Here is a 111,863-nt window from a genome sequence, read left to right on the forward strand (position 1 = left end):
CGGACAGGTGGGACGCCGGGGCCAAGCCACTGAATGATTCCTTTTTTTTTTTTTTTCATCATTAAGCTAGGCTATTTTTTTATATACAATTTTTTAAGGTTACTTTCCATTTACAGTTACTAAAAAAAATTGGCTATATTCCCCGTGCTGTACAATGATTCTTAAGAAACCAGATAGATGAGGGGTCCTGGTGGCGCAGTGGTTAAGAATCTGCCTGCCAATGCAGGGGACACGGGTTCAAGCCCTGGTCGGGGAAGATCCCACATGCCGCGGGGCAACTGAGCCTGTGCGCTACAACTACTGAGCCTGCGCTCTCGAGCCTGTGAGCCACAACTACTGAGCCCACGTGCCACGACTACTTAAGCCCGTGCGCCTAGAGCCCATGCTCCGCAACAAGAGGAGCCACCGCAGTGAGAAGCCCGTGCACCGCAGCGAAGAGTAGCCCCCCGCTCACCGCAACTAGAGAAAGCCTGCGTGCAGCAACGAAAACCCAACACAGCCAAAAATAAATAAAAACATTTATTTAAAAGAAAAAAAACCAGATGGCAAAGTTGGTGGGGCCTGAGGACCATGTACAAACCTGTGAAACAAAGCTCCCCTCTGCTCCCAAACATTGCTAAGAGTACCATTCACCCCTCCACACTGCTCAGTGGTCTCACCCGGTCTCCCCCTCACCAGTGGGATCACCCATAAGAACGGCTAAACCTCAGGAGGTGAAAAGTGTTCAAAACCAACGTCCCCCAGGGCTGCGACTCCGGATCTCAGTTTCTCCATTTCAGTCTTGGCACTCCCACCCTAGCTCAGCTTCAGGAGGTAGAAATATCTCAGGTAGGTTATACTGAGGTAGGTCAGCAATGAGGTAGAAATAACTCCTTTAAAACACTATACAAAGTAATTAAACTTTTATTGAAGCCTTATGTGCCAGACATTGACCACACTGAGGCGTAAGGCACGGTCCCTGCCCTTGAGGAGCTCACAGTCTAGAAAAGAAGACAAAGATGCCAAAAAATGATTCCCACAAAGATTCAGGGGCAGGAGGCAGAGCCCTCAGACCCCATCTCTCCTATTCCAGGTTGACTGTGAGAAAGCGAATAGGAAGCTTATCACTGTCTCTCCCACCTTCCCTGGGACAGCTCTGACTACCCTCTGACCTAGGCACCAGGAGGGGACCAGGGGGAGACAAAGGTGAGGGGGATACAGTTGCTGCCCTCAAAAAGCTGGAACACCCTGGCAGGATATATACAACGGTAACTTTCTGTCCCAAAGCTGCAAACCGGTGCAGCAAAAGCTAGGGAGAACAGGGGCTGGGCCAGCCCAGTCCAGTGGTGGAAGAGGGAGTAATGGGAAGTGAGGGTACCCATGGCCAAGGAAGTAGGGCAAGAGGTAGAGAAGTTCATAGTAAGGTGCCAGCAGCCACAGCCAACAGAAGAGCCACCCACCCCACTGAAGGAGCTGCAGAGCCTTTATTGTAGGCTCCATCTTTTGTGGGGTACCGCCCAATATTTCTACGGTCTTGGTGGCCACTAGCACCTCCAGCCGAGGTAGATTCCTCCTCCTGGGAGGTCTCAGGTTCGACCTCTTTTGGAGAAGTCTGGCTGGTTGGGGCTGGGGTGGGTTTGGTGGTGAAAGTGGAGGACAGGGCTGGGGCAGAAGTACTGACAGAGTTGTTTGCAGCCAGAGTGGTGGACGGAGGACGGGGCAGCAGGACAAGGGGCGGGAATCGAGGGGAGAAATAGGTCTTGTTGCGGAGGTCCGAGTTACAGCGGGACCCCTGGCAGCAGGAGCCGCTGAGCGTGAACCCTGGGCCTGTCGCCGAATCCCGGGTGCAGGACTCATCCTGGACGCAGCCCCGGACAGGCAAGGATACAGTCACATTAGCTGCAGGAGGGAGACACAGGTAGGTCCGTGGTTGGAGGGAGGGGGTAGGCACAGCCAGAATGAAACTTAGGGGCAAGACAAGAGCAAGAAGACCCAAAACAGGGGACAGAAGGACTCTGCATCCATTAATCCCAAAGTCTCAATTCGGGCCCCACTTTGAGAAACACTGTCCCACTGTCTTTGGCACACGGTGGACCACATTTCCCATAGTACTTTGAGAGGAAAAATGTGTAGAATGAACTACAAGTCCCACAATGCCTTGGAAGAAAGGTTTGAACTGGGATACAACACCTCTCACACGAGGAAAGAGCAGAAGACCATTGCCTCCCTCTCTCTCCCCCCACCCCTCACACCACCCCCACCAAAATTCAGTCTTAGAGTCAGAACTACATCTGCCATAATACACCTGGCAGAGAATGTAATTTGAAGAACATCTCCCATGGTTCCCTGAAGCAGAGGCCAGGAGGCTGAACTACATCTCTCCTAATACTTTGGGACAAGTGGGGACACTAACCCTTGAATTTTCAGGAGTCAGAACTACACTCCCCACGATGCCTGGGCAGAAGCTTGGAGGCTTAAATACATTTCCCATTGCACATTCTCCCATTCTGCACCTGGCAGGCCTCTATGAAAACTGTATTTCCCCAAAAACTCTAGGACAAAAGCATTCCTATTCCCGTGCTATACTGGGAATAGGACTGCATTTTTCATGATGCTCTAGGACAAGCCACGAACTTAGGCCTTCAGTTCCCAGAATGCGCTGAGGTGGGGCAACCCTTTGGGTAAAGGGCTACCTACCACCCATGAGGCCTCAGAAAGGCTACCACAACCCGTGAAGGCCCGGTGCTTCGAGCTCGCTCACCTGCCGTCAAGGTGACGTTGCCGTCGAAACAGCCCCTGTAGACGTGGTCGCTGGCGTTGTAGCACCTCACGACGGGCGGCGCCGTACCCTGGCACTCCTTGCGGCTCAGCCCCACGCAGCTGTAGCACTCGGCCCCGTTAGGCTCGTAGTCACTCTCATTGCCTGCGAGGGGGGCGGGGAGGAAGGAAGGGGTCGAGAGTGTTCAGGAAGCACGGCCCTGCTCCGCGTCCCTCCAGCCCACGTCTCCGCCCCTCGACGGACACTCCGCTCAGCCTCTAACCCCGCCCCAGGGCGTGGCCCCGCCCCCAGCCCCTGCGGAGTTCTCCGGCCTTCCCCTTGTGACCGCCCCTAGCCGCTCAGCCCAGACATGGCTCCGCCCCTGGGCCTGCGGCCCCGCCCCCACCGACCTGCGGGGATGAGCGCTCGCGAGGTGAGGTCGAGCTTCGCGTTGCAGCGGTCCTGGGAGCACTGCTGCAGCTGGACGAAGGCCAGAATCCCGTAAAGGTCCAGTCCGCGGTCATTCTTGCCGGGGAGTCCCGAACCGCAGCCCCGCACTGCCACCGAGAATTGCCCGTGGACTGCGGAGAGGGGAGGGGGCAGGGTCAGAGGGGCGGGGCCTGGAATAGACCGGCACCAGAGGATAGGCCAGGGTGGGAGGGCGAGGGCCTCAGAAAGAACTGATCCGAGGGGAAACAATAACAGACCGAGGGGCGGAACCTGAAAGAGCGGAGTCTGAGGGGACAGACAGGCTGACAGACACTGGACACAATCGACGGGGGAGGGCCAAGAGTGGAGCTAAGACGGGGCACGACCACAGGGAGTCGGAACCGCAGAAAGCAGCATCAGAAGGCACTGAGACCGACAAAAAAGGCACAGGATCAGAGACGGATGGGGCCTCCTAGGAGCTGTGGCCGCAGACAGGGGCGGGTCAGAGGGGCGGAGCCTCAGCCTAGGGATTTTAGGAGAAGACCTCTAGAGGGATCTCCATCACCAAGGGCCCCATTGGATGGGGGAGGCTGGGGTGGAGAGGATTCTGGCAGGGACAGAAGTGGGTAGGGAGATCTCAGTGGTCCAGGGGAAATGGATAGGGTGTGCTCTTGAAGGAGACGAGGTCCCAGATCTGGGTTCTCCCAGTTCACCCCACCCATGCGCAACTCTCCGTCCTCATCCCTCTAAGCCCTAATGGCGTGGTTGTGTTGAAGGGCCCACGCCAGGCTGAAAGGGAAGGATGGGGCTGCGTTCAAGGGTGTGTGGCCAAATTCAGAGGGAGGGGCGGGACTATAAGGAGGCGGGGCCCAGATGGAGGAGCGTAAAGGAGTACTCAAGGACTGGGAGGCCCCACTCACTAGTCTCCACCGCCCCCACGACCTCTGTGCAGACGTCCACGCCTGGCGCGCACTTCACCGTCTTAGTCTTCTGCGGAGAGCATCCGTCATCTGCTTTCTGCACGCAGCTGTAACACTCCAGGGCCTGCGCTCCTGGGGGTACAGAGGCAGGTAGAACTGAGCGATCCCTACTGAAGCCTCCTCCCCCAAAGGAGAAATAGTCCTTCCCACTCCCTCTGTCCCAGTGCAATCCTGTTGCACACTCTTTTCCAGGGCGGGATAAGGAAAACCTCGCCACAAATCTGAGGCCAGGAGATACATTTGTGTCCCTTTCCTTCAAACGCCCTATGCCTGCAGTGGGAGCATCTTTCCCACAGCCCTTTTTGCCCAAGGTGGGGGATCCCTGCCATAGACGGGGGGTGGGGGGACTCCTTCCTACAGTTCTCCACTCAGGATGGGAGAATTTTACCCACAGTCAAGTCAGCTCGGTGAGGGATCCCTTCCCACAGGCCCCCGTCTGCTTAGGATGGAAGAAATTTTCCCACAGTCCCCTCTGCCCAGGGTAGGGAAACGTCCCGCAGCCCACCCCCTCCCCCGACCGAGACTGATGATCTTTCTCACAACCCCTCTGCCCAGGATGGGAGATCCTTCCCACAAGCCCTCTCTGTATGGGGTAGGGGAACCCCCCTCCCTAGAGCTCCCACTCTATCCCCTCCGCCCCCTTCTGGCAGCAGACTCACCTTCTAGAAGTAGCAGCGGAGGCAGCAGCAGCAGCCAGCCCGTTGTCCAGATCGCTACCCGGGAGCCTGCTTTCCTGGCGGGGTCCATGGTTCCGTCCTGCTCTGTCGGCTTCCCCCCTAGTTGTGCCGCCTCCCAACCCGGGCCCTCTTACGTGAGCCCAGGTTGAGTAACCTCCCCCCAGGCAACCCTGGCCTTGCCCAACCGGGCCAAATCAGCCTCCGCTGTGGGGCGCGACACCCGCCCCTGGGTGCGTCACCCACCGCTGCCAAGGAGGGAAAGGGCGGGAGTCAAGGTTCCCCGGCAGTTCCCAGGAGAAAGTCTGTGTGTTTGTGTCGGTGGGGAGAGGATATAAGCCTCACAGAGAGGGTCTACTCAACACTCAGCACTCAGTAAATGTTGAATGAGTGCAGGCTTTGGGCCGGGTGATGCTGGAGACTAAACAGAACCAGTGCTGGTCCCCACAGAGCTCACAGTCTGATGGGGGAGACAGATATTAATCAAATAATCATACAAATTGTTATTTACAGCGAGGACAACGAAGGAAAAAGTGTAGGGAGCCACAAGGAGGTGTGGCATCTAAAAGTGGGGGCTGGTCAGTGAAGCATCCCTGAGGATGTAAATCATCCAGGTGCCTTACGATCTTAAAGACTTGGAGGTTTAGCCAGTGCAGCAGGTCGGGATGAGGGCAGAGCACATTGCAAAGCAGAGGGGTCAGCACGTGCAAAGACCTCGGCTGGAAGCGGCACGGACCCTTCGAACACAGAGATGAGAGCAGTGTACCTGGAGCTGGTGTACCTGGCGCTCAGAAAGTGAGGGGAGTGAGGGGGAAACTGAGGCAAAAGGGCCCATTCCAGGCCCTGAGGAGAGGTTTGAATTAATTCTGAGAAAGATGGAGAATGTTTCACGGGGTCTAAATCAGCTCCGAGACACAATCAGATTTGCTTTTTAAACTATCGATCTGGCAAACGATGCAAAAACTTATCAAGAAATGAATTCACTAATCCCAGGGAATTATGCAGCAATGAAAACGGGCCAACTACTGGCCTGGGTGGCAACGTGAGTCTCAAAAACTTTATGTTGGGAGTTCCCTGACAGTCCAGTGGTTAGGACTTTGCCTTCCAATGCAGGGGGTTCGGGTTCAATCCCTGGTTGGAGAGCTAAGATCCCACATGCCTCGCGGCTAAAAAACAAACAAACAAAAAACCGAAACATAAGACAGAAGCAATATTGTAACAAATTCAATAAAGACTTTAAAAATGGTCCACATCAAAAAAAAATCTTAAAAAAAAAACCAACTTTATGTTGAGCTCAAAAAGCCTTAAACAAATAAAAGATACCATGTGACTCCATTTCTATGAAGTTCTAGAACAGGCAAAGCTAATCAGTGGTGATAGAAATCAAACTAGGGGTTACTTTGGGGAGGGCATTGCCCCAAAGGAGTAATAGTAAGGAGCCCCTACTATCTTCATCTGGGTGGTAGTTACACATGTAACTACAAACATGCTAAGAATCAACGAGCTGTACGCTGTACATTTTACATTTATGCATTTCACTGAATGTACACTATTCTTACCAAAAGAAAAGGGCGGGGGAGGAGTGCCATTGTGGCCTCAGTAAAAAAGGAAAAGAGTAGAAGGGGCAAGAGAAGGCCAGGAGACCAGGGAGGGAGCAGGGCAGTCTCCCAGGTAAGAGAACAACAGCCTCTGATGGCTGGGAGTTGGCTGGTGGCTCACAGCGATGTCTGGGTGCTCTGTTACACCCCTGCACCAACACATATGGGGCCACACTGTGACTGCGATGGAGTGAGACACAATCAGGACTACTGCCTTCTATGTCTGAACACAGGAACAAACAAGAACACTGTGCAAACCACAGAATGACTAAGCATCCACATATATAAGCTAATATAAGTGACTGCTTGTATTGGGTTGGCCAAAAAGTTCGTTCGGGGTTTTCTGTAAGAGGGTGCAAAAACCCGAATGAACTTTTTGGCCAACCCAATATTATGTATTATTTATATTATGTTATTATTTAAACTACAGCTTTAACCTTGCTTTGTTTCTCCTGACTCATAGATAAGATTTACCTATGGCAGGAAAAATAGCGGCTGTGTTCATGAAGGTTTTATCTGTTCTCCGGACCCCATGGGGCACCCCCATTGCCAACAATGACTAGCACCTCAGTCACCTAGGTTGGGTTGCTTGTCATCATGCTGAAGCTCAGAGAGAGAAAGTGAGTGACTGTGAAGTCGTTCAACACTTCCCCCTACTTCCCTGCCTCCCAGCCTTGGAATCCCAGCCTCACTTATGGTTTGCTGTGTGACCCCACTTAAGTGTCTTCACCTCTCTGAGCCTCTGAGGTGTCTGTTTTATAATAAAGGAAGGAGAGTCTTTCATGGTGGAGTGAGGCAGTGGACAAAGTATTAAGTCTGGAGTCAGACAGACTGAAATTTTACTCCTGCCTCTGCCATCCTCTTGCTGTGTGACCTCAAGCAACTCCATCTCCCTCTCTGAACTTTAGCTGCCTCCTTTGCCAAACAGGTCTGAAACCCCCTGTCTCCAGAGGGATGGAGTGAGGCAGGGTAACAATTCTATTATTATTGTGCACTCAGGAGCAGGAGGCCCTGCAGGTCCCAGCCGTGTGGGAGAGTTTCAGGGAGGAACCCCAACTGGCCAGACCAGAAGATCTGGTGTCTTGGGAGTGGGACCCAGGGTGGAGAGTCTCCTCTTGCTCAGGCCTGCCCGAATCCTGGGTGCTGACACCAACCCCCCCCGCCCCCCGCAACCTGGCCCAGGACCAGAGAGCAGAGGGAGGTTTAAATACCGGACCTCTACTTACACCTACTCTGTGACTCTCCCCAGCTCCCCTCCACAGGGGTCACTGCAAAGAGGTTTAGAATTGGTTCCCCAGAGAGATGAACAGAGGGGTCAGTGTGGAGGCACCAGGTCCCCAGCCCTGGGGTTCATGCCAGGGCCTCAGACAAGCCTGGGGCCATCTCCACTATGGGTTTCCTGTCCCCTGGGGAAGGGCAGGCTCTGAGCCCAGTGATGTTCCCAGCCTGCCTCAGACGCACTCCTTCTGGGATGTGCTGTCTGGGATGTGTCAGAGAAGGGGGGTGGGGTCAGGGCCAGGGCTGGCTACATAATTTGCGGGGCTCAGTGCAAAATGAAAATATGGAGACCTGGTTCAAAAGGCAGGAAGGAGTGTCATGAAAGGTACTAAAGTAGAAATGCTCTTTTCCTTTCTTCCTGCATCTCTCTCGACCCAATACAGTGTCTAATGTCACGTTCCCTCAGGCACAGGGATACTGGTGGGGTGAGCACAGACCCTTACAGGTGTCTAGAGACCCTGACCCACAACTAAAGCAAACTGGTTGCTGGGTTCCCCTTCCACCAGCCGCCCGCCACCGTGCCCCACCTGAGATGCCAGGAGGCACAAGTGCCTGGATTTCCCATGAGCACTCAGGCCCCTGTCGGGGCTGGAGGATGGCAGAAGTCGCAGGGCAGAGGCAGGGAGGGGAAGGCAGACAGAACCTATTCCGGGGAGGTGGGAGATGGCAGGTGTGGGACCTCATTTGAGCTGAGGCTCCAATCCCCCCAGCTCAAGCTCCACGCCCTTCAGACTTCACTTACAAAATACAAATTCAAATACAAAATTAAGAATTTCCAGATGGCAATCACAGATGATTAAAGCCAAGAGGGCTCTTCTGAACATGGGACTTGTCAACTGCATTAGTCACATGCCCGTGAAGCTGGCCCCAGTAAGGGGACACAGTTTGCAGAGGGGCTGAGGGATGAAATGATCCAAGAATCCAGATGTCTCACACCTGGGGGTAGAGGCCAAGGAACACCTCGGGTCCCCAAGGGCCTGGGGGTTGGAGTGTTTGCATTCCGGGGTTTCAGGAGCACATCTGGATCCTTAAGGAATCCTGGGATGGGACACCCAGGTCCTGAAGAGATGGGAACCAGAGGGACTGAATGCTTAGTTCCAGAGAGGTTTAAGGGAGGAAATGACCTATACCACACAGTGACAGCCTAGAGTGGTCAGGGAGTGGTCCTGTAGTTGGGGAGCTCAGGGGACTGCGGAAGCCCACCAGGGATCAGGGAGAGCTTCCTGAAGGAGGGGACACCTTAGGTGAGATGTAAATGATGAAAAGTTCTATGCCTGTCGTTCACAATCACCCCATCCTCAGCGTCTTTCTTATCAATTTATTCCCTCAACACCTAGTTTCCCTACAGGCCATTTGCTGTGTGCCAAGGACTCAGTAGTGATAGAAATAGCCCAACCCCTGCCTCCTGGGGCTCCCGCCCAGCACGGGAAACACACCCATCAAACACACGGATGACCCAGAGTAGTCAAAGCCGTGATGGGGAAGGAGCAGGCAGAGTGATCAGGGCTGGGATGGGAAGCCCAGAGGGAGCATCTGACTCAGCCAGGAGAATCAGGCATCCTGGAGAAGGAAACATCTGAGCTATGACCTAAATGATGAGTAGGGTGGAGTGGGGAAAGGTGACTTAGCAAAGGGAACATTACATAAAGACCGACAGGTGAAAGGATAGCTTTTTTTTTTTTTTTCACTTTCATGGGGTGAAATGTGCCCTCTGGTGCTGGGGACACAGCCATGACCAGGACAGCCCTGGCTCTGCCCTCATGGAGCTCCCAGTCCATCAGGACATAGATCCATCACCAGTGATGACCCACGATGTTCAGGAGTGGGACAGGAGGGCTCAAAGGGAGGTACTTGATCCGGCTGAGGGAGTCAGGAAGGGCTTCCTGAAGGAGGGGACATCCCAATTAAGACGCGAAGAATAAGGAGCTAGGTGGTTAAGGGAAGGGCAGAGGGAATAACATGTGTCACGGCCTGGAGGGCAGGAGCCTAGGAGTTCCTAGAAATTGCCAGTAGCCCAGTCAGGTCCAAAAGGGTGGAAGCAGGCGGGCCCACAAACTGAAAAAACAACATTGCCACAAGACTAAGGACGCATGCCTCCCCACACCCCCGCCCCTCCCAGCCATGACCTTGGGGTTGGAGGTCTCCATTCCTAAAGGGTAGAACAGCTAAAGGATGCATGGTCTCCGAGGTACCCGTAACTCAGATGTCTTGCCTAGGGGTCGAGGGGCCCCGTACGCCTGTGCTGGGAACCTCAGCAGTAACCACTGTTTTTCCTCCAAGTTTAATTCGGTATCACAGGAGCACCAATAAATAGTTCCTTCCCGCCCCCGCAACCTTCCTCCCACCCGGGGCAGAGCCTCAGGGGCTGGCTTCCCGTCCGGGGAAGACACCTGCAGCCTAGAACTGCGCAGCTCAGACTTGCCGAGCCGCCGAGCCCACAAAATTCCCGGGAGAGTTCCAACGGGGCTGGCCCAGGATTTCCAGCAGTGGGCGTGGCTTCGAGGCAGCGCGTGCGGGGCAGAGCCTCGCTGGGACGTCCCCCTGAGAGGGTATGTTCACTCAGGGGGCGTGGTTCTCGTCCGCCGCTGTCACGATGACGTCCATCCAGATGCGCATGGCCTCTGGGTTTGGCGCCGCCATGTAGAAAAGGCGTTCGTAGGTTTTGACACAGAACGTTAGGCGAGGGTTCGGGCTCTGGAATAAGAAGCGGAGTGGAGATGGTTATGAGTCCACCCTAGTTGGAATCCCAGCCTTGCTATTTATAGGCTTTGTGGGGTTGGGCAAGTTATTTAGACTCCCTGAATGTTTCCCCATCTGACTTCCTAAATGATGCTACCTACTTCGTTGGGTTATGAGGATTAAATGAATTAACACAGGAAGGCGCTTAGAATTATGGGAGCAAGAGGAATTTAAAAAGAGGACGGACCCATGTCCCAATCCCCCAGCCTACCTTCTCCTATATTAGAAATAGACATTCAAATTTCCCCTCCCCCCAAAATCTAGGTCCCCCTGGTTTGTAACTGGGAAAAACCTAGTGTCTACAACCTATTTATTGAGTACCTACTTGCCAACCCTGAATTAGGTAAATCCTTTACGTCCATGATCTGTTTCTAACCTCAACTCTGAAGAAATGGGCTGAAGATTGCCCATTCTGAAGGTGAGAAAACTAAGGCTGGAGAACGGAAGTCACTTTCCTGATGTCCCACAGCTCGGATTCCAGCCTAAGCTCTAAAAAGCCACAGTTGCTCTCCAGAGCTTTCTAAACATTGTATCAGTTTCTGGCACTGCACTTTTTTTTTTTTTTGTGAAATAATTATTTAATGAATAAGCTGTAAAAAATGTTATTGACTTTGGTTCATGGGAATACATAGTCTAGACTCTAAAAACCAACTCAATACACTACAACTCTAGTACTAATTGAAATCTCGGGCACTCAGGTATTTTTATCTCTGCCTTATTCCCAAAAGGACTCAGGCCATGGAGTCCTGACAGCCTTCAGTCTGGCCTCCCTAACTGCACACTCCCTGACTGTAACCAAACTTCTACTTGGCTGCTAGAGGAATCTTTGTAAAAAAGCAAGTCTAATTCAATTACTGCTTAAACTCTTATAATGGTTCCCCAAAGTTCACACCACAAAAGTTCAAACTCTTTCAACAGGCATTCAAGGCCTTTCAAAATCTGGCCTCTGAGTCATCTGCAAAACCACCATCTTGCACATGCTGTCCTCCCTTCCTGGAACACCCTCTTCCCCTTCTATGCCAGTTGAGCCTAAACATTACCCCTCAGAGAAGTTAACCTGATGCTTCCCCTGTCTTCATTCCAGGCAGATTTAGTCATGCTCTTTTGTATTTCCTCAGTCCCTGGTCCTCGGAGCTCAATGACTATCACCCAGTAGACTGTGCACTGAGTTTCTACATGGATATGTCACTGTCATCTTTCTTCTTCTGAAGTCCAGCACATTCCGTCATCCAAAGTGCAGACTGACCAAAAATTTCACTCTGTATGACAGTCTCTAGATCCATCCACGTCTCAACAAATGACTCAATTTCGTTCCTTTTAATGGCTGAGTAATATTGCATTGTATATATGTACCACAACTTCTTTATCCATTCGTCTGTTGATGGGCATTTAGGTTGCTTCCATGACCTGGCTATTGTAAACAGTGCTGCAATGAACATTCGGGTGCATGTGTCTTTTTGAATTACAGTTTTCTCTGGGTATATGCCCAGTAGTGGGATTGCTGGGTCATATGGTAATTCTATTTTTAGTTTTTTAAGGAACCTCCATATTGTTCTCCATAGTGGCTGTATCAATTTACATTCCCACCAACAGTGCAAGAGGGTTCCCTTTTCTCCACACCCTCTCCAGCATTTGTTGTTTGTAGATTTTCTGATGATGCCCATTCTAACAGGAGGTGATACCTCATTGTAGTTTTGATTTGCATTTCTCTAATAATTAGTGATGTTGAGCATCTTTTCATGTGCTTCGTGGCCGTCTGTATGTCTTCTTTGGAGAAATGTCTATTTAGGTCTTCTGCCCATTTTTGGATTGGGGTGTTTGTTTCTTTAATATTGAGCTGAATGAGCTGTTTATATATTTTGGAGATTAATCCTTTGTCCGTTGATTCATTTGCAAATATTTTCTCCCATTCTGAGGGTTGTCTTTTCGTCTTGTTTATGGTTTCCTTTGCTGTGCAAAAGCTTTGAAGTTTCATTAGGTCCCACTTGTTTATTTTTGTTTTTATTTCCATTACTCTAGGAGGTGGATCAAAAAAGATCTTGCTGTGATTTATGTCAAAGAGTGTTCTTCCTATGTTTTCCTCTAAGAGTTTTATAGTGTCCAGCCTTATATTTAGGTCTCTAATCCATTTTGAGTTTATTTTTGTGTATGGTGTTAGGGAGTATTCTAATTTCATTCTTTTACATGTAGCTGTCCAGTTTTCCCAGCACCACTTACTGAAGAGACTGTCTTTTCTCCATTGTATATCTTTGCCTCCTTTGTCGTAGATTGGTTGACCATAGGTGCGTGGGTTAATCTCTGGGCTTTCTATCTTGTTCCATTGATCTATGTTTCTGTTTTTGTGCCAGTACCATATTGTCTTGATTACTGTAGCTTTGTAGTATAGTCTGAAGTCAGGGAGTCTGATTCCTCCAGCTCCATTTTTTTCCCTCAAGACTGCTTTGGCTATTCGGGGTCTTTTGTGTCTCCATACAAATTTTAAGATGATTTGTTCTAGCTCCGTAAAAAATGCCATTGGTAATTTGATAGGGATTGCATTGAATCTGTAGATTGCTTTGGGTAGTATACTCATTTTCACAATGTTGATTCTTCCAATCCAAGAACATGGTATATCTCTCCATCTGTTGGTATCATCTTTAATTTCTTTCATCAGTGTCTTATAGTTTTCTGCATACAGGTCTTTTGTCTCCCTAGGTAGGTTTATTCCTAGGTATTTTATTCTTTTTGTTGCAATGGTAAATGGGAGTGTTTCCTTAATTTCTCTTTCAGATTTTTCATCATTAGTGTATAGGAATGCAAGAGATTTCTGTGCATTAATTTTGTATCCTGCAACTTTACCATATTCATTGATTAGCTCTAGCAGTTTTCTGGTGGCAGATTTAGGATTCTCTATGTATAGTATCATGTCATCCGCCAACAGTGACAGTTTTACTTCTTCTTTTCCAATTTGTATTCCTTTTATTTCTTTTTCTTCTCTGATTGGCGTGGCTAGGACTTCCAGAACTATGTTGAATAATAGTGGTGAGAGTGGACATCCTTGTCTCATTCCTGATCTTAGAGGAAATGCTTTCAGTTTTTCACCATTGAGAATGATGTTTGCTGTGGGTTTGTCATATATGGCCTTTATTATGTTGAGGTAGGTTCCCTCTATGCCCACTTTCTGGAGAGTTTTTATCAGAAATGGGTGTTGAATTTTGTCAAAAGCTTTTTCTGCATCTACTGAGATGATCATATGGTTTTTATTCTTCAATTTGTTCATATGGTGTATCACATTGATTGATTTGCGTATATTGAAGAATCCTTGCATCCCTGGGATAAATCCCACTTGATCGTGGTGTATGATCCTTTTAATGTGTTGTTGGATTCTGTTTGCTAGTATTTTGTTGAGGATTTTTGCATCTATATTCATCAGTGATATTGGTCTGTAATTTTCTTTTTTTGTAGTGTCTTTGTCTGGTTTTGGTATCAGGGTGATGGTGGCCTCATAGAATGAGTTTGGGAGTGTTCCTTCCTCTGCAATTGTTTGGAAGAGTTTGAGAAGGATGGGTGTTAGCTCTTCTCTAAATGTTTGATAGAATTCACCTGTGAAGCCATCTAGTCCTGGACTTTTGTTTGTTGGAAGGTTTTTTAATCACAGTTTCAATTTCATTACTTGTGATTGGTCTGTTCATATTTTCTGTTTCTTCCTGGTTCAGTCTTGGAAGGTTATACCTTTCTAAGAATTTGTCCATTTCTTCCAGGTTGTCCATTTTATTGGCATAAAGTTGCTTGTAGTAGTCTCTTAGGATGCTTTGTATTTCTGCGGTGTCTGTTGTAACTTCTCCTTTTTCATTTCTGATTTTATTGATTTGAGTCCTCTCCCTCTTTTTCTTGATGAGTCTGGCTAATGGCTTATCAATTTTGTTTATCTTCTCAAAGAACCAACTTTTAGTTTTATTGATCTTTGCTATTGTTTTCTTTGTTTCTATTTCATTTATTTCTGCTCTGATCTTTATGATTTCTTTCCTTCTGCTAACTTTGGGTTTTGTTTGTTCTTCTTTCTCTAGTTTCTTTAGGTGTAATGTTAGATTGTTTACTTGAGATTTTTCTTGTTTCTTTAGGTAGGCTTGTATAGCTATAAACTTCCCTCTTAGAACTGCTTTCGCTGCATCCCATAGGTTTTGGGTCGTCGTGTTTTCATTGTCATTTGTCTCTAGGTATTTTTTGATTTCCTCTTTGATTTCTTCAGTGATCTCTTGGTTATTTAGTAACGTATTGTTTAGCCTCCATGTGTTTGTCTTTTTTACGTTTTTTTCCCTGTAATTCATTTCTAATCTCATAGCGTTGTGGTCAGAAAAGATGCTTGATATGATTTCAATTTTCTTAAATTTACTGAGGCTTGATTTGTGACCCAAGATGTGATCTATCCTGGAGAATGTTCCGTGCGCACTTGAGAAGAACGTGTAATCTGCTGTTTTTGGATGGAATGTCCTATATATATCAATTAAATCTATCTGGTCTATTGTGTCATTTAAAGCTTCTGTTTCCTTATTTATTTTCATTTTGGATGATCTGTCCATTGGTGTAAGTGAGGTGTTAAAGTCCCCCACTATTACTGTGTTACTGTCGATTTCCTCTTTTATAGCTGTTAGCAGTTGCCTTATGTATTGAGGTGCTCCTATGTTGGGTGCATATATATTTATAATTGTTATATCTTCTTCTTGGATTGATCCCTGGATCATTATGTAGTGTCCTTCCTTGTCTCTGCTAACATACTTTATTTTAAAGTCTATTTTATCTGATATGAGTATAGCTACTCCAGCTTTCTTTTGATTTCCATTTGCATGGAATATCTTTTTCCATCCCCTCACTTTCAGTCTGTATGTGTCCCTAGGTCTAAAGTGGGTCTCTTGTAGACAGCATATATATGGGTCTTGTTTTTGTATCCATTCAGCCAGTCTACGTCTTTTGGTTGGGGCATTTAATCCATTCACGTTTAAGGTAATTATCGATATGTATGTTCCTATGACCATTTTCTTAATTGTTTTGGGTTTGTTTTTGTAGGTCCTTTTCTTCTCTTGTGTTTCCCACTTAGAGAAGTTCCTTTAGCATTTGTTGTAGAGCTGGTTTGGTGGTGCTGAATTCTCTTAGCTTTTGCTTGTCTGTAAAGCTTTTGATTTCTCCATCAAATCTAAATGAGATCCTTGCTGGGTAGAGTAATCTTGGTTGTAGGTTCTTCCCTTTCACCACTTTAAGTATATCATGCCACTCCCTTCTGGCTTGCAGAGTTTCTGCTGAGAAATCAGCTGTTAACCTTATGGGAGTTCCCTTGTATGTTATTTGTCGTTTTTCCCTGGCTGCTTTCAATAATTTTTCTTTGTCTTTAATTTTTGCCACTTTGATTACTATGTGTCTCGGCGTGTTTCTCCTTGGGTTTATTCTGTATGGGACTCTCTGTGCTTCCTGGACTTGGGTGGCTATTTCCTTTCCCATGTTAGGGAAATTTTCGACTATAATCTCTTCAAATATTTTCTCTGGTCCTTTCTCTCTCTCTTCTCCTTCTGGGACCCCTATAATGCGAATGTTGTTGTGTTTAATGTTGTCCCAGAGGTCTCTTAGGCTGTCTTCATATCTTTTCATTCTTTTTTCTTTAGTCTGTTCCGCAGCAGTGAATTCCACCATTCTGTCTTCCAGGTCACTCATCCATTCTTCTGCCTCAGTTATTCTGCTATTGATTCCTTCTAGTGTAGTTTTCATTTCACTTATTGTATTGGTCATCTCTGTTTGTTTGTTCTTTAATTCTTCTAGGTCTTTGTTAATCATTTCTTGCATCTTCTCAATCTTTGCCTCCATTCTTATTCCGAGGTCCTGGATCATCTTCACTATCATTATTCTGAATTCTTTTTCTGGAAGGTTGCCTATCTCCACTTCATTTAGTTGTTTTTCTGGGGTTTTTTCTTGTTCCTTCATCTGGTACATAGCCCTCTGCCTTTTCATCTTCTCTATCTTTCTGTAACTGTGGTTTTTGGTCCACAGGCTGCAGGATTGTAGTTTTTCTTGCTTCTGCTGTCTGCCCTCTGGTGGTTGAGGCTATCTAAGAGGCTTCATGGGAGGCTCTCCTGGCACTGCACTTTTATTTTTATAAAAGTTCCAATTCCTGCGTTCTCTGGGGAAAAATAAATATGATATGACACCATGGGGCCCATCACCATTTGGCAGTGATGGGCAGATGCTAACGAGTGATCGTCTCCTTTAGATGCTCCCAGGCTGCCTCAGTCCTCACCCTGCCCAATTCAGACATTTATTCTCAACTTGGCATCTGCGTTTGCCAAATTTCTGCTCTAAAACTTTTGTTCCAAGAAAAATATCAGTGGGCTGAGAGCCAGAGACTGAGCTCTTAATTTTTGGTCCCTGAAGTGAAATGATCTGTTGGTTTCCTGTGCTGGATAGAGTAGGGGCTGTGGGTGGCCTTTCCCAGGGATAAGATCAGGCTTGACAGCCGGGGCTCCAACCAGGAGGGCAGAGCAGCACCAAGCAGGGGCTTCACCTTGAAGGCACAGCGTAAGTGGTCGTAGTAGACTTCCTCAATGGCCTGGAAGTAGATGACGCCTTTGAGCTTGGTCTCTTCTTTGTCTGATGGAGGGAGGTGAGGGAGAAACAGAGCCAGTGAGAGGTGTGTATGGTGGGGGGAGCAGGGGAGTCACTGGGCCCAAGTCCCGAGACTGGGGTTGGGGTGAGGAACATGGTGACAGAGTCTGTAGGTCCCTAAAGTACTGTGGTTGGGAGGTGAGTGCATGTTGACGGGAGACTAGGTGGGAGACTGGTGTGGTGACTGGACAAGACCGGAGAATGAGGTCTGGGGAGCTGGAATCCTAGGTCCCCTAGTGCCTTGGCCCCTGAGAAGGGCAGGGACTCAAGGAGAGATTCAGCATCATTGATTCTCCTAGGGAGGAAGGAGGAGGGGCCTGGAACCCTAGATTTGGGGGCTGGGCACTGACAATGCTCCTCTAGGGTATCTTAGGAAAATGGGGTCTGGGGAGCCAGAGTGGTACAAAAGTGTTACCCATGTTACTGAGGAGGGCTGGGTCACTAAAGGGGAAAGGGGCTGGGGATCCAGACTCGTGGGCCTAAGAGAGAAGGGGGCTGAGGGTGGGACCCCTAGGTTTCTGGGGTGAAAGTCTGTTGTGGTTTCTTCCAGGGTCCTGGGGCCCAAGGCAGCCAGGCTGGGCTTACCTGTGTAGTAGGCCAGGCGGCGGGCCTGGCGGTCAAAGCAGAACCACCGCTTCCTCCAGGTCTTGATGCGGCCTCCCATCTTCACCAGGGGTCCGCGGCAGTAGCCCCCGGACACCCGTATGTGCGGGCAGCTTTCCGGGTTGTGGCCCCAGCGCTCCAGGTGTTGCCGGAGATCCAAGACCCGAGGACCAGGAGGGCGGGATGGGGCTGTGGGCGGGGCCTGGGAAAGCAAGAGAAGGGGGCAGTGACTTCATGGTGGGAAGGGGGGCGGGTCCTGCAGCCTGGACGCCCGCCCCCAAGGGGAGCCGGTCAGAGTAGCTCAAGTGTAAGGCCCGGCACAGCCTTTCATTAACAATGACGATCAAGATGATATTTCCAACAACTAAACTGATTAACTGACACTCTGCCCAGGGCTTTACCAGCATCCACTCCTTGACTCCCCACAGCCACCCTTGGGTCAGGGCTACTATGAGCCCCATTTTTCAGATGAACACACTGAAGTACAGAGAGAGAAAATAATCCACCCGAGGTCACACAGAGCTTCTAAGTGGCAGAGCTGGGTGGCAAACTCAGGTCTTCCTGACCCTAGCGCTTACCCTGAAACACCAGAGACGTGTTAGAGAAGTGATGGACTGCGGTGGGACCCTCATCTACTGTCTCTGTAAAACAGGGACCAGATAGTGAGTGATCGATAAATGAGAGCACCGTTTCCATTATTATTATTATTGTTGTTATTATTCTTGTTGTGATGAAATTAGTGATTATTAACCGTGCTAAAAAAAACACTTTATAGGTATAATCTCTGTGTCCTCTCAAACGCTCTTCAAGGGGTAAGTACATCATTGTCCCCATTTTACAGATGTGGAAACCAAGACTCCGAGAGGTGAAGTCACTAGGCCCAAGTCACACAGCCAGAGCTGACGAGCCAGGACTCCCCGGGCAGAGTGTCATCTCAGGAGGCCATAAAGGGGAGAAGAATGAAGGTGATCAAAGTGTCTACTGTTACAAGGCCCAGCCTGATCATACTTATTCTTCCCAAATGATCCCTGCAAAGAATGGTATGATCCCCGTGGTCAAACTGAGGCCTCAGACTTCAGCATGCAAGGGGACCCCCTAGGGATTTTGTTAAAATGCAGACTGGGATTCAGTCATTCCGGGGTGGGGGGTCTGGGGTGAGGGTGAGGTTCTGCACGTCTAACAAGCTCCCGGGGAACAGGGACGCCGAAGCTACTGGGCCATGGACCACACTCTTGAGTATCAAGGGCTGAAAACACTGAAGCAAGGCCAAAGCAAGAAGGGATGAGAAACAGAGGTGAGACTCATTGGACGGAGACAGGGGAGAATGAGGAGGAGGGGAAATGGGGAGGAGCCGGGGAATGCACAGGAGGGGAAGGGGTGGTTAAAAGGGCACCCACTGGGTCATCTCACCAAATCCACACAGTAACACTACCGATCACCACGTATGGAAGGTCCCACTCTGTGGCCGGCACTGTGCCAAGTGATCACCTTGTTGCCTCTCCAAAACAACCCATTATTGCCCCCATTTGACAGACGAGGAAACTGAGGCTTCTAGAGAGGAAGTGACTCACCAAGGTCACCCAGGTAGGATGTGGTGGAGCCGGGCCCCAATCCAGGACAGCAGGGATGGGCTTGGGACTGTCACCTCCCCCACTGCCCACCCGTGTCACCTCCGCGGAACGCCTGCCCCTCTCGGAGCCTCAGTTTCCCTACACTGAAACTCGGCGGTTATCACAGCACCCTCCACATGGGGCTGTTTCCTGGATGAGCTCGCTGCTGTCAGGCTCCCCGACCTGGTGATTCCACTTCCAGGTGCGAATCCCAGAGACACACTTGCTCACGGGCACAAGAAGGCAGCTTGAGCTGTAAGGGGGCGGGGGTGGCGGGGGGGCCAATGCAGTCAACAGGGAACCGTTTAATAAATGATGATGGTACACAGCAGGAGTGCTTCATTTTTAATGAGGTAGAGCTTATGCGTGACAACCCAGAAGGCTCCACTGCCCTTCCCAATTTATTTTATTCCCGAACTCTTATCAGCACCTGACGTGCTACTTATTTTACTTATTGATGCTGCTTTTTGTCTCTCTCCCCTGCTAAACGCCAGCTTCTCCAAGGGCAGGGATTGTCACTTTGGTCACTGCTATATAACCCAGGGCCTACCACGCAGTAGGCCCTCTGTAAATACTGGGTTGAAATGAATAAGAAAAGGCCAAATGGTTGAGAGAACCAAAAGCAGGTTGGGAATGATGTGCTCGATTACAAGGAAAATAAGTTCACCAAATATGGTTTGATCGGTGTATGTAGGAAAGTATTAAAAAAAAAGATTTGAACGCTTCTCCGCGATAGAAAACACCTGCACTTCTGCAGGTAAGGTGAGGGGAACTTCACTTTCCCAAATTCTGAAGTGTTTGTTATAACAAAAAGTATTCATGTTCTTAGTGTAGGTAGAAATAAAATTTTAATAAGGAGCTGTCAGCTAAATCCAGAGTGTGAGAAATTCTACAGGATAAGTGACTTTTCCCACAAATCAATGGCATTTTTTAAAGCAGGGAGGGAGGACTCTATCTCAGGGATTTAAAAGACGTTTTAACTAAATGCAGTGTGCGTGCTTTGTTTGGATCCAGATTCAAATAACCAACTATAAAAAGACATTTTGGAGACAATTAGGGAAATGCGAATACGGATCATGTATCAGGAAGTTGCAGAATTATTAATAATCTCTTAAACTATGACAGTGGAATTTTTGTTATGTTAAAAAAAACATCTATTGGAGATACATAGTGAGATATGGATGAAATGGTACAATATCTGGAATTTGCTTTAGAATATTCCACTGCAGAGTGGGAAGTAGGTGAGGATTCAGTACAACAAAGTTGGTAAGTAAAACAAGATTCAATATTGATGATCACTAGAGCTGCATGGTGGGTGGGTACAGGGAGGTTTATTAATCTAATCTACCTCTGAATATGCTTGCATATTTCTATAATCAGAAGTTTTTAAAAAGAATCAAATAAATAAAACAAAAAATTCAAATAATATTTAAAAGCCCCAGCACGTGGTTACCCTCATTCTGCAGCAACTGCTCTCTGACACAGGCACCCACTTACAGAAGAGGGAATCCAGGCACAGAGAACGGAGCATGTCACCCGAGGACACGCCATGGATACAGACGGCCCTGATGGGAACAGGAACTAGGCCTTTCGAGTTCCCCTTCCACTTGCCAAGCCCAGGATACTTTCCTGTGCCGTTGGAGGAGGCGATAGGGTGAGATAAGACAGGGCAGAGGCCAGGGTGGCAAGACAGACCAGGGGAGTAGTGGTGGGGGAGGGTTAGGGGCGGGACTGACCATGATGGCAGGTACAGGGGGGTCTGAGGCACCTTCCGTGCTCCTTCTGGTCCCTTCCTGTGAGTGCAGAAAGAAAGCATCAACGAGAATGCTAACCAATAATAAGTAGGGGACACGTACTGGGTTCCTGGGTCCTGAGGGAGGAGGGGCCGGGGGCCTGGATCCTGGGTCTGAGGGGGGAGGGGCCGGGGGCCTGGATCCTGGGTCTGAGGGGGGAGGGGCCGGGGGTCTGGATCCTGGGGCTGAGGGGGGAGGGAGGGGCTGCCGTCTCACCCTGGCCTGGAGCAGCCGCTCCCTCTCTGCCACAGCCTGCTGCAGGAGCTGTTCCATGCGGGCGATGTCTGGGTGGAGGGCCCCACAACTGGGAGCAGAGAACAGAGACCGGGAAGGTTACAGCAGCCCGGCCTCTTCCCCCCATCTCCCCACCTTCTCCCTGATGTCTCACATATTTCTGGGGCCACAGTTCAGCAGCTGATAGAGGGGGTGTCTCCCGGAGTCTCCGGCTGCTGGCGGGAGGGCCGAGGCCTCCAGGGCTCCTGTGGGGAGAAGGGCTGGGGGGCTGGGATGCTCCCTTGTCTAAACCCCTCCACCTCTCCCCCAGCAGAGGCACCCAGGTTCCTCCATCCTGTGCTGCAGGAGGGTGGTTAATGGGGAAGAGCATACGCGGGGAAGGGGTACGTACTCACCAGTACAAAAGAAGGACAGAGGCCGGGGGGATCCCCTCTGGCTCACTCTCTCTCCCCTCTTCCGGGGCAGGCTTCCAGTCCTCTGGAGGCCAATGGAGCCCTGAAAACACACAAAGCCCACGCACACAGGGAAAGATGCTCAGCCTCCACCATGAAGCTGGAGAAGCGCCAAGTAAAAGCACCATCTCACTGGCACAGATCAAAAAGCCACTGTAAACGTGATGCTGAGTGAAAGCAGCCAGTCACAAAGGACCACACAGTGTAACATCCAGAATGGGCCAATCCAGGGAGACAGGAAGTGGGTTAGCGGTTTCCAGGGACTGGGAGGAGAGGGGAATTGAGGGGTGATGGCTAAAGGGTATGAGGTTTCTTTAGGGATAATGAATATGGTCTCAAATTGATTGTGGTGATGGTCGCACAACTCGGTGACTATACTAAAAACCCCTGAATTGTACGCTTTAAACGGGTGAATTGTAGCATAGGTGAACTATATATCTTGATAAAACTGTTAAAAAAAACCCCAAAAGCCCGCTGTGTTGGTGGGAGTGTGCGAAATCCAGGTGCGCTCCCACAATGCTGGGGGCCGTTTTATTGGAACAACCTTTATGGAGGCCAGTTTGGCTCTTTTTTAAAAGTCAATGAAAAAAAAAGAAAAAGAAAAACAAACAAACAAAAACAGAAAAGAAAATCAAAATAACAAATGCATAGGTAACTTTGAGCCCCAATTCCACTTCTAGGACTATATCTGTGGAGACACTCAGACATATGCAAAATGACCCGATTTCAAGGTTAATCCCCACAGATGCCTGGGGACCACCTAAGTGCCCATCAAAAGGAGGCAGGGATAAACCAGGGATCATCCGCTTGGAGGAAAACCCCAAAGCGTATAAAAAGGCGGAGAATGCTGTTTATATCAGACAGAAAATAACATCCAAGATAAAAGCAAGTACGGAACAGTGCAAAGAGAATACCACCTACCCATAAAAAGAGGGGGAAAGTATATACATGACTGTTTAAATACAGAGTATCTCTGGGAAGACGGGAGACACTAATAACCCTGGCCACCCCTGGAGGTGAACCCTGTGGATGAAAACAATGGTGGGAAAGGTCTTTTCTCTGAATATCCTCCCATGACCTTTGGACTTGGAACAAAAGGAATATTCGTTTAAAAAATAATAATAATAAACATGATAACCAAATGCAACCTGTGTTCCTAGATCAGAAAAAAGTTTTTTTTTTCTTTTTTTGTTTTTTGCTTAAAAAAAAAAAACACATTTGTGGGACAACTGGCAAAAATACGAATCACATCTGTGAACTTGAATAATATTGTCTCAATGGTAGCTTCCTGAATGTGATTGCTGTACTGTTGTTATGTACGAGAATGGCCTTGACCTTAGGTAATAAAAGTAGAAGTATTTAGGGGTAAAGGGGAATCATGCTTCAGAAAAGAAGAATAAACTGTGTGTGTGTATGTGGGTGGGTGTGTACAGAGAGAGAATAATAAAGCAAATGTCAAATGTGGTAAAATGTTAATCACAGAATCTGGGTGACAGGTATGCAGGAATTCTTTCTACTATTCCTGCAATTTCTGTAAGTCTTAAATCATTTCAAAATAAAAAAACTACCAAAAAAATGAAAACAAAATTATTTGAAAGTAATAAAGACAGAAAACTGAAATCACTTCTTAAAGAAAAAAACAGCAAAAACTCTGCCTGGATAATAAAAATAAATAAGTTGCATAATTTGAACACCAGTAGGGGTACTCACTGCTCAAATAAATGTAATCCACAAGTCATTAATAATACTAAAAGAAAAATTGAATTGGTCACCTTGGAGGATGCAGGAGAACCAACCCTTTATTCTGAAGACAGGATAATGAAGTGAAACCATCAAGCGTTTTCCCTGCATTTCTTACAAAAACCATATCCCTGGATAACCAAATAATTAATGAAGGCAAGTCCCTCTTTTTTTTTTTTTGGCTGCACCACCCGGCACGTGGGATCTCAGTTCCCCTCCAGTAGAAGCTCGGAGTCCTAACCACTGGACCTCCAGGGACCCCCTGGATGTGATTTTCTAGATTCGTATTATTTTAAAATGTTTTTTAGAATAGTGACCAATATTTATCAAGTGCCTAACAGTGTACCTGGCACTCGGCAGACCCATTTAAGCTTATAAAAGCCCTGGGAGTCGGGAAAGTTTCGCTCTGCTGCACAAAGAGGAAACCGAGTCCCAAGTTCCTGTGGTTCTTCACTCTTTCCTTCCTTCAACTGATATTCCCAGCACTCCCCAGCTGAGAGACCTTAGATTGTTGGCACTGAGGGAAAAGGCGGGTAAGAGAGACCCAAGCCTTGTCTCCATGGCGCTGACATTGTAGGAACTGAATGAGCCATTGTACAAATAAGTGTATCATCAGAAATTGCTGTGAGTAAAGAGTGTGTTATAAAAGGGTGATATAAAAAAGGATCACATAAAGCAGAAACTAACACACCATTGTAAAGCAATTATACTCCAATAAAGACGTTAAAAAAACAAAAAGGATCACCTTCCAACTGGAAGACCAGGAACAGCCTTCTGAACACTGAACCTAAGTCCCAAAAGATAAGAGCTGGCCAGGGGAAATTCCCTGGCAGTCCAGTGGTTAGGATTCCGGGCTTTCATTGCCGAGGGCCTGGGTTCGAACCCTGGTCAGGGAACTAAGATCCCACAAGCCCTGTGGCAGGGCCAAAAAAAAAAGAGTTGGCCAGGGGAGACTGAGGGGAAGGGTGTTCCAGGTGGCAGGATCAGCAAGTGCAAAGGCCCTGAGGGAGGAACAAGTATGGAGTGCTGGTGGGTCAGTGCTCCTGCAGCTGAGCAGTCAGTACAGGGAGGGGGATGGTGAGAGGTGGGCAGGGGTCAGACCACACAGGGACTTGTGGGCCACGGTGAGGAGACTGGGGGAATCATGGAAGGCTTTTGGTGGGAAGAGCTGAAGTAGGAGGGATGAAGATCACTCTGGCTGTTGTTTGCAGAATAAATTATTGGGAGACAAAAACTAAAATAGAGAAAATCAGTGAGGAGATTGGTATAGGGTCACTAAAACCAGAGATGAGGGTGGAAGTGGGTGGAATAAGAATGATAATAATTATAATAATACCAATCAATATAACTCTAATCAGAGTAACAGGTGCCCACATTTACTGAGCACCTGTTATGTGCCAGGCATCACACTAAGAGTTTTAATACATTAACCAATGAATGCTGTTATTATTCCCATTTTGCAGCTAAGTAAATTGAGGCACAGAGCTGTATCTAAGGTCAGCCAGCTAGGAAGTGGCAGAACAGGTACTGGCACCCAAGCAGAGTCGGTACTCTTAGTCATCACATGATCCTGGCAAGAAGGTGTAGAATTTGAGAAGGATTTACTAGGACTTGGAGGGAGAGAGAGGAAGGGGCAAGGAGGAGTCATTTGTTAATCCCTGCATTCATTTACCCACTTGTTTACTGTTTATCTGGCTGAGTAAATAAACACTCCCTGGGCTCCTCGTGTATCCCGAGGTCCCCGGTTGCTCCCTCTGAGCTGGTGCTAACCAGTCGCCCACTTAGGTTCTGAAGGATCCCTGAGAAATCCTCATCTCCCGAAAGGCACAGGCTGTGGAAACAGGCAGCCTGGCTTCAAACCTAGCTCTGCTGCTTAGCTGGGTGTGTGACTTTGGTAAATCACGGCTCTTCTCAGGGAGATTCCCCCTCTGTAAAGTGAGCAACGTCCCGCTGCCCTGCCATGGCTGATGCAAGGATTCAACGAGTGACCTCATGCAAAGCACACAAAAGAGTGCCCAGCACGGCCACCAGTGTCCAGGGGTCAGTGTCTGGCCCCCAGGTGACACCCAGGTGCAAGGTGGGTATGGGATCCATGCCGGTGGGTATAGGGCCCACCTGGCCTTAGAAGTTTCGTGTACACAGGAGCCAATGACTCAGGTAACACCTCTATAGGAATGGACCCAGCTTCCCACCAAGTATTTATAGATATGCGATTTACTTATAAGGGTCATATTTACCCTAAGTCACGTTGCCTGGCAACACAGCTGACAATCCACCTTTATCAAGCTTCCAGCTAGAAAGTTACAAAAGCTCTGCTAACCCTTTACCCAGATAATAATAGGACCTCCTTCTGCAGGTTCTTCTGAGCAAAAAATAAAATTATATATACATAAAATTTCATGAATATGTAATACATATTATTGAATTGTATATCCATGAAACAATAATATATGATATATTAGTATACTATAATATAATATATATTAGGTTGAAGCACTTCAAACTGTCAGTATTTGACTGTTTCTCACCTCCAAATAATAGCAATTTCATGTGGCTCGAAGGCATAAGGCGGCTTTGAGCAGGCCCTGGCCTACATTAAGCTCTTAAAATTAATATTAATATGAATATTGTCCATATTAATTAATAAGATAATGTTGCATATTATATTAGACAATATAAACAATTAAATATGATAACAGACAATATAATTAATTAGATAATAATTGATATTAATTTGTTATTATTATTGTGGGTACAAAGACACACATACATGGATGTTCGTAACAGCATTGCTTAAACTGCAAAAAAACTCCAATCACTATCCTCAGAGGGAGGGCTGGCTCAGTGCCTCCACGTAGAACTGTGTGCCACACAGAAGCTCAGAGTGGTTCAGAGCATAGGCTCTGAAAACAGAGGGCCTGGGTTCGAATCCCAGCTCTGCCACATACTAGCTGGTTAAGAAACTTCCCCTTTCTGCCTCAGTCTCTTCATCTATAAAATGGAAAGAAGAACCCAACTTGTAGCGTTGTTGCAAAGACTAAATGAGTGAATCCACGTGAGGCATTTAAAACAGTGCCTGGCACGCTATGAAGACTCCACAAATGTTAACTGTCATTATGGTTGTTATTGTTTATATCATTATTACAGAGCCATTGAAAAGGAAGCGGCAGCTCTAAATGTATCAGTGGAAAACAGTCTCCACGACAGAGTCTTAAGCTAGAAAATTAAAGCCAACTAGTAGCTAATAGACATGTTTCTGAAAAAAACATTTACATGATAGAACAAGAGCTCCCAATTTCTAAGCGCTGATCCCCTATCCACACGACTGAAACAAAACTCTTTTCATTGACTATTCACCCCTACCTCACACGCAGCACTCTGCCACTGTCTACTCTATTTCATTTTAAAAGTTGGTAGCTGGACTTCCTTGGTGGTCCAGTGGGTGACACTCCACACTCCCAATGCTGGGGGCCCAGGTTCCATCCCTGGGTTCCATCCCTGGTCGGGGAACTAGATCCCGCATGCCGCAACTAAAAAAGATCCCACATTCTGCAACAAAGATCCCGCGGACCGCAACTAACACCCGGCGCAGCCAAAATAAATAAATAAATAAATAAATATAAAAAAAATAAGTTGGTAGCAACATACTCAATAAATGTTTTAACCCATTAATAAGCTGGGATCCCCGGCTTTAAGACGATCTGGAAGAAAGGATATTCAAGAAACAACTAGCTGCTCTGCTTTTGGGGAGGGAGCCAGGGGCCAGTGGGGTGGGGAGAGGAGACCTTCTTATCAATATGCCCTGTTGGGTGGCTTTTAAAATTTACACCTGGGTAGGCACAGTCCCACTTCTCCAGGGGAGGGGTGGGGTGTTAGGCAGAAGAAAGAAAACGAATAATAAAGCTGGAGGCTGATAAACATTAATACCACTTGATCAGCCTTCTCTTTCCCCGGGCCCACCGCAGAGAAAGCCACAGTTACCAGCGAGACCCAGGGTGACGAGGCATTGGGGGGGTACCTGGAGGGAGCCGTGAACGGAGAAGAGGCAGGAAGAGGTGGCGGCGGCAGCGTGGGCAGTGGGGTCCTGGAGAACCAGCAACTGGCGGTCTGTCTTCTGGGTGAACAGGAGCTGCAGGAGAACAGGTGGGGTGGCTGGCCGCTGGAAGGATGCTCTGGCCCATGCCTCCAGAGCCAGCCCATTTCTTGGATGGAAAAACAAAGGCTCAAGGTCCCAAGAGAGCTGAAATGTGGTCTCAGTGAGGGAGGACTATAGGCAGAGATGGCTGATTCCCTGAGGAGGAGGACCTGGAGGCTGGACCTCCTGGGTCCCAGGGGGAAAAGGGATTAGGGGTTGAGAATCGTGGATCCCAAGGGAGAAGGGGGCAGGGGGCCTGGACTCCCGGGTCTGAGGGAGGAGGGGGCTGACAGGCGCATGAAATCCCCATACGTTGGTGAGGGCCTGGCCTGGCTCAGAGAAGTCCCCGCCAGGGGTTCCCTGAAGGCAATTGAGCTTGAGCAGTCCGCTCCGTTCCTAGGGGAGAGCAAGACATCAATGGCTGCCACACCTCAGGGTCGGAAAGGGCCATCCCAGCAGCTCTCCCTGATGCCAGGAGACCTCTGGGGTGCAGGGAGGCAATGGGTTGCCCTAGGGAGAAGTGGGGAAAGTAGGACAGGTGCCTGGGGTGAACTTACCTGGGTCAGGGCCTGAAGGGCCTCCTCCTTCTTCTGGCTCAGCCCCCAGCTCTCAGCTGCCATCTGCTTCCCCAGTGACTTGAGCTGCTCCTCCAAGACCTGGATCCGGCGCTACAGGGCACCCCCCAGGGCCCTGGTTACTCAGCTGCCCCAGGGTCCCCGGGCTGGTTCCCACAGAATCAGGTCCTCCTTGAGAGCTTGGGGTTTGCTCCACCCCATAACAGAGACCCTGGCATTTGGGTGCCTGGGAGGGGGTGGGGGACTTAGAGTTAACCTCCGTGGTGCCCTCCTCCCCTTTGGGGGGTCCAGAAGAGACTTGAAGTGAGTTGGAGGGATGGAGGATCCAAAATCCAGAGACCGAGGAAGACAGAGACCCAGAGAAAGTCACCGTTGCCAAGAACAGAGAGAGAAAGAAAGGGAAAGACAGAGACAAACCAGAAGAGATACAGAAAAGAAGAACCAAGACAGACCCCAAAAGACAAGAGATGCAGAGACAAGACAGAAACAGAACAGAAACAGACAGAAGCCGTGAGACAGAAATGGAAAAAGAGACAGTGACAGGAAAAAGATCCAGAAATAGAGGCGGGGAAAGGAGACCCACATTAGAACTTTCTAATCCAAAACCCTGGGAACCTTTGTATTAAATACAGTCAAAATGTTGCTTTTTCCAGTGGGACTTGTCAGACCCTTGAATGTGAAGCCCCCAGAAAGGACTAGTGGAAGCATCATTTGGGATGAGGGCTTGAGAGGCAGGGAGCCCAGTGGCGAAGACCTAGTGGGTTCAGATCCCAGCTCTGTCCTTTATGAACTAAGCGACCTTGGAAAAGATTACTTGAGCACCTTGACCTTGAGTTTCTTCACTTATAAAATGGGAAAAAATATTAAGACGTGTCTCCCAGGATCGTTGTAAGGATTCAATGACTCAATACTCGTGACACATTTAGGACCGTGCCCAGCACATGGTAGATGCTCAATAAATGTCAGCAACTGCCATTACTATTTTGAAGTACATGACACAGGGGAGACACGAGGACAAAGAAGGGAGCAGAGGAGACAGGGGGCAATGGCGAGGGAGGCAGGGCTAGCCCAGCCCGACTCACCCTGTGCTGCACCACGCTGGCCTGGAGTTCCTGGACCTTGGGGTCCAGTGCACGGGCCCTGGGACTGTCCCAGTCCTCCTCCTCTCGCTGGCTCTCTCGTTCCAGCTGCTGGAATTCCAGGTCCTCGTAGGCATGCTGGGCCACATCCAGCTGTTCCCTCATCTGTGGGGGAAACACAAAAAGGCTGGAGGCCTGGACCCCTAGGAACCAGGAGGGTAGTGGGCTGGGGCCAGGAATCCTGGGCAATGAGGGAGGAGGGGGCTGAGGATCCCGAGCTACTAGATGGGTGGGGAAGCAGAGGACTGAGGGCCTGGATGTCTGGGTCCTGAGTGGCCTGGACACCGGGTCCCTGAGTGGGTCCAGCAGACCCTCACCTCCTGCACTCCCTGCAGAAGCCGCTCACGCTGGTCTTCCGGCTGCAAGTCGAGCTGCCCCTGGGCCTCCCGGAGTCTCTGGCGAAGACCCTCCACACGATCCCGCTCTTGGCTCAGGTGCCTCTGTGCCTGAATGAACAACCAGGCTCTTGGCCTCAGCCTGAGCACAGGGAGGGAAACAGAGGCCAGCCGGGGCCAGGCCAGCCAGATCTCAAATCCCTCCCTGTCTGGGGTGTTGGCTCCATGAGGGCAGGGACCCTGTCTGTCTAGTTCACACTTACACAGGCCCACCCAGGGCAGGTGTCAAGTAAACAGCTGTTTAAGAAATGAATGAGGGGACAGATGAATGGATAAAGAAGATGTGGTGTATACATACACAATGGAATATTACTCAGTCATTAAAAAAATGAAATAACACCATTTGCAGCAACACGATGGAACTAGAGATTATCATACTAAGTGAAGTAAGTCAGAAAGAGAAAGACAAATACCATATGATATCACTTATATGTGGAATCTAAAATATGACACAAATGAACTAATCTACGAAACAGAAACAGACTCACGGACATAGAGAACAGACTTGTGGTTGCCAGGGTTGGAGATGGGGGAGGGGTAGATTGGGAGTTGGAGTTAGCAGATGCAAACTATTATATACAGAATCGATAAACAACAAGGTCCTACTATATAGCAATAAGAACTATATTCAGTATACTGTGATAAACCATAATGGAAAAGAATATGATAAAGAATATATATATATACGTATAACTGAATCATTTTGCTGTACAGCAGAAATTAACACAACATTGTAAATCAACTATATTTCAAGTAAATAAGTTAAAAAAAAATGAATGAGGGAATGAATGCAAAACATATCCAGGCTGGGTGATTGATACTGGGGACCCAGAAGGGGGTTCGACCTGGGCCCTGGGCTCCATCAAGGGACACAGCCAGTTACAGTCTGGGACAATCAGGGCAGTGAAACACAGAGACAATGGGAACCCAGAACGCGGGGAGCAATTTCTACTGGGGTAATCCTAGGCTTCCTGGATGTGAGGATTTTAAGGTGAGCCTCAAAAAAACAGGGAGTATTTGGGAATTCCCTGGTGGTTCAGTGGTTAGGGCCCCATGCTTCATTGCAGGGGGCATGGGTTCGACCCCTGGTCAGGGAATTAAAATCCCACACGCTGCGTGGCGTGGCCGGAAAAAAACAAAACAAAACAGGGAGTATTTAGACCGGTGGAGATAGAGGGGGCTGGAAGGGCATTTTGGATAGAGGGGAACAGCATGGAGCAAATGAATGGAAGTTGAAAAGTACAGGAAGTGTAGGGACAAACTCTGGTCAAGAAGGGAGAAGGTGGGGCTTCCCTGGTGGCGCAGTGGTTGAGAATCTGCCTGCCAATGCAGGGGACACGGGTTCGAGCCCTGGTCTGGGAAGATCCCACATGCCGCGGAGCAACTAGGCCCGTGAGCCACAATTGCTGAGCCTGCGCGTCTGGAGCCTGTGCTCCACAATGAAAGGCCGCGATAGTGAGAGGCCCGCGCACCGCGATGAAGAGTGGCCCCCGCTTGCCGCAACTAGAGGAAGCCCTCACACAGAAACAAAGACCCAACACAGCCAAAAATATAAATAAATAAATTAATAAATTAAAAAAAAAAAAAAAAGAAGGGAGAAGGTGGGGTAGAGGGAAGAGATGGGGAGCACAGGTGGGAGATGACAGTGGAAAGGCAGGCAAGGTGCAGCTCACATTCGGTTTGGCCCACCAGGCTGAGGAGCCCTTATCCTGGGGCAATGGGGAGCCATGGAAGGATTGAAAGGATCTAGGTGTGGAATCATCCCTCTGGGAGATGGGCTTGGGGGCTTGAGACCAGCTCCTTCATGAGTCCTCCAAACAATAAGAGTGAGGTGAGGTCTGAGCAGTGCAGATGTAAAGGAGACAGACTAGAAAGAGAGGTTCAGGGAGCACAAAGAATAGGACACGGTGACTGACAGGCTTGGGGTGAGAGATAAGGAGGCACGCAGAGCGAGACTCAGGACTCTGACCTGGTGGCCAAAGGGACAGTGAGACAGGGACAGTGTGGAAAAGGGAGTTGCTGAGGTCAGCTTTGGATAAGGTGAATGAGAAGGGGCCAGACTCCTAAGTCTGAGGGAGGAGGGGCTGGGCGCCTGGACTCCTGGGTTGGAGGGAGGAGGGGCTGGGGGCCTGGACTCCTGGGTTGGAGGGAGGAGGGGCTGGGGGCCTGGACTCCTGGGTTGGAGGGAGGAGGGGCCGGTGGCCTGGATCCTGGGTCTGAGGGAGGAGGAGCCGGGGGTCTGGATCCTGGGGCTGAGGGAGGAGGGGCTGGGGGCCTGGACTCCTGGGTCGGAGGGAGGAGGGGCTGGGGGCCTGGACTCCTGGGTCGGAGGGAAGAGGGGCTGGGGGCCTGGACTCCTGGGTCGGAGGGAGGAGGGGCTGGGGGCCTGGACTCCTGGGTTAGAGGGAGGAGGGGCTGGGGGCCTGGACTCCTGGGTCGGAGGGAGGAGGGGCTGGGGGCCTGGACTCCTGGGTCGGAGGGAGGAGGGGCTGGGGGCCTGGACTCCTGGGTTAGAGGGAGGAGGGGCTGGGGGCCTGGACTCCTGGGTCGGAGGGAGGAGGGGCTGGGGGCCTGGACTCCTGGGTCGGAGGGAGGAGGGGCTGGGGGCCTGGACTCCTGGGTTAGAGGGAGGAGGGGCTGGGGGCCTGGACTCCTGGGTTAGAGGGAGGAGGGGTTGAGGTCTGGAATCCCAGGTCCTGGGGGGAGGAAGGAGCATCTAGGAACCAGTATCCTAGGAAGCGGGACACGTAGGTCTACATTTTGAGAGAGAAATCAGGGCTGGGAGAAATATAGGCTCTTTGAAGTAAATGAAGACTCAGGACCCAGCCCCAGGAAATTCCAGTATTCCAATAAACGGCAAAGAGAGAGTTTGATAGAATTACAAAGTTACCATTTTCCAACCTATAGTGCCAACTGGTCCAAGCAATGACCACCAATGGATGTTAAAGCCTTTAGGTAAATAACTATTACGAAGGGATCAGAGTGACCTCACTGAGGTCTGGAGGACCAGAGACAATGTCCCCCTGACCCAGCACACAGGAAGCACTACAGCACATCTGAATCTGACCCAGCCTCTACATCTGAATCTGACCCAGCCTCTACATCTAACCAACCACCTGCTTCCAGGAAGAGAAATGAGATCAAGGACACCCCAGGCATGCAACCGGTCACACGCTGACCATGGAACAGAAGACTTGGTTTCTCCAACAAATAGTACAGTAGGCAGGGACCATTAGAGGTGAAACGACACACACAAGGCATTTCACCAACTACAATATACTGGCCTTTGGGGGACCGGATTCAAACAGCCAACTGTTAACTGTTTTTGAGACAATCTAGGACCTATGAAAACTGACTGGAAATGAGACGGTATTAAGAACTTACTAATTCTTCAGGTGTGATAATGATATAGGGATGATGTTTTTTAAAAGGAGCTCTTATCTATAAGAACTAAAGCATTTACAGGCAATATGATGTCTGGGATTGGCTTTCAAAACTAGGGACAAGGGGCTTCCCTGGTGGCGCAGTGGTTGAGAATCTGCCTGCTAATGCAGGGGACACGGGTTCGAGCCCTGGTCTGGGAAGATCCCACATGCCGCGGAGCAACTGGGCCCGTGAGCCACAATTACTGAGCCTGCGCGTCTGGAGCCTGTGCTCCGCAACAAGAGAGGCCGCGACAGGGAGAGGCCCGCGCACCGCGATGAGGAGTGGCCCCCGCTTGCCACAACTGGAGAAAAGCCCTCGCACAGAAACGAAGACCTAACACAGCCATAAATAAATAAATAAATAAATTTAAAACTAGGGACAGGGAAGCCAATTGGGGGATAGGAAACAGGAATGGAGCTGAAGCGGGGGAGCACGCCACCTGGCAGCCCGTCTGACTGCTCTGTTTTTGTTGGTTTGATGTCTTTCACAATATGACATTTAAAGAGCGAAGAGAGATGGGGCAAAGGAAGATGAACCAGTGAGTCAGGCCCCAAAGTCATGGCCAAGGAGGGAGGAGGGAAACAGGAAGAGGCATAGGCCCACTCCCCCCGCCCTGCCCCCAGCCCAAGGATCCCCGTTTGGGGAATGGGGATAACCTCAGGGCCCAGGGCCCAGAAGCACCTCAAGGAATGTCTGTCCAACAAGGAAGAAAACAAAGGAGGAGGACCCAGCAGGGCAAACAGACCTGTTCGTGCTGCTCTCGGCCGCCCTTTTCTGAGTCCACCTGCTGCCCCAGCAGCTCCCAGAGCTGCTCCTCCTCCCGCCAGACGGCCACTCGCTCCCCAGCCAGCTCACCCCAAAGCAGGGTCACCTCCACCTCCATCTGCGGAGAGAATACAAGGACTGGGACCCAGAGGCCTGGGTCTGAGTAGGAGGGGGCTGGGGGCTCGGGCGCTTGGGTCTGAACGAGGGACCTGTGAATCTGAACTCCTGGATTCGGAGAGAGGATGGAGCTGGGCTCCCGCAGTTGGAAAGGACTGGGAGTCTGGCCTTGCGGGGGTTCCCCAAGAGTTGGGGCCAGAATTCCCAAGAGGTCTGCAGCCTCACCTGGATCCTCAGTTCCTTCCTCTGACGCTGTAGCTCCTTCACTCGTTGCTCCATCAAAGCCACGCGAGTCAGTGCCTCCAACTGCTGGGCTTGAAGCCGCCGCGCCGCCCCTCGCACCCCTTCCCCAGCCTGAGAGGCTGCGGGTGGCGTGGCCGGGATCTGAACGGAAGGCGAAGCCTCCACCTGCGGTTGAAGAGGGCGTGGTCAATTGGGGAGGACTCGCCCCCTGCAGTCACTAAATAGGTCTGTCCTCCATCCCAAACATCCCCTCAGGGGGTCTGAGTCGGCGTTTAACTCTACCACCAAGTTCTTTTATTCAAGGAGGGGAAGGTGCAGGTCCGGGGACCGCTCGGCCCCGTGGGGTGGCCCAGGGGCTCGCAGTCCGGGGAGGGGGCACAGAGCCGACACAAGGATGGTGTTTCTTTTCCATTATCCAGTTCCCATTCTCTTGGCGTCACTTCTTCGAAGGTCCTGCATCTCTTTCTCTCCCCCCGGGTCTCCTTGAGTCTTTCCCCCTTTTCTCTGGGCTTCATCTTCCTGACCCAGTATCTGTCTTCCGTCTCTGAATCGCTATTTCGCTTTCTCCCTCGGAGTATCTCCCTCTCTCAAGGTTTCTGTGTCTCTATTTCTGTTTCTCTGAGCATCTTTTTGTTTTTGAGTTTCTGTCTGTGTCTCTATCCCCATCTCTCTGAGTCTCTGTCTCTGGTCTTTCAGTGTCTCTAACTCTTTGGGGTCTTTGTCTCTCAGTCTCCCTGTCTCTGGGTCTCTATCTGGTCTTCCTATACCTGTCTCTCTGTGCCCCTGTCACCCGTTTGGGTCTGTCTCTCTGGGTCCCCCCTTGGCTCTCGCCCTCCGGGTGCCTCACCGCATCGCGGCTGCTCTCCGTGCTGCTGCCTTCTCCCACTTCTTCCTCTTCCTCCGCCTGCTGCTCAGCTCCGTGGCCGCTCGGAAGCTCTGCTGCGGCCTCGGGCACCTCCTGCTCGCGGGAGTCCTCGGGGAGCTCCCGGGGCTGGGCGGCCCCTTGAGATCGGACCTCCGCGTCGCACTCGGGGACCGCGGGCGGCAGGGTCCCCTCGTCCGGGCTGCTCCGTGTCCCCATGGCCTCTGCGGACTCCGACCGGGTAGGCGGAGCCTAGAGTTCGGGAGGCGTGGCCCGGTAGCGTGGGGGCGGGGCCCAGGAGGGCTCAGAGCCCCGCCCGAAAGCTCTGGAGAGCGCTCCGGAGGCTGGGCCTAAGAGTTCAAAGGATGCGACTGAGCAGTCCGGGGGCGCGGCCTGGAGTTTCTAGGGGCGGGGTTCGATGGCTCCTAGGGCGTCACTCCCCCGGAGGCTTGACCAGAATTTGAGTCCGGGGTCCTAGTCCGCCCCCTACCGGCCTCTCCCTGCTATCCAGGTGTCGAGCCTTGTACTCTCCCAGCAGCCCCGCACAATCCCTTGGACCACTTTAGAGGAACCCCAACACCTTCTCCTTCGCGGACTCAGGAGTCGGGTTCCGCCGCGTCCTCTCCGGAGCCCAGTAATCTCAGCTCTGACCCCACTGTGCAAGGGAGCGGCCCCCCTGCCGCCTCACCGAGGGATCCAGGAGTCGAGGGTCCTGGTCTCCCTCTCTGGACGAGCCAGGAGCCTTGAGCCCTCGGCTCCTCCCGGAGCTAGATTCCAGAACTTCAGCCCCCTCCACCACCGAAGCCCCGGCCCCCTCACCGGCTCAGGCTTCGGCGCGCTCCCTTCTGCGCTCCGGCGCTGCAGTTTCTGCCCACTAGACAGGTGGCTGGGGAAGAGTGAGGAGAGAGAGGCTGCTGCTCTGTCCCCCTTCCCAGCAGCCCGGAAGTGGAGGGGGGACAACAGGTCCAACAGCTCTGAGGGAGGAGGGAGCGACCAGCTTGCCCCGCCCGCAGCCGCGGCATCCGGCCATCCCGGCCCCACCCTCGGAAAGCCCAGCATGACGACCCCCCAACTCTGCCTCCAGCGCCCCCATTCCTCCCCCCTGGAGGGCCAGGCGCCTTGGTCACCTATGTATAATGTCCAGACCCTGGGAATCCTGAAAGGAAGAGGGGAATGGAGATAGGGGCCTCTCCCCTCTAATGAGCCCTTTAGAAGGGCTCCGACCGGTTTGGGGAGCTGGGCAAGGGGAGGGGGGTGCCCTGAGCTGAGTCAGAGACCCGCCCAGAGACAGGGGGAAGTATGTTCCCCCTACCACCACTTTGCTATGGGTGGAGGGCAGAGGTTAAAGGTCTCAGCCAGACCCTTTCCGCTCTGGGCAAAAACAGGAAAATAACTGGTATGTGAGAAAGGATCACTGGATGTCAGGAGCTATGTGTATAAAGTATAAACATTTTACACGCATTAATTTATTTCATCCTTACAGCGGCCTACAGAGAAAGGGATTACTATCTCCATTTTATAGTTAGGAAACTGAGGCTGAGGGGGACAAGTGTCCGCAAAGTCTACACATGTTAATGTTAACACCATATTTGTTCTCTGGAAAGTCCATGGTCTTTACCATTAGGCATACTGTCACTCAAGCCAGGAAGTGCCTCAGAGATCATTTCAAATGATAGTAACAGTAATAGTGAACACTGATAGGAAGTCTGCTGTGCAGGCAGTGTACCAAGCACTTCATACATATGGACTCATTGGATCATCATGACACCCTATTATTATTACTATTATTCCCATTTTACAGATGAGGAAACTGAGGCTTGGAGAAGTGAAGTACCTTATTCTGGGTCTCATGGGGCAAGTGGTTTAAACTCAAGACTGTTCTAATCCAAGGAGCTGAGGAACCCTGCCCCAGATATCTGTTTGCTTCTATCTTATGAGTTAGAAAATCTCCTTCCAGGCTTCCAGGACCTTTATGCTGCCTTGCTCCCTGGCCTACCCAGGGACCAGAACTAACTACAGGCATCTCAGCCCAGAAACCCATTGGGTCCCCCAGAAAACAGAAGTCAGATTCAGAGGGAAAAAAAATATTTTTTTTTATTTATGAAGCTTGAGAGGCTGGTAAGGGAGGGGAAGAGAAGAGAGGCTCTGGTGATGGCACCACTCCCCTCACCCCACCTAGTGCATTATTAACTGGATTTGAGCACCTGAGGGTCAGGAAGGGGGGGTCTGGATCCCACAGCGCATGTTAGCTGGAACAGCAAAGTCTGAAAGGAAGAAGCTAAGGGTGAAACCAAGGGGCCCAGGCAGACCCTCCCGCTCTCTCTATGCCCCACTGGGGACCCAGAAATCCTAATAGTCCTTCTTTGGGAAACTAGAGTTCTGGCCCTGAGGCCCCTCCATCCCTCAGGCCCAGGAGTCCAGATCCCCAGCGCCTTCTCCCTCAGACCCAGGAATCCAGACCCCAGCACCCTCCTCCCCTGCAACTGCTCACCTATCTGCTGAGGTTTGGGCAAGTTCAGTTTGCTCATGACCCTGACAAACTCCTCACAGCTGAGGGTGAGCCGAGGGTTTAGAGTCCGCTCCTCCTCCACAGTGGATACTGTGAGTCCTAGTGGCCAAGAGAGGGGGAGGAATGTTGAGCCATCCAGTGCCTTGGGCCTCCCAGAACTACATTTCCCAGGAGGCCTCAGGGTGCCTTTCCGGCCCAGGCCTAACAGATTGCTTTCCCTCCTCAATGGGCACTATGGGAAATGTAGTTTCCCACAGTTCCCTAAGTTCTATAAGGAAGTCCCAGGAGAGCCTAGGCCTTCCGGATTCTAGGCATCGTAGTTTCTACATCCACACTCAGTACACCTAAGCACTTGATCTTTTTGGCCAGAGGAGTTCCTGGGAATTGTAGTCTGCAAGCCACAGCAGTTTAGTGCTCCCTCTCAAATAGTAAGTTATGTAAATCCCACACCTCCTCCAGGAAGCCCTCACCGTGGTAATCATGAGCAGGGTAGATCAGACAGTTTCCTGGAAGTGTGAAGATCTTTTCATGAACTGAGTGGTACAAGGTCTTAGCACAGCCTGGGGAGGGAAAACTCAGAGGTCAGTGGAGCAACAGGATGAGAGAAGCTCCCAAATCCCTTCCTTTCAGGAAAAGGATGAGAGGATAAAAATCACTGTAGCTAAACCGTCTCCCTCATTTTCTGCCAGTAGCCCTTTGACTGGGTAAAGAAGGAGAGGGAAGGGCATTCTAGGCAGGTGGAACAGCATAGGCAAAGAATTGGGAAATGGTGAGAATTCAGCATGACTGTAAACAAGGTTGGGATATGACCCTGAAGCACCAAATGCCCTCACTCTGGGGATGCCAAGAAAGGATTCTGGGCAGGGAAAGTGGACGGGAAGGTAAGAAACTGAAGACATGAGGCCAAAGAGGAGGATAGAGCCATGGTTCTGACAAGAAGCTCTGAGTCCTAAGTTGGGACAGGGACAAACCTCTCTGGAACTTCTGCCACCTTTCCTTTCAGCCTAAATCTTTCGATCCCATGACTGTGTTGGGGATGGATAAATGGGAGATTAGGAGCCTCAAAGAGAAAAAGATAAGAGACCAAGATGGAGAGATAAGGAAAGAGGAAGAAAGAGGCAGCCTGGGGATCTGGTTACCCACGGCCAGCTTGCTGTGGCTCTGTCTCTTCTCTCTCGTTCAGCCTCGCCCGCCTCCTGCAAGGCAGCTAAATCCTCCCAATTTAGTGTCCACCTCACATTCACACACATACTCAAATCTCATACCCTGATATCGTGAAAGTAAACACCCTTCCCGCAGCGAAACCCCTTAATCTAATTGCCCCCAGCAGCTAAACCCCAAATGTAACACCACCTCCTAGCAATTAAACCACTGAATCTCGCAACCTTCTAGCAGCTAAATTGCCAAATCTAACTGCCCCCAGCAGCTAAACCCCTGAATCAAACTCCACACCCCTCCCCGCACCAGCTAAACCCCTTATGGGGGGTTAAAAATATGCCCATGAACACTTTGAAACTCTTCTCTTGAAAATGTGACACATAATTCCCCTTGCCTTGACTTAGTGGTCTGGACTAAGTGACTTGCATCTAATAAATAGGATATGGCAGAAATAACAGAGTTTAACTTCCGAGACAAGCTCATTAAAAAAAAAAAAAAATTAGGCCTTCTGTCTGTCTGTCTCTCTGATTGTTCCCTCTGGGAGAATCTAGCTGCCATGTCGTGAAGACACTCAAGCAGCCCTATGGAGAAGTCTGCATTGTGAGGAACTGAGGCGTCCTGCCAACAACCAGCAAGAGCTCACTGGCCACGTCAGTGAGCCACCTTGGAAGTGGATCCTCCAGCCCCAGTCAAGCCTTCAGTCAGCCCTGGCCAGCAGCTTGGTTGCAACCTCACGCAAGACCCTGAGCAAGAACCATCCAGTTAAGCTTCTCCCAGAGTCCTAACTCTCAAAACCTGTGTGAGATGATGTTAATCATTGTTTTAAGCCACTAAGTTCTGGGGTGATTTGCTTTACAGCAATAAATAACTAACACACAGTCTTGACTCTTAACTGTCCCCCAACCACTAACCTCTGAACCCAACTCTCCTCCACTCCAGCACTAAACTCCTTGAATCTAATCCTGACCCCCTAAAAGTCTAACATTCATTCATTCATTATTGCAACTGACACTTAAAACCCTGGCACCCATATAACCATACTAAGATCTCGGGCTGGGGAAAGGGGCCTGTGACCTTGCTGGAAGTCTGTCCGCCCACACCCTCGGATAAGCAGGGTATCTCCAGTGAAGGCCATGCTGTGGTCATCCAGGACGAAGGTGACACAGCCTGGGGTGTGGCCTGGGCTGGCCCGGGTCTCCAAGGCCTGGCAGAGAAGGAGAGTACAAAGAGTCACCAATAAGGCTGTGGCTTTACTCTCATGGTGAAACTGGCCTCAGAAGCCCCCCACCCCATCCCATCCCAGGGTCACATCTAGATAACCTCTTTTCGATTAAAAAAATCTGAAGTTAGATCCCGGACTCAAACCTCACTCCAGAGTAAACTCCCAAAGAATTAAAAACTTCAAGCAAGAAAATAAAATCATAAAACAGTGACAACAACAAAAATACAAATAAATATATGATCTCTGGTTAGAAAAGAACATCCATCCCAAAAGTCATAAATCATTAAGGGAAAGATCAGTGGTTTGAATATAAATAAATTTGGTGTTTCTGAATGGCAACATCATAAACAAAATTTAAAGGGAATCAACATGGTGGCAAAATATATTTGTAACACAAATACACCACATAGTAGAGTACTTTATGTACAAACAGATCTTATAAATCAGTAAGAAAAAGATAAGCACACTAATATAAATATGGAATACTAAACAGTCATTTAAAATTGTCATTGAAATAAAATTCAGTGATGCTATACACAAACATTTAATGGCATGAAAAGATATTTACTATCCAGTAAGTGCAAAAAACAGGTTACAAAGCAACTTGTACAATGTCATCTCTTAAAAAAAAATTTACTCATTAACTCAAAATATTTTTTTTCTTTAGCCTTTTCCTATATTCTTTTTTTTTTACAGTAAACATGTCATTTTATTTATTTATGTGTTTTTAAAACACGTCATTTTATAATCAAAAATAAAACACAAAATTCACGATAAATGAAAGATCTAAACACAGAAAACCCAAAAAATTCTAGAAGGAAATATAGAAGAATATATATATTTATAAATACATATATATTTATATACATAAAATCTTGAGGTAGAAAAGGTTTTTCTAAGCATGATAGGAAATTCAGAGGCCATAAGGAAAAACAGGAACAGATGTGACCACATAGTTTAACTTCATTACAGAAAAAGACAAAAATAGGAGTGACAAGACAAAAAAACTCAGAGACAACATTAGCAGCATGTATAAGAAAGTATTAAAAAGTGTGAATAGTCATAATATATAAACAGCCCCTAAGCATCAATAAGAACCCACAAAGAAAAATGGGCAAAAGAAAAAACCAGGCAATTCATGGTAGAGGGAACAAATAGTCAAAAAACATCTAAGATGTTTGATCTTCCTTAAAAGAAAGGAAGGGAAGGAGAGATCTAAAAACCCTATTTTTCACCTAACAGATTGGCAGTTGTCAGAGTTGCTTAGGGTGCTTGAGGCAAACCCTTTCATCTCCTGGGATGTGAGTACAACTCAGTATAGCCATTTTAGAGGGCAGCTTAGCAGCGTCTAGCAACATCGCAGATGCACATACTTTCTGACCCCTCAAAGTCACTTCTAAGACTCTGTGGTTGGGTTTCCCTGGTGACGCAGAGGTTAAGAATCCGCCTGTCAATGCAGGGGACACGGGTTCGAGCCCTGGTCCGGGAAGATCTCACATGCCACGGAGCAACTACGCCTGTGTGCCACAACTACTGAGCCTGCGCTCTGGAGCCCGCGAGCCACAACTCCTGAGCCCGCGTGCCACAACTACTGAAGCCCATGCCTAGAGCCTGTGCTCCACAATAAGAGAAGCCACCGCAGTGAGAAGCCCGTGCTCCACAACGAAGAGCAGCCCCCGCTGGCTGCAACTAGAGAAAGCCCCGGGCGGCAGCAACAGAGACCCAATGCAGCCATAAATAAATAAATAATAAATAAATTTATTTAAAAAAAAAAAAGACTCTGCGGTTAAGAACCCCTGACACATGAGCACAAAAACACCATCCAGGGAGCCCTGATTATCTAAATTCCCACGCTCAGTTCAGGGAAGCAACTGTCAGAAAATATTTTTATCCCAATGATCTAACAATCACTTAAAAGGTTAGTTCTCACTCACATATCACTCCTCTTCTCTTAATAGAGGCCCCTCCCACCAATTAGCATCCTCATCCAGGTCAGTCATCTGCTAATTGTTGAAGGACACCATGTGCAGACTCTGTTTCCACACCCAATATCCATTCTAACCTTCCCCACTCACAGATCTCCAATTTGGTCTGGGGCATCAGTGTGCCCCGCCAAGCACTTTCCCAGCCTCCCTGACAGCTTGGGTGGCCTCTGGCACAGTTCTCTGGACAATGAGATCTCGATAAGTCTCCTGAGGATTTCTGGGAAAGCTTTTCCCTTCCTGATAAAAGGGACTGGCACCTGCCCTTTCCACTTCATCTGGCTCTGAACACAAGGTGTGATGGCTGGAGCTGCCGCAGCCATCTTGCAACCATGAAGAAAAAAAGCCAAGAGAATCCCACAAATGATGGTGCTGCCAAATCGAAGAGAATAACTACCTTCTTCCAAATTTCCTGTTATAGAAAAAAATTAAACTATTTATTTAAGCCACTGTATGGGTTTTTCCGTTACTTTCTGCCAAACACCTTCCTAGCTCATCTACAATAGAAATATATGGGCAATGCAAAACAAGTGCAAAGCAAAATCACAAATCTTGCAAAATCTTGTGGGAAAAATCACATCCCCTGGCCCCCAAAATTAACATTACCTTTTGGTAGTAGAGGGATGATCTTTCACTTTTTATTTTGTATGTTTCCATACTCTCTGAATTTTTTTTTTTTTAAACAAAAAGCATGGGAGTCTTTTGAACTAAAAAGGGGGATGGATATTCAGGAGTAATGTTCAAAATATTTAACCATAGTTATGGCATGGGTATTGGCCAATCAGAAGGACGTCAGTTGTAAACAAGCAGTAGCTAGAGTATATACAGTTGACCTTTGAGTAACACGGGTTTGCACTGTGCAAGTCCACATATAGACGGATTTTTTTCAGTAGTAAATACTACAGTACTACACGATCTGGTTTGGTGAATCTGTGGATGCAGAGGAACCGCAGATAGAAGGACCGCAGATAGAAGGACCAACTGGAAGATATACCCCAATTTTTGATTGTGGGGAGGGTCAGTGCCCCTAACGTCCTAGGTTGTTCAAGGGTCAATGGTATATGGTATATATAATTGTCTTATGTGTATACACTGAACAAAATTTTAATATCAATTGAACACAATCCAGCTTGCCACATAGATCAAGATCCCCTAGGCCCTTAGTGACTGAGTCTGTGTCTCAAGTGGCTTTGCTGATGATCAGCCTCCCTGTTTATCTTTCTCTTCTCTGGAATATCTAGAATTTATCCTCTATCAACCCCCATAATCCTGCCCATCTCAGGCCTCTCCTGCTTGGGCCAACTGACAGCCTCCTCCCTGGCCTACCAGCCTCCAATCCACCTCCTACATGACCCTGAGGGGGGTTTTCTATCACCCAGATCCAATTTTGTCCCTCTCTGCTCAAAACCCTTCCCCAGCTCCCACTGCCCCTAGGGCAGAGTACCAGCTCCTCAGCCCCTGCTCTGGTGCCTGCTCACTTTTCCAGCCCCATGTCCTATAACATCCTCCTTTCCCCAGCTACTCTGAACCCGAGTCATTTCCAGAAAATAGCACACTTCTCCACACCTCTTTGCCCCCTGCAATTTCCTCTTCTCCCATCAGTCTGATTTACCTACTCTTTAGAAGCCTGGCATTGATTACCCTTTTTCCTGTGCCAGGCTCTCTTCTAAGCACTTTACATGACTGAACTCATTCAGGCCACAACATCCTTATGAGGTAAGTACCACTCCTATTCCCATTCTACAGATGAGGAAACTGAGGCACAGGATGAGAATGAAAAAACTATAACTATACGTGACAATATGGATGACTCTCACAGACATAACCATGAGCAAAAAAAAAAAAAGTGGGCTAGACATAAAGAGTGGAGTAGGGAGGAATGGGATAAAGTGGGAAGTCTCAGTGTGCCTTGTACACAGGAAGGGTAAGTGGTATTTCATGAAGCTGAGGTTTCAGTGCTGAATCCAGATGTAAAATATTTCTCTCTTGGTGAGGGCACATGGATTAGTGGTTAGGAGTAGTCTCTGGAGCCAGGTGACACGGATTCTAATTTTGGCTCTGCTATTACTAGTTGTGTGACTTTGGGCAAGTTACTTCACCTCTCTGGGCTTCTCTGCTCATTTGTAAAATGGGCATAATAATTGTCCCCACTTCATAGGGCTATTATAAAGATTAAATTATTTCATGTATGTAAAGCATTTTAAAAATGCCCAGGGAATTCCCTGGCGGTCCAGTGGTTAGGACTCCAAGCTCTCACTGCCATAGGCCCAGGATCGATCCCTGGTCAGGGAACTAAGATCCCATGAGCTGCGTGATGAGGCAAAAAAAAAAAAAAAAAAAAAAATGCCCAACACAATAATTGCTATATTATAAAAATAATAATGTTTTAAAATTCTAAAAACACTGATCTAGTGGAACCACCAGGCCTCCTGGGTTCAATTCCTCGCTCAGCTACTTTCTCAGTATAACTTTTGGGCAAGTCACTTTCCCTCCCTGCACTCCCTTCTCTGTAAAATGGGGAAAATGTTTCTGATCTCACTATGTGGTTAGGAAGGTTTAATGAGATCTATTTGTCAGAAAAGACACAGTGGAGGCTCAAGAACCAGGTTCAGCCATAGCAATGTTTTGTTTGGACTGCTCAGTAGTTATTAAAAGTCTGAATTTGTTGTTTACCCTTAACATTTGGAAGATTTTTCAAAAATGTATATTTGCAGCTTCTAATTAAAAAAAAAAAAAAAAAAGGCTTTACAGTAGACAGACTACATTCCCAAGCATGAATAATCAACTTGAATTATGTAGTGGGTGTCCTCCATAAATGGGGCACACACCCCAACACTAGCCACGGGTCCCACCTCTCCCTGCTGCCAGGAAGTGATATTTGATTCTGAAAATTTTGTGAGATACATGCTGAGAAAATGCACTTTCTCACAATTCTAAGTGAAAAACAAAACACTCAGTATTTGTTAACTATTATTAAGTTATTTATTATTATTATCATCCAATACAGAAATATCTGCAATCTACTTCAGTTAACAGCAAAGAGAAGTTTTCAAAGAACAAGTTAAATAACACCAGGAGGAAACAAGCAGACGCATCCAGAAAGTGGGATATTCTGCAAGACAACAGGCTGGGAGCTTCAAAAGTCAATGTCATGGGGCAGAAAGGGTATGAAACTGTTCTAGATTAAAAGAGACTCAATAGACCTAACAGCCAAATGCCATGTGTGAACCTCGATCGGGTCCTGGTTCATAAAAACAGCTGTAAAAATGATTCTTCAGCACTTGGAGAAATTTGAACATGGGCTGGATTTCAGAACTATTTAAGAATTATTGTCTATGTCGTTAGATGTGACAAAGATTTTGTAAAAAGAATGGCTCTCCAAGTGGTGTAGTCGAGGGAACCCTGAGGGTCTGCAAGATCAAAACTATTTTCATAATAGTGTGAAGAGGTCTTTTGCCCTTTCTCACTCTCATTCTCCCCTGAGAGTTCAGTGCAGTTTTCCCAGAAGCTCCATGACTTGTGATGATGTCATCACTCTGACAGCTGATGGAATGTGTGCTTGTGGATTCTTGTGTTTTAAAAAAAGTCTCAGTTTCAACTTCTGATACAGCAAATATGTTTTGCATATCTAAATACTTATTTTTTATTTCTTTTTTTTTTTTAGCCTCACCGTGCAGCTTGTGGGATCTTAGTTCCCTGACCAGGGACTGAACCCAGGCCCTCCACAGTGAAAGCACAGGGTCCTAACCACTGGATCACCAGGGAATTTCCCATTTCTTTTTTAAAATTGAGATATAATTGACATGTAACTAATACAGTAAATATTGCTTGATAGAACCCAGGTAAACAAAAGCTTTTCAGGGCCCTCCATAATTTTTAAGAGGGTTAAGGAATCCTGGGGACCTGGGATTAGTATCTTGAGCAGCACCCCCTCTATATCGCTATATTTAACAGGCAACACTAACTTTCAGAACCCGCCAACCCTCATGGGAGCTAGAATGTTCAAATCTCAATCATTGCTTATTAAAACAGAAAATCCATTCTACAGTGAAACCATACAAATTTGGCCCACTGTGAATATAAAATGTACAACCAATTCAAAAAGCTGTTTGGGGCTTCCTTGGTGGCGCAGTGGTTAAGAATCCGCCTGCCAATGCAGGGCACACGGGTTCGAGCCCTGGTCCGGGAAGATCCCACATGCCGCGGAGCAACTAAGCCCGTGCGCCACAACTACTGAGCCTGCGCTCTAGAGCCCGCGAGCCACAACTACTGAGCTCACGTGCCACAACTACTGAAGCCCACGTGCCTAGAGCCCATGCTCCGCAACAAGAGAAGCCACTGCAATGAGAAGCCCATGCACCGCAACGGAGAGTAGCCCCCGCTCGCTGCAACTAGAGAAAGCCCGTGCCCAGCAACGAAGACCCAACACAGCCAAAAATAAATAAATAAAATAAATAAATTTATTAAAAAAAAAAAAAGCTGTTTGGCAGTTTCTGCTAAAGTTAAATATGTGTCAGTTCTAAGACTCAGCAAACCCACTCCCTGGAATTGAGAGTAATGTCCACCAAGAGATTTGTACAAGAATCTTCAGAGTAGCATTATTCATAATAGCCCCAAACTAGAATCAACCATCAAAAGGAGAATGGATATAAATTGTCATCAATTCACACAGTGAAATGCTCTACATCAGGGGTTGGCAAACTATGGTCGGTACACCAAATTTGGCCTGCCATCTGCTTTTATAAGAATGACATTTCATGCCACATGAAAATTATTGAAATTAAATTTTCAGTGGCCATAAATACAGTTTTACTGGAGCCCAGCCATGCTTATTCATGCATGCCCTGTCTGTAGCTGCTTTCACACCAATAGGAAAATTAAGTAGTTACAACAGGGACCATATGGCCTGCAAAACTGAAAATATTTACCATCTGGTCCTTTACAGAAAAAGTTGGCCAACCACTGCTATACAGCAAAAAAGGAAAGAACTACAATTATATACAATAGTAGGTAGAGTGAAAGAAGCAGACATAAGAGTACACACTGGTTCCTGTTTATAAGCTCCAGAACAGGCAGAACTAATCTAAGATTAAATAAGTCAGCAGAACGGTCCCTTGGTGGGGCTGTCAATGGCCAGGAAGAGGGACAAGGAAGACTTCTGGGGCGATGGGCATGTTCTGGATCTGGATCTGGGCGGTGGATACTCAAGTATAGACATATGTTAAAATTTACCAAGCTGTACATGTGCAATATGTGCCCCTTTTACTGTATAATATGCATGTTACAATTCAAATTTTTTAAGTGGGAGAAGGAAAATGAGAGGGAAAAAAAGTGCCCATCTCCAAAGGTTTATAAAGAACTCAGACGAAAACCAAACAAAATGCTGAACAATCATAAAGACAGATAATAACAAGTGCTAACAAGGATGTAGAGGAACTGGAACCCTCACACAACTGGTTATGGGAACATAAAATGGTATAGACGCTTCGGATAACAGTTTTTGATAGCAGTTTGGCACTTCCTCAAATTGTTAAACAGAGTTATCATATGATCCTGTAATTCCATCCTAAGTATATACCCAAGAGAGATGAAAACATACATCCACACAAAAACTTGCACATGAATATTCATAGTGGCATAATTCATAATAGCCAAAAGTGGAAGCAATTCAAATGTCCATCGACTGATGAATGAAAAAATAAAATGTGATATATCCATACAACGGAATATTATTCAGCAATAAAAAGAAATGAAACACTGATATAAAAAGAAATGAAACACTGATACATGTTACAACATGGATGAACTTTGAAAACATTATGGTCAGTGACAAAAGCCAGTCACAAAGACCACACATAGTATGATACCATATTTCTACGCAATGTACAGAATAGGCAAATCTATAGAGACAGAAAGTAGGTTAGTGGTTAGTAGAGTGAAAGAGGGGCACACTGGGGTGAGAGCTAAGGGGTGTGGGGTTTCTTTCTGGAGTGATGAAAATATTCTAAAATGAATTGTGATGATGGATGTACAACTCTGAATATACTAAGTCACTGAATAGTAAGTACACTTTAAATGGGTGAGCTGGATGGTTTGTGAATTATACCAATAAAGCTGTTTAAAAAAACCAAGCAGGGACTTCTCTGGTGGCGCAGTGGTTAAGAATCAGCCTGCCAATGCAGGGGACACGGGTTCAAGCCCTGGTCCAGGAAGATCCCACATGCTGCAGAGCAACTAAGCCCGTGCACCACAACTACTGAGCCTGTGCTCTAGAGCCCGCGAGCCACAACTACTGAGCTCACGTGCTGCAACTACTGAAGCCCACGCACCTAGAGCCTGTGCTCCGCAACAAGAGAAGCCCCCGCTCGACGCAACAAGAGAAAGCCCACGCACAGCAACGAAGACCCAACGACCCAATGCAGCCAAAAATAAATAAATAAATTTTTAAAATAAATAAATAAATAAATAACCCAAGCACTAAAGCTAAATCTTCCACAGCTAAGCCCTTCCATGTTGATTCATTGAAAACATCACTCATCCAGTTTAACAAAGGGCTCTTCTTGACACAAAACTCCAACCATTTCTAACACCTCTAAGGCTTCTCAACCCAAGAAAAGCTTGTTAGCACCTGCTTATTATGTACAGTGTACCTAAATGTACAATGCATTTTCTTTTTTACCTGCTTCCAGAAAAAGGCTTGAAATAAAGAGGCTGTAACCAGTGGAGCCAAACCCTCTGGATCCCACACACAGCCTTTATTTCCACAAAACAATCTGACTCAGTTTAATTGGTCTCGTTTAGCAAAACCCTCTAACTTGGAGGCCAAGTCCAAGTGACATTCTGGCCCCAAAGCCAGCCAAACTCTCTAAGTCTTTAGCAACTTTGATCAGAAAAAAGTCCTGCCAGCTGTTTCCCCTCCCTCTGAGGGCAACCTAGCACCCTCCTCACCCATCGTATTGCCCTGGGTTGAAATTCTGGCCGGAAACCTGCTGATTCTGCTTGTGGCAAAGAAAGGAGAGGAGGTAGGAACCTTCAGACCATTCCTGTGTGAGGCAATAGCAGGGCTGGGGTTAGGGTGAGGCAAGCAGGCTCCTATAGGGAGCAACATTTAAGGAGGCGCCCACTCGAAGGTACCAGCCCTGCCTTTGCACCACCCTGAGAATGAGCGCCTCCTTAAATGTTGCGTCCTGGATTCCTCTCTTGCCTCACCCTAGTCCCGGCTCTGGGCAACTGCATGCGCCTTCCTCCAACAGTGGCTCTGGGAAGACAGAGCTGGGTCTCTCCCTCAGCCGTGACCTTGTAATTCCAGCTCCCAGTCAAATTTTATGAGACTCCAGGACAAAGGAGTTGCCCCAAGGTTATAGGAAACGCCATAAATGTTGTTGACTTAGGGGATGGGCCAGAGACACACCTGCCCAGAGCCTCTTGGCTCAGTTTTTCACCTGGGTTTATGGCGCCCTTCTCCCTGAGACAGAAACTCAGGGATCAGGAACCCAGGCCTGGGGCCCCTCCTACCCCAGGACTCAGGAGTCCAGGCCCCCAACCCCCTCTTCCCTTTAGTCCAAAAACTCCAGGCCACCACCCTCTCGGGGACCCAGCATCCAACTCACGAAGCGCCCGAAGTGGATGGGGTCTCCATCCTCAATGTGAATGTCAGCCTGGGCCCCACTAAGGCGGGAGATGACAGACTGGCAGCCGGGGAGGAGGGACCGGAGCAGCCCGGAGCCGGTAATGTGGTCCGCATGGCAGTGGGTATTCACTGGGAGAGAGAGGAGAGCCAGGTCCAGGAGGGCACTGAGAGGACGCAGGATTCCCAGCCCCCAGCCCCCTCCTCCCTCAGGCCCAGGAGCCCGGCCCCCAAACGGACCAGCATACAGCAGCCGTAGCCCCAGCTCCTTGACCAACTGGGCATCCCGATGCGCTGTCTCCAGAACCGGGTCGATCAGAATGGCCTCTCGGGACTCTCTGTCACCCAGGAGGTAAGTGTAGGTGCAGCTCTTGGGCTCAAACATCTGGAAAGGGGGTGGGGACAGGTGAGAGCACAGATTCAGATCCCCCCTTACTGTGGACCCAGGAGTCCAGGCCTCAACTCGATTCTCTTCCTAAGATCCAGAAGCAGAAGTCCCTGCCCCCCCCCTTTTTTTTACTTAATGGGTTTATATTTAATATAGTACTTCTCACCATGGAGATGTTACCCGTTAATATAAATTTTTTTTTGTTTTTGTTAAACATTAAATCTCTTCTCCATTTCAATGTCAATATAAAATATTTTTTTCCATTAAATCTTTTCTCCATTTCAACGTTAGATACAACGAATACATTTTCTAAACTTTTTCCCCCACCAAGAGATAAGTTTTAATTTTTGACCAACTGTATTTAATATCTAGGTACAATATTAACTTGGGAGATAACAAAACAAAAATCCATTAAAAATATGGAGAAAAGACTCCTCAGTGATGCAGAAGGCAGTGATACAGTGGCAATTTCCTAAGATTCTGGGCAAGAGTTTTCTTCTTCCTATTGAGAATTCTTAAACTGTGAAATATTACTTTTGCAAAGTTCAGCCTTCTCACTTCTTTGACCTTCTTTCTAACTAGCAAATGCAAATTACAGACGGCATTTTTCAGTGCATTATTTGTTGTGAAGAAAACGTTTTGCTTTGCATTTACTATAGTATATCAGTTTGTTCCTATTTATAGGGAAGCCAAGACTATGAAACTACCCTATTTACTGTTTCTTGGGAACTTTCAGACACCAAAACTCAGTTCTGAACCTCAACAGCACAAAGGTTTTCAGGGCAAGGTTTGATTCAGGAGGTCCTTCAAAGTCACATCTGTCCATTTCTCCTTCGTGCATAGACCCCCCAAACAAGCACAAATGCCTGTAATACTGAGAACGAGAGCGATTGCATCTCCGGCTTCTACTGCTTCAACAACAGGCAGCACCAAAAGCAATGAAAAGAGGACTAGGAACAATTGTATTGAAACTAAGATCATGATGTTGAGATCTTGAGGTAACTGGTCCTTAAAGGCTGAAGGTTTCAAAGAAAGCGGTATTTGTTTAATTCTATCAGTTCAGGATGCTGAGGCTAAGAGGTTCCACGTGACAGCACCTCCAAGTCAGCAGCCATTACAGGAATCCCCCTGCCCGGAGTCAGGAGTCTGGGACCCCAGCACCTTACTCCGTCGGAACCAATGAGTCCCAACTTTCATCCATCCCCAAACCTGGGTCCCCATCATCCTCTTCTGTAATGGAAGCAAGAGTCCAGCCCGAAGCCCAGATCGGGGTCCCAGATCTGGGACCCAGATCACTCCCCTTTAAAGGACGCAAGAGTCTAGCCCTACACCCCTTTCCGCAAAGATCCAGGCATCAGGGCCCGGGTATCTCTCCGGATTTAAAGGACCCAGGAGTTCCGCCCCTGCCGCCACCCAGGATCCAGTAATCTCGCTCCCCGGTCCAGCCACCGCGAACCTGCCGTAGGAGGATGGGGGCTCCAGACTCGCTGTATTGACTGAGCTGCCGCCCAGCGACCCTCAGTGCAGACCCCGCCATTGCGCCCGAGGCTGGAGACTGAGTGGTGCCAGCGGAAGCCGAACGCACCCAAGGCTGAACCCCGCAGGGGCGGAGTGGGGCGGGGCGGGGGCAGGGGCGGGGCCCGCCTTAAAGGGGCCACAAGTGCCTGGGGCCGAGGGCGGGACGGAGCGGAACGAGGCTGGGGACCCATAGGGAGACTTTAGAGACGGAGAAGACAGGAAGACCCAGAGGAACAAAGAACAATCACCTCACCACCAGTCAGAATGGCCATCATCCAAAAGTCTACAAACAATGCTGGAGAGAGTGTGGAGAAAAGGGAACCCTCCTAAAGGCTGGTGGGAATGTAAACTGGTACAGTCACTATGGAGAACAGCATGGAGGTTCCTTAAAAAACTAAAAATAGAGCTACCATATGATCCAGCAATCCCACTCCTGGGCATATATCCGGACTATAATTTGAAAAGATACCTGCACCCCAATGTTCATAGCAACACTATTTACAGTAGCCAGGACATGGAAGCAACCTAAATGTTCATTGATGGAGGAACCGATAAAGAAGATGTGATATATATATACACAATGGAATATTACTCAGCCATAAAAAAGAATGAAATAATGCCATTTGCAGCAACATGGATGGACCTAGAGATTATCATACTAAGTGAAGGAAGTCAGACAGAGAAAGACAAATATCATATGACATCACTTATATGTGGACTGTTAAAAAATGATACAAAAAAAAAAGATACAAATGAACTTATTTACAAAACAGAAACAAACTTACAGACTTCAAAAACAAATTTATGGTTACCAAAGGGGAAAGGTGGGGGTGGGGGTGGGGGTGGGGTGGGATAAATTAGGAGTTTGGGATTAACATACACACACTACTGTATATAAAATAGATAAACAACAAGATCCTACTGTATAGCACAGGGAATTCTACTCAATATTTTGTAAAAACCTATATGGGAGAAGAATCTGAAAAAGAATGGATGTGTGCATATGTATAACTGAATCCCTTTGCTGTGCACCTGAAACTAATAATACATTGTAAATCAACTATACTCCAATATAAAATAAAAATTAATATTTTTAAAAACCAGAGAAACAAAGAACAGGGGGACACTCAAAGGGCGAGGGAGACACACTGGGAGAAGCACAGACTTCTCTCCCTGGAGAAGTAGAAACCCAACAAGAGACCCCAATACACTCATAGCCCCAGGGCCATTTTATAGGAAAAGCAAGTGGTTGGACCTTCATTGTTAGAAAGAAAAAAAGTTTGGTTCAATGTCATTAGTGTTTTGAGGGGCTGTTGGTTGAGTGCCTGGTCCCAGAACAACAGATTATCCCATTAAACTTTATTTTAAAATCACTTAAGGGGCTTCCCTGGTGGCGCAGTGGTTGAGCATCTGCCTGCCAATCAGTGCAGGGGACACGGGTTCGAGCCCTGGTCTGGGAAGATCCCACATGCCGTGGAGCAATTAGGCCCGTGAGCCACAACTACTGAGCCTGTGCGTCTGGAGCCTGTGCTCCGCAACAAGAGAGGCCGCGATAGTGAGAGGCCCGCGCACCGCAATGAAGAGTGGCCCCCGCTCGCCGCAACTAGAGAAAGCCCTCGCACAGAAACGAAGACCCAACACAGCCAAAAATAAATAAATAAATAAATAAATTTTAAAAAATCACTTAAGTATTTTATCAGGAATGTTTATGTCTTCCCAGGAAGAAATCATTAAAAAAAAATTTTTTTTTTCCACGATGTCTTGTAAAATCAGGTTGGGGATCATTTGACTTCTCTTGGAATGTGAACCTCTAAAAACGGCTTTTGTTCATTTATCCCAAGGACCTAGAGTTGAGACAATGTCTAGTCATGGGCTGTCTGAAAGCTTGCTCTTTGGAATCATACCAGTAGTGAGAATAGGGCATCCCGCTCTTGTCTGGAGGATCTAAGTCACTTTGTCACAGATACAGAAGGCCAACTGTACCACACCATTTGATATAAGGGACTTGCGCGTTTGTCAATTTTGGTGTCCATGGGGGTCCCAGAACTAACCCCCTGTGGATACCAAGGGAAGACTGTAACTCTCCCTGTGTTTGGGGAGACAGCCAGTACTCCCTCTGCAGTCCTCTACCCTTACCTACAGCAAATCAATAAAACCCAACTTTGCCAGACTTCTAGTATATTCCTGGTGGGCTTTATCAGGGGAGAGACTCAGGGAGCCACTCAGAAACAAGGAAGATGCTGAGACTCAGTGATATCAGAGAGAGAGAGAGAGATCTGGAGAGACTTTCAGAGATACATTGGGAAATACAGAATTGAAATGGGGTGTCTGTCAAAGAAATATGGTCACTTAGATACACTCGAAGATTCTAGAAGATCGTGGAGGTGGGAAGAGATGTGGGGAGCAGGGAGCATTAGAGAGGGGAGAAATGTACAGGGAGAAGGAGAGAGTCTCTCAGAACAGGGAAACACCAAGAGAGGGGAGAAACAGGCAGAAAGAAGAGCTCAGACTCAAGGAGAGAACTTTGTTCAGTTATTCCTCACATTGAGGTCTCCTGAATGTCTGGCTCAAGCTGAGCGAAACTGGAGACCCAGAGTTGAGTCCTCAGTCTGGTTGGTGGGGGAAAGAGGTGCAGACATCAGGGCTAAAACAAGGAGAGGTACAGGGATTGCCAGGAGCTCAGGGGAGAGAGAAGCCAGGAAAACAGAGACTCTGAGGCACACTTTACTGTGAGGGTCCCGCAAACAAGACCTCTCCATCCTGGGGCCCATTCCTAATTGTTTCTGCAGGATTGGTAGACGCTTACCTGTCCCTTGAAGGCGTGCACACCCTCCGGGGATTTTGTAGAGTCAGCTGCGAGATATCCTAAGAGTTAGAAACTGGCATCACCCTTCCCAAATGTGTGACCTCAGGCTCAAAACTAAACCCTTCTGGGCTTCTCTTTTCTCATCTGTAAATTGTGGTTGAAAATAGTTCCTCCCTCACTGTGAAGACCTAAGAAAAGATACATGTGGTGACTTCCCTGGAGGTCCAGTGTACCGCCAGTGTACTTAAGACTCTGAGCTTCCACTGAAGGGGACACGGGTTCAATCCCTGGTCGGGGAACTAAGATCCTACATGCTGCACAGCCAAAAAAGAAAAAAAAAAAAAAAAAAAAAAAAAGATACACACACCCCAATGTTCATAGCAGCATTATTTACAATTGCCAAAATACGGAAGCAACCTAAGTGTCCATCACATGAATGGGTAAAGAAGAGGTGGTATATATATACAGTGGAATACTACTCAGCCATAAAAAAGAATGAAATTTTGCCACTTGTAGCAACATGGATGGACTTGGAGGGCATTATGCTAAGTGAAATAAGTCAGACAAAGAAAGACAAATACTGTAGGATATCACCTATATGTGGAATCTGAAAAATACAACAAACGAGTGAATATAACAAAAAAGAGGCAGACTCACAGATATAGAGAACAAACTAGTGGGTCCAGTGCGGGGAGGGAGGGCAAGATAGGGGTAAGAGATTAAGAGGTACAAACTATTAGGTATAAAATAAGCTACAAGGATATATTGTACAACAGGGGAACATAGCCAACATTTTATAATAACTATAAAGGAGTATAACCTTTATAAATTGTGAGTCGCTAGAATGTACACATGTGATTTATATAGTATTGTCAGCAACTGTCCTTCGATTAAAAAAATAAAGATCCAATGAGTTCACACATGCAAAGAGTTTGGGAGATCACCTGGCACAGAACAATTTCTCAGGTGTTGTGCTCTCAGGGAGGTGGCTATCATTATTTCATCGTCATCCGTGACTCCTTCCTCCTCTTGCTACTTCCTCCCAATTCATTACTAAGCCCTGATGAATTAACCTCTCCAACCAGACCACTTTTCCCTCATCACACCCTCTGCCCCAGTCAAAGAGGCAGCAAAGCACAGATGCAAATTACATGGATTCCAGGGTCAGGCTGCAAGTGTTCAAATCCTGGCCCTGCTATTTCCTGGCTGAGTGACCTTGGATAAGTCTTAGTGCCTCATTTTTATCTCTGTACAATGGAGATAATAGTAGCGCCTCTTCTTGAAAAACTGCTGTCAGCATTAAATGAATGAACATATATAAAACACTCAAGACAGATTCTGACCTATATCAGATGCTGTAATTAATAATATAATTATCATATAATTATCGATATCATATAATATAATTATCATATAATTATAATAGTAATTTTTAATAATTACTAATAAAATTAACATATAACAGCCACCTCACTGGCTTCTGTCTTCCACTCTACCTCCCTGTAATCCGTTTTCCACGCAGCAACCAGTGAACCTTTTAAAATGTCAATGAAGACACTTTAGAGTCAAAGCAAACAAATTCAACTTGTGGATCTTGTTTAAGTACTGACTGAAACAAACCAAGTGTAATAAAAAGATTTTTATGGAATATGAGGTCTGGCATATAGCTTCAAAATCATCTGGGAGGAGTGAGTGGGGAAATGAGCCCAAATAATCCTTCCGTATAACTCCCCCGGCTCCCAGGGTTCGCCAGACCTTGTGGATTATCAGACTGAAGATCCACCCATGCGGGGGTGGTTTATGGGCACTTCACGGTCATTCCTGTACGGGGCGGGAAGGTGCACCGTCACTTCCCGGGGGAAGGATGCCAAGCAAGCCACCCCGGGCCTGGCACCAGGAGCTCCAGCGGGGAACAAGGGGTCCCGGGCACCTGGAGACCGCCGCCCTCCCGGCCCCAGGGCCGTAGCATTGGGGTGGGAGGGGCGGAGATTCCTGAATCACCCAGCGGCGAAGAGTGCCGGGCGCTGTGCAAATAACGTGACTTTTACTGGGCATCAGCTCGCTCTGAACCCGTCCCGCTCCCTCCCGCTCTCGAGGAAATAGCTAGCCTTTACTTGCCAGTGCCTTGAGGGGTAGAATAGGCAGCGGGCTCTTGAAACTGATTCGGGAGACGGAACTCAAGCCCCGAGCGGAATTCTCGAAAAGAACGGGGACATACAAAAGGGAAGTTGTCTCAGAGATCTCTTGAGTTAGGTTTCCCCGTGTTAATTCCTGCACGTGCTTGACTCCAGTCAGCCACCGTAGGCCCTGCAAGCCTCGGCACACTTTCCTCCGGTCCCTCGGCCTGTAGCTCTGCGCTTGCTCACCAATTGGCTTGCCTTGCGCACCCACCCCCTCATTCCATCCCGTCTCCCCCAATGCAGCCTCCGCGGGCCGCGACTGCGCATGCGAACTAACGCCCCACCGGCCCGGCGGAGGAGGAGGGAATGGAAATGAGGCTGGGCCCAGCAGCTAGCGCGCGCTCCCTCGCCTGCCCTCCCGTCGCAGGGCGCGCGCCGGGCGGTGCAGAGTCCGAAGGCAGCGCCGCAGTGGCCGCGGCCCCCGAGGGAGGGGCCCGGAGCCCCGCCCCCAGGGAGGGGCCGCCCGCAGGTGAGCGGGCAGCGGTCCGGGCACAGACGCCAGGGTCTTCGGGAAGTAGATTGGGGGGGCTGATCGCCAGAACTCCCGGAACGAGGGAGGGTCTTGATGCATAGGTTCCGGAGGGGCTGCATGGGCGCCTGAGCCTTGGGAGGGTGCATTGGTGCCCGAATGCCATGATCCCAAGGGGGTGCGTGGAGGCTCAGACGCTCGGGACCTCGAGGGAGAAGTCCATTAGGGTTCTCTGAATCGCAACACACGAGCCACGCTCTTTCTGTGTTTTCCTCCAGGTCTCCCCTCTACCATCCACGGCTCCAACTCCACGCAGGGGTTGAAATTTAGTGACAAGGAGAAGGCGGTTCACGCGGCGTCAATGGACTGAGACTAAGCCAAGAGCCGGGTAAAGCTACCTCTTCGATGTGAATCCCGCCCACTGAGCTCGTAGGCCCCTCCCCTGGGACAGAGTTGCTGAGCAACCGACTTTGGGTCTTATTAGTATAGCTCCACCCATCCCCGTCTTAGGTTCCTCGGCCGGTTCCGCCCACTCTGGACATAGGCCCCGCCTGCTCCGCGCTCTGGGGCGGCTGGGAGTTAGTTATAGAGGCCCCGCCCACTCCGCTCGAAGGCTCAAACGCTGAGACTAAGTTCCAAATAGACTGCTTCTGGGTCGGGTTTGCATAACCCCGCCCATTGTGCCCTTAGGCTCCGCCCACCCTCGCCTTATAGGACCCCAGACTTAAATAGACCCTGCTCCTAAACATACTGACCCCTGATTATTAGGCTCTCAGCACTTTCCCCAACAGCCTGATAAACACCGGCGTCGCCCCCTCTCCCACCCTAGGCCCTCCCTCTAGGTTTCTGGGCCGGCAAGATGCTGGAGCGAGATGCTGAGTCTGTGGCCCGGGGCACCGATCCTAGTCCCACTGGCAAGGAGCCTGTGAGCAAAGGAGGTGAGGGCGGCTCCACCTGTGAGTAGGGGGCATTCTCCAGGAACTGGGGCCAAGAGAATCATATGTTGAGGGAATCTCAGGGTGAAGTTTTGAAGGCCCAGGGTGATAACCATTTCGGATCCCCAAGAACGCCAAGTTCTGGGGAATCCTCCAGGTTGTCTTGGGGGGACCCCTCATTTCTAGGGGAGATGACATGCGGGATTTCAGGGTGATCACTTGGGAAGATACTAGAAACGGACACTTTAGTAGCTTTGGGGAAGCCTTAGCCCTGGGGTTCCAGCGAGGTAACCCTTTGGAGCCCCTTAGGATGATGCATGGCAGGGGGTGAGAAGGAGGAACATGCCATTCGGGGAATCTCAGTATGACCCTTGAGGTGTCCAGATACACTAGAATATCAAGGTCGAGGGGGAGCCTGGTGTAGACTCAGGGCTGCTTCCTGGAGCCCACCAACCCTCCTGTCCCCCAGCTCCCTACCAGGGCTCGCCGCAGAAGCCCAGCCAGTCGGTTCCAGGGCCCGCCACGTCCGCGGGGGCGCCTTCCCGACCCCGCCGGCGGCCCCCGCCCCAGCGCCCGCACCGCTGCCCCGACTGTGACAAGGCCTTCTCGTACCCGTCCAAGCTGGCCACGCACCGGTTGGCACACGGCGGCGCCCGCCCCCACCCGTGCCCCGACTGCCCCAAGGCCTTCTCCTACCCCTCCAAGCTGGCAGCCCACCGCCTCACGCACAGCGGCGCCCGTCCGCACCCGTGCCCGCACTGCCCAAAGGCCTTCGGCCACCGCTCCAAGCTGGCAGCCCACCTCTGGACCCACGCGCCCGCTCGCCCCTACCCGTGCCCCGACTGCCCCAAGTCCTTCTGCTACCCCTCCAAGCTGGCGGCCCACCGCCATACGCACCATGCCACCGACGCCCGCCCCTATCCTTGCCCGCACTGCCCCAAGGCTTTTTCATTCCCCTCCAAACTGGCCGCCCATCGCCTATGTCACGACCCCCCGACGGCGCCGGGCAGCCAGGTCACTGCCCGGCATCGCTGCTCCAGCTGCGGCCAGGCGTTTGGCCAGAGACGCCTCCTACTCCTTCACCAACACAGCCACCACCAGGCCGAGAGCCCGGGGGAGCGGGAGTGAACCCTCCCCTTGGCTCACTGGCTCCCTATGCTGCCAGCCCCAGTCAATAAAGAGGTGGCATCTCTAAGCCAGGCTGTATGGACTTGCCTCTTCCAGGTAGCCGGAAGGGAGGTTGGCCCCCGCACTGGGCTCAGACTTAGCAGGAGGAACTCGTTTCTGGGAGGGGAAAACATCACCCACAGAGTAAGCACTAGGCCCCAAACCATGGACCTGGAGGTGTGGTTTGAAAGCCCTGGCTCTGGTTTTTCGCACCTCTTCATATGGCAAAGGTTAATCATCTGCTAGCATCCTGTGCTGCTGAGGAGTGTGGCGAGACAGGCTCTCCTTATTGTCGTGAGTTTAAATTAGTGCCTCCACTTTGGCCATTGAGTGTATGTATAAAAAATTTTAAATGCACACATGCTCATGTCAACTATTCCACTTCTAGGAATTTATCCTATAGATAAGCACGTGAAAAAAAGGTATAAGAGTAAGGTGTTCACTGCAGTGTGATGGCAGCGGCCAAAGATGGGAAACAACCCGAGTGCCCACCAATAGGGGACCAGCTAAGGAATTTACAGTACAGCCAGAGAATGGAAGATGTAGCCGTAGGGGAAAAAAGTCAGCTCTACATGTACTGACATGGAAGTATTCCCAAGATAAGCTAAATCATAAAAGCAAGAACAAGGGGTGTATACCAGTAGCGTAAAAAAAATTTTAAGGCCAAGCTTTGGAGCCAGCCCTGACCCACTAAAGAGCCGCAGGGCCTTGGACAAACTTGTCACTTCTCTGAACTCAGATGCCTTATCTATAAAATGGGAGGGTTTTTTGTTTGTTTGTGTTTTAATTTGGCCACGCTGCGGGTTTTTAAATTTGGCTGTGGCTTGCGGGATCTTAGTTCCCTGACCAGGGATCGAACCAGGGCCTCGGGAGTGAAAGCACCAAGTCCTAACCACTGGACCGCCAGGGAATTCCCAAATGGGAGTATTATAAGGCCTTTACAAGCATCTTCTCAGGCAAAGATGGTTCCCCTTTTGGAGCCTGTTCCTCCGGCTATAAAACAAGGATGACTGAGCTAACATTGGACTGCTCTTCATTCTACAGATATGAATTAAGCAGGTACCGTGTGCCGGGCCCTGCACAGGGTGTTAGGAACACAGCAGTGAACCAGACAGACCTGGTCTAGTGAGGGAGGTGCACACCAACCAAGTAGTGGCAAACACAAAGTAAAGAAGCCAAGTCCACTTTGAACAAGCAGGGGAGCCTCGCCTCCCTTCATACCAAGAATTATTACAAAGCTGTAGTAATAGGCCGGTGGTGCTGGCTTGGCAGTAGGCTAGTGGGAGGGCACTGAGAGCTCAGGAACAGACCCACGCGCTTACGAGGTGCTAATAGGAGGCGGTCCCCACCTGTAGATCAGAGGTTGGCAAGTTTTTCCTGTAAAGGGCCAGACAGTAGATCTGTTTAGGTTTTGCAGGCCATACTGCGTCTGCCACAACTACCCGGCACTGCTGTTGTGGCGCAAAGGCAGACACATGCATTGTGATATGTGGACGAGCATGGCCGTGTTCCGATAAAACTTTATTTACAAAAACAGTAGGTGGGCTGGATTCTGCCTAAGGAGTGTAGTTTGCCGGCCCCTGCTCTAGATGAGTGAGGAAAGGATAGCTAATCTGTGTATGAGCTGAGAGATAGGGGAGAAAATTAAATGAGACCCTGTGGTAGGCAGAATAATGGTCCCCCAAAGATGTCCACATCCTAATCCCCAGAACCTGTGAGTGTGTTGGCTTCCACACAGCAGAAGGGACTTTGCTTATGTGATGAAGGATCAGCTCTTAAGATGGGAGATTATCCTGATTATTCCAGTGGGCCCAGTGTAATCACAAGGGTCCTTACATGGGAAAGAGGGAAGCAGAGGAGTCAGAGGAGATGTTGCCAATGGAAGCAGAGACTGGAGTGATGTGGGACCACGGGTCAAGGAATGCAGGCAGCTTCTAGAGGCTAAAAAAGGCAAGGAAATGGGTTCTCCCCTAGAGCTTCCAGAAGGAACACAGCAAAATAAAAGTTTAAATAAGTAGATAAATAAAATAAAAAATAACATTAAAATAATTTTAAAAGACAGAAGGAACACAGCCTGGCCAGCACCATGATTTTAGCCCACTCAGACCGATTTTGGACTACTGACCTCCAGGACTATAAAATAAATTTGTGTTGTTTAAAGCCTATGATTTTGGTAATGTGTTACAGCAACATAGAAACTAATGAGGCTCTCTACCTCACAGCATACACAAAAATTAGTTTCTAGTGATTTAAGATCTAAGTCTGAAACACAAAACTCTAGAGCATTTAGATGGAAATAAAGGAGAATCCCTTAGTAACCTCAGAGGCAGAGAAAGTATCTTTAAGACACAAGAAGTACAAATCGTAGAGGAAAAGACTGGTAAATTTGATCATAAGCAAACCAAGTTACAACGATGATAGAGAGACAGTATTATGAGGGTAGACCTGGCAAATACGCTTAGATATAGAGGGTGAGGAAAGGCCTTCTTGAGGAGCTATTGTTCAGAGCTCAGATCTGAAAGGTGTGGAGGATGGAATGAGAGGTGGTTTGTGCAATCTCCAGCATGAGGCTGGAACCAAGCAGACAAATGGAAATCAGGGGGCCTCAGGACTGCAGGCTGCTCAGCAAGGCCCTTGGGGGAGGGGGGAGGGGCAGCAGAGGGGCAGGCTCCCTCCCCCAAGGCCAGCAGTATGGCTTGTGTCCATATTTACCGTGGAGCTGCCCCGGAAGATTTCCTCCAAAGCGACCCCACCCCACCGCCATCAACGTTTCAAGGACACAAACTCATCTGGGGGGTGTCCATCTGGTCCAACCTTACTTTGTCCAGATGGGAAAGCTGGGTGCAGGAGGGATGGGATTTGCCCGCAACCAAGCAAGGGACAGTGCTGGGTCAGGGTGGATCCTGGGTTTTCCTGATACCCCGACACCCTGCTACTCCTTGCACTTGTCCTGCCTGAAGACCTCTGCACTTGCTTTTCCTCTGCCTGGAATGGTTCCCCCAGAACCTCCCTTACTTCTCCCAAGTCCCTGCAGACAGGTGAGTCCTCTGAGACACGTTCCCTGATGACCCGATCACTCTCATCACTGTATAACAACACTGCCTGGCTTTTTCTGCTCACACAGCATTTATCGCCGCCCCACACTGCAGGACACTTGCCGTCTCTCTCCCCCGGCAGAGTGTCAGCCCCGTAAGAGCAGGGGACTCGTGTCTGTTTTTTCACTCTGCAGCCCCACTGTCTCACACGTGGTGGGTGTGGTGGGCAGAATAATGGCCTCCCAAAGATGCCCACATCCTAATCCCTGGAACCTACGGATGTGTTATGTGGCAAAGGTTGAATTAAGGCAGCATGAGGAATGAAGGTTGCTAAGTGGCTGGCTTTAAAACAGGGAGATTATCCCAGGTTATCTGGCTGGGCTCAGTGTAATCACAGGAAGAGTCAGTGTCAGTGACACAGCATGAGTAAGACTCGACTGGCCTGGCCGTTGCTGGCTTTGAAGATAAAAGGGGCGTGGGGCGTGGGCAGCTGCTAGAAGCTGGAAAAGACAAGAACGCGGGTTCTCTCCTGGAGCCTCCAAAAGGAGCGCAGCCCTGCCTACACCTTTTTAAAAAAAATTTATTTATTTAATTTATTTATTTTTAGCTGCATTGGGTCTTCGTTGCCGCGTGCGGGCTTTCTCTAGTTGTGGAGAGCGAAGGCTACTCTTTGTCGTGGTGTGCGGGCTTCTCACTGCAGTGGCTTCTCTTGTTGCGGAGCACGGGCTCTAGGCACACAGGCTTCAGTAGTTGTGACTCGCAGGCTCTAGAGCGCAGGCTCAGTAGTGTGGCTCGTGGGCTCTAGAGCGCAGGTTCAGTAATTGTGACGCACAGGTTTAGTTGCTCCGCGGCACGTGGGATCTTCCTGGACCAGGGATCGAACCCGTGTCCCCTGCACTGGCAGGCAGATTCTTAACCACTGTGCCACCAGGGAAGTCCCCCTGCCTACATGATGTTTAGCCCAGTGAGACCCATTTTGGACTTCAGACCTCCAGACCTAGAAGGTTATACCTTTCTTTTAAGGCACTAAGTTTGTGGTCATTTGCTACCCAGCTCTGACCCTGCCCTTTGCCCTTCGACCCCTTCCTGACCTCCCAAGGATGAAGTCCGAGCTTCTCAGCCTGCTGTCCACAGTGCTTCTGGACCGCCCTGTCCTGCTTTCTACAGCAAGGGAAAGGCTCTCCATCCGTGCTGTCCAGCCCAGGAGCCAGTGAGCACTTGAACTGTGGCCAGTGTAACTGAATTTTTCCTTTCGTTTCACTGTCCTTAAGTTTTATTCATTCATTCATTTATTTATTTATTTATGGCCGCGCCGCGAGGCATGCGGGATCTCAGTTCCCCAACCGGGGATCGAACCCGGGCCCCCTGCAGTGGAAGCGCAGAGTCCTAACCACTGGACCGCCGGGGAAGTCCCTGTCGTTAAGGTTAAGTAGCCACGTGTGTCCAGCAGCTGCTGCACTGGACGGCACAGCTGCCAGGCCTGTGCCCACCTTTCCAGCTCGGTCTGCCCCTGAAGCCTCTCACCAGAGGGGCGTGCTCCTTCACCTGCCCCCCGGGCACCAGGCTGGCTCCCACTGCCCGGCCTTCACCCACACCATGGCCCCATCCCACCTACCCTGATTCTCTAACGCCCAGTTCAGTTCCCACCTTAAATGTGGTGGAGCCTTGAAGGGGGTTCAGGATTTGGGGGGGGTGATTAAAATGCCCCTTCCCCCAATTCTACCTCCCAAATGAGGTGATATCAAACCAGGCTGGTGACGGTTTCACAGCTACTTCTGAGAGCCCTGGAGAAAGGGAGATGTCCCTGGCCCAGAGAGCTGAGACTTACAGAGAGAGAGGCCCATCCCATGAATATGCCAGCCCCTAGTCCAGGACCCCCAGAGGGACAACCGAGACACAGGAATGGGCTCCAGGGGGGTCAGACCAGCTGAGGGTGGTGCTGAGTGTCAGATTCCTAATTCTCTGCCACCTGCCACCAAAGGGGGGAGGGGCCCCGAAGAAGTGACAAAGAGCTCCTTCCCTACCAGACCCCAGATAGAGAGCCCTTTGTTCTTTCCAGGACCCCAGCACAGGAGTCATTAGGCAGCCCAAAGACCCGGCCTTCAGAGGGGAAGCAAAACCAAACATAAGACAGAAAGCGGGGAACCTGTTGTGGGTTCTGGGAGACACGGGTGAGAGGGGCAGCCGCTCCAAACCAAGTCACCTTTATTAAACCCATGTGTGTATGAGCACATACTTCACGCCTGGGGCACCACCCCGTAGAGCTGGTGGGGAAGTAACTTCTGCTTCTCGTTGCAACTGTAGATCCACCGGGGACGGACGAACACCAAGGAGGGGTTGTCCATCAAGGCCTGCAGGGTGGGGTGGGGTGCATGCAGGAACATGTGAGCCAGGAAGGGGTCGGGGGGATGCTAGGGCAGGTTTGGTCTCCCTCTCCCTGCCCCTTCAGGACTCACCTCCTCAAAGCTGGGGTCCCACTCCTGTGCTGTGATCACAAACTGTACCCGGTCGCTCATATAGTCCTCAAGCTCCCTGGCAGGAGAAGAAAAGAGGCAGAGAATCGGTGTCCCCTCTCTTGACACCCTACTCCCCAACCATCCTCAGAGGCCATTCTCCATCCCCACCTACATCCCCTATAGGCCGCCTGTGGGTCGCCCACTCTCCCACGTGCCAGGCTCGCCACAGCCCCGAAACTGACAGCTCCCGCAGGCGCCAATCCTTTCAGAAGGGCAGTGTGGAGCCTCGCTTTAGAGAAGAGGAACCCGAGGGGAAGCTATGCATCCAGGGCTGCCCAGCAGAGTGAGCAGGACCGGCACGGAACTCCACAGCCTGTGCCCAGCCTGGGGGTACGCCCTTCTCCATCCTCCCGATGGCCCTTCTCCCCACGACCTACCGCACCTCCTCCCCTGCCTCCCCTGTCCCCGGAGACTGACCCGTTGAAGGCTGTGACATAACGGCTGAGCATCCGCCGCTCGTCCCCCGGGAACTCCCCGTACAGGAAGAAGTGTTTGCCCTGGAAAAAGTCTGCAGGGGAGATGGCGGGAGAGCCAAGCGTGAGGCCCCTGGAGTCCCAGGGCACCAGCCAGGAGCCACAGAACACTCAGAGGCAGGACAGCAAGGCCAGCGCAGTGGCTGGAGGGGGAAAGGGGTGTCTGTGTACAGCCTGGCACGGGAATAATCCATGACAAGCAGTGGTTCCCAGCCAGACCCATCTGAGCCTCTGGGGAGTTTTGCTTCGTTTTGTTGCAAGAATGATAAAAGATGCAATTACTATTATTGCAACATGTTTCTTACACCAGGTCAATCACTTCATTAGCTTGGCCTGGCTTGGAAATTTCACATCCTGCCACTTCCTCGCCATGGCTGTCCCACTACTTTTTAATCAGCGCCTTCTCTGGCTCTGACCCTCAGGGTGGTTCTTCATTCCAGTTTGACACGATTTTCCATCAATTTGCCAATGCCATGTTTGAGGCTTTGGAGGATCAAAGTACTTTCCTGCCCATCACCCATGAGGAACCAAGCAGAAACGGCTTCTTCCAGTGGCCACTGACCCTCACCTCTGCTCAGACCCTCTGACTGCCCGGCTCTCCCTTCATTCTCTCTCTTTTTTTTTTTGGCCTCACCGCGCAGCATGTGGGATCTTAGTTCCCCGACCAGGGATCGAACCCGCGCCCCCTGCAATGGGAGCACAGACTCCAGAGTCTTAACCACTGGGCCGCCAGGGCAGTTCCCCTCTCCTTTCATTCTTGACCTGGCCCTGCCCCACGCCCCCCGTGATCATGTCTGGGGTGACGAATAACAATGCTGGCATCACGTAGGTCCCAACAGAGATCAGCACCCACAGCACCTGTGTTCCCCAGGCCCCGCCACACACTGACAAAGCTGAACCCGGTGGGGTGGAGCCTGGGCACCTGCAGATTTTAAAAGCCCCTGGGTGATCCTGAAGCCTAGGGAGTGGGAGGCCCCCGCCGTGAGGGAGTGGAAAGCCAAAGGGGGTCTCGCCTGGGGCTGGGCTGTGATGGAAGTGGTCACAGCAGAAGTCAGGACAGGGACAGAGAGGGAAGTCAGGAGAGGATGCTGAAGGGAAGGGAACAGGCCTAAGAGGACAAGGAGGTGGCAAAGGCCAGGGACTGGGGGTGAGGAGCCTGGAAGACAAGTCACAGGGGGCAGCAGCCATCCCAGGACGGGCTGGGGCAAGTCATGGCAGAGAAGTAACAGGGCCAAATCCCACATCAGGAGGGAGGATTTCCCACCTGGGAGCTCGGGAATCGGCAGATTGGGAGACTCCGGGGGACCTTCATCGTCCGTGTTCTCATCCGTGGACCCTGCGTACGGGTCCTTGCCATTCTCCTCGCCGGAGGGCGGCCTTTGTTCCTTCTGCTCAGCCACCCTGGAGAGGCCAAGAGGGGTCGGGCAGGAGCATGCAGACCAGACGCCCCTCCCCCACGGCCAGGGCCACCCTGACTGACCCCCAGCCCAAACCCTACCTCCTCAGCTCGTCCTCGGTGTCCCCAGAATCTTCTGCCCCATTGTCCTGTCCTGCGAATGGAAGCTTAGTCAATGCGAGGCCCCTGCCTTCTCTTCTGGGAAGACTGGTAACCTTCCCTCCCAGTCTCACGCCTGAGCACAGACGCAGGCATCCCAACCCCCAGCCTCAGTGGCCCTCCAAATCCAGTTAGATCCATTGCCTGGAATCCAGCCCCTCCCTCCTCAGCCCCAGGATCCAGACCCCCAGCCCCTCCCACCTCAGACCCAGGATGCAGGCCCCCGGCCCCTCCCCCCTCAGACCCAGGATCCAGGCCCCCCAGCCCCTCCCCCCTCAGACCCAGGATCCAGGCCCCCGGCCCCTCCTCCCTCAGGCTCTGACCTGACTGCTCCCCCTTGGTGTCAGTATCTTCCTGGGGCCCTGGTGAGGGTGGTTTGGTCTCTTCTGGGGTTGGGGGTCTCTGGGGTGAGCTAGGTCCTGCTGCCTGAGAGGGCTTGGCTTTGGTTTGGGGGCGCTGAGGAGGGAGGGTGGGTCAGCAAGGACGGAAGGGGCGGCGTGGGTGTGAGTGTGGGGGGCGCCTGCAGGAGGCGGGAGTAGAGAGTTTGGGTACCATGACACACCCATGTCCCCCCCCCCACTCCACCCTCCCCCGCCCAGGCCGGGGGCATCAGACCTTTCGGGGAGGCTTGGGGGCTTCATCCCCACTGCTGCCGCCGTGAGAGCCCCCCTCGTCCTCGCTGCTCGAGTCTGGCCCAGCCATGAGGTACCTGGGGGAGGAATCAGGCCTCAGACAAACAGCAGATGTGTCCTCTGGGGGAGGTGGGGAGGGGGCTTAGGAAGCAACAGGCACTGGCTATTTATTCAGTATTTACTAAATACTCAGGGTGGCAACCGTGGCCCCTCCTCCCAGCTCCAGGGAGGGCCCCAGAGACCCCCAGGCACCCACACCGGAGACCAGAGCACTTCCTGGCTTCCCTTCCCTCTTCGGGAAGAAATGACTCATTTCAGAAAGGGAACGACAAAAAAAACCAGAAATAATTCTCCCCTTTGAGAATCAAAGTCAGTTTCTCATTAGGTGCTAAGTGCCCCTGCAGCTCCTCCGGGCACACACCAGGCTGACCCAACCCTGGCTCCTCCGCCCAGGCATGCTCTCTGCCTCTGTTCAGCCTGGTGAACCTGTTCTCTTCCGTGAAGACCCCTAGCTCACTTGCGGTCCTCCCCTTGGGCCTGCCTCCAAACTGTTTTAGAGCTAAGTCCGGCCCCTCATCGAAGTCAGAGGCCTTCGAAGGCAGGACCCGACGTCCGGGGCCAGCATTGCACAGCCCAGCCTGGCGCCGAGCAGGGGCTTCGGGTGAAGGAATGTGAACGGGTCCCAACACTCCGCTCTCTGCCCTGAGGCTTTGGGAATGCTGTGTCTCCAGCCTGCAGTGTCCTTTTCCTTCGCTAAGCAGACTTCCCAGAGCCCTGCACGGACCGCCCCCCCTGACCCCCCCCACCCCCCCCCCCCGGCCCCTCCTCCTGTGGGAAGTCTGCTGAGTCTGGGCCAGCAGGGCCCGGCCTGATTTCTCTCCAGATCCCTGACACTGCCCAGCATGGGGACAAGGGGCAGGGTCGGGGTGTGCGTGTGTAAACCACATGCGCGCGGTGAGGCCTCACCTCCGAGAGGGCAGCCGCCGCCGCATGCGGTGACAGTCCAGCACCCACTCTTTCCGCACGATTCGGCCTCCGAGGCCTAGGACCTGGCTGTACTTGGGGGTGTTGGCAAAGGCGCAGCTGGCAGGGAGCGGAATGGAGGGTGTCAGCCTGGTGTGATCTGAGAGGTGAAGAGCAAAGAGAGACAAGGGGCACAGAGAGAGAGAGAGAGACAGGGAGAGACACGGGGCAGATGTGGGAGAAGCAGAAAAGACACAGGGAGGCCGAGGGAAAGACTTAAGAATCAGAGGGAAGAAGAAAAAGAGAACAAGAGGCAGAGGATACAGAGAGGTGAAGTAACAGAGAGAAGGCAACACGGAGGAGACGAAGGGAGGCAGAGGAGGGGCAGCGGGGAGCGTGGGGAGGGGGCGCAGGCCTACATGAGGTGGGTGCTGTCTGGAGTCCAGTCTGGCCGATACTTGGCCCCCAGCTCCAGGGCCTTGTCCCGGAGCTCCGAGCGGAAGGGGTTCTGGAAGCCGCTCAGCACCACCACCACACCCTGGAGGATCTTCCCCAGCTCCTGCGGGCCGGTGCGGGGGGCCCTGGGCTCAGCGCCTTCTCCACGGGGCTTCCCTGGCGCCGCCCCCCGTGCTGCGGCAGGGACAGGGGCAGTGGCTGGGGTATGGGTGGGAGCTGGCACTGGGGAGGCCAAGGAGTGGATTCAGTTAGTAGGTGTAGGGCTACACCCCCACCCCTTCTCCCCTCAGACCCAGGATCCAGGCCCCCGGCCCCTCCTCCCTCAGACCCAGGATCTAGGCCCCCGGCCCCTCCTCCCTCAGACCCAGGATCCAGGCCCCCGGCCCCTACTCCCCCAGACCCAGGATCCAGGCCCCTGGCCCCTCCCCCCCCAGACCCAGGATCCAGACCCCCGGCCCCTCCTCCCCCAGACCCAGGACCCAGGCCCCCCGCCCCTCCCCCCCAGACCCAGGGTCCAGGCCCCCGGCCCCTCCCCCGCCAGACCCAGGATCCAGGCCCCCGGCCCCTCCTCCCCCAGACCCAGGATCCAGGCCCCTGTGGGAACAAGGAATCCAGTTTGCTCACATTTGGGTCTCTTGAGGGCGGGTGGTGAGGGCTGGGCGGACGGTTTGCTGGGGGTCTTCTTTTCTTCGTGGCTCAAATCCAGCTTCCTCTTGCCTCTGGGGGACTCCTGTGGATGAGGGGGTGGGATGGGCTGAGGCCTCCAGCTCACCTCCTCCCTCTCCACCCCACCAGGGTCCGATGATCTCACCTTGGAGGTGCTGCCTACTGTCTTGGAGGCCGGAGAGGCCGAGGAGGCGGCACTGGAGGCCTGCAGTGTAGCAGCTGCATAGCTGGGTCCTGCTGGGTCACTGGCTGCGACTGCAGAGGGAGAAAGTGGAGCCAGGTTGAGAGGGCTGGACCCTCAGACCCTTCGGCTCCTATCCATGGGACACAGAGTGTTGTTCCCAAGACCCGGGAGTGACCCAGGAGTCCAGGCCCCCGGCCCCTCCTCCCTCAGACCCAGGAGTCCAGGCCCCCGGCCTTTACTCATTCAGGACCCAGGTTTCCCGCACTCACCTGGGGGGGTCTTGTTGATCCGGCTGAAGAAGAGAGCCCCGGGTCTCAGGGAGCTGGCGCTCTCATCCTCCTCCTTCACGCGGAACTGGCCGAGCTTGGTCACTTTCTAAGGTCCCACAAGGTCAGCGCAGTGGGAGGGCTGTCAGCAGGTGGGGGTGAAGAGGTGGGGAGAAGGCTCTGGGCGGTGGCAGGTAGAGCTTACCTGGGATGAGACCTCGGCCTCCTCTTTGTCTGGGGGGCTGTGAAACCTTACAAAACTCAGGCCATAGGGGGCATCCTGGGAGAGGAGGGGAGGGAATCAGGGAGCCGGGCCAAGGACTAAGGCTTGGCCCCAATCCCTTTTATTGACAGAAACCCCTTTCTGGCTCTTTCCCTCCTATGGACACACACATCTGGGGAAGTGCCCCCATGATAATGACAAGGATAATAACAGCAGGCTGTCATTGAGCCCTAACTTGGGGTCAGGCTTGGTGCAAAGCCCTTTACATGCACCAGCTCCTTGAGCCTCAGAGCAATTGGCAAAGGCTACTGGGTGTCTAAGCGAATCCACTCTGCGTGCCAAATTCCTGCCTGCGGAATGGGAGGGAGAGCTGGGTATCACTTCTGGAACTCAGAAATGCTCCAGACTCTTTCCCCCTCTGCTGGGTGGATGCAGAGCCATGAGATGGAAGGAGACTGGGTCCGGGATGACGGGCCAAACACGTCCCGGGACAGATCCAGAGGTATAAGAAGTATACCTTTACTGTGTGCTGTCGTTACATACTCGGGTCTCGTCATCACAGCTTAGCATCCCTAACTTACAGCAACCCCATAAGGATCAGGAAACTGAAGCCAGAGGTCACACAGCTAAGGAGTGGAGAAGCCAGGTTTTAAACCAGCGTTCCGACTCCAGATCTCGTGATATTAACTCTGAGGCCCAATTCTACGAGGCCCCATCTCCAACAAGTCAGCAGCTCCCCCTCCCAATTCCCCTGAGGTCTTGCAGGTCATCCTTCCTAATCTTCCTCCAGGAAGCGAAGATTCCTATATGGGGAGGACCTCAAACCAATTTCAGAGAATGCAGGGACCCAGCCTCCTTGAAATCCCACAGGGAGACCAACTGTCCGGTCCTCCCAGCCCTCTGGGACTCAACATCGGCCTCTCGCCTCTCTCATGGCTCAGGACCAAGGACCCCACTCCCACCCTGGGTACCTTGCTGTAGGGCTGGCTGCAGACAATTTTGACGCGGTCCCAGCGCTTCTCTGCTGCTGCCCGGACCAACTTGTCGGGCCCAAAAATGCGAACGCGGTTGGAATTTGAGCCACTGCGACTCTCGGAAGGGGACATGAAAGACGAGGTGACCAGAAGGACCTGGGAAAAGGCACAGAGGATGAGAATCAGGCCTGGCTGGTTTCAGTGACACCTCCTAGGGGCTGGAAGAGGGCAGGGGCCTGAGCAGGGACCAGGGAGTCGCCAGATCCAGCTGTACCTCAACCTGCCTCAAGGCCTCTAGACCCTTCTCATTTCTGGGCCTCCAGTCAGTCCTTCCCTGACACAGGCCCCAGAGGGATCCTTCTATTCCGCTTCTCTAAATTCTTCCAGAGTCTTCCACATCTGGCCACATGGCGGGAACCCTCAGGATAGGGAGCTTCAGGAGCCCTCCCAGCAGAGGATATTCACAATGACTGGCACAATATTCAAACACCTTATTGTATTTTTTTTTTGGCTGCACCACACAGCTTGTGGGATTTTAAGTTTCCTGACTGGGGACTGAACCTGTGCCCTTGGCAGTGAAAGCGTGGAGTCCTAACCACTGGACCACCAGGGAATTCCCTCAAACACCTTTTTGAAATGCACAGCTGAGTCAGCAGAAGGGAAGTATTCGAGGCCAGAAATTACAGTGCAGAATCCAAAGAGGTAGGGGAGCTGCACCCATTACTAAGTGACTGTCTCTCAGTTCAAACCCGCCCTCAAAAAACAAACAAAATAAATAAATAAATAATAAAATAAAATAGAAAAAATAAAAAAGAAGAAAAACCAAAAAATATTTTTAAAAGAAAAACAAAACAAAACACCCCACCCTTGGTGGCTCAGCTCTGGGATGCTGGGGACATTTCTAATCTCCAGCCGCTCTTTGTCAGGCTCTGCCAGCAGGGGGAGATAGAGAGACAGGCTGCAAGGCTGGAGGAGGGAGGCGGGATCTGAGCCTTCTTGCAGATCCCCCCAGCAGCGCCCAGGTGTGCTTCGCTCCTTCGTCTGCAGCTGTTCTTCCCCCGGGGCGGCAGATGAATCCAGTTTGCAGCTTCCCAACACCTGCAGAACTGGCCTCACTGCACCCTCTCAGGGACATACCAGAACCAGCCAGGGAGCTCCCCTTCCTCAGGGTCTGAGTTTCAGCTCCAAGGGCCCCACCTCCAAGCTTCGAAACATCTACCCTTCAGTCATGCCAACCTCTTCCTTTTGTTCCTCCAACCCTAAGGGTGGTGACTGCTCCCTGCAGTTGCTTCCGCGTCCTACCTTAGTCTTCTGGCCTCTTCAGTTCAATACCTCGTTACTAATTCTTTACGTTAATTCTCTCTGTTAAACTAACTGGTGTGGTTTCAGTCTCCTGGTGGGACCCTGACTGATACAGTGGGTGGCAATGATGTTGGTGTTTGCCCCGTTGCTGACTCCAGGTGGCAGAGAGCTTGATTTTAAAGGGCTCTAGGTGGTGGGAGCAGGAGGGACCAGGAAAGAAAGCCTGTGCTCCAAGTCAAGAAGAAAGGCATCTTAGGGACCATGCCACAGAGCAGAGAGCTGGGCCTCTCCAACGGGCAACACCTTCTGTGGGTAAATTAGGGAGAAATGTGCCTTGTGGGGAGAGTCAGTGGGAGGCTTTAGCTCTGGGGGGACAGCAGAGAAAAGCTGAAAAATTCTCTCTGGAGACTCCTAACCGCAGGTCTGTACTCTCAAGGATTTGGAGTAAAAATCCACACTAGTTATCTGCGTGGAAAAACCCAAGGTGAAAATTTTAAGTGGTCCCATGTATGTAGTATCACCTGATGCCGGGGCAAATCCTCTTTGGAGGAACGTACTTCAAACCAGGCCCTCAAAGAATTCCCACAGATACGTTCCCCAAAAGAAGAATTAACAATCACACACACACACACACACACCCATGAGGCATGAGGAAACAGGCTGCCATGATTTAGGGTCAGCAGAAACCACAAACTGCAGACTCAGACCCACAAAGACTGCACATATTGACATTATCAAACACACAATATAAAAGTAATTGTGTTTAATAGTCTAAAGAAATAAACGGAGCTATTAACAGTATGATGCAGGAACAAAAACTGACCAGGCAGTTTTGAAAAGCAGTGGAAGAGCTGCGTGCCCAACACTAAGGGATGAACCATGATTGGTCCAAGTAGTCTGACTTCCTCTGCCAGTGGCTGGTCCAAGGATGGGCAATTCGATGTTAAGAGGAAGGCTGCTGGAGGCTTTTGGGAAAGATTTTCCTTCTTCATTAAAGAGAAACAGAGGATGGAAGAAAACCACTGCTTTTCTGCCATTCCACTCCTCCACTTTCTGCTTTGGATGCTACTAGGTGATGGATGGAGCAATGGCAACCATCTTGTAACCATGTGGGCAAGACCAAAAGAATCAAGAGGTGCCCAACCAAGCACCCTGACTTTGTTCAGTTGCCCAATCAACTCTGGGTCTGCCTAATGCTGGACTTCCCTCCTAAGGAAACAATAAATATTCTTAGGCAGTAAGCCATCTTTAGTTGGGTATAATCTGTTACTTAGTCTCTTTTCTAACCGACATGCTGTGAAATTAGAAAACAAAAGCTTTTTTCTGAGAAAAACATAGACTGTAACTAGGTATCTCTGTGCTCAGCTCTTGATTATGAAAAGGAAACAGCAAAGATGACAAAAATTATACAGAAGGGAAGCCAGCTCCCTGGCCTTGACTACACTTGTTTATAAAAGGGCTGATTTTGAGCCGATGGGAGAGCTGAATTACCATCTAGTGACTAAATGAAGGGGCAACACAAGCTGTGGCTGGCAGCTGCCACCCACACTAAGGGGGAGCCTCCCTCTGAATATACTCTCCTCCCATTCATTGTGAAGAGAAAACAACTCCAGTTGTTTTATTATCCAATACTGTCTTTAAGGTTCTAGGATTAAACCTTTATTCTCTAGACTGTGTTAACCTTGCAAGCTTAGATATCCCCTTTGCAGAACTTGGAGGGGTTAAAAAAAAAAATGTTGGGACTTCCCGGGCGATCCAGTGGTTAAGACTCCATGCTCCCAAGGCAGGGGGCCCAGGTTTGATCCCTGGTCAGGGAACTAGATCCCACATGTCGCAACTAAGAAGTCCGCATGCCGCAACCAAGACCCAGCGCGGCCAAATAAACAAATAAATAAATATATTTTTTTAATGTTGATGATTTTGTAGAAAATGTCACTAGTTATTAAAATATGTGCCTTTGGCTTGGCTTGTATGGGTGACATCAACATGGACCAGCTCTGCTCGGCCCTTTTTCCTTTTCTTTCTTGGCTCTTCCAACCATATCTAGTATCTGGGCAGAAGCCAGACCTTATAAGGCCCAGAGTCTTTAATTCAGTCTTGGCTAGGAGTTATAACAAAACTTCCAGCAGAAGTTTAATTAAAAATCTTGAGAGAATGGGAGACTATCGACATAGGGGTTTTCAGACTCTGAAAAGATCAAGCCCTAAGCTAACCACTCCACCTTTCTAGGTAGATAAGATAAGAATAATAAAGATTCACACGCCCGATTAGATAAAGTTTTAGCTAAAAATGCACTTACTCTGTTTCCATAATCATGAAGTAGAATTTTGATCTAAATCTGTTTGCCAAGAAGAACAGAAAACTTTTTTTTTATAGTTCCAAAGACCGTTGATTTTATTTAAAATTTTAAACAGGGAGGCCATTAGACTCAGTGACTCTAGTGCCTTAGGTAGCCTAAGTAAACCAACCAAAATCTAAGCCAGAGTTGGTGGACTCGAATCTAAGAAAATGAAATCAACTAATCGTGAAAAGCCAAGTCACTAGATTTTCCCAAGTAAGGGAACCATTTAAGCTCTAGCCAATTAAATAATTGCTTTGCCTGGCTTCCCTGTTTTCTCTCTAAAAATCTCTGTCCTAGCCCAGCCACACAGCACCCCTAATCATTTTTCAGTGTTGGCTGCCTGATTTGAATTGTTAGCTCAAATAAACTCTTCAAAACATAACGTGCCTTAGTTTGTCTTTTTACAACTTATAGAACTTTTATTTTATTATTATTATCTTTTTGGCCACACCACGCAGCTTGTGGGATTTTAGTTCCCCGACCAGGGATGGAATCTGGACCCTCGGCAGTGAGAGCGTGGCATCCTAACCACTGGATCGCCAGGGAATTCCCTAGAACCTTTAGAATAAGAATGTGTGTTCAAGGAAAACCTCACTGGTTAAAATGTACCTTGTAAGGTGGAAAAAGCACTTGATAAAATTCAACACGCATGCATTTAAAAGACTGGCAATATCAAGCAGAAGTAAGGATGGGAAGCAAAGAGAACTCGTACACTGCTGAAGGGAATATAAACTGGTACAACCATTTTGGAAAACTGTCCATTTCTAATAAGGTTAAAACATATAGCTACCTGAAGACCCTGCAATTCGACTCTTAGGTATTTACCTAAAAGAGATCTCTATACAGAGGCTTGTACAAGAATGTTTGCAGCAGCTTTTTTCATAATAGTCAAAAAGTGGTGGACTTCCCTGGTGGTGCAGTGGTTAAGAATCCGCCTGCCAATGCAGGGGACACAGGTTCGAGCCCTGGTCTGGGAAGATCCCACATGCCATGGAGCAACTAAGCCTGTGCGCCACAACTACTGAGACTGCGCTCTAGAGCCCAGGAGCCACAACTACGGAGCCCGTGTGCTACAACTACTAAAGCCCGCGCGCCTAGAGCCCGTGCTCCGCAACAAGGGAAGCCACCGCAATGAGAAGCCCGCGCAACGCAACAAAGAGTAGCCCCTGCTCGCCGCAACTAGAGAAAGCCCGCACACAGCAACAGAGACCCAATGCAGCCAAAAATAAATAAATAAAATAAATTTATTAAAAAAAAAAAATGGTGGGGAGTTCCCTGGTGGTCCAGTGATTAGGACTCAGCACTTTCACTGCTGGGGCCTGGGTTCAATCCCTGGTTGGGGAACTAAGATCCTGTAGGCTGCACAGCATGGCCAAAAAAAAAGTGGCAACAGCCCAGATGCCCGTCAACAAGAGAATGGATGAACAAATTGAGATCTACACTTACAGTGAGACTGCTCAACAATAAGGTGGAACAGACCACTGACATATATATGATATGTTAGAACATCAAAAAAACAGTATGTTGAGTAAAGCCAGCCACAATAAAAGAACACATGCTATAAAATTCCACTTATGTGAAATTCTAGGACAGGCAAGAAAAGAGATCAGTGGTGACCTGAGCTGAGGGTGGGAGGAGTGACTGCAAAGGGACACGAGGGAACTTTCAGGAAGGCCGGCGATGCTCTACGTCTTGATCTGGGGGACGGTTACGCAGGTGTGTACATCTATCAAAACGCTGACCTGTGCGTTTTATTATATGAGAAATATATCTCAATTGAAAACAATTTCTCACTGCAAGAAAAAAAACCGTATCTTGTAGAAAACTGGTTTGTTCACTTAAAATTGTAACCTCTCTTTTTCACAGTAGGTTTATTTTTACCCAAAATCAATTAGCTGATTGACCAGCTGGCTCATTATGATCTCACCACTCCGGCTCGAATTCATTCAACCGGTTAAAAAAAGGATTGGGCCAATTTTTTTTTTTTTTTTTTAAATAGTATTTACTTTTTTTTTTTTTTTTAACTTTTTTGGGTTTATTTATTTATTTATTTATGGCTGTGTTGGGTCTTCGTTTCTGTGCGAGGGCTTTCTCTAGTTGCGGCAAGTGGGGGCCACTCTTCATCGCGGTGCGCGGGCCTCTCACTGTCGTGGCCCCTCTTGTTGCGGAGCACGGGCTCCAGACGCGCAGGCGCAGTAAATTGTGGCTCACGGGCCTAGTTGCTCCGCGGCATGTGGGATCTTTCCAGACCAGGGCTCGAACCCGTGTCCCCTGCATTGGCAGGCAGATTCTCAACCACTGCGCCACCAGGGAAGCGGATTGGGCCAATTTTTAAAATTCAGTAAGTCCCCTACATACAAACTTTCAAGTTGTGAACTTTCAAAGATGCGACTGCGTCCCTGTATGCCAGCTGTTGTACTGTACTACTGTACTTTTCAAGGTACTCTACTGTAAGATTAAAAATGTTTTGTTTTGTGTGTTTGTTTTTTATGTATTATTTGTGTGAAAAGTATTATAAACCTATTACAGTACAGTACTATACTATTGTGTTAGTTGGGTACCTAGGCTAACTTTGTTGGACTTATGAACAAACTGGACTTACGAACGGGCTCTCGGAACGCAACTCATTCATATGTAAGGGACTTACTGTATTTGTAATAGAGCAAAAGGCTTGTAAACATTTGTCACAAATAAAGTAACTAAGAGAGGCACCCCAAGCAATTCGGAATCTCAATTGGCTGCGACATCTCTGAGAAGTTCTGGGACCAGAAAAAAAGGAGTTTTGCCCTCAAGCAGCAGACTGAATGGTAGAACAAACAGGTGCCTCTGGTTGTTTCTGCAACCATGTTGCGATTTCAGCCGCGTCCCTGCGCCCCCGCTCCCTGCCGCACACAGCTCATCACCTGGGTCTGCTCTTTGTCTCCTGGAACCCTGGGCTCCTCCAGAGGGCCACGGTCAGTGTGACTCGCCTCCACGCTGGCCTGGCGCCTCGCTGGGGGCACCTGGGGCAGGGATCAGCAGGGGGCCCACCCCAAGGCCCTGCTTACCTCGTAGTCCTGCTCCCCGGCCCCTCCGGCTGAGCTGCCCACCAGCACCTCCACGAAGGCCGAGCCGTCGTTCCCGATGTCCACGCTGTGTATCTGCTCCTCCTTCTCTAACTGCAGGGGCGGGAAAGCGCACTGTCAGTGCTGCTCTGCCTCCCCAGCTCCCTGCGGGACCTCGGAAGATGGATGACCCCCATCCGGGCCCCCCTGTCTCCTTGCAAAGTCAACTCGGTGACAGTGAAGACAGGGCTGAGTGGGGCCACTGTGTCCCCTGCACGCAGCACAGGGTGTAGAGTCAGAGCTCGAAAATATTCACCGACCGACTGCATAAGCTCCCACACCCACTTCCCTGACTCCGCCAGACTCTGCCGGATGGGCCTCTAACCCGCCACCACAGAGCTCTCCTTGGTGGCACTATGCAGACAAATGGCACATCTGTCACCCCCAACCCCAATCACACAGGGCTCCGGGGAAGCTCCCTGAGGGTAGGGGCCTAGTCTGGTTTTGCTCACCACTGATTCCTGGGTTTGAGTCCCAGCTCTGCCACACGCTAGCTATATGGCCTTGTCAGCTCACCTCTTGGAGCCTCAGTTTCCTCACCTGTAAAGTGGGGATGATCACCCTATCTAGGATTACGCACATAAATACTACGGCCTCAGGGCCTGGCATGTAGCAGGCACCCTGCCGCTGCCAGTCAGGAGGCAATATTAGTCGCTGCTTGATGACTATTTGGCAAAAGAAGGAAAGAGCTGACTGTAGGGTGACTTCCCCCAAAGTTTCTGCCATTTCTGTCTGACAGTAAAGGCCACGTGGGGGTGGAAGGCAGTTAGGAACGGCTGAAGCAAGCCTCCTGCTTTCCACTCTGGGGATCTTTTATTTGGCTCCTAGAATGACAAGTTACTACGACCCCCAAAGGTACCTAGTCTGCCACCCTACACCAGGATCATCTGACGGTCCGATCTGCCCTGTCACCTCCCAGTCGGGAGGCGGCCCGGACACTGCCTGCACGCTGCTGCAGGCAGGAACATCCCTCCAGGGAAGGAAGGAGCCTGGGCTTGTGGGGAGGCCAGCCTGACTTCAAATCCAGCCCTGCCACTTCCAAGCGGTGCAGCCCTGGGTGGCGTATAACCTCTCTGAGCTGCAGTTTCCTCACAAGTGAAAGGGGAGGGTCATCATAATAGTCCTCCTTCCGAAGGGAGTCTAGATGACACGTACTAACCACAACCCACAGCCATTGCAGCGGACATCTAAGTGCTCAGACGTGGCAGACCCGTAATACCTGTATCTTCTCTCCGCCCCACAGCTCTGCGAGACAGGAGCTATTATTATCTCTATTTCACACGTAAGCAAATGGAGGCAGGAAGCGGTTGTATCACTTCCCTGAGGTCACACAGCTGGCGCCCAGGTAACCTGGCTGGGCTAAAATAAAGGTGTCAGCAGGGCTGCATTCCTTCTAGAACTTCCGGGGGAGAATCGTTTCCTTGTCTTTTTTTTTTTTAATTATTAAAGCTTTTTTAAAAAATTAATTTATTTCATTTATTTTTGGCTGCATTGGGTCTTCATTGAGGTGTGCGGGCTTCTCATTGCAGTGGCTTATCTTGCTGTGGAGCACGGGCTCTAAGCTCGCAGACTCAGTAGTTGTGGCGCACGGGCTTAGTTGCTCCGTGGCATGTGGGATCTTCCAGGACCAGGGCTCGAACCTGTGTCCCCTGCGTTGGCAGGGGGATTCTTAACCACTGCGCCACCAGGGAAGCCCGTTTCCTTGTCTTGTTTCCAGTTTCTAGAGGCCCCTGCACTCCTCGGCTGTGGCCCCTTCCTCCATCTTTGGAGCCAGCAATGGCATTGCTCCAACCTCTGCTTCCGTCTTCACATCTCCTCTGACTCTGGTTCTCCTGCCTCCCTCCTTCCCTTACAAGGACCCTTGTGATTACGCTGCACACACACACACCCCTGCACCAATCATCCAGGCCAATCTCACCATCTCAAGATCCTCAGCTCATCACATCCACAAAGTCCCTTTTGCCATGTAAAGGACATATTCACAGGTTCTGGGATTAGGATGTGGATATCTACTGGGGGACATTATTCTGCCTACCACACTTAGCTAAGCTCTTCCTGGGCCAGGCATCACTGAATCCTCACAACCACCTTGGAAGGAAGGGTCTGTAACTCTCCCAGCTTTACAGATGGGGAAACTGAGGCTCAGACAGGTAAATAAATGGCTCACATGTCACACATAGCTAGTGACTGGCAGAGAAATTCAGACCCAACTGCCTGACGACAAGCTAACACTGCTTCCCAATTCCCCACTTTCAATCCTTGACATAAAAACTCAACAGCTTGGGAATTCCCTGGCGGCCCAGTGGTTCAGACTCCGAGCTTCCACTGCAGGGAGCAAGGGTTCGATCCCTGGTCGGGGAACTAAGATCCCGCATGCCGTGAGGCGTGGCTGAAAAAAAAAAAAAATCTCTGCCTCTCCCACATTTAAAGCATGGGGCCCTCCATCTAGTAGGCTGTATATATTTGTATTTTAATGAATGGTTCTTATTTCATATACGACTACTTCTACTTTAAACACACACATATACTCCCCTGTCTTTCTTTTGATAAATAAAAAATCTCTTATAAAAACATGGAAACAACCTAAATGCCCATCAGTTTATGAATGGATACACACTGTATGATATTCCCTACAACGGAACAGTATTCAGCTGTAAAAAGGAATGAAGCACCGATCTAAGCTACAACATGTAGGAACCCAGAAAACCTGATGCTGAGTGAAAGGAGCCAGACACAAAAGGCCACATATTCTATGGTCTTATTCATATAAATGTCCGGTAGAGACAAATCCATAGAGACAAAAAGTACATCAGTGATACATGTACACACTAGTAATATATAAAGTAGAAAACCAACAAGGACCTACTGTATTGCACAGGGAACTATACTTCATATTTTGTAGTAACCTATAACGGAAGAGAATCTGAAAAAAAATCTAAAACTAACACAATATTATAAATCAACTATACTTCAATTTAAAAAAATTGGAGGGACTTCCCTGGTGGCACAGTGGTTCATACTCCATGCTCCCAATGCGGGGGGCCCAGGTTTGATCCCTGGTCAGGGAACTAGATCACATGTGCATGCCGCAACTAAGAGTTCGCATGCCACAACTAAGGAGCCCGCCTCCGCAACTAAGGAGCTCTCGAGCCACAACTAAGGAGCTCACTGGCTTCAACTCAGGAGTCCACGTGCTGCAAATGGGGAGCCGGCAAGCTGCAACTGAGGAGCCCGCCTGCCACAACTAAGACCCAGCACAACCAAATAAAAATAAATAAATGAATATATTTTTTTTAAGTTTAAACTAAAATAGTAATATATTTTTTTCTTGAAGATTTAAAAATTAAAAAGAAGGTTAATATCAAGTGTTGATTTAAATGTACACCAGCAGTGTTAAATGCAGATTAATTCAGTAAATTCACTTGAGTGAAAAAAAATAAAATAAACAATTGAATTCCCTATTTAAAAAAAAGTACATCAGTGGTTGCCAGCGGCAACGTGGGGAGAGGGGAATAGGGAGTGATCGCTTAACGGTTTTCAGTTTCTTTTTGGGGTGAGGAAAATGTTCTGGATTAGACAGCAGTAATGAATGCAGAACACTGTCAATATACTAAAAAACCCTGAACTGTACACTTTAAATGGTTAAAATAATGACCTTTACATTACGTGAATTTTATCTCAAGAAAAAAGAAGTGACTGTTCAGTAAGGATCAGCTGTTAGGAGAAAGGCTTAAGCATAGGATGAGTCATCTGTGGCCCAGGTTTGTGTGCACCTTTCCCAGGAAGACAGAATTCACAACAGTGGAAGAAATGAGACATGGAAGGTTTGCAAAGTCCCAGAGACATCTTATTAAAAAAACTGTTCCAAGACAAATATCATATGATATTGCTTATATGCCGAGTCTATTAAAAAAAAAAAAAAGATACAAACGAACTTATCTACAAAACAGAAACAGACTCACAGACTTAGAGAACGAACTTATGGTTACCAGGGGCTAGGGTTGCGGGGAGGCACAGATTGGGAGTTTGGGATTGACATGTACACACTGCTACATTTAAAATAGATAACCAACAAGGACCTATTGTACAGCACAGGAAACTCTGCTCAATACTCTGTAATAACCTAAATGGGAAAAGAATTTGAAAAAGAATACATACATGTATTTGTATAACTGAATCACTTTGCTGTACACTTGAAACTAACACAACATTGTTAATAAACTCTACTCCAATATAACAACAACAAAAAAAACCGTTCCACATCCATGAAAGAATAAGGTAGAACTTGATGCACCATTAAAGAGAATAAGGTAGAACTTGATGCCATGACAATGGATCTCCAAGATATAGTTTCTTGGAAGAAAACAAGGGAGAGGACTGTTTACATACAGTGTACTTTCTAAAAGGCGGGGAGGGGTGGATATATATGCTTGTAGGTGGACAGAGTGACCGGGGGGGGGGGCCACACGAGAAACTGCTCACAGTGGTTGCCACAGGAGGGAAGACCTGGGCAGCAGAAATGGGGAGGGTGGGGGTAGGGAATGGAAGCAGGTGGTGAGGAGGAATTTTTCCTTTTCACTGTATACCCTCCTTTTTGTGCCTTTTGAGTTTATGCACCATATGCATATAACACCCATTTGATAAGTTAATAAAACCACAGTGGTTATCTCCAACAATGGAATACTATGCAGCCACACCCAGCAAGGAGGATGAAACTAACAAACAATGCTGGGAAAGAAAAGAGCAGCCAGAGGTGAAAGTACTATATACCGTGTGATTCCATTTATGTACAATCAAAACCAGCCAAAGCTAATCCATGCCGTTAACAATCAGGGTCATGGTTACCCTTGCGGGGGGCAGTGACAGGAAGGAACGTGGGAGGAGGGTGTGTCCTGTTCCTTGATCTGGTTGGCAGTACATGGGCTGTAGTTTGTGATGATTCACTGGATTGCATACTTTGCTGTACACACGTGTCATGTCAAAAGAAGGTAAAAAATTTTAAAACACCACAATGGCAAACTGGGTGATGAGAAAACCAGTGAAAAACAGAAACACAACGTGTCCACCTTGCTAGTGAACATTTTTTCTAAAGAACACACCTCGGCATCCGGGGGACGGGAGTTACACCTGGGCTGCGTCTCAGCCACTCCCACTGGCCCAGGAGCGGTTAGCAAAGAGGCTGGAACTGCCCTCCTGGGAGCAGGTGATGGGTTGGCGACAGAGCCTCTTTCGGCCACCGCAAACGAAAAAGGCGTGCGGGGCTGTCACGAGCAGAGGGCTGAACCCCAGATGGTAATACAGAGATACTGTGAGATACTATTTGAGGGGAAAAAAATACACAGTAGTAGGAAAATCCACAGATCAATCTACGTGTCTTGGTGTCCTGAAGTTTCCGCTTATCACTTGCTTGAAAAGAACCAAAATTAGCATTTGGTGAGTTTGGAGTCACCCTGCATGCTGGCAAGTGCCAAATGCCACCAGATTTTCCAAAGGGTCTCCAACGCGAAATAAATCGACAACTGCTGTGACAGTGCTGCCTGCTCCAGCACTTCTCCCCTGCAGTTTATTCTCAACCTGGAAACCTCACAGAAGATTCTGTGAGAGGGGTCTTCCCTGGTGGCTCAGTGGTTAAGAATCCACCTGCCAATGCAGAGGACTCGGGTTCGAGCCCTGGTCCGGGAAGATCCAACATGCCGTGGAGCAACTAAGCCCGTGCACCACAACTACTGAGCCTGCGCTCTAGAGCCCACGAGCCACAACTACTGAGCCCGCAAGCCACAACTACTGAAGCCCGCGCGCCTAGAGCCCGTGCTCTGCAACAAGAGAAGCCACCGCCATAAGAAGCCCTCACGCTGCAACGAAGAGTAGCCCCCGCTCCCCGCAACTAGAGAAAGCCCGCACACAGCAACGAAGGCCCAACACAGCCAATAAATAAATAAATAAATAAATAAATAAATAAATAGAAGATTCTGTGAGAACCTAAGTCACATTCTGTTCCTCCTCTGCTCAGAGGTCTTCCACGGCTCCCATCTCATGCAGAGTAAATGCTTAAATCCTTACAATGGCTTTTAGGCCTTACGTAGGTTAGGGGTCCTCTACTCCCACCCCATCAGCTCCTACCCCTCTCCCCTGTCAACTCCACTCCACCCACACACAGGGCTTGCTGTTGTCCCTCCAGCCCGCCAGGCACCAGCCTACCAGGCGCCAGCCTGCCTTGGACTCTGTTTCTTTCCCCGGTGCCTGCATAACTCACTCTGCTTGAAGGTTAGCTTCTCAGGAAGGCCTTCCCTAACGCCGTATTTAGAAAAAAAACCTCTTGCCACTGCCTCATCTCCCACTGGAGGCATTTCTCATTCCTGTTTTTTCTTTTTTTAATATTTATTTATTTATTTATGTATTTGGTTGCACTGGGTCTTAGTCGTGATAGGCAGGCTCCTTACTTGCGGCTCACCAGCTCCTTAGTTGTGGCCCACGGGCTCCTTAGTTGTGGCACGTGAACTCTTAGTCGCGGCACGCATGTGAGATCTAGTGCCCTGACCAGGGATCGAACCCCAGCCCCCTGCATTGGGAGCGCAGAGTCTTAACCACTGCGCCACCAGGGAAGTCCCTCCTCACTTCTCTTAACCATGTAATTTCCTCCCTAGCACTCATCACCTGACACACATACATTTTACTTATTAATCTGTCAGTCTTTCCTTGCCAACGTAAAATCTCCACAGGACTGACGTACGTTTGTCTTGTGCTGTCCACTGCACTATGCCCCAGTACCTAAAACAGTGCTGGGCCTACAGAAGGCGCTTCTATGAATGAATGAACAAATGAATCCATCCACTCCCAAGTCTCCAGGGCCTGTCCCTGTGCTGACAACTCCTACAGCCCTATCTGCAGCTCCATGTCCAATCGCTAGCTGTCCCCTGGATGTCCCAAAGTCATAGCAAACCCGGACATCCCAATGTATCACCTTCTCAAGCTGCCCCTTCTCGAGGCTTCCCACTTTGGTGACAGCTGCAATATCCCCTTTGGTCTCCCAGGCCAGAGAACCCTGTGCCTTGTCTGGCTCCTCTGGCTCCCTCACTCCCCATATCCTGTCTCTTCTTGCTCCCACTGCAACTGGGGTGCAGACCCAAATGGGATGTTCCTGATCATAAGAGAGCCCAGCAGAATCATCGCCCAGTAATGAACACATGAATCCCTCCCTTTACACAAACACCTGCCTGCTGACACGGCACTTTTGCAAACATTACATCACGGGATTTTCACAACAACCCTGGGCTCAGATCACATTATTCCCAATGGGCAGATGAGAAAACAGGTTCAGAGAAAAGAAACCATTTGCCTGAGGTCACAGGGTGAGTAAGAGGGACATGTGGGGTCTTGAATCCATGTCCCAAGACTAATAAAAAAACACTGGCTCTAGGCAAGTTGTATAACCTCTCTGGGCCTAGTTTCTTCCTTGTAAAAGGGGATAATAAAAGACTCGAGGTCATGGGGTTTTTATGAGGATTCAATGAATTAACCCACGTGAAGTGTTTAGAATGGTGACCGGCAGTTGTAATTTTTGTTCTTTTAGTTCCCTGACCAGGGATTGAACCCGGGCCCTCGGAGCATGGAGTCCTAACCACTGGACCACCAGGGAATTCCCAGGCAGCTGTAATGTTGAATAAATGTTGGCTCTCATTATTCTCACTATGTTAGGGACCTAGGAGATATTTAAATTCCTAAAATCATTCAGAAAATCTTGTGGGGCTGTGTATTTTTCCTGGGAAGAGAATTCTCAGATTCTCCCTAATTCTCAAAAGGTTCTGTGAACCAAAACTTTTTCAGAACCACTGGGCAAGAGAGAGACAATCATATGTTTTAACTCAATCAGGTAAGCCTTGCCCCCAACATCCCTCCCCAAACACCCCCTACATTCAGAAGGGAGGAATGTGGCCAAAATCAAGAAAGCCAAGGTATGAACACAAAGCAGCGTGACAAAGTGGCTAAGAACACCCACAATAGGTTCAGGTCTTAGCACCACCATTTATTAGTGGTGATAACCGTCCCTACATTATCCAACTCCATGAAGAGTCAGGTCACACAGGTAATAAAACACCGAGGCCGGCGGCACCTGGCAAAGAGCAGATGCTTGGCAACACACCTAGCTCGCTTCTCCCACCAGTTTCTTATGCCGGAGAGGAAGAGCCTGTTTGGAATTCTGTAACCATCCTGGGTCAAACTACCCTTTCCTCTTTGCCTCCCTCCAACTTCACAGAGAATGTACCAAAGCGCTCAGCATTCCAGACATGGTAGCTTAGACTGGCCACTTCACTTCGCCCTGCCCTATGCCCCAGTTTCCTCATCTTTAAAATGAGGTTGATTGTGGACTTCCCTGGTGGTCCAGTGGTTAAGACTCCACACTCCCAATGCAGAGAGCCTGGGTTGGATCCCTGGTCAGGGAACTAGATCCCGCCTGCCACAACTAAGACCAGCGCAGCCAAATAAGTAAATAAATATTTTTTAAAATAAAAAAATAAAATGAGGTTGATTGGCTTAGATGATATGAGACACCTTCCAGCCCTGAGCCCAGAGACTTTAGAAGGCAGGATACGTGGCAATGATTCGCTCTGTTCCAGCTGAGGAAACTGAGGCCCCGAAAGTAGCAGCAACCTACCTGGGCCACACAGCGATTCATCCCTGGCCTAGTGCTTGGATCACCTTTCTCCCCGGGATCACACTGCTCATTTTGCGGGTGAGGAAGCTGACGCCCAAAGGGAAAGTGCCTCAACTCACTGCCAGTTAACTCCAGAGCAGAGTCGGGACCCTGGGTCTCCAGACTCCTACTAAGGAGATGGGGTGGGGTGGGGCAGAATCACCTGGAGCACCACAGAGATGGTCTTCTCGCCCGCCTTGGCTGCCCGCCATTTTCGGTAAGTGTCTGCCTTGAGAAGGTTTTCTGCACAGTAGGTCTGGAGAGAAGAGTGGGAAAGGGAAAGTTAGGGTACAGAGATGAGAGCTAGGTCCCCAGCTCTCAGATTATTCCATTGAGATCCCCCGGATTTAAGTTTCCCTATTAATCCCCACACACTCTACCTTGAGTCCCCTACAGTATTTTCCCCTGGAAATTCACCCCTGGGCCTTCCAAGGAAGCTCCCCTATCCCTCCTTTTCTCTCTGGAAGTTCCTCTATTCCACTTCTCTCAAGAATTCCCTTATGGCCTCTGAGAAATTCTCCCATGACCCTCCTTGGAATTCCACCAAGTCCCTCTTGTGAAAGGAAAATCAAAATGAAGTCGGTAGTGCTAAAAGGGCTCCTCTAAAATGGAGCTGGGAGGCCACTGAGGAATTGTGACCAGGCAGGTCTCAGCCTGGATGGAATGTGACCTTTTGACCACTTATGGCAGTAAACACAGGCATCCAGAACATCTACCAGCAACTCAGGATACTTATCGGACACTTACCATAAAGTAACTCATGACGGCCTATCTATTTATGGGACATTTACGCTAAAGCAACTCACGACAGCCTATTTTTTAAAGCCAAATATTTCTTGTATCAGAGGCAATTACAATTCTCTCTAGACGACTTTAACCACCTGGTGACCTTTGTCCTCATAAGCCCCTGACTCTCTCTCCCAACACTCTTCCAGTCTTACGGAAATCTGTGTCTCTCTAATATCAGTTCCTAAGACCCCAAATAAAGTTCTTTTTTCTTCGCAGCCCGGATACTGATTATTGTTCAACCCCTTTTAGACTCCAAAAGTTCTCCTAGAGCCCCCTCAAGAATTCCTTTACTTCTTCCAACCTCCTCCACGCCGGTCCCTCACCGAGTCCTGGCTACTGCAGGACACCACATGGCGGAGGCGGATCTCCGGCATGTCAACGTCGTGGGCTTCGCCTGACCAAGAAGATGCTGGAGGGTCTGAGTTTAGGGTGCAGACAGCTGGGGCGCCCTGCGCGGGCTTAACTGCGCAAGCGCACGACGCTCGGGCCTTTCAAACAGCGGCGCGCCGGAGGTCGCGTCAACACTGCGCAAGCCCAGTGCGCCTCTCCCGAGAGAAGCGAGAGGGGCTGAGTTGCCTAGCAACGAGCTTTTCCCGCCTCCCTCTGGCCAAACCGCTCTCTAGCCCCTCCTCCCGGTGACTTTCACACTAGGTTTTCTGGGCGCCTAGCACTGGCGTGGCCTCCAGGACTGGTCCCCAGAAGAAATTCGCCATCCTCACCACCCCAACTGAAGCCTGGAAAGCAAGAGGCCAGCAAATCTGAGTGGATTTTTGCAGGGAGCCTGGAGCCTACCGCAACAGGATCCCCTCCACCGGTTGCTGGCTACTCTCCCCATGCCCGCCACCAACACACACACACACACACACACACACACACACACACACACACACACACACACACACAATTTCTGATCTCTCAAGCTTATGCCTGAGGCAGAGAGAGTGGGTAAAGAACCTAAATAAGGGCTTCCCTGGTGGCGCAGTGGGTGAGAATCCGCCTGCCAATGCAGGGGACACGGGTTCGAGCCCTGGTCTGGGAAGATCCCACATGCCGCGGACCAACTGGGCCCGTGAGCCACAATTAGTGAGCCTGCGCATCTGGAGCCTGTGCTCCGCAACAAGAGAGGCCGCGATAGTGAGAGGCCCGCGCACCGCGATGAAGAGGGGCCCCCGCTTGTCGCAACTAGAGAAAGCCCTCGCACAGAAACGAAGACCCAACACAGCCATAAATAAATAAATTAAAAAAAAAAAAAAAAGAACCTAAATAAAACACAGTGCATGTGCCCAAACACACATCCAGCCTTGAGTGCTTCCAACCATGCCTCAGTTTTCCAATGTGACCTATGGGCATGTGTCTCATACCACGCCCACCCCTGCCCAGTGACAAGCGCCCCTCTCTTCAGTCCCCGAGAGACCCAGAAGGGCACCTTGGGGTGGGGTCGGAGCTGGAGACAGCCCAAACACCGAAAAGTGAATATGAGCCAAGCGTGCCCCTACAGAACAAGCCTGGACATGCTGGACGCTCCCAGGTAGGGCCTCACCCACGCTGGGCACCTCCTTGGGAAGAGAAAGAAGGGTATCTCAGTCCTAGCAGCCACTCTACCCTGCAGGGAATCAAATAACCCGATTCTGAGATTCTGATCTTGGGCCTCAGGTCAGAAAAAAAAAAAGAGGTGGGGGGTGGGAATGTGAGAAAATAGGGAAGTGACCTTCTGGGTCCTGATGGAAGAGAGGGCTGGAAGTCCAGACTCCTGGGGTCCCCGTGGAGGAGGGGGCTGGGCACAAGATACCCATGTCGCATTCAGATTCTGGTTCTGCCTCCCCACCCCAGAGCTACAGAAACCTGCCCCCAGATCTTACATCACTTCTTTCTCACCCTAGGGGTAGGGTGGGTCCAGACCCACCCCTCCTCAGCTTCCTATAAGAAGAGCTGGGGACCTGGGACTGCAGGTTCACTCACTCATCCATCATGAGGCTTTCCACGAAACCCCAGACCTTCCTGCTGGCCTCCGTGCTGCTCTGCACCCTCCTGGGCCTGGGTAAGTGACTAGGGGCCTGGAATCCTGGGACCTTCGGAAAGAGCACTATGAGAGGGCATTCAGCAAGGTCCTCCAGGGGCGAGGGGGAAAGAGGAGGTGTCCTGGGAATTCAGATTCACGGCAAAGGCAGAGGGTAAAGGAGAGAAAGACTGGGGCCCCAAGGGAAGAATAGCTCAGAAACTTGTGTGTGTGAATCCCTGAGAAAGGAGGGGGTTTGATGGGCTCTGAATCCCCTGTCCCACAGGCAGGGTCTCAAAATAAGCCATCTGGGGATTTCCCTGGGGGTCCAGTTGTTAAGACTCTGCGCTTCCACTGCAGGGGGCGTGGGTTCGACTCCTGGTTGGGGAACTAAGATCCCACATGCCATGCAGCTCGGCCAAAAAAAAAAAAAAGACGTGTGAATTCTAGAGAATCAGACGAGAGTATGATTAGAAAGGGAAATCTTTTTTTAAAAAAATGATGGGGCAGGGGAGAGATTTTCTTTCTCCCAGAACTCTAGGGAATTCAGACCCCTGGTGTCCTCCCCTAGATGCAGGAATTCAGGCAAGCCCCACCTTCCCCAGGACGCAGTTGCCCAGTGTCTGGGCCCCCAGTTGCCTCCTCTCTCAGGACCAAGGAGCCCATGCGCTTGCCCTCCTGGTCCTCGCTCTCCCTTCTTGACCTGGGATGCAGATCCCAGCCTCAGGTACCCCTGCCTGGGCTCCTACTGTCTACAAGACCTACGCGTGGTACCTACAAGGAAGAGGGTCTCACTTCCGAGAACCAGCTCCACCTGAAGCTTCACAAAAGTCCATGGAAACCTTCACCAGGACCCCTCCCTGTCCCCAAACTTTCTCAGAGGGCCCTAGCGTCCAAAGTCCCCAGCCCTGTAATTAGGTAAACTTGCTCCCTGGTGGAGTCACTTCCCACCCCTGAAAGCAGCTTTGCTGGAGCACCACCGGGTCTCTGCCAGAGCTTCGGACGGCTCCCTGGACAGCCGCCAATGCCCCGCCCAAGAACAATCAGGGAGATACCCTTCCTTCCTCCCTCAGACCGCCCCCCGCATCCCCCTCTGGACTCCGTCCAAAGTCTTGGTCCGCAGACCACACCACCCTTGACTAGAGCCCTGCTCTCTACACTGCAGGGTACCCACTAAGCTGTGAGGTGTGTACAGCCTCCGGACCCACGTGCAGTGGAAATGTGCAAACTTGTGACCCCGACCAGGACTCCTGCGTGGTCATCGTGGCTCACACCAACAGAAGTAAGAGGGCAGGGCGTGGCGTCAGATCCTGGGGAGGGGGCTGTGCTTTCGGGGTAGCAGATACCAGCACGCGCAGGGAGGAACCTTCCAGTGGTGAGCGGGCAGGAAAGAGGGAAAGGCAATCTCGGGGTGGATGGAGGGAAGAGAATCCGATGGAACGACAGAAACCACTGTTGTCAGGGATTTCTGAACATTAGACTCCAAAGAGTTGATGGGGTGGGGGTGGGGCAGATACAGAGACTTTCTTAGGCAGGAGGGGATTAGGAAAGGAAAGGACAAGGGGGAAGAGAGAAATCGCGAGAGGGGAAAAATCTAATATGCAAGAGGTGGAGGGGGGCGTGTAGAGGAGAAGGAAGGGGCTGAGGTGGGTTGGAAGGAATGTGACCAGGTTGACCATTTGGGGCGGGAGGGATCCCCTAGGGATGCGGGTTGGAAGAGACCATTCCTGACAAGAAGAGGAGAGATGATATTGGGGTAGAGGGAGAGAGATAAAAGAACAGACAGGAGAGGGAAGATAATCCTGAAGTATGGAGCAAATTATCACAAAGAAGAAGTGGAGCTGCGGCAATGGGGAGACATATGAGTACAATGGCAGAGGAGCGGCAAGACTTAAATGTCAGGGACTGTCCCAGACCTGAGGGAGGATCGGGGAGAAAGGGAGCAAAGGAAGAAACCACGGGGGGGTGGGGTGTTCATTCAAAGCTGAAAGAGACCCAGAAACCCTTAGTTAAAGGAAGATGGTGGGGCAGGGCGTGAGACTGGAGAAGGAAGGATGTGACAGGAGGCAAGGCCCACGTTGAGTGTAGGAAGGAACCATTCCGACCGGAGGGGGTGTGTAAAGTGGGATAGAAGATTGCACGCTGCCCTACTCACCTAGCAAGAGTGGGCAGGTGGGGGAAGGACCTGAAAGTCTTGAAGAGACCACCCAGGAGTATATGGGAGGGAGATGGGACCCTGGGACCGCAGGAGGAAGTTGGGGGAAAAAACACCTTTCTGTGGGGTAAAGAGGGGAAACCCTAGGGTTGGAAGAGACCACCGTACTGTGGGGAGGGGGAGGGGGAAGGCCGTGGAGACTGGACGGAGACCACTTCAGGCAAGACCTGAGAGTAGCCAAGGAGGGCAGCAAGAGGCCATCGATGGGAGGTCTGGGGAGTGACCCTGGGGAAATCTGGAAGAGACCACGTTAGACAGAGAAGGATATGGGTGTTACAGGGTTGGGGGGCAAGGGTGGCATTGCAGCATTTGGTGGAAGGGATTCCAAGGGTCAGGGGAGGGCGAAAGGCTGGAAGAGACCATTTCACACCGCCATGGGGATAGCCATAGGCGGCCTGAAAAAGACCACTACAGGTGTGACCCTTAGAGGATGGCAGTGGGGTGGCATGGGGCGGAAGGGACCACTCAGGCAGGCACCAGGGCTTGCCGATGGGAACTGCAAGAGACCACCAAAGCCTGGAGGGGGTGGGGTGGAGCGGACCTAATAAACAGTCCAGACCATGCCCCAGGCAGATAAGGGGGTATGACTCTGGGGGGCTGGAAGAGACCTCCTTAGACAGCAGCGGGCTGGGGCAGCTGTAAGGTTGGGAGAGACCTGGAAGCCGGGGTCCAGGCCAGGGCCCCTGAGCCCTCCCCTCCCTCGCCATCCTGCAGAAGGCCACCAGTCGGTGAACACCTATAAGGGTTGCATGAAATCCAGCGCCTGCAGCTCAGGATTCGTCTCCATCACCATGGACCCTGAGAACTACATGGTGTCCAACACACGCTGCTGCCAGAGCGATGTCTGCAACCACGATCCCCTGCCCAGTAAGTGCCAGCTCAGCCCCACATCTGGAGTCCCTTCCTGCCCCGCCTGAGAGCCTGCTGTGAGCAACCGCCACTGACCCGCGCTGTAACCTTTGGCAAGCATCTTCCTTGCTCTGAGCCTCAGTTCCTCGCCTGTGAAATGCAGTGTCCATTAGCAACCGGTGTCCCCAGGGTTGTTGTGAGGTTGGGAAAGGGTTTAACGTACCTTACGCCTTACACTCCACCCTCCTCCCCAGCTCCCGAGAACAATCGTACGGAGAATGGCCTCCAGTGCCCTACCTGCATCAGCCCCTTCAAGGAAACATGCTCTTCAACTAAGAAAGTACTCTGTGTTGGCCAGGAAAGCCACTGTATCACCTGTGCTGGCAAAGTGCAGACTGGTGAGGGGCACCTAGATTTCTGGAGGAGGGTACAGGGAGGCTTCCAGAAGTGGAGGCTCATACTTCCAGATTCTAGGGGAGAGAGTGGGTCCAGAGAACTGGGTGAGGAGGTGGCAGGGGCATGACCCCAGGGTCATGAGGAGGGAGGGGTTGGAAGTCCTGACTCCCGTCTGAAATCCCTCCCCCCCAACAGGCGTCATATTTGCTACTCGGGGCTGCGCTACAGAGAATGCCTGCCACACCAAGCCTGGGACCCTGGTGCCCTCAGCCTCTCGTATCTACACCATCACCCAGGCCAACTGTCTTCCAGACCCCCAGCCTTCCGGCAAGGCTAAGTGAAGAACTGAGGCATATGCCACATTTGGTCTCGATTTGTTCTCAGCTACAGCTTCCCATGTGCCAATATATTAAACAACTTAACAGAACAAGCCTGAGTTCTTGTGATGTGATGCATTTCAGGGAGGTGGGATGCAAAAAGCAGGGGGTCTCAACCTTTGGGAACCCCCTCTTTGGAAGGAAGAGAGGCAAGACCCTACCTTCTGTTAAGGGATTACTCCCTGCCGGGTCCCCACGCTAAGTGTTTTCCTGCAGTACCTCATTCATAATCACAACAGCTCTGTGAAGTTGAAAGTATTGTCCCCATTTTACAGAGGAACAAACTGAGGCACAGGTTGCGGTGTCACTTGGCTTGGGTCAAACAGCTAGGGAAGATCAGACTCCAGAGTCCATGATCACCTCTCCTGGTTAACCTCTCCCTCTTTTGCCTCAGTTTTCACGTTTGTAAAATGTGGATATTAATAGTCATAACCTCAAAGGGCTGTCTTAAGAGTCAAATGAAAGAAAACTAAAAAAGCACTTAGTGCAGTGCCCAGCACCTTTAGGACGATGTTGGTTCTGGAGACAATGTGTCTGGCCAAATAGTTATCATCCTAATAGCTGCCACTTACTGAGTGGCCATTAGTTGGCAGGTGCTAGACCCTGGCATCAGTCAGGACAGAATTGATTATGCTACAGTAACAAACAAGTCCCTAATCACAGTGGTTTAAAGCAACAAAGTTATATTAGTCAATTCATGCTGTAGTAATGCTTGTGTAACAAACCATCCCCAAACTGAGATTGTAACAACAATCCTTCTTCTTTCTAAGGGTTTGTAGGTGGCTGGGGCAGCTCTGCTTCTGGCTGTGCTTCGATGGGTTTGGGTCCAGTTTGGGAGGGGGATTCAAGTTCTCCTCCATGGCATTTCACAGTCTTCTGGGATCAGCGGCTCCCTGGCTAATGTCTTTCTCGTGGCAGATCACAGGGGCACAAAAACCAAGTGCACCAAAGGCCTCTGCTGAGGTCGGGGGTGCTAACGTTCCATGGAGTGAAGTAAATCATATGGTCAAAGCCAACGTCAGTGGAGCAGGGAAGTACACTCCCCCACCAGTGGGAGGGAGAGGAGAGGTATTTGCTGAAGAAGTACCCATTCACAAAAGGTTGATTTAAGGGACTTCCCTGGTGGTCCAGTGGTTAAGACTTTGCCTTCCAATGCAGGGGGTGCAGGTTCGATCCCTGGTCGAGGAACTAAGATCCCACACGCCTCGCAGCCAAAAAAACAAAACATAAAACAGAAGCAATATTGTAACAAATTCAATAAAGACTTTGAAAATGGTCCACATCCAAAAAATCTTTAAAAAAAAAAAAAAGGTTGGTTTATCCTTGACCTTCCACGTCTAGCACCGTCCACAGGGCATTCTGCTCATCATAATTGTGGAGCAGTCACCAACTTAATGCCGATTTCTGTGCACAGGAGAGAGTCCAGCAAGGTTTCACATGGATGACTAAATGCTGCCACTCAGAAGGGACTTGACACAATTCACTGGATGGAGCTAGTCACATGACCCTACCAAACCCCACTAGGAGAGGAGGAGAAGGCGCAGTCCGGGCCCCGAATGCCCCACTCCAGCCCCCGCCTTGCCAGACACATTTCATAACCAGCACGAATGGCCACCATGACCTCTTGGGGCTGTTTTTCATTTTGTCTTCACAACTACTCCATGTGATAGGCGCTATTATTCTCATCCCTGTTTTCAGAAGAATCTGAGGCTCAGAGAAGGAATGTCACATTGGTGGTCGTAGCAGCTAAAAAGTGGCAGAGCTTAAGATTTTAGTCATTGGGTCACACTGAGGGGAGAAAGAGACCACATCACAGAGAGAGCGGACAAGCCTGTATCAGTTATCCTTTGCTACGTAACAAGCCCCTCCAAACCTCATTTGCTTAGAATAATCGGTTGGCAATGTGGTCTGGGATCAGCTGGGTGATGGTTCTTCTGGTGTCTGCTGGGTTCAGCTGCTGGTCAGCTAGGCAGCTCTCTTTCAGAGAGTTGACACTGGTTGGGGTGTCAGGGCTGACTGGGCCACATGTCTCTTATCACCAGATTAGCCTAGGCTTTTTTTTTTTTTTTTTTTGGCCACACTGTGGGGTTTGCGGGATCTTAGTTCCCCAGCCGGGAATGGAACCCATGCCCCGGAAGTGAAAGCGCCGAGTCCTAACCACTGCACCACCAGGGAATTCCCTAGCCTGGACCTCTTGATGTGGTGGCAGTGACAGGGGTCCCCCGGGTAGCAAGAGAGGAAGTCCCAATGCACGAGCACTTTTCAAGCCTCTGCCCATCAGCTTTGCTGTTGTCTCAGTAGCCAAGCAGATCCCATGACCAGGTCTAGAGTCAGGATGAGAAGGGACAATCCAAGGGCAGGGCTGCAGAGAAGCTGAACACACTGGGGGCATTAATGGGCCAAGCTGGTTCCGGAGCTACGACGTTTACCATCACAGCCCCCAAGGTGTAAACAATTAATAGTCTGCTCCAGCCCCTCCAGGGTGGCAAAACTCAAAGTCTCTCAATTCCAGCCCAAGGGATCCTATCCTGCACAGACCCCCACTGTCTCTCCTCTCCAGGGACCCCGGAGTCTAGGCTTCCAGCTCCAGTCAAAATCCCAAGCATCTTTTTTCCCCTTTAAACCCCGAAAGAACAGACACACAATAGAATTTCTACTTTTTTATTCACTCCTCCAAAAAGCACCACAGGCCAACCCACACCTGATTCACCCGCCTTCATGGTTTCCTACCTCAGTGGACACAAGTCTCTCCATCATTATCCAGACAAGTATGAAACTTAGCTAAGGTCATGAGGCTTTTGTGCCTCTTCTGCTTCTGGCGATGGCAACGCCAAGATTCACCATACTTTTCCTTGAATCTCTGCCTTCAAGGGCCTTCCAGCCTGCAGGTGCCTTGTAGATACACCCTGATGGCAGCCAGCAATCCATCCAAAAGGGAGCCTTAGTCTTTTCTGCTTGGATGCTCCCAGAGACAGATGTCTCACTAGCAACTTGCTGCCTCTACAGAGCCTAAAATTCAATCCCTTTAAAAGTCATGATTTAAAAGGCAACCACTCTAAAAGATAGTCATTGACACCCAAGAGTGCCAATATACAACTACACAAACACAATCAGCACACCCCACAACGGACAGCGACACGTGAAAACAAAACTGGGTCTTGCTTTCTCAGATTTGATCTCAGGCATGATTCCCATTGGCATGAGGGCAGAGGGAATTTGGAACAGAGACACGTAGAGAGCAGAGATGTCAGACGGGACCAAGTCAGAGATGGTGGCAAAGCGGCAGGAAGAGAGGAGGGCACTCCGAGCAAAGGCATGGGGGTGAGACTACCGTTCGGGCTCCCAGTGTGCCAGCTTCCAGGAGGAGCTGCAAGTTCGTTGCTGTGCATTTGAGAGAATGCATGTACATACGTGCATACACTGAATTCTCACCATAACCCTGTGAGGTAGATGCCATTTGCTGAGTGACTTGCCCAAGGTCACCCCCATGGTCAGTCAAAGGGCTGTCTGACCCTAGAGCAATGTGCACAGAGTTCCCTGTGATAATGGGAAGTGTTCTAGGGCTGTGCTGTCTAACACAGTGGCTACTCACCACGTGTGCCTGGTGCAACGGGGAAACTGAAGTTTACATTTTAGTTACTTCTGATTAATTAAAAAATTGCTACTCATCTCAGTTATTGGAAAACTATCCAAGATAATTGGGACAACTTGGGTATATGAATCGACTTCTCCAAATATGAGTTTTCTGAAATCTAAATTGAGGTCAGATATTTCTGATGAAAATTTATCATCTGAATTGAGATGTGCTGTGAGAAATACACAGCAGATTTCAAAGACTTAGCGTAAAAAGAATGTGAAATATCTCATTAGTAGTTTCCTATACTGATTACGTGCTGAAATGATAATATTTTGGATATATTGAGGTAAAACATATTAGAATTAGTTTCGCCTGTTTCCTTTTCCTTTTTTAATGTGGCTACTAGAACATTTGAAACTACCCGTGTGGCTCACATCCTGTTTCTACTGGACAGCACGGCTCTGCGCGCCTCCTGCCCCTGCACGTGGCAGGCAGGCTTGACGGAGATGCTTGAACGCTGGACTTGAGGAGGAGCCAGCGTCGTACTGGGTATTGCAGATATGGATGAGGGACATTCTCCTAAGGCCGGAAGAGCTTTGAGGACAATGCTTGGAGCCGTTCAGTATAGAGCCAAATGCTCTTCCCCATCTTGGCCATCTCAGCTTTGATGGGACAGATTGTGCCGGTGGTGGGAGCTCAAGGTAGACGTGGTGGAAGCGCCCCTCAGACTGGTTACCCTTGCGTTCAGCTGTCACAGGAAACAGGATCTCGGAAGCGTTTACGGTTCTTGTCCAGCCCTTTCATTTCACAGGTGGGAAAATAAGGCACTGGCCCACGTCACCCGGAGTGACAGTGGCAAAGCTGTGTTTGCTTCCCAGGTCCCCTGACCCCAGACAGGATCTTCCTCTCCCATGAGGTACTTGTTTCTCCCCCCATCTCACACCTTTTCCCTGTCTTGTGGCAAGAGGCTGATGACCTAAATTCCAGCCCTAGTTCTGCCACTGATTAATGAATTAACTATTTACTAAGCACTTTGTGTGTGTCAAGCACTGTTCTAGGTGCTGGGGGTACAGCAGAGAACAGGACAGGTATGGGGATAATAACCGATAAATAGGTAAATAAATAAATAAGGTCATTTTCTACAGTAATAATTGCTACAAGGAAAAATAACCCGCCAAGATGAATAATAGGGGTGGGGGTGTGAGCTACTTCAGTTACAGAGGTCAGGGAAGGCTTCTGTGAGGGGACACTTGAGCTGAGACCTGATTGACAAGAAGGAGCCAGCCGTGGGAAGATCGGGGAGCAGAGCGTTCTAGGCAGAAATAACAGAAAGTGCAAAGGTCCTGAGGCAGGATCCCAGGTGGCCCACTCAAACATCAGAAGGAAGATCAGGTTGATTGGGGGATGGGCGGGGGCAGGAAATAAGAACAGGCAGCGGCCTTGCTGTGTGCTGTTGGGCCTAGAGCCTGCCCTCTCTGGGCTTTGCTTTCCCCATCTAACATAACAGAGATTCTGCTGGATGGCCTCTCAGGTCCTCCCTTTCTGTTTTTGGCATTGAAGAGTTCTGTGACCTGTGGCTTCTCCTCTACTTGGAGCTGGCAGCCTAGAACATTCCAGGCACTGTGGTTTCTGCCTTTGCCTCACTGTGGCACATTCCCACGGTCTGGAACACCTGCCCAGCTGCTCCGTGGGTCCCTTGCTCACTGTGGCATTCTCTGTGTCTCTCGGGGATACCTGAGGTAGCCAACACAGAAGCGTTTGGATCAGTGCAGCAGTACAGTTGCTTTTCCCAAAAGGCAGGTGTGTATAATACCAAGGTCAGAAAGGGTTAAGGTTTAATGACAGAAGAAACCAAGACCAAAAAAAGAGAGAAACCCCTAAAGGAGAGAGGGACAGAGGAACAGGGTCCCCAGAGAGCCCCATAATCGCTCAGCACCTCTAAAATGGGGGCAGTCATATCCCTCTCCAGTCAAAATCAGAGAAAGGCAGTTAGTTACCAGGATCCAAATCCATTAGGGACTTTTGGGAGATACCTCTAAGGTAGGGGTTTCTGTGCTTCCACACCCAGAAGGCCTCATTCCTGGTCTCTGGCTACCCCCCAGAGCCCACCATGCCCAGAACTCTTACTTCCTCTCATTTTTGTGGTACCATTCTCCCCACAACAACTGGGAAAGAAATCTGGGTCACCAGGCCCCTGGTGGAGCAACTGTTAGAGGCCCCTCTATTCCCCAAGAGGAACCAAAGGTCTCCAGCTCTCTCGCACAGCCCCCTATCCCCTCCTCTAGATGGAGACCTTCCACCACCCATGAATTAGGAATCAAGGTCCACAGCCCTCTTGGGAGCCAGGAGTTCTGAGACTCCAGAGAGCCTTCCTCCCCCCAATGAAAATTCAAAGCCCCCTTTGTATGCAGGCCTATCCCCCCACCTCCCAGAAACCCAGACCTTATATCCCTTTGTGGCTCAGAAGCCCAAGGATTCCAGCTCCCTGGGGAACCCAGACCCCCTCCTCCACGCTAGAGTCCCCGGTGTGATGGAGACCCCCTTCATCAGGAAGCAGGGCTTCCACCTCCTCTCCCCCTGGAGGACTAGACACCTAACAGATCCAGTTTCTACTCTTTGGAGACCAAGATATACCCCCTTGGAGGAGTCCCAAACCCTCAACTCCCTTCAGGAGTTCAGGAGTCTAGGAGTCTGAGGGTCACACCCTCTGCTCCCCCAGAGAAATCAGAAGTCATGTCCCCCGAACTCTATTCCCCTTCAGGACCCAGGAATCCTGGTGACGAGAAGTCACATTCCAACCGGTAGTCAGAACCCTCGTCGCCTTCAAGCACCCGGGATTCTGAGTGGCGGCCCCCGCGCCCCTCCTCCCCTCCCCCCCACCGCTGTGATCTCACAAGCCCAGACATCCCATACTAGCATGCCAGAGTCTGGATCCCCACGCCCCCTCCCTCTTACGGCGACTTGGAGTCCTCAACCCCCGACCAAGCCGATCAGCCGGGACACGGGGCACCCCGGAAGCCCCGGTCCTCAACACCCCACTCACTGCGCGGGCACCTGCGGTGCCAGCACTGCTTCGGCGTCGGCCAGCATCTCGTCGAGCGCCTGCAGCAGGACGCCGTGCGCCGCGCGGTAGCCCAGGCCCCCTGTGGCCGCCGCGCCGCCCGCCGGCCACAGGAAGGAGAGCGCGCCCAGCGCCGCGCCCCCGGCGGTGCCCTCGCCCGCCCACGAGCCCAGCCTCGCCTCCACTTCGGCGCGCGTCACCGGACCCGGGAAGCGCGTCCGCTCGGCCAGCTCCCCCGGCGCCAGGCCCAGCGCGCGCTCGCGTCGTGCCAGCGCCGCGGGTTCGAGCCCCAGCGCCCGCCGCCACTCGGCCAGCTGACCTCGCAGGAGCGCCACGTCGCAGGCCCAGCCCAGCCCCGGTACCGGGGCCGCCGCCGCCGCCAGGCTAGCCAACAGGGCTGGCCGCCACGCCCCGGCCCGCAGCGCCGCAGCCTTGGTCCGGGCCGCGCGGGGAGACGTGGGTGGCAGAGCCAGCAGCAGCGCTCCCGCCTGGGCCGGGGGTAGCGCACGCCGTAGCCACTCGCACAGCCCCGGGAGGCCGCCAGGCCGCAGCGGGAACACCGGCGGCGGCGCCTCCTCCAGCACCTCCCACGTCTCGTCCTCTGGGCTCAGTGCGGCCGCGCGCTCTGAGTCCCCGCTGCCCGGTTTCTTCACGCCGACGCCAACCGGCTTCAAACTCTCGCTGCCTGCGTCCTCTGAACCTTCCCCACTGCCTGCTTTCTGCGATCCAGGGCCACGTTTCTCCCTTCCCTCACTGCGTGCATTCTCAAACCCCCCTCCGCCTGCGTTCTCTAAGCTCTCGCCGCTCTTTTCCTCTTCGTCCAGGGACTCCGGATCCTCGCCCTCGCCGTCTGTTCGCACGCAGACCAGCGGCGTATCTGGTAGCACCAAGGGCCGGACTTGGGCCCAGTCCTTCTCAGTGGGGGGCCCAGGGGTGACGAGGATGAGAGCGTCGTAGTGGGTTGGGTGGGGGGCGGCAGCAGTGCCCGCGGAGCCCAGAGGCACGGTCCAGAGCACCACGTTGGGGCGCTCTGGGGCCGGGTAGGGCATGGGCTCCGCGGGCGCCGAAGCAGGCACCGCACCTGGGTCGTCAGGATCTAACCCGAGTAGCATGTTCAGCACAAAGCTCACGTCAGCCCTACCGGCCACGGCCAGGTCCAGGCGCGCGCTGCCCAGTCGCTCCAGGCCGGCCCGAACCCATGACAGCGCCGCCTCCAGGCCACCCGTCTCGAAGGCCTCGCGCACAGCCTCCAACTCTGCAGCGCCCAGCACCTCGAAGCCATCCTGAGCCGGTGGCAGGAGCCTGCGGGGAAAGGGAGGGATGGGGTCAAGGGCAGAAGAGGGGCTAAATGCTGGCGAGCTGGGCTAGGGGGACAGGACTGGGCTATGATGACAAGGCGGAGCTTTCCGAATAATCAGGAAAGGGAGGGGCCAGACTAATGGCACAGAATCAGAGGCTATGAAGAAAAGGGAGGGGCTCAAAGAAGGGGTGGGACGGCTGGACTGAAATCAGAAATCAGGTTGCCAACAGAGCCGAAAACGGGGACCCGGCTAAGTCTTCCCCGGGGTTCAACTCTGCGGGAGCGGGTCTTTCCGAGGGACCTGCAGGATTAAGAAAAAGCCCTGCTGGGCGGGGCAAAACTCAGAGAGAGTGGAGTTTAGAGCAAAGAAAGAATGGCGACTGTATTGAGGACTAAACGAAAATCGAGCCCTATTCGACAAGGGCAAGGTCACCAAGAGCGCTCTTTCCTGAGACTAGGAGTTAGGAGGGCTGTAAAGACAGATGAGGGGAGAACCCTCATCTACTAGTTCTTACCAAGGGCGTGTGGCTAAGGAAGAAAGACGAGTGGTGGGCCTGGGGGAGAGGCTGCCCCTCGCTGAGCCTCGTTCTGACGTCTAGAAAAGGAGGCCGCTTGGGGTTGGGGGAGAAAATTCAGGAGGTAGCCAGCAAGTGGACACAGAAACGAGAGGGGATTAGAGAAAGGAAGTGGGGGAGGGCCCCCGAAACGACCAAGCTCGCTTAGGGTGTGGCTCTCCGGAGACTGGGGTCGCTTGAGAACCAAGCAGATGGTGGGCAGGAGGGTGAAGACTGGAGAGTGGAGTCTTCGGGTAAAAGCTTCGCGGGGATCACCAGCTTGCCTGGAGAGAGTGAGCCCTCGTTCACACTTTGGCCTGGGGGCAGCGTTTGGGCGCTAGGTCCCGGCCCCTCCTAGAATTCTCGCGAGGGAGCGGGGGCTCAAGACCTCAGAGCGCTCGCAGGAGGCGGAACCTGGATGACAGGTCCGCACTTCTAGCTGACCTTTGGCCTAGATGATAGAAAAGGGTCAAGCACACAGCGCTAGTTTGAGGTGGAACCTCGTGGACCTCAAAACCTGCGCTGAGGGTCGGGATTTGGACGAGGGAGCAGGGCTTCCAGCAGATACCCCGTTAAGGTTGGCCCCAAACTCGCTGAGGGCGGGGTCTCGCAGACCTCAAAGAGCACCTTAGGGGTGGGAGGTACAGACTAAATAAAGCACCAGTCCTCTTCAACCCACCCTGAAACGCCGCGCTCACCTCTGCAGTGCCTCCGCCTGGCTCCGCAGCGCCGCCCGCAGGCGCTCTAGCTCCTCGCAGCCGTCGCTGCTGCGGCAGTCGGTCTGTAGCACAAAGAGAGCCGCGGCGCCCAACCCGGCGCTGTCCAGCCGGGCTGCGGTGTGATCCCGGGCCTGGGCTACATGCTGTGACTCCTCGGGGCGGAGGTTCCGCACAGCCAGCAGCGGGGTCCCTCGGGCCAGGGCGGCCCGCGCTGCCTCCCCCAGCGCTGGGGCCAAGGGTTCCTCATTCTCCTCGGGGCCGGGCAGCACCAATACCAGCATGTTGGCTTCCGCCGCCCACGGCCCCGGCGCTGCGGGTGGGCAGCTCAGCTCGCCCAGGAAGAGGCCTGGGCCTGCAGCTCTCAGGCTGGGGAGCCCGGAATCCGGCCGGCCGTCGGGGATCTCTACCGTCTCCACATCCTTGTCGCACAGCGCTGCGATCAGAGCAGACTTTCCCGAGCCCGGAGGCCCCAGGAATAAGACGGTCACGTCACCCCGCGGCGGAGGCATGGCTGGAAAGCGGGGAGAGGAAGACCCGGGTCACGGAGCACCCAACCTTTTTCTTTCCTAGCTTCCCCACTCTGGCCTCAGACTTCAGCCTTTTACCCTGTCCACTTCTTTCGCTCTCGGGTATCACTCCCAGGCACCTAGAAATCTGGCGCCCAGGCCCTATTCCCCAGGGACCTGGGAGTCCTGTCCGCCCTCTTTCTGGATGCGTTTCCCTTTACGCTTCAAAAACTCAGAAACCGCCCTCTAGCCCCCTCCTCCCTCAGGGACACAGATGTTTTTACCCCTCACTCCTCCCTTCCAAATCACCGACCGAGCAAACAGCCGGCACACGGAACAGCGCAGTCGGTAGCAGTCGGTCAGCCGCTGAGAAGCCCCGCCTCTGGGGTCCGAGGACGGAGGCCCGTGAGGCTAAAGCGCCGGGATTTGGGGATGTCCAGACCCTTTCCCGGGGCTCTAACCTGACGTCATTCCTTTTAGGAGGGGGTGTGTCTTGAAAGCGTAACCTCGGGGACAGGGCCCTTTGCAGCGCCTGCGCAGAGCGGCCGAAGGGCGCTCGCTCCTCCACGGTCGCCGAACCTTGAACCATGAGGGAGCCAAAGCGCGTGCGCGCCAGGAGCGCCTAACACACTTGCGCACTAAGCTTAGGTCTGTACGGCAAGGGAGGCTTGCAACGTCATCATTACGCACCCCAGTGCAGAGAAGGACCCCTCCCATTATTTTGAGGACCGGGTTGGCGCGACTGAATCACTGCAGTCGTTTGGCAACCCGAGATCTGGGCTTCGAAAGGCTTATCAGGCGAAAGGCTGTGGAAACCACCGGGACTTTGAGACTCGGTGGGCCCTACCCCGCTTCCCTTCGGGTGACGGCGCTGTGACGAGCAACTGACAGGCGCAACGAAAGGCAGCCCTCTGCTGTCTGGAGAAAAGCAGAGGCCTGAGCTACCGGCCTCGGGAGGGAGCCGAGGGCAGTGCTTGGGGCAGCGGGTCACAGCGGCTGAAAGCGCGCGTGGGAAGCGGGGGCTCTAGGTGCAATAAGAGTTTCGGGATGTCAGAGAAAGATGTCTCCCGGAAGGAGGCAGGCTAAAGCGTGGGTACCACTACCTGCCTCAAGACAGGTGGGAGAGAAGGGGATGAGGCTGGTGTCAAAGATCAAGGGTCCCGCGCTCTGAGTTCAGGGAGTTAGTTTGATGTAGGAGGCATAGGTCAGAGGTCTCACGCAAGTGAGAAAGCTCTAAGGGGAGTCACAAACCCGGGGAGTTGACTCTTCTGGGAGGACTGAGTCTTCTCTAGCGAGCTGCTCTATCAGGTTAGAATTCAAGGAGATGTTATCTCGTGGGGGGTCGGCCAAAGGCTGGCAAAGCCAAGCCTGTCAAAGGTCATAGGATTGGCGGGCCCTCTAAGACTCGCTGTAGATAAGCGACTTCGCTTGATTTACTGTTCTGTCACGCGTGCTCCTCTCTTGACCAGAGGGGCCTCAGTCACCATGGAGGACCGGCACCCCAAAGAGGCCATGGAGCAGCAGGATTCGTCCAAGGAGAGACGTCCCCAAAGTCCGGGAGGTGACATCTGTGAGTAGTGCTGATCAGAGATGGGTGGGGTGCAGGAGCTGTGATGCTAAAAGGATTTCTATAGCATTTCAGTGTCCAGGGCGTTGCGGGGACTTGCCTGTTGGGAAGGAGCTGTTAATGGTCCTGGAGCTGCCCTCCCAGGACCTGCTATTACCCACCCCTACCCTTATTACCCTCAGACGTACCCATCCTGCTCTATCCACAGAAGCATGGATGGGATGCAGTTCAGAGGCACAGAGTGGCATCCAGAGAGGCTTGGGGTGGGAGAGGTGGCTGGGAGAGGGCAGACAGCCCCAGTCCCAACTCTGCCCCAGACTCTCAGTGTGACTTGGGCCTCAGTTTCCCTATTTGTCAAAAGGGCTTGCCACTATTCACCTCACGGGGCTGGCTGGTATGGGGATTAGTGGCAGAAAAGGGGAAAGCTTAATGTTAATGAAGGTAGCCAATTTGACCTAGGATAACAGCAGCAGCTTCTACTGAATGCTTATTATGTGCTAGGTGCATTCTAAGAGTTTAACATTTGTTATCTCGTTCCGTCCTCCTAACAGACTCTGTGAAATTGGTAATTATCACTTTCACATGAGGGAACCGAGGCAAAGAGAGGTTAAGTATTTATAACGATGAAAGCCACAGTGTCAATGCTCTCTCCAGCCGGAGACCACCAGGAACACACCTGGAGTTGACCGAGTTGGGCTTATTGCTCACTGCGCTGAGGAAGCACACATACCGTGGGGCATCTCAGTAATAAGAAAGGACTTATTACAGGATTTAGGCTTGTGGTAGGTGATCTGGGGAAGGGTTCAAGAAAGGGCTTTTGCTGTGGATGGACCCTGCCAGGAAGCAGGGGCAATTACGTGGCTGGCTGTCTTAATACATCTCACCTAGAAGGAGGGAGGGACAAAGCAAGGCTCCAGGTGTAACTGGTAAAGCAGCAGCAGGCACTCATATTAGCCACGACGTGGGGGGGGGGGGGTGTCTGGCCATATTCGTGGCTTGGACAGTGTTCACGTTTTGTCTGTGTTTAGAAGGCATCATGGCATGGTCTTGTCTTGATTCGTCTCAGTCACAGCATGGCCTTGTCTGACGACGTTCTGTGAAATTGTTTATGCTGAACAGGAGAACACCAAGGCCTAGCTGTGAGTGCCAGGCCAGCTCCTAGCTGTGGGACTTCTTTTCTTTCTCAACAATAATTATTGCAAACCATTGTGTAGCACTGTTCTAAGCACTTTTTATACGTTAATTCGTTTATTCCTTACAACAGCCCTATAAAGTAGATACTGATGTGGTCATTACCCCATTTTCCAGATGAAAACGCCGTTTCCACTTGCCTCGGAAGTGGTAGAACCAGGAGTCAGTTCCAGGCAGTCTGGCTCCAGAGGCTGTGCTCTTGTCACACGGCTCTGTAGGAAGGGCAGACCCCCTGGGTTCCGGTCCTGACTCCGCCGTTTCATTTCCTAGCTTCATGACTGTCGGCAAGTTACCTAACCTTTCTGAGCCTCGGTCTGCTCATCCATAACACAGGTCCAGTAAGTCTGCCGTCCAGGCCTGGCATAGCACCTGGCACATAGTAAGCCCTGCATGCTCACTGTTGGTGCGATTCTGAGGCTGGGAGAGGCCCTCGAGACTCCTGCTGGCCTCCCCCAACCTCTCCTCATGTCCCTCAGGCCACTTGGGGGCCCTGCAGTGCACCCGCTGCCTCATCACCTTCGCAGACTCCAAGTTCCAGGAGCGTCACATGAAGCGGGAGCACCCAGCGGACTTCGTGGCCCAGAAGCTGCAGGGGGTCCTCTTCATCTGCTTCACGTGCGCCCGCTCCTTCCCCTCCTCCAAGGCCCTGATCACCCACCAGCGCAGCCACGGTCCAGCGGCCAGGCCCTCCCAGCCGGCTGTGCCCACCACCACCCCACCCACCTTCCCCTGTCCTGACTGTGGCAAGACCTTTGGGCAGGCCGCTTCTCTGAGGCGGCATCGCCAGGCGCACGAGGCCCACCCCCTTCCTGGCCCCTTCGCCTGCACTGAGTGCGGGCAGGACTTTGCCCAGGAAGCAGGGCTGCATCAGCACTACATCCGGCATGCCCGGGGGGAGCTCTGAGTGTTGGTCCAGCCCTCCCTAGGGCAGTGGAAGCTCTGTGGCTGGTGGGACCCCCGTCTGATATGGGATGGGAGCCTTGGAGGGATTTACTTTCCTCCCTAGAAAGGCAAAGAACTCCTGATCAATAGGACCCAGAAGATGCTCGTTTAGAGCTTCTGTCTTTGGAAGACACAAAAGCCTTCAGGGAAACAGTAAAATCAAACAATAGTGAGATCTTTTGTTTAAAAAAAAAAAATGAAATTAACAAGAAAGAGGGAAATTTGTTATTTGTATCTTCCTCGTTCCCAATTAAATAGTTTGAAATCACAACTAGCTGCAGATTGTGTTATCACCATTAATTCTTCCCAGATGGACGCGATGGGGCTGCAAGAGCCAAGTGCCTGGATTTGGGCCTGAATGGGGGAGGGAAAGTGAGGTGTCGCCTGCCTGTAATGCCACCGAACGGGTCCCACACGTGGAGCAACTTGAGCCTTTGGGGATGGGACAGCAAAGTCGGAGGCTGTACTGAGTCATGTGAGGGTTGCAATCTGGGCCCTTGTCTCTTCCCACTCCCTGCCAGCCTTTCCCACTCAAGGAGGGGCCATGGCATTGGATGGCTCTGCCCTCCTCCTCCCCAGATAATTTATTGTTCATTTAAATAATTTTATGTACCATTCTGGTCACGGAATATTTTTTGTATGTGTAGGTGAGATGGCATGAATAAACTGACAGAAATAGTATCTAAAAACAAAAGGTCCACAATAAAATGTCTAAACAAGGAACTCTGGCTTTTGAGCAGGAATTCCCAGAGAACATAAGGGCATGGGGAGTGGGGAGCTCAGGGCAGACCTGGCCTGGCCCTGTGGGCAAACTGGTTTGGAGTCAAACAGAGATACCTTCTGTTTCCTGTAGTATTTGGCCGACACAGGGAGATATTCCGTTAAGATCCTATTTTCAGCTCTTGAAAGGCCCAACCCTGGGCTGAGTTCCACTGGACCAGTTTTACTCCCTTGCATTACCTGCCCTGCCCCTAGAGACAATGGTCGATGCCCTGCATACAATAATCACAGCCCTGCATACAATAATCACAGACTGCATTTGAATTGAGGGATATTTTGAAAGCCCACAGGTGAGATGGATATGGTAGAGACCGAGCTATCTCCCCCTTCTTAGCTGGGCACACGGTGGCTACAAAGACTGCCTTTCCCAGATTTCCTTGCAGCCTGATGTGGCCATGTGACTGAGTTCTGACTAAATTCCTGGGTAGAGTCCTCAAGCTTCAGAAAGGAACCTGCCTTTCCTCCACCTTCTCGCCTGGAATGTGGACATGGTATCCAGCCATCTTGGACCATGAGAGCGACAACAGGCTGGCAGAGCAAGAAGACAGCAGGAGGCTGGGTCTGCTATCACTACTGCTCCCCCCCACCCTTCCAGTCTCTCTACTACAGACCACCCCCTGTGTACATGTAAGTCAGCTTACATCACTCCTCATTCAAAACCCTCCAACGGCATCCCATAAGTAACATCCAAAGGCCTTACCCAGGCCCACAAAACCCAACAGCGATTAGGTCCCAGCCCATTAAGCAATCTCAACTCCCTCCCGGTTCTGTCTTTTTCACTACACTCTAGCCACACATGCCAGGCTGGCATCTGCCTCAGAGCCTTTGCACTTGCTGTTCCCTCTCACCCAGAACTTTGCAAGGCTGCCTCCTCATTATTCAGGTCTCAATACCTGCCACTTCAGAGAGGTCCTCCTTGGCTAAAATAGCACCTCCAACCCTTAGCCTGATTTAGTTTCTTCCCAGCACTCTTCAACACTTGGAATTATCACACCTGTGTTTCTGTCATCATCCGTGTCCTTCCTCTAGAATCCAAGCTTCTGAGGGCAAGCGGGTTGTCTTCCTCATTGCTTCATCCCCAGCACCTAGGACAGCGCTTACCATGGAGGCTCCAGAAAGAACTCCTTGACTGTGCCCAGTTGTTTACCTATTTCTCAGCCTCAGCCCACCCTTCCACACTGCTCTGTGAGGCTGGGCTTTCTGCAGCTATGCTTCCCAGACTCCCTGGAGAGCTGGCTTCCTTAAGTTCATCCCACAGGAGGTATGGGCAGAAGGAAGGTTGGAAGAGGGGAGAAGGGACTCACCTTGCCTTGGGCGCCTGCTGGAACCCCTCCAGCAGCAGTTCGGGCTCCAATACCTTTCTACACCCTCAGAACAAGGCACTGTGCCCCTCTTGGGGTTTAAGCAGCAGCTGTGCGGTAGCCAGTCCCTGCACCAGCCACACACGTGGCGAGGCCTGCCCTCCAAGCTCCCACTGGGTTCTGGTCATTGCGCTTCTCTTTCTGCATCCCAGTCCTAGAGGTGGGAGCTTCTTGCAGACACTCATTTCTCAGTCACCTCACTTTTCCACGTTTGTGCTCTCAGCGTTTTAGTACCTGTGTAACCAACTCCCGGTACTGAATCCTCTGGAATTCCTAGCTTGGTCTCCATATCCTGCCTGGGCCCTGAAGAACTGAATGACCCCATTGGCAGTAGACTAGGTCTCTTGATTCCCAGTCTCTCGTGATCCTTAGGAACTTTTGATGGTGAATGGATAATTCGCTACTTCTATGCTTAGAAAGCCCTGTCTTAGGGCAGAAGAGGGCTTAGGCATGCTGCTCCAGGAAGTAAGATCCATCCATGTGGTTTTAATGAGCTGTGAATTTCTGCTTTGATGATTCTGAGATTCACTGATGCTAAGCTACAGTGGTTATGAAAGTCTCAAAGAGCGCATAAATGTAAGATTCTGAGCTTCTAGGATGAAAAGTATGGGTTTTGAAAGATGCTTTGGTCAAGGTCCTGTAACAGGCGTCGGAATGTAAATGCTCTTTGGGGCCAAGCAGGTACCATAAATCAGTGAGGCAAGCAGGGTGTAAGGGGTCCAGACGCCAGACAGTGGGGACTGGGCATGTGGGAGGGAATGCCCCATTAATAGGAGGTGACCCCCACTCAGCTCCAGCAGACTATTGCCCCATGGGATTGTGGGTTCAGCAATCAGTCTCACAAGGAAGCCAGAAACTTCCATTTTTGTGTCAAACCTGCCCATTTTTAAATGTTGGTAACCAACGTGATTAAAAAAACCTCAATAACTCTGGAGACCAAATACACTCCTGCAAGTCAGATGGTGGCTGTGGACAGCCATTTCTGGTGTGTGGCTTAGTGGCTAAGAATGGGTGCCTTACCTCCAGTTGTCTGGATTCAAACCTGGCCTCTGCTTCTTCCCAGCTGTGTGACCTCTAGAAGATTACTCAACCTCTCTGTGCCCTGGTTGTAGCAGTTGTAAAATGGTCATGATAGTAGCCCCTACGCCTCTAAGAATTATGATGATGACGACAGACTCGGAGAGAAAGTCAGAGTCGGTATTAATGGCCTGTGTGACCCGGTCCTCTTCCCCTCTGCTTTTCTCTGCCCCTCTCAGCTCTTGTGTTCCCACCAGTCTTCCCCCTGCCTCCCTCAGCAACAGCCTTGTGGCCCCAAGTGCGCTTCCACCAACATCCCAAGCAGGTTCCACCTCAGGGCCGTTGCACTTGCTGTTCCCACAGCCACATGACCTGTTCCTCCTCCTCTAGGTCTCTGCTCTGATGTCACCTTCTTAGTGAAGCCTTTCCTGACTACCCCATTTGAAACTGCTTCTCACACACACACACAAGCCTCCCCATCCCCCTTCTCTTTTCCTCCACAGCACTTATAACCTTCTAACATTTTAAATGTTTACCTAAATATTCAAGTATCTGTTTTCCCCTTTATAATATAACCTCACCAAGGCAGGAATTTTTGTTCATTGTGTTCACCACTCTACTCCCAGCTCCCCAAATAGTGCCTGCATCTCCTAGGTGCTCAATAAATCATTGTTGAATGAATGAGTAATAAGTAACAGTCCCTACCTCATAAGGATCCGATGTGATCGTCCATATAAAGCGCTTAGCCCAGGGCCTGGTCCGCTGTGAGCCATTATGGTAATTCAGGTTCTATTCTTGAAGGTTCTTAGTTGCCAAGCTTCTATGAGTTAACACATGTAAAGCGCCTTAGAACAGAGCTTGGCACACAGTAAATGCTCAGTAAATGCTAGCTATTATTATAATTAGGCTTCTATTTTCAAAGGAGCTTCAGTGCCAAGCTTCTGTGAATTAGTACTTCCCATCTCAGAGCAAGAGCCTGTGTTTCCACAAGGCTGTAATAAGCTGACCCTCTGTTCCCCTCTGACCTCATCCCTCGAGCTACTCTTGCCTAATTGACACGTGGGGCAGGCTCCTGCCCCACCGCCCCCTCGCCTAGATCGCTCTTCCCACCCGTGTGCCAGGCTCCCTCCCTCCCTTTCTCAGGTCTCTGCTTAGGTCTCAGGTCTCTATGTCACCTCCTCAGGGAGGACTACACTATTTAAACTGCACCCTCTTCCAGAACTGTTCTCCCTTCTCTTCTCTATTTTTCTCCACAGCACTTACCACCATCCACCATATGTTACATCTTTCTTGTTTATTTCTTGTTTACTATCTGTCCCCACCGGTGGCCCCTTCCCACCTCCGTGTAAGCTCCACGAGGACAAGGATTTTATTTTATTCACTGGTGTGTTCCCAATGCTTAGCGCACAGCAAGTATTCAAAAGATACTTATTAAATGAATTAATGCGTCACAGCCCCTGCCTCACAGAGTTATTCTAAGGACCCGATGATCTCATGTAAATAAAATGCAGCGCTCTGTAAGTGCTGGGGAAATGGTAGCTGTAATTATAATTAAAGTTCTATTTTTGTAAGTTCCTAGATGCACAACTTCTCTAAGTCAATATACATAAAGCTCTTGGACTGGCACTTGGCACCCAAGAAGCGCTCAGGGAGCAGAGCTATGATTATAATTAAAGTCCTCTTTGTGAAGGTTCTTGGATGAAGTGGCAGAGAGCACTAGCTGTCTTCCACAAACCGTTTTCTGGGCACTTGGCTAGACCGCCTTTCCCAGGCTCCCTTGCAGCAGCCTGTGGCCATGTGACTGATCTCTCAGCAAAGGAACGTAAGTGGAAGCGCTATGTGCCACCTCCAGGCTGGGGCTTCTAAGAGAACATGTGCACCTCTCCAGGCTCTCTTTCCTCTTCCTCTGGCAGAACCCAGGCCACGGACACCCAGCCATGACCACGTGAATGACAAAAGGCTTACAGGATGGCCTGGGTCCCCAAATCACCATATGGAGGTTACCTGCCAACCTGAAACACCCATCCTGGACTATGACGTAAGCAAGAAAATTCTGTTGTGTTTGAGCCTGTACATCACGGGGTCTATGATGAAATACATGGGAACCACATTGAACGTAGGCACTTAGTAAACGTTAATTATCTTGGCAACAACGATCCTTAGCTTTCCCCA

General features: G+C 50.6%; 8 protein-coding genes, 1 non-coding gene and 1 pseudogene across 15 annotated transcripts; 3 read left to right on the forward strand and 7 right to left on the reverse strand.

Moving 5' to 3' along the window:
- Positions 1-887: 887 nt before the first annotated feature.
- LYPD3 (LY6/PLAUR domain containing 3) lies at positions 888-4,893 on the reverse strand. The gene is made up of 5 exons (XM_068527411.1): positions 4,806-4,893; positions 4,087-4,218; positions 3,148-3,318; positions 2,741-2,902; positions 888-1,878 (listed from the first exon to the last, which is right to left on the reverse strand). The coding sequence occupies exons 1-5, from the start codon at positions 4,891-4,893 to the stop codon at positions 1,394-1,396; spliced, it is 1,038 nt and encodes a 345-aa protein (XP_068383512.1). The 3' UTR covers positions 888-1,393.
- Positions 4,894-9,973: 5,080 nt separating this feature from the next.
- On the reverse strand, positions 9,974-36,073 carry PHLDB3 (pleckstrin homology like domain family B member 3). 3 transcript variants are annotated; one of them, XM_068527410.1, is made up of 16 exons: positions 35,971-36,073; positions 35,137-35,501; positions 34,272-34,454; positions 33,910-34,047; positions 29,661-29,789; positions 29,287-29,448; positions 28,187-28,297; positions 27,942-28,025; positions 27,513-27,623; positions 21,698-21,797; positions 21,457-21,547; positions 21,285-21,372; positions 21,012-21,068; positions 17,648-17,867; positions 16,962-17,047; positions 9,974-10,390 (listed from the first exon to the last, which is right to left on the reverse strand). In XM_068527410.1, the coding sequence occupies exons 2-16, from the start codon at positions 35,368-35,370 to the stop codon at positions 10,256-10,258; spliced, it is 1,929 nt and encodes a 642-aa protein (XP_068383511.1). In that variant the 5' UTR covers positions 35,371-35,501; positions 35,971-36,073; the 3' UTR covers positions 9,974-10,255. The 3 variants fall into 3 exon arrangements, with proteins under 3 accessions (XP_068383511.1, XP_068383510.1, XP_068383509.1); XM_068527409.1 differs by lacking the exon at positions 27,942-28,025; XM_068527408.1 differs by lacking the exon at positions 27,942-28,025 and having other exon boundaries at positions 21,457-21,562.
- Positions 36,074-37,219: 1,146 nt separating this feature from the next.
- ETHE1 (ETHE1 persulfide dioxygenase) lies at positions 37,220-51,626 on the reverse strand. The gene is made up of 7 exons (XM_068528905.1): positions 51,494-51,626; positions 49,890-50,034; positions 49,633-49,781; positions 39,893-40,022; positions 38,131-38,220; positions 37,643-37,759; positions 37,220-37,415 (listed from the first exon to the last, which is right to left on the reverse strand). Exons 1-7 carry the CDS (start codon positions 51,572-51,574, stop codon positions 37,363-37,365), a joined length of 765 nt encoding a protein of 254 aa, XP_068385006.1. The 5' UTR covers positions 51,575-51,626; the 3' UTR covers positions 37,220-37,362.
- On the reverse strand, positions 50,714-51,018 carry LOC137753624 (small integral membrane protein 30-like; annotated as a pseudogene).
- Positions 51,627-56,259: 4,633 nt separating the features above from the next.
- On the forward strand, positions 56,260-59,140 carry ZNF575 (zinc finger protein 575). Its single transcript, XM_068528906.1, has 4 exons — positions 56,260-57,010; positions 57,289-57,398; positions 57,840-57,948; positions 58,415-59,140. The coding sequence occupies exons 3-4, from the start codon at positions 57,870-57,872 to the stop codon at positions 59,071-59,073; spliced, it is 738 nt and encodes a 245-aa protein (XP_068385007.1). The 5' UTR covers positions 56,260-57,010; positions 57,289-57,398; positions 57,840-57,869; the 3' UTR covers positions 59,074-59,140.
- A 4,342-nt stretch (positions 59,141-63,482) lies between these two features.
- On the reverse strand, positions 63,483-63,555 carry TRNAG-UCC (transfer RNA glycine (anticodon UCC)). Its single transcript has one exon. It is a non-coding gene; the product is annotated as a tRNA-Gly (tRNA).
- Positions 63,556-64,311: 756 nt separating this feature from the next.
- On the reverse strand, positions 64,312-87,761 carry XRCC1 (X-ray repair cross complementing 1). Its single transcript, XM_068527579.1, has 17 exons — positions 87,607-87,761; positions 86,658-86,750; positions 77,746-77,856; positions 71,053-71,211; positions 70,064-70,138; positions 69,862-69,967; positions 69,554-69,663; positions 69,367-69,472; positions 68,706-68,964; positions 68,290-68,406; positions 67,307-67,400; positions 67,015-67,147; positions 66,635-66,686; positions 66,401-66,537; positions 65,081-65,171; positions 64,604-64,679; positions 64,312-64,498 (listed from the first exon to the last, which is right to left on the reverse strand). The coding sequence occupies exons 1-17, from the start codon at positions 87,655-87,657 to the stop codon at positions 64,385-64,387; spliced, it is 1,884 nt and encodes a 627-aa protein (XP_068383680.1). The 5' UTR covers positions 87,658-87,761; the 3' UTR covers positions 64,312-64,384.
- Positions 87,762-89,236: 1,475 nt separating this feature from the next.
- Positions 89,237-93,080, forward strand: PINLYP (phospholipase A2 inhibitor and LY6/PLAUR domain containing). The gene is made up of 5 exons (XM_068529215.1): positions 89,237-89,321; positions 90,445-90,561; positions 92,209-92,361; positions 92,598-92,741; positions 92,935-93,080. Exons 1-5 carry the CDS (start codon positions 89,252-89,254, stop codon positions 93,078-93,080), a joined length of 630 nt encoding a protein of 209 aa, XP_068385316.1. The 5' UTR covers positions 89,237-89,251.
- Positions 93,081-99,632: 6,552 nt separating this feature from the next.
- On the reverse strand, positions 99,633-103,413 carry IRGQ (immunity related GTPase Q). 2 transcript variants are annotated; one of them, XM_068528145.1, is made up of 3 exons: positions 103,295-103,413; positions 102,307-102,838; positions 99,633-101,056 (listed from the first exon to the last, which is right to left on the reverse strand). In XM_068528145.1, exons 1-3 carry the CDS (start codon positions 103,302-103,304, stop codon positions 99,733-99,735), a joined length of 1,866 nt encoding a protein of 621 aa, XP_068384246.1. In that variant the 5' UTR covers positions 103,305-103,413; the 3' UTR covers positions 99,633-99,732. The 2 variants fall into 2 exon arrangements, with proteins under 2 accessions (XP_068384246.1, XP_068384247.1); XM_068528146.1 differs by having other exon boundaries at positions 103,147-103,413.
- A 101-nt stretch (positions 103,414-103,514) lies between these two features.
- On the forward strand, positions 103,515-106,804 carry ZNF576 (zinc finger protein 576). 4 transcript variants are annotated; one of them, XM_068528451.1, is made up of 3 exons: positions 103,515-104,141; positions 104,303-104,403; positions 106,068-106,804. In XM_068528451.1, exons 2-3 carry the CDS (start codon positions 104,319-104,321, stop codon positions 106,493-106,495), a joined length of 513 nt encoding a protein of 170 aa, XP_068384552.1. In that variant the 5' UTR covers positions 103,515-104,141; positions 104,303-104,318; the 3' UTR covers positions 106,496-106,804. The 4 variants fall into 4 exon arrangements, with proteins under 4 accessions (XP_068384552.1, XP_068384551.1, XP_068384554.1 ...); XM_068528450.1 differs by having other exon boundaries at positions 103,515-103,922; XM_068528453.1 differs by having other exon boundaries at positions 103,515-103,669.
- The last annotated feature ends 5,059 nt before the right edge of the window (positions 106,805-111,863 follow it).

This window comes from Eschrichtius robustus, chromosome 19 (assembly GCF_028021215.1).
Source record: "Eschrichtius robustus isolate mEscRob2 chromosome 19, mEscRob2.pri, whole genome shotgun sequence".
NCBI lineage: Eukaryota > Metazoa > Chordata > Mammalia > Artiodactyla > Eschrichtiidae > Eschrichtius > Eschrichtius robustus.

Excerpts from the sequence above, each read along its gene's own strand:
- PINLYP (XM_068529215.1), top strand. The coding sequence starts at position 89,252 with ATGAGGCTTTCCACGAAACCCCAGACCTTCCTGCTGGCCTCCGTGCTG. Across the intron at positions 89,322-90,444 it reads CTGCACCCTCCTGGGCCTGG|GGTACCCACTAAGCTGTGAG; the intron begins GTAAGTGACTAG and ends TCTACACTGCAG. Across the intron at positions 92,362-92,597 it reads CAACCACGATCCCCTGCCCA|CTCCCGAGAACAATCGTACG; the intron begins GTAAGTGCCAGC and ends CCTCCTCCCCAG.
- ETHE1 (XM_068528905.1), bottom strand. The coding sequence starts at position 51,574 with ATGGCGGGGTCTGCACTGAGGGTCGCTGGGCGGCAGCTCAGTCAATAC. Across the intron at positions 49,782-49,889 it reads GCTACGGCTGCTGTATGCTG|TGAATACCCACTGCCATGCG; the intron begins GTCCGTTTGGGG and ends TCTCTCTCCCAG. Across the intron at positions 37,416-37,642 it reads GCCCAAACCTCAGCAGATAG|ACTTTGCTGTTCCAGCTAAC; the intron begins GTGAGCAGTTGC and ends TCTTCCTTTCAG.
- XRCC1 (XM_068527579.1), bottom strand. The coding sequence starts at position 87,657 with ATGCCGGAGATCCGCCTCCGCCATGTGGTGTCCTGCAGTAGCCAGGAC. Across the intron at positions 69,473-69,553 it reads CAGTAGGCAGCACCTCCAAG|GAGTCCCCCAGAGGCAAGAG; the intron begins GTGAGATCATCG and ends CCTCATCCACAG. Across the intron at positions 66,538-66,634 it reads ACCGAGGACGAGCTGAGGAG|GGTGGCTGAGCAGAAGGAAC; the intron begins GTAGGGTTTGGG and ends TGGCCTCTCCAG.
- ZNF576 (XM_068528450.1), top strand. The coding sequence starts at position 103,894 with ATGTCTCCCGGAAGGAGGCAGGCTAAAGC. Across the intron at positions 103,923-104,302 it reads GGAAGGAGGCAGGCTAAAGC|AGGGGCCTCAGTCACCATGG; the intron begins GTGGGTACCACT and ends TCTCTTGACCAG. Across the intron at positions 104,404-106,067 it reads AAGTCCGGGAGGTGACATCT|GCCACTTGGGGGCCCTGCAG; the intron begins GTGAGTAGTGCT and ends CATGTCCCTCAG.
- PHLDB3 (XM_068527410.1), bottom strand. The coding sequence starts at position 35,370 with ATGGGGACACGGAGCAGCCCGGACGAGGGGACCCTGCCGCCCGCGGTC. Across the intron at positions 34,455-35,136 it reads CGGAGAGCAGCCGCGATGCG|GTGGAGGCTTCGCCTTCCGT; the intron begins GTGAGGCACCCG and ends CTTCAACCGCAG. Across the intron at positions 27,624-27,941 it reads CAGGCCAGGCCCTCACCAAC|CTCCTGTTCACCCAGAAGAC; the intron begins GTATGGGGATTT and ends GTTCTCCTGCAG.
- LYPD3 (XM_068527411.1), bottom strand. The coding sequence starts at position 4,893 with ATGGACCCCGCCAGGAAAGCAGGCTCCCGGGTAGCGATCTGGACAACG. Across the intron at positions 2,903-3,147 it reads GCGAGCGCTCATCCCCGCAG|GCAATGAGAGTGACTACGAG; the intron begins GTCGGTGGGGGC and ends CCCCCCTCGCAG. Across the intron at positions 1,879-2,740 it reads CAACGTCACCTTGACGGCAG|CTAATGTGACTGTATCCTTG; the intron begins GTGAGCGAGCTC and ends TCCCTCCTGCAG.
- ZNF575 (XM_068528906.1), top strand. The coding sequence starts at position 57,870 with ATGCTGGAGCGAGATGCTGAGTCTGTGGCCCGGGGCACCGATCCTAGT. Across the intron at positions 57,949-58,414 it reads GGAGCCTGTGAGCAAAGGAG|CTCCCTACCAGGGCTCGCCG; the intron begins GTGAGGGCGGCT and ends CCTGTCCCCCAG.
- IRGQ (XM_068528145.1), bottom strand. Across the intron at positions 101,057-102,306 it reads CAGGCGGAGGCACTGCAGAG|GCTCCTGCCACCGGCTCAGG; the intron begins GTGAGCGCGGCG and ends CTTTCCCCGCAG.